This window comes from Lygodium microphyllum, chromosome 2, assembly GCF_053477565.2.
Source record: "Lygodium microphyllum isolate KBCC chromosome 2, Lygodium_microphyllum_v1.1.10, whole genome shotgun sequence".
Taxonomy (NCBI): Eukaryota; Viridiplantae; Streptophyta; class Polypodiopsida; order Schizaeales; family Lygodiaceae; genus Lygodium; species Lygodium microphyllum.
Window position 1 is genome coordinate 189,051,453 of NC_141136.1, and position 144,179 is coordinate 189,195,631.

Here is a 144,179-nt window from a genome sequence, read left to right on the forward strand (position 1 = left end):
CAACTTTACTCACTCAACGTTAGTCATATTCCTCTAAAAAGCAATTGCTATGCATCTAGGAGATATTATCTGATACTTTTAAATTTCATACTTCATGCAAATTGTGAATGTACACGTGCTCAAACAATTAAGAAAATCAGCATTAGTGCTTAGTGCAAAAACATTCTTTCAATGAATTTTGACTATTGCTCGTATGCGGCGTTGCATGAACCTAGCACCGAGAAACCCTCGTGCTACTAGGTTCTTAATCTTTAAATATCGTCCAATCTATATGGTATACATAAAAAACCAGCAAGCTTTTCATCATCTCCTCCAGCATTTAAACACCTTTCATACACTCTACCCCCTCACCCGTTTAGGTTGTGCATGTTGCATGGGTTTAAGGTTCATTTTCCACATTTTTATTGCATAAAAAGCCATAAAACTCACTAAAACATAGAGGTAGGACTGAATTGAGGCTAAACCTCATACTTCAGACCCCCCATACATCCACAAACATAAATCTTATTTTTTCTTAATTTTTGGCACTCAAAATCTATTTTTCCCCTATTTTTCTTATTTTTTGTATTTTTTCCAATATTTAATGACTGAAAATTCAAAATGGGTTATGGGTTGTGGCCCTTAGGTTCATTTGCAGCAAAAAGACAAGTTTAGTTGGTGTGTCTTATGATATTTTTCATTGATATCTCAAAAACACCCAATTTTTTCATATTTTGCATATTTACGGATTTTTCACTACTAATTTCATCCACAACACTTATGATTCTCTGATTTTCTGATCATAAACAGTTGAAAGACATTGAAGACAACATCATAATACATTATCATCTCATGGGAACAAGAATGCATCAAGCAAATTGCATAAAAACACCATTTTCCTTCATAAAAATGAGATTACCGTTCTTTTGCGGGTTGCGAGTTTTTATTTGCCATATTTCGGGACTGATTTCCAGCCACCATTACTACTCATGACAGTCCACCTTCAGCAATCTTCAATCTTCTTACACCATGGAACAACCCGGTCTTCATTGGGCAAGCATCCATCACCCATTCTTCTTCCTCTTCTTCACCACAAGAATCTGCCTTTAGGGGAGAGAGAGGAAGGAGAGAGAAAGACTGAAATCAGAGATCTTCATAGAGACCGCCATTGGAGGAGCGAAGCACGGCGATAGAGTCCACAGACAGGGGGGATTCAAGCCCCATAATCAATTGGGGGATTGTTTGCAGCAGCCATGATGCCTCCTCCATCTAAGAAGCGCAAATTTCGGGCGCCATCTTCCTCCACGTTTTCTCCACGTTTTTTCATCCCTCTTCATTCTCTCTCCACGTTTTTTGCTTCATAAGGTGCATAAAATTTTAGAGGGGGTCCAAACTCAAAAGGCATGCCCAATTTGGCCTCCCAAGTGTCCACATTTTCATATCTTGACCATTTTGTGGCCATTTCCCCGTCTGGACTCGGAATTGAGCTCTGAAAAATCCTGGGTATTCGGCTTGGCATCCTGCATTGGCCGGTAACTCTTGTCAACCCGCATAACTGTCTAAAAAATTATGAAAAATCAACAAGTGTCGCTCGGGCGCCTTTAAAGCACTTTAGCGCTTAAAATCGTCCTAGATCGAGCCGTTGCCTTTGACGTTGAGTATTTTTCCCTTGATATTCATAATTTTTAGCTATTTTTAAGTACTTCTCGACACCAAAATTCTGCTCTCAGCACAAGAGATGGAGAACCCTCGAGACATAACCAATATACACAATATGGACACCAATAGCATAGGCTTATTACACTGTAGAGCATGCATAAGCTATAGTAAGGGAATGAACTGCATAAGCTCATGAGAGAGAATGGGGAAGGCTCAATAGGGCTGAAGAAGGCCTCTTAGCTCTCTCTTGCAAATTACAAAGGATAAGGCCTCTTTATATAGGCCTTGAGGGTGTTCAGGGAGGAGGTTAAGATAGAATAGGAATTAACACCACCAAAGTTGCATTAAGGCAGTTCCACCAATGTGGAAGCTCCATCTAGATATTTTGTTGACCAATTTTGTACTTAATCAAGTTCCATAATAGGTGAGTTGTCTCCATTCTCCCCCCCATAGCTTGAGTCCAAGAGCTCTCCTATAAAAAAATATAGAGAATCTTCATAAAATAAGATCATATCTAGGAATAATGGAGAGAGAGTAGTGAGAATTCATACATTACTACTACAATTAAGGATGATTTGAGGGTGATTTAGGAGGGGAATTCTAATGGTTTATTAGCTTGAGAGAGAGAAGAAGAGAGGGGAAAGGGTTGGGAGTCTAATGAATGATGTTTTATGAAAGTGTTAAGTATGGGGAAGAAAGTGTGGGTGTGTATAAAATTGGGAGGTGGTCTCCACCGCAGTTGGAAAAAGTTGGCGTCCACCATTTTGGCCATATCTCTAGACTCGTATCTCCAAAAAATTATTTAAAAATACCAATCAAAACTTCAGCTCACTTGCTACGACTTTCATGTTGAAAAGTTTTTTTGGATCAGAGTGGAAGTATTTTTACAAAATCTTATAAAATCATGTGCCTGATTTTTCTTCCACTAATGCTTCTAAGAAGGGTCCCATTTGTTTGAATTATCATAAGGCTCCAAAGCCATGACATTATGAGCCTCACATGCCCTTTGGATAGCTCCAAATCCATTTCATGTCTTTTCTTTTCACATTACACATTTTTCCTTCACCTTCCTCCATTGATCTTTACTCTTCACCCCCCCTGGTAAACCGGTCCATGAAATATTTCCATCCAGTGATTTCTTGGATTTCTTAAGAGGTTGTTCCCACCCTCTTCTTTATTTCAAACCTCCAAATGTACAAAAAATCAACAAAGTGTTAGACAAATATTTGTTTGTGATTTTCTCGAATCAAATTCCACTAATAACAGTGGATCAACAATAAATATAATTTTAGAGATATCTTGGCTAAGAGAAGCAATCAACACCCTAAAGCCATTAGCAAAAATAAAGGAGTATTATTTGCAATCAATAACACAATCATTCTATATATTAAAATTTTTGAGAGTCAAAATGCCTTACCTTATGCAACAATAAACTACAAAATCTGACAATTGAATATTCTTTTCCACTAGCATACACTTGTTCTCATGAGATATGCTAAGATAGCCCTCTTCCTTAGAAGTGCAAGAAACATTGATAACCATTTGTCCATACACCTCACCCATCCTATTATGATTATTAACATCGATAACCATTTCTCTTACAAATATCATCCTCGGTTTCTATGAACTATTGTGTTTTTTCTTCTTGGATATGGGACGTGTTCCTTATTAAGTATAAGTGTGTCACATCCTCGATCTTTGGCCCTTTCACTTTCGTGGATAAATTTGGGGGAATGTTAAAGATCTCAAAGGCTTTTTAATTAGTAGTGGGGCAAGGGTCTCGAATATGTACCTAATTCTACTGACCATACTAAAATCTTTGTTCATCAAAGGTGATCTTATGAGCATGAGCAACATCAATGTAAGCATCATTCATAAATTCAATAATGAAATCTTCATCTTTGCCTCTTGAAGATAAAGAATCGTTGTAAGTTGCCATTTCCTTTAAAGGCCAATTTCACTCTTGATAATCTATTAGAAATATCCTTGACAATGCTTAGGTGATGATATGCGTGTTCACTCAAGTTGGAGGGAACACCTAGACAAATTCCACACAATTTTTGAACGATGCAGATTGTATCATCTCTCATTGAGCCAATTCTGGGTGAAACATGGATGCATCCTAGGGCACGTGGTGTCCAAGAATGACATTGCCACACCGACTTCTCGAAAGTCAAGCTTATTGTCGACCTTCCACCACCAACCAACTACAAGAGAGCTCAATGCTTCCTATGACATACGCGATATTATTGGCGATTCGTGTTAAATTATGTGTTAATTGCTAGACCACTCTATAAATTGTGATAATATTCAAATGGACCGAGGAATGCCAACATGCATACGAAGAGTTGAAAAAGGCTCTGACAACTACACCCATTCTACGAGCCCCAAACTGAACCATCACCTTCCACATACATATTGGCACCTCAAAGTTTGTCGTGGGAGCTATTTTGTGTCAACCTAGAGAACACAACTTAGACTATCCTACGACTTTTGCTAGTAGACAACTCATGGATACTGAGATAAACTATTCCATAATTGAGAGAGAGGGTTTGGCCATGGTGTTTGCCATAAAGAAATTTTAACCTTGTCCTCTAGTTACGCCTTTCGCCTTCTTTGTTGATCATTAAGCCTTGCTTTATCTTGTGAATAAACCTTTATGCTACATGATGCATTGCTCGATGTTTACTTTTGCTTTTAGAATTCGACTTCTATGTAGTTGTATGCAAAGGGAAGAAACCTTACATGGCTAATCACATGTCCCGCATACCCATGGGAGAAGCCGTTGACAAGGTATAGTAGACGACTTACCAAATGCACATCTTTTCAACCTATCTAGTGAAAAGAACTTGTTTAGAGCCAACTTGATGCCATACTGGGCGGATGACATAGTCCAAGTACTAGAGTACAGACTACCCAAAAGACCTATCGAGAAGGCCCACTGGCTTAGGCGACTTGTCCTCAAGATACAACCCTATCAGTTGATAGTCGGCCAGCTCTATAAGTTAGGACAAGATGGCTTACTACAATGATGTGTGTGAGAATATGAGATACATGACGTACTTGTAAAGGCACACGGAAAAATCACGGGAGGACACTTCAATGAAGACACAACAGCATGCGAGGTGCTGCAATCTTAATTATGGTGACCCGTGCTTTTTTGTGATATAGCACGATTCGTAAAGCACTTTGATGAGTGCCAATGAACCAAGGTCCCCATTTGCAAGGACATAGTCACCATAGACTACCTCACAAAGTTGGCAAAAGCATGAGCCACTAGGAAAAACAAAGCTAGGACCACTGGCAAGTTCCTTTGGGACCAAGTAATCTCACGATTTGGCTGCCCCATTAAACTAGTCAATGATTAACGTACGTACTTCATCAACAAAGTGATTATCCACCTCATGTCTACCTTTCTAATCATCCGTAGGAAATCTTCACCCTACTATCCTTAAGCTAATGGCCAAGTTGAATCCAGAAAAAATATCTTAATGAATGTCCTAACCAAGGTAGTCTCTGCTTTTCACAGTGACTGGGACAACAAGCTAATGGCAGCTTTATGGGCCTATTGAATAGCCTATAAAATGGTTGTACGGCAGACTCCCTTTAAGCTGACCGATGAAATTGAAGCCATTTTACCAATAGAATTCTTTGTCCCTAGCCTGAGAGTGGTCATCCAGGAGAGATGGGATGGAAAGGAGGCATAGACGGAATGCCTAGTTGAGCTAGAATGCTTATCAAAGACGACTTCTAGCCACCCATGCGTTGATTTGCAAAAAGGCGTGACAAAAGAGCTAGTTTGACAAGCATGTCAAGTAGCAAGACTTCAACCAGGGCGACCTAGTGATGTTATACTCAATGAAAGGCTATAAACTAAAGATTAAGTTTAGGGGATTAAGGCCTTTCAAAGTCCTCACCATCAACCAAACCAGCAATATGGAGCCTGAGACCCTCGACAGAGAGGGCATAGGCTTCTTCAATGGTAGCTGCATAAAGAAGAACTACCCTTCCACGCATCCATTGCACGAGCCTCCGATGCTAGAGTTCCTTATGAACGTATGAGTTGCCACAATCACAGTGATTGAGGACAAAGATGAGGAAGCAGTAACACCTACTTACCTACACATAACGGTCACTGCCCAACAGATGTAAATCTTCGATGCCTTGATCGATGAGGGAGCCAATTTTAATATCTTAACTCATGATCATTGGACTCTAATTGGTCAATTGCAACTACAACCCAAGACGCTAAACTCTGCCCATTTGGGGGTCAACCATACACGCTTTTGGAAAAGTGCAAAGTCGTAGTCTCTATTGAGTCTGAGAGCATACCCATGGTCTTTTATGTATTGCCAAACACAAAGGATGTTGGTAAGGAATTGTTGTTAGAACATGCATTTAAGAAGCAAATGCATTACAATGTCGATTACAAGTCACAGCACATTTACCTTGCCATCAGCAAAGTACCCATAGTGACAGCTTTCAGCAAGGGTGATGCAACCACACCAAAGCCTACAAAGCCATCTATAGAGGAACCTACAACCAAGTCTAAGGAGGGGGTTGTGACTTGTCACAACCTACCAAGCCTCAATGCCAGCATGCAATTGAGAGTAGCCAATGAGGACAAATTTAAATGGATACCTAAACACCGAGAACCACCACCTAAAATTAAGTAGACATGATCTTGCAATGCTAGAAAGTCATATTCGAGACTTAGGAGGAAAAAAAGCATTATAGGCATCGCTCAAGCCGTGATGGGTTTTCAAAACCCTATTCCAAGCACAGAGCTATTATGAGGGCAATACCTGGATATGGGTGCCTAAAGCCAAGATTACCAAGGGCACTACTCAATCGCAACCCTAAAACTTATCTAAACATGACAACACAATAACTAAGGAGTTGAAGCCATAAAAGTCTCAAGCTATGAAGCCCATAGAGCCCAAACTCACTAAGCCTGCAAAACCTCAACAAGTCTATCAACCAAACATGTAGCTTGCTACCTCTAAATCGGCTCAACCTAACTCTACAAGAGCCTCACAAGCATCTAGCATCACAACAACATAATGGCAAACCACGTCTATTGCACAAGAATCTAAACTGACCCCTTTGGATCCATAGAAGCTACAAACATCAACTACTAAGCTATCTAGTCCAGTCAAACCCTGATCTCTTGCAGGCCTTAAACCCTCTTACAAGTGATGATCTATCCTTACTTTGGCCTCGGACTTAGCTAAGAATATAAGGGACGACTTGATCACTTGCATTCGACGCTTAGATGCTACATTTGCCATGTTTGCTAAAAGTTATGACCGATTAGACATAGGTCTTTTAGAAGAGCCTTTAGCAACTGAAGTGTGTACGCTACCTTACTCTTGGGAGGAATTTGAATTCGTATTTGTGAAGGCTTCAATGGTAGCTGAAGAGTAAATTGACAACGAAATCTCTCGTGAGCAAGCACGCAAATGACGTCTCATCACATCTTATGACATGAGCATGATCTCTATACAACCCATGAAATTGAAGCGTTAAAAGCCCTAACCAACATTGAGTCTACATTCTTGTGTAAATGGTATGCTCTCTAACTCCAATGGGAACAAGAGGCCTACCGCATCATAACCAACATCGAGCAAAGACATGCAATCAAAACCTTAGAGTATGATCCAACTTATGTGGCTCTTATCTCATTCAGAGTCTTAGCCATCACTCACAATTGAACTTTAGATGATCACGAACTCACCCATCCCTACCTAGACTATGTCCTGACTGAGGAGGAACTACATATTGCTAGCCAGATTGCCTTTGGTGACTTTCTCATGGATGTCCTGACATACATAACACACATCAGCATTCAACCTTTTGACATGGACTGCCACGCCTACTTGGAATACAACCCACAATTCTACTCTTGGCTTATGCATAAGTAAAGCACTGTGAATGTGTGCTAACTTCCCTTAATCCTTCAACCTCTAAACCTAGGAAGGATTCTTCTCATTTCCAAGGGGGGAGGGGGTAAGGTGGAAAAACATACGTGAAGGATAATTTTCATGGATTGTTATTGGATTGTGCAGATTACGTGAAAAAAAAAATATCTTTCTGTACTTAAGCATTTAATTTTTCTATAAGCACACAATCATTCTCTACTCATCTTCCTGTGAGGAATTCTATTAAGAAAATTAATGGTGAGCTGTGGTATTATGATAGGGACCCACAATGGTAGGTCAAGAGAAAAGCAACAAACTTCCATTCTCTAGGAAGAGGAACAAGCAAAGTACGGGCTATCAATAGAGACAAGGGCCTTCAACCAATTCAAGTTCAGGCATGTCTTGAACTTGGAAGATGTAGCCATGGAAGAACATGCCGTGAAACAGATTGTGGAACAATGTTGTTGGAAGCTCCCGCTCAACCGCCAAGACCCATGAACTGCTTATTGTTCAAGCATTTCAAATCGAGCACTAATGGCTACTTCTCACATAGCCGACACACTATCCCTCTCTACAAGTGTAGTGAGCTTACCTCGATGCCCGATTGAGTACCCTCCTCCTTTAAGCACACCACTAGCTCCACAATTTGTGATGCGAGCTCAAGCAACCTCAAGCCTCCACCTTCAAGCTCCATCCTCCATGCCCATACACGAGACAAGAGAAGAGAAGAGAAGAGAATAAGAGAGGAGATTATGGGTAGCTTCTTCTCCTCGATCCATCGCCCTCACACACTCACTTCCTCACACTCTCACACCCCCTCTCTCAAGCACGCATAGTAAGCAAGAAGAAGAGAAGAAGAGAGGAAGGTGAGTCCACTTTTCCACACACCAAAGACTGGGCTTCTTGTTCAATATTTGAGTTTATATACAAAACCTTTATCCCTTTTGGATGGCCATCCCCTCTTTTACATGGCCGACCCTTTTTTCCTATTGTCCTCTTATCTTCCTAGCTTTCTTTCTATTGCTCATCTACCCTTGCAATTTGCACAAGAGGGAGCCTTGCGCTCTTTTATAAGGATTTTGGTTGCCCCTTTACATTCAAAGGTGTGTCTTCTCTTTTTTAGCACTTTTTGGGCTCGGTGGTTGTACCTTGGACTTCTTGTGGCCATGCATGACTTTTGGGCTCTTCTAGGTTTGATTTCCTTTTGGGTCGCCCTTTTCAGCTCCCGACTTGGACTTTTTCCTTTTTTCTGCTTTATCCTATGCTTTTTCCACTTTTTCCTTGCCAAGGTTAACATTATCCCCCTCTTAGCCAAGAGTGTCAATCCCATGGCATTGATGGGTAGTAGTTGGAAGGTGGGGCGAGTGTAGCTAGATGGCTTTTTGGGTTCATATACAAGCCCTTGCTAAGGATGGTGTTGAATGGATATGTCCTTTGAAATTAAAGATGGCATTGGGCTGGGTCTGTTCTTTGTGACGTTGATGATGGATGGATCTGTCCTTTGAAATTGAAGATGGTGTTGGAGGAATCCTTCCTCATGCCCTTTAAGGTTGATACGACATGATCTTAACCTGCAAGATAAGGTTGTACACTTCCTAAGGGTGTGTCTACCTCTTAGTGTAGTGTATGGTGCAGGTGCCAATGAAACTAGAAGTTGGGTCAAAGTCTGCGGTATTGTCCCACACTTGAGGACCCAATTTGTGAATCGTTGTAGGTGTGGTGCATAGCTTAGGGAGTCAAGTCTTGGAACTCTTGCCCTTGAGGTGTCCTAAGCATGAAGTGGGGCACAGGGCTAGGTAAAAAATCCTAGGTACAGTGATTGTGGCATTCGAATGATTTAGGGACTCGGTCTCTTTCTTTTCTTGCTTTTTCTTTCTTTTCCCCTTTTTTTTTTTAAAGATAGACACAATCGACATCATATATACAGGGGTGCTCTTAGGCTATACCATGATCCTCTTCTGATGATGCCTTATGGGGTGGCCTAAGGGATTTTCTCAAAAAGGCATGGCTTTGCATGTAGCTCTTGAGATTAGCACTGACGTTTAGCGGTGTGGTTGACAAAAAGGGGTGTCCACACCTCATAAATTGGCTATCGTTTATGTCTTTGAGTACCTTCATGCAAAAAGAGGGTAACAACATAGCCCTCATCATTAGCTGGGGCCATGGCACAACTATCTGTTCCTAGGTTGAGATAAAAAAAGAGTGGAGGTAGGTGGACTTTTGTTTTAGTAGAAACCTAATGGTCCTAAGATAATTACAAGTTGTGATGAAAGCAGGGTCTAAACAAGATGAGAAGTCCTTGAAGAAGTGTATGATTAAAGGACGGATTTCTCCTGCCTCTTGAAGGTTAGGCACTCCTCAAGATTCTCTACATTGGTATTGTAGATTTTGGGAAAGTCATACCTACCATGTGCCTCCCTATTGTAATTCACTCCATGCCTTTGAGGGTAGGGCATGTAGATAGGATCACTCCTTTCTTTAGGGAGTGCGCCACAAAATGCCATCCGTGCATCAAGGTTTGTATCCCAAATCTTCTCCGCCACTTGGGTTGTGCTTCATAGCCTTGGACCATCTTGGGAATCTGGTACACCTTATCGTGTCAATAGTTTGAGACCTCCCACCTCCATCGAGTGATAACTATGCTCCGCTCCTCAAGCCATCAATTCACCAAGTTGTTGGCCATTCGAATTATATTGTCCACTACTTCCATTGATAGGACTCAGCCTAGGGCCCGTGGGTAGAGGAATGATAGCTCAAAGGGCCGGGTTTGAGTTTTGCTTGCTTCCAAATACTCAGTTCCTAGGGCTAGTTGACGAGATAGCAATCCTCGCGTTGTGGCATGGGCTCCTCGTGAAACTGTTGGGGTTGCGCTCTAGCTCTTTGTTGCGCTTGCTCCACCAATTCTCATCTTCTTCTCTTAGCTACAATGATGCACTTGAGTACTTGGCTACCTTCTAGATCTTCCTAAGGTACATCTGGCAGTGGTGGGCTACTGCTCGAAGTCTGGCCCTTCTTTGGTGTTTGCTCTTGTGGGGTTGGAGCTGGGGGTGGATACGACTACGCTACTGTTCAAAACCTAGCTCCTTTAACTCATCAATGGAGAGGCTGGCTTGCCTCAAATATTGGCATTGTTCTTTTCTCATTAGGCCGGTGCCGGTTGGGAGAGCATGCTCTTGCATGCCGTACTTTAGGGCCCTAGTGGTCATTTCTAACTTCCTTCTCATCCTCTCCATAGAATCCTCACTATCCAGTTGCGTTACATGGAGCACTATGCTTAAGAAGGCTTGCTATTGCACCTCTGAACTTGCTTCTATGACTTCGGTTCTGGCCTCTACCAACACCTGCTCACATTCTGCTATGGCCAAGCACTCAACAAGTTCTCACACCCATTTGAAGTTATGCTCTTCCCACTATTTGGCTCTCTCTTTTAATTCGTCCTTTTCCTTCTCCATGCCTTGAGACAATATCATTACCACCTGTTGTTGTTCTTTCCATACTTCCAGCATGTGTTTTTTTCCTTATTCTGGTGGTTCAACTACTCCTTGGCTATCTCCTGGGCTTGTTGCACCATGGAAAGCTACATGGAAGTTTCTGATAGCCTTTTGGAAATCTTTGTTCTTCTACACGTGGGCTTCTTGGCTTTTTTTCAATCACTATCTTTTAGATTCAGTCATGGTTTTTATCTCCTCCACCTCGTTTTCTAGGTTCTTTAGCTCCTCTTGCAACCCTTGGGTTGCTTCTTCGATGGCTTCTTCTTTCTCTTTCTCCAAGCATTTAATTCCCCTTTCTAGTCTCTCATGTTCCTCCAACTCTAGGACAATCCTCTTCTTCAGGTCTTCTATTTCTTTTTGATATCTTCGTGCCCTTTCTTCTCTTGCTACCTCTAGCTCTTCCATAGCCTCTAGGATGTTTTTCATATCTCCTTGCATCTCTTCATACAACTTTGCTAGCTCCTCATTAAGTCACTGCATGCTCATGAGGTTTTGTTTCTCCTCAAACAACCTTGCTTCCCACTTTCTTTCTTCTCCTTCCTTAGATTCAAGTTGCTCTTTTAGCTCTCTGATTTCTCATTGATGCTTTGCTACCTAGCAGGTTGCTTCCAACCTGAGTGCTATTGAGGCTTCTCTTTTAGTCTCTAACTCTCAGTTACTACCGCTCTCTTCTCTTCCTTGGCCTTTTCTAGCTGCACTAGAAGCTCTTTGACATACTCATCATATGTTGTGGTTGTGGACATTGTGGGGGATGCTGTAGTCATGGAGGCCTCTAGCTTTTGCCTCTTGGGATCCTGCCTCAACTCGACATTCACTGTTGTGGTTGTCTTTTAGCTCTTGTAGTGGGGACCTCTAATCTCGAGTATGGAGCTATCTCCTGCATCTTCATTACCAAAAACTCCATCGTGGACATTAACTTGCTAGTGTCCATGGCAACTACAATGTCTTGGGCAGTCGAGGTGGTTGTGGCATGGGACGTGAAGATTGATGGGAGGGGTTGCATTGGGGCCTTGCCCTTGCCTAATACTATCAAGACTGTTTTAATCTCTAAGGCCTTGGCATTGTTGCTTGGCTCTCCTTCCCTCTGGGGGCTCATGGTGGCTAGCTCTTCTACACCCAAAGTCTCCTCCGCTAACTTGTGCATGGCCTCGGTTATGTTTCATCTTCCTCTCTCCTCAACTCTTCCGCCTCTTCCTCTGCTTTTATTTTTCTCTCTTCTTCATCCCTCTTGGAATCTCTTCTGGCCCTCTTCAACTCAACACTTTCTCTCACCGGACTGCTCTTACTTGGGGTGCAGCAATCAATCAAGGGTCCCACTTCCTCTTCACCCCCTTTTGCATCCTTTAGGGCCTCTTGGATGATGGTCGTCAATACTCCACCAAACCTGATGGTGGACGCCTTGGAGGAGGACTTTTCCTAGCCGACTTCGCTGTGGAGGTCAGAGACTCCCCACTTGCTGTTGCTACACCTGTGGCCATAGCTTTTGTTGAGTTTTCAATCATCTTTCCCACAAAGGCGTTCCAGTCCACTTCATCTAGGGATCCAGCTATAATGCTTTCCAACAATGATACACAGATTCTATTCATAAGGGCATTGTATCTTTGATTGGAGAAGAGGGCATGAATCATCTTTGCATGCATTTTGATTTTAGGGTTTGGGATGTCTACCAGGATTATCCCATCCACTATGCACACATCAGCCTTGCTCATCCCCAACATGTTATAGGCATCCCTCCTTGGGCATGCCTTCTCCACCATTGCAGGGCTTAATTCCGCCTCTACTCAGTGGGCTTCTTCTCCTTTTCTTATCATCACCATGCCATAATTTCTTTCGGCATTGAATTTCCTCAAAAATTTTGCACACTTGATGTAATGGACTGCCTACCCAACCTTCTCTATATACTTTTATAGGCATCCAAGAATTTGAGGCAGGCAACCAAGTCATTGCATGTATTCTCAACTAAGTAAACGGCCAAGGTTAGAATGCATCTCTGCTAGTAAGAGGTCTAAGGTCGATAAGTGGGTGAGGTTTGGTGAGGCTGGACAACTTAGCATATGTTGGGTGCAGGTCTGGTTGCAGTTTTGGCATTGTTACACTAAGGGTGGCCTATATAGTGGGTGGCACACTATCGAATGCTTGGGCGATTGTTGGGATATGAGTAAGACAAGGTTGAGGTGGTTTAGGAGTAGCGGGCTGCGGTTTGGGTCGATAGACTTATCAAGTTGTGATGGGTTTAGGTTTTGGAAGGCAATGGGCCCTACAGCTAGGGGCTTTTGTGGCATTAATGCTTGATTCGTCTTGATGCTTCATGTGGTCAAGCTTGAGGGTGGCGTTTGGGTAGTGTGATTGGCGTTGAGGCTTTAGCTACCCAAATCCAGGTATTACCCTGGTTTGGGGACCCATCTCAGCTTGACCATTCGTCATCGATGCCTATAGTTTCTTCTAGGCCTCCTAGATTTTGAGGGAAGGTTCCTAGCCTTGTGAGTTTGTGGGTGGGCCCTCCTAGGCAACGGTCTTGGATGTTTTGGTACCAATTTGAACTGGTGTTCGTGGGTTTTAGCTTTGTGGTTGGCTTTTTGCTGGTGTTGAGGTTTGGCAGGTGGTAATGAATCACGACCCACCCTGGGCTTGATGGTGGGTTTCTCTAACGGTAGCTTTGCGGACTATGATGGAGTCGTGTGGCCCTTGCTAAAGGCTATGATGATCCGTACATTGCCAATGGCCAGGTGAATGCATTGTGACTAGTAGTCAACACTACAATAGGCCTCCTTCTTAAAAGTTCATCCTAACAACGATTTCGTGCCTGCAACTTTGATGTTTGGCAACACAGAAAAGACCATGGGCAAGCTTTCAAACTCAATAGAGAGTGCAACTTTGCACTTTTTCAAAAGTGTATATTTACGGCCACAATAGGCTGAGTTTGGCATTAGTGGCCTATAACTGTGGTTTGTCGATTTTAGTCCAATGATAGTCAGTTGAGACATTAAAGTCAATGCCATCATCGATTAATGCATCAATGGTGTGTGTCTGCTGGGTTGTAATGGTCATGCACAGGTAAGCCAAACCAACTTCCTTGTCCTTATCTTCAACCTCTGTAATGGTGGCTATTCGTACATTAACAAGGGCTTCTACCATCGAGGGTTCATGAAGTGGATGTGTGGTGGGGTAGTACTTCTTTATGCATGTGCCATTAAAGAAGCCTATGCCCTCACCTTCCAGGGTTTTGAGTTCTACATTACCGGTTTGGCTTATGGTGCGAACTCGAAAAGGTCCTATCCCTCTAAACTTCATTTTCTGCTTTTGTCCCTTGATCGAGTATAACATTACCAAGGCATACTGTGTGAAATTGTGCTGCTTGACGTGCTTGCAAACCAGCTCTTACGTTGTGCCTTTTCGCAAATCAGTGCATGGGTGTCGAGTTTTCAACAAGCATTCTAGCTCAGCTAGATGTTTCATTCATGCTTCCTTCCCTCCCATCTTTCTTGAATAGCAATTCTCAAGCTAGAATGAAGAATTCTACATGTAGAATTGCCTCAGTTCTATAGGTCAACCAAAAGGGAGCTGTCCCACTCAGTGGCGAAGGCAGTCTTGTGCCTATCATCTGTGTGCACTTGCACTTGATTGTATCACGAGAAGATGTCCAAAAAACTATAGGCCTCTTTGCCCACTACTCTCTCAAGCATGTGTTTGGTATATAGTAATGTATAATTGTCCCTCTTAGTAGCAGTATTTATCTTCTTGTAGTTGACACACACTCTGATCTTTCCATTCTTCTTCAATATGATCATTATGGGTGAGACCTAGTCTGTGTGCTCAATCTCATAAATGAAACCTGCCCTTAATAGCTTGTTAATTTATTCCTTAACAGTGTAAGCATGCCTGGGGTTCATGGGGTATGGTTGCTGCTTGACCGAAGTTGTGTCAGGGGTCATGGGGATATTATGAGTTACAACACTTGAATCTACCCCTTTTAGCTCATCAAGGGACCAAGCAAAGACATCCATGTACTCTCGCAAGAGAGCCATGAGACTTGCTTTCTCTTCCTCAGTCGAGTCATCGGCAATAAAGACAGGTCGGGGTGTCTCCCCTTCCTCCTTAGCTAAATTAACCTCCTTGACTTTGGCTAGTCTTTCTATTGGTTCGCTTGCTTTCCCTTGTCGTCTGGTTCCTAGCAAGATTACTGCCCTATCGCCTTTCTTAAACTTAGTAAATTGCTTTGGCAGGTCTTGTGGTTTCCTCTGCTCTTCAGCCTGCGCATCTCTAGGCTACTTGTGACATTCTTCCTTCAACATTGGCACCTCAGGTGGACTGGCAAGTCTTGTGGTTTCCTTTGCTCTTCAGCCTGCGCATCTCTAGGCTACTTGTGACGTTCTTCCTTCAACATTCGCACCTCAGGTGGATTGGCAGGTCCCCTTTTGTGCATCTGGTCTTAGGTGGTTGTGACACCTCAGGGTCATTGTCTGAACTTACCTTCGCCTCAAAATCAAACTCTCCGTCTTCACTAGAAGAGGGAGTCTCACCCGATGGTCATAGCTCAGAGTCGTAGCTCGAACGATGACTCTGTCCTAAGCATTGGCAAAGCATTTGGTCGGGCAATGTCTACTTGTTCATAGTCAATTGCCCTCACGTGCTCTAGCCGAGCTCGATCATAGTCCATGTGCATGACTTCTCTCTCGATTCTAAAGACATTCTTCATACGTGTTTTGGAGTTAGCTTGAATTTGCTCTATCACCTTTCCCTCATTGTCATATTCTACTGTGTCCAACTCTCTTTCATCATCACTGAAGGAACAAAAATCCTTGTATTCTTCACTAGAGCTATCCTTCTCTGATTTCTCATCATCTCCTAGGTCTTGATAGGGCCCTTTCTTCTCGTTAGTGGCCAAGGCCTAGTTGTACATTAAGTTTAAGTCATGCACTTCGGTCCATCATCACTTAGGTTTGTCCAAGAGATCTTGGAGTGGTTTAAGATTAGCGGCTAGATTGCTCACTAGCTTGCTTGTCAAATATTCTAGGATCTCCAAGAGTTCTTGCTTGTTACTTGGAACGTGGAGTTCAATGGGGTTGGATTGTCTGCTCGAGCTTTTGGCCATCGTGTAGATTAGCACTAAGGGTGTGTTTATGGTCTTACTAGCTGTCTTAGTAGCTTGCTCGTATTCCTCAATGTCTAAGAATGGCAGATCTATCATGGCAAACATGTGCATCCAATCTTGCTCATCCTCGAGACATGGGATATGTTTGGTCAATGGCCCGTAAGATTTCCTAATCTGCATGTCACCCTTCAGCATGGTGGAGATGGCATCCAGGTTGACTACTGTAGTCTTCCATGTATCCATCTCCACTCTTACTACCACTATTTGATTTCCTAAGAAGATCAAACCATTGCCTCAGTCTTCTATGACCGTGCATTGCGCATCTAGGGCCGACCTAATAAGATGTCATAGTCCACTCCCTTCATGACTATAAAGTCAACAGAGAATTGGATCCCTCTGATCTTCAATGGCCACTTCTTTAATACTCCAAATGAGTGCACTTTCATTCCATTGGCTGTGGTGACATTGAACCTAGCATTCTCAACAAGTGGGTTACCCCAGTCCTTACCTTGGCCTCAGACTTAGCTGAGAATACGAGGGATGACTTGATCACTTGCATTTGACGCTCAGATGCTACATTCACCATGCTTGCTAAAAGCTATGACCAATTAGAATTCGGTCTTTTAGAAGAGCCTTTACTAGTTGAAGTGCATACGCTACCTTACTCCTGGGAGGAATTTGAATTTGTATTTGTGAAGGCTTCAATGGTAGCTGAAGAGTTAGTTGACAACAAAATCTCTCATGAGCAAGCACATAAACGACAACTCATCACATTTTATGACACGAGCACAATCTCTATCACAACCCATGAAATTAAAGCGTTAAAAGCCCTAACCAACATTGAGTCTGCTTTCTTGTGTAAACGGTATGCTCTCCGACTCCAATGGGAACAAGAGGGCTGCTACGTTATGACCAATGCCAAGCATAGACATGCAATCAAAACCTTAGAGTATGATTCAACTTACGCGGCTCTTACCTCATTCAGAGTCTTAGCCATCACTCGCAGTTGCAGATTTTAGATGATTACGAACTCACCCATCCCTACCTAGAGTGCGTCCTAACTAAGGAGGAACTATATATTGCTAGCCAAATTGACTCTAGTGACTTTCTCATAGATGTCCTAACATACATAACACATGTCGGCATTCGACCTTTTGACAAGGACTGCCACACCTACTTGGAATACAATCCACAATTCTACACTTGGCTTATGCAGAAGTAAAGCATCATAAATGCGTGCTAACTGCCCTTAACCCTTCAACCTCTAATCCTAGGAAGGATTCTTCTCATTTCCAAGGGGAGAGGGGGTAAGGCGGAAAAATATACTTTAAGAAAAATTGAAAAAATATACTTTAAGGATTATTTTCACGGATTTTTATTGGATTGTGTAGATTGCTTGAAGAAACATTCTCTTTCTATAGTTAAACATTTCATTTTTCTATAATTGCACAATCATTCTCTACTCATCTTCTTGCGAGGAATTATGTTAAGAAAACTAATGTTGAGCTATAGTATTATGATAGGGACCCACAATGGCAGGTCAAGAGAAAAGCAACAAACTTCCATTCTCTCAAAAGAGGAACAACGGGCTGTCAATAGAGATAAGGGCCCTCAATCAGTTCAAGTTCAGCGTAGCTATGGAAAAACAAGCCCTTGTCATGATGTTATGAGGACACGGTGTGAAAAATTTCATGATGAGATCATTGACATAATTAAAAGGAAGCGTCAGTTTCTTGGTGATATCACTAGTGCATTGCTGCAATTTGAAGAGGAAATTGGTTTATTGGGTATTATTCGGTCTAAATATGAGCATGAAGTAAGTATAGGATTGTCTATGCAGGATGTTACTAATCAATGGACAGCATGTGGAAAAGAGAAGAAAGTGGCTGAAAATGCATTGTCTTGTAGCAATATGCATGGTGGAGTAAGGCAAATGCAACAATATGGAGAAGAGACTCTAGGATTTATTCCTCGAAGTCACTACACAAGAAATCATTGGGCTTGAGCTACCACTCAAACGGTAGTGAAAATAAGGGAACGTGAAACTTCTTGTGTTGCTTTACTTGACCATGGGTCTGAGATAAATGTCATTGAGCGGAGATTGTATGAAAATGGTGCATGGCCTGTGGACATTGATCATGGTTGGCATATGAGGGCTGCAAATTATTCTTCAGGGGAGCTCTATGCTGCATGTCCTAATGTAAAAGTGACAATTGGTGATGTACAGGAAGAGCAACACTTCTTTGTGCAAGATAATTCCTCTATGCAATGATTTTGGGATAGCCCTATATTACAAGTGTGCATATGAAAACAAAGGTGCTTGATGATGGTTCTGCTTATGCAAGAGTCAGAAGCAAGGATGGGAGAAAAGCAGTCCAATTTCTTATTGTTTCTGTTAATCATCTTAGAAATCGTGATACGCTTTGAGAGTCTCCTTTGGTTCCAAATGTAAGGGAATTCAAAGACCTGGATTTTCATTAAGCACTACTGTAATGTGGGGCTACAGTAGTGCTGTTCAAAGGGTGTACTTGCCTCTTGATGAAATGAAGCATGTATTTACTATTGGTAATTCTCAGTTTACAGCAAACAGTTCATGTTGGTTTAAGCCTATGGAAGCTATGTGTAGGGCTGAATGCATATCTATGAAATGGGCTACTAAGAAACTGAGAGCATTAGGGTTGTTTAGCTGAAAATGATGGCATTTCAGGCATCTTTTATGGGCTGAATATTACTAATACTATGGCTGAAATTTTAGCAACTATACATGCAAAAAATGAGGCTGAAAATAGAGTGTTATTAGTATGTTCTTTGGATATGTATGATGTTATAGCATTGTTTGCTCAGCAGGAAGGATTACAATGGGTTGAAGCACTTGTGGAGACAAAGTATAAGACAGTTGACAAAAAGGTGAAACCAATTTCTTTGCCACTTCCACCAGAGAGTGAGGGTATGTATGCAAAAGTGTCAAGGTAGCCAAGCTTACGAGATCCTAAAGATATAAGTCATCAGTTTACATCTGAAACATTACAGGAATTGAAAGTTGGTGCAAAAGGGTTTCTTTTACCTGCTGAGAGAGACTGTTTTATGCAGATGTTGGCTAGACATGGGAAGGCATTTGCATTTCAGCCAAGTGAAATAGGTTGTGTAGATCCAAATTTTGTCTCTCATATGGTCATATTTACTGTGCCACATGTACCATGGAACTTGAGGCCTATTCCAGTGCCTAAAGCTTACTTGCCAAAGCTGATGGATTTGCTAAATGAAAAGATTCACATGAAGATCTTGGAGCCTTCTTCAGCCCCGTACTCAAATCGTTGGTTTACTATGCCCAAAAAGAATGGGGCTTTGAGATTTATTCAAGACATGCAACCAATCAATAAATTGACGATAAGAAATGTGGGTGCAGGTCCTGTGGTTGATGAATTTGCAGAGGCTTTTGCAGGTAGAGCGATCTATTCTTTGGATGATCTTTACTCGGGTTATGATCAGTTTCGGCTTGCAATTGAAAGCAGGGATATCACAACCATGAAGACTCATTCGGGGTTAGTACGGATGTGTACTCTCCCACAGGGTGCAACAAACTCAGTGGCACACATGACAAATGCTATGAATAGGGTACTCAGGGATTTTATACCACAATTGACTATGCCCTTCTTGGATGATGTTCCAATCAAAGGGTGTGCAGTGGATGAAAAGAATGAAGAGATGGATGCTCATGGATGTAGACAGTTTATTGCAGACCATATTGTGGATTGTGAGAGGATTTTGACACATCTAGAAGAGGTGCATTTAACTCTTTTTGGACAAAAGTCTATCTTTGGAGTTGAGGAGGTTTTGATTGTTGAGCATATGTGTGGGCCTTATGGGCAAAGGCCATCACCAGCAAAAATAGATGGGATTGATAGAATGCGAGATATATGCACGAATGTATCAGAGGTGCGTAGATTCTTGGTTGCATGTGTGTTCTATTTGATATGGATTCCTCACTTTGCACATATAGCCGATGCTCTTTATCAGCTTCTAAGGAAAGGTTAGAAATTTCTGTGGGAAAGGAATCATCAGAAAGCAATGAAGAAATTGAAGCAACTCTTAAAATCTGCTCCTACATTGAGAAAGGCTGACTATTCACATGGAAAGCCTATCATTATTACTGCTGATACAAGCCCAATCGGGATTGGATGGGCAATTGGGCAAGATGATGAGGAAGGGCAAAGATATGCAATACGCTTTGGTGCAAAAGTATTGATTGAACGACAGAGAAGATATCCACGTGTAAAAAGAGAATTATGGGAAATTATGACAACCCTTAAATGCGATAAGGAGTATTTTATGGGTGCTCATGTAGTCATTGAGATCGATTGTTTGTTGGTATTGGGTATGATTACTAGTTGTGCTACTCCGGACATTGCTATGCTCTGGTGGATTGCATACATCAAATTTTTGAACCCTGAATTTCACAATATTGCAGGAACAGATAACCCAGTGGCAGACATGTTATCTCGAGCACGCTATGAGAATGAAGATGGGATGATGGATGAGGAGGAAGAAGATGACTTTCTTATGGCTGAAAATGATATTGCAAGAGTGAATTTAGCAATGCAAGGTGTTGCTATAACATTAATAGAAGCTTGGACAACAAAGAGAAGACACTTTAGGTGTTTTGCATCTTGTGTAGAAGTGTTTCTGGAAGACAAATATGCAGGAGAGTGGCTGAGAACTGGTCAATATCTCAGTACATTAACAAAGAGAGATGAATGGTCAGATGAGGAGTTTAAGAAGATCAAGAGGAAGGCCTACGGATTTTTCTTAAAAGATGGATACTTATGGAAACACGCTAAAAAGAAATAGGGTATGCCATTGCGAGTTTTGGGTGACAAAGATTCACAAGTAAAAGTAATGCAAGGATTTCATGAAAGTTTGTGGGCTTGTCATAGAGGTGTTTGGGGTACTTTTACAAAGATCAAAGAAAGATATTGGTGGCAAGGTATGTATAAGGATGTTGCTCACTTTGTGGAAACATGTACAACATGTCAAATGTATTTAATTGTGAGACATTGGGATGGATTGCAACCCACATGTCCATTGTCTCTTCATTTTAAGTGGGTGGTAGATTTGGTCACAATGCCTACAGGTCTTTGGAAAATGAGGTATCTTGTTCTTGCTCATGAAGACTTGACTAATCAAGTGGAAGGGAGAGGTCTACGTACTAAGACGACAAATGCCGTATGTGCTTTTCTCTTAGAAGAGATCTTTTGTCGATATGGCTGTGTGGGAAAAATTAGCAGATAGGAGTGAGTTGGATGCAGATGAAGATCATGATTTCTTTGCACAGTTGGGGATAAAGCTTGCTTTAACATCAGCCTATAACCCTGAAGGAAATGGCAAAACTGAAAGAGGTCATCCACCTATTGTGAAGGCATTGGCAAAAGCATGTGGAGAGAAGGTAGAAGAGTGGCCACGATTGCTCCCTTATGCTTTGTGGGCTGACAGAACAACTCATAGTGCTGTTACAGGATATATGCCTGCAGAATTGATGTATGGTCAAAAATCTATCATGCCGATAGAAGAGATGACAGTCACATGGAGTGTGTTACCTTGGGAGGAGGAGTTGAATCGAGAGGAGTTGTTGGCCTTACGCATTAGACAGTTGGAAGGAAAGTTAGAAGACATAGAGGCAGCAACTGCAAAGTTAAGGGCAGCAAGGATACAGAACAAGAAACGGTTTGACAAAAGACATAGACTGAGACCAAGAACCATACAAGATGGGGATTGGGTATTGGTTTATGATAGTAGTTTAGATAACCAGCATAGTGCCATGCGTAAAGTTTCCAAAATATGATTTGGACCCTATGTGGTAAGACAGGTGTTTGATAATGCTACTTATGCATTAAATGAGTTGGATGGGATAGCCATCAAACTTCCGGTAGCGTAGGAAAAAGAATCAAATTATTCAAAAGGTGAGAATCTACTACCTATGAGTTGCCAAAATTGGAAGAAAATAGTGGTCTTGATACAGGGGCTAGCCAGGAAGATATGGAAGATGAAGAAGTAAAGGATATGGTTGCAAAGGATGAGGAGGACTCAGAATCCGATGACAACTAGGATTTTGGCACATACCGGAGGATGTGCAGGTTCAGAGGGGGTGGATATTGTGATTTTATGAGGACACGGTGTGAAAAATTATGGAATGCATCATCATCTGACTTTTTATTAATCAAGAGAGTCAATGTGATCTGAGTCATTAATATTAGTGTGAGTTGCATGGATTATCCAAAAATACTAGATTTTTGGATAATTTTAGCCTATATTTGATATTATTTATTGTAAAAATCCAAAAAAGTTAGAAAAGCTTCTAGATTAGGATGGCATGCAAAAAGCAAGTTGCTTTTTTAGCCAATTAGGGGGTTTTCACAAGAAGGACAGGTTGGCGAAATCGCGTGCGTCGCGATCGCTGTAAACAGGCTGAAAACTGTAGATTGAACTAAAAGAAGAAGAACGAGTTATCTGGGAGATCCGTGACCAGGTGTTTAGGTATCTTGAGGTTTTACCCCCCTTTCGGAGCCAACGGAGCCATCAGATTTGGGTTTCGAGCAGTAGAGAAGGAGCTGTAATTTTATGCACGTTTTGTTCTACGAAGAAGCTCCAGGAGATCTAATGCCTGGAGATTGTTTCTAAGTAGTGCAAAGATTCCAGGTTCTTTCAATACATATTGATTCAATTCATTGTGATTTGTTTTTGTTGTGTTTACCACTTGTCTATTCTCTTTCTTCTCTTCCATCTCCTATCTCTACTTCCTTCTACCTCTGATCCCCGGTGGATTCGACCTTTCGACAAAAACCCCTCCGACACCGTGAAACAAATTGTGGAACAATGTTGTTGGGAGCTCACGCTTAATCGCCAAGACCCACAAACTGCTTATTGGTCAAGCGTTTCAAGCCGAGCACTAATGGCTACCTCTCACATAGTTGATACGCTATCCCTCTCTACGAGTGTAGTGAGCTTACCTCAATGCGCGATTGAGTACCCTCCTTCAAGCACATCAATAGCTCCATGATTCATGATGCGAGCACAAGCAACCTCAAGCCTCCACCTTCAAGCTCCATCCTCCATGCCCACGCACGAGACAAGAGAAGAGAAGAGAAGAGAATAAGAGAGGAGATTATGGACAACTTCTTCTCCTCGATCCCTCACCCTCACACACTCACACTCTCACACCCCCTCTCTCAAGCACACACGAGCAAGCAAGAAGAAGAGAAGAAGAGAGGAAGAGAGGAAGAGAGGAAGAGAGTAAGATGAGTCCACTTTTCCACACACCAAAGAATGGGCTTCTCATTCATTTTTTGAGTTTATATACAAAACCCTTATCCCTTTGGATGGCCATCCCCTCTTTTACATGGCCAACCGTGGCCTAGGCCCTTTTTTCCTATTGTCCTATCTTCCTAGCTTCCTTTCTACCGCTCATCTACCCTTACAATTTGCACAGAAAGGAGCCTAGTGCTCTTTTACAAGGATTTTGGCTGCACCTTTACATTTAAAGATGTGTCTTCTCTTTTTTAGCCCTTTTTGGGCTCTGATGGCTACGCCTTGGACTTCTTGTGGCCATGCATGCAATTTTGGGCTCTTCCAGGTCCAATTTCCTTCTGGGCTGCGTCTTTTAGCTCCCAACTTGATATTTTCCCTTTTTTCCACTTTTTTCTATACTAAGATTAACAAATGCAATCTGTAGAAGTATGTAGAGAAAGTCGGGCAAGTAGTGGACTATGGCAACTGTGTGGAATTCCTTCGAAACTTTAATAGGAACCGCAACACTGTAATTGTGCGGCAAGGAGAGGAAACCTGTTAGGTGGAGGTTGAGCTAACCCGCGAGTTGGTGGAGAGAGCGTTGGGCCTGGCCAACAAACTTGAGAGATGGCCCAAAAGGAATGTGTATAACATGCCAAAAATGGACAATATTCTAGTCCACACCAATAACAACATTAGCCTCACCGATATCCCAGATCTGGAAGTCCAGTAAATGGCTCATGCCTTGTTCTCTAGTCAAAGGTACAATGCACTAATGAGCAGGATCAATGTATCGATGTTGGAAAGCATTTTAGCCAAATCCCTAATAGAGGAAGTGAACTTGAATGGATTCATGAAAAAAATGATCGAAACCTCAGCAAAATCACTAACCACATGTGGAAGACCAGTAGGTGGAGAGTCCCCGGTCTCCAAGGCAAGAAAGAAGTCATCCTCTAAGGCCTTAACCATAGGATTTGGTGGGGTATTGACAGCCATCATCCATGATGCAATAGGAGAGGTGTAAGGCAAATAACAAGTTGGAGAGGCACCCAATAGGTCACCTTTCCATTAGCAAGAACAATCTAGTGAGAGAACTGTGAGTTAGGTGGGAGAGCAAGAGACAATCTAGCCAAGGAGGGGCTAAGAAGTAGAAGAAGAAGACTCCCAAAAAGAAGGTTGAAGAAGAGAAAATGAAGAAAGAAAAAGATGACTTGCTGAAGGCGCAAAAAGAGTCAAAGAAGACTGAAGAAGAAAGAAGAAGGAAGGAAAAAGATGAATTGGAGAAGATATAAGAGGTGTCCAAGAGAGCCAAAGAGCTTAGGAGGAATGAAGATGAGGACATGGCTAGGGCCATCCGCATATCGGTAGAGCAACACTCCAAGGAGGAGTTGGTTGCCTTGAGCCCTTTTAGAGGAGAAGGCCCAAGAACTAGTTCCTAAGTCCCAGACATCGTACCACTCCCAGTGACAAAAGGCAAGGGTAAGGGCTTGCTTCATCCAATCTCACCCACTCTTGTGCCAACTATCCCAACTACTACAACTACCCAAAGCACTACACCCAAGGTAGATGCCAACAATCTCATGACCTGGGTGCAGTTCCTAGTGGGCAAGGCATAGGAGATAGCCCTAGAGGTAAGTGTAGGAATCACAATGACTAGAACTAAGAGACCAATGGCTACAGATGCTGAGTGGAGACAAGACCCTAAAAGAAAAAAGATAAAGGCCTCTACCACTTTCATCCCCACTGTCGTGCTGCCTTCCATAAACTATGGATGAATACATCAAAGAGCTTCACTCACAGTTAAAGAGAGAAAAGGAGGATAAGAAGACAACAATAGTCGAGTTGGAGGCTAAGAAGGAGATAGTAGCAGCCTACTAACTCAAGAGAACTCACCAAGTGGCAGGCTATCGGAAAGAGATAAGTGAGCTGATGGCAAAGCTCAATGCGAAAGAAGGAGAAGAAGATAAGTGGCGAGAAAGGCTTGAAGAAGAGCATCATGAACTGATCGGTCAACAAAGACAATACAAACTCCTCAATGTACAAAATGATGAGCTAACATGACAAATAGATAGAATCCAAGAACCCATGGATCAACTCACAGTAGAAGAAGTAGAGAAAACTCAAGAAAGAGAAGAGCATCAAGGATAGATAGATGAAATGATAGGCATGCTACTGATGGAGATGGAAGAGCAAGGGAGATTAGAGAGAGATATTAAATGCTTGGAGAAGGAGAATGAGAAAATAATCGAAAAGTGGAAAGAGAAAAAACCAATGATAGTGGCCTTAGCACAAAGACAAAATGAAAGCTTAGAGGAAATAAAACAAAGAGCCAAAGAATGGGTGACGAAGAGTAAAATAAGAGCAAAAAGCAAGGCAAAGGCTGCACAAAAAAGATTGGAAGCCCAACAACATGCCTTCCTCAACGCTATCTTGGATGTCACACAATCAAAAGAGGAGGGGGCTGTTGAGACACTAAAGAAAAAGCTGGAGATCGCCTATAGAGGTATAAGGCATGGGCTATGTGCTCAACTGCAAGGAGAAGGAACTAGCCTAAGACAACAAGATCAAATAAATTATTTGCTAAGGTTAGAGCTAATGGTCAAAGATGTGGGCCTACTAGGCTTCAAGGAAGCAGAACCATAAGAGCCCAGGAGAGAAAATGAAATGCAGGGGCCGCTTCCAAAAGTAGTATTAGAATTTGAAATGGGACAGCGCCAAATGAGGAGCTAGACTTGCAACCTCCCTCTCCATGACCAGAAACGTAGCAAGAGGTGGATATCACTACCAAGAGAAAAGTAGAAATCAAGAAGAAGAGAATGAGGATGTTGGAGCAGCCAAGGAGAAGATTAAAAGACCAACCAATAGTAGCCCTAGAAGTGCCCATTCCACTATGAGAAGATAACTTTCTAGTGAATCGAAATGTGGAGCTCATAGTGTGGGAGCAGAAAGAGAACGGCCACCAACCCTTTGACTTCACTTTCCAATTCCCCTCTACACTATGCATAATACTATCAAGCAAAGTGGTGGAGGAGGTGATAAGTGTGGGAGGACGGCTCGGCAACAGGTGGAACCAAGAAAGGGAGAAGAATCCAACGCAATGGGGAATGGAAGCACCTGATTACTAGGAAAACAAAGTCATGGAGGTGCCCATGACAGTGAAAGGCTACGAGTCCTAACCAAAGTGGAGGAGGAGAATCTAGGATGGCAACATGGATGCTTGGATGTCATTTTGCAACACACTAACCTTTCAGAGAAACAACCCCATATACATGCCATATCCGAGAAGGGGAGGGATGGACTTCAACCATGACATTTACGGCAAATATGATTTCTCAAAAATATACAATGTAAATACCACCAAGCTTGAGGATGCCCTAACCTTCTCCGAGAACAACTTATGGGACTCAATTGCCCATTTCTTAATGAGTTCACTTCATGCCCAGATCCCGCCTTCATCACCACTTGTAACTGTCTTAGATTACTTAGGGTACTACTTACAAATGATCCTACATCACACCCCTATTTTTTGATCTTAATGCCTGCATAGATAGTTGTGCCATGGCTAGATTGATGATGCGAGCTACCCTCTTACCATCCTTTTGCACGGCCCTCTTAGGGGTTATGAACGACAATTGCTTCACTAGGTGCAACCACCCATTTTTGTCCACAACTCCTCTCCACATTAGAATGAACCTAAAAGGACATATGCAGGAAAAAAGCTTCCTTAGCAAGTCCTTAAGCCCCCAACTTCTTCTCATGACCATGATGACGAAGATTAGTTTTTCATTACTTTTATAAAAAAAAGAAACTCACTACATGAGCACCACAATCACTGCACCTAGGGGTCCTCAAGTTAGGTGCATCCAATGGCCTTGGTCGGTTGACTCCGTCCCTAACCCCCTAGCCGCTTTTTGATTCCTCACTTCATGCTTAGGGCACATCAAGGGCATGACATACCTAGGGAGGTCACACTCACCTATGGTTAGACATATCTCCCTAAGCTTCACCCATCGCACCTTCATTATGCAAAAAATGGGTCCTCAGGTGTGGGACAACACCCAAGCTTCGACCTAGCTTCCAATTCCACTAGCATAAGCACATTACACTGCACGATAAGGTAGACACGCCCCCTAGAGCAGTGCACTTTTCTTTTCCTTTCAAGTAAAGATGAAGGTGACCAACCACAGACCTCAAAGGCTCGTCATCCACTCGACATACCCTCAATCTCCACCACCTTAATCATTCGATAAGATTCTCTTCCATGAACATTACCCACAAAGGCCCCATCATCAACCCACACAACCACCCTTCAACTCACCAAGCCCTCATCAACAAAGACCTGCAAGTGCCATGGGACTAGCACTTGACTATGAGGGGGGTAATGTTAACCCCAGTGCAAGAAAATAAAAAAGAAGAGAAAAAATAATCCAATTTTTTTTCAAAATGTGGACCCAATGAAGTCAACAACAAGGAGAAAAGGCAAAAGGCGCAAAGGCAACCTTAGAAAAATGTAAAATATGGAAGGCACATTTTTAAATGAAAGATGCCCCATAAATTTTGTAAAAGAGTGCTAGGCTCCCTCCTATGTAAATTGTAAAATCTAGACGGGCATAGGTGAAGGGATAAGGTAAATAGAAGGGAATAGGAAAAGAGGACCTTGGCAAAATGCACGGTCATGTAAACAAGGGGATGGGTGCCCAAAGGATTTAAGACTTGTATATAAACTCAAACAGTGAATGAGAAGCTCATTCTTGGTGTGTGGCAAAAGTAGCTCTCTTCTTCCTTTCTTCTCTTCCTCTCCTTGTGCTTATGCTTGAGAGAGGGAGTGTGAGGAGTGTGAGGGAGTGACTACGTAAGGGTGTGGAACCATGGTGGAGAAGCTCTCCATCTTCTCCTCTATCCTTCTCTTCTCTTCTCTTCTCTTCTCTTGCACGTGTGGCTATGGTGGATTGAGCTTGAAGGTAGAGGGTTGAGCTTGCTTGAGCTCGCATCACAGATCGTGGAGTTACTGGAGTGCTTGAGGGAGGAGGCTACTCATTCGGGCAACAAAGTAAGCTCATTACACTTGTAGGATCAGAAGCATGTCGATTAGGTGAGAGATAGCCATTAGGGCTCATTTGAAATGCTTGAAACAATAAGCGATCCGTGGGTCTTGGCAGAGTTAAGCATGAGCTCCCACTTCACTACACTTAAAACAATGGGATACCAAACTCTCGTGAGTTTGCATACTTATGATCCACATTTTATAACCTTGCCCTTCTACTTTATGTGGCTTCTTTAAAGTGATGACTTGTTCTGAGATTGGGAACATACTCAATTAGAAGTGGCTATGAATATAATCATATATGTGGTTCCAAAGTGTTGCTTTACTTAGGGCAGTTACATTTTGCCAACACTCATCTAACCCTTCAAAAATGTTATGGGATGGTGAGTGTTTTTTTTAGCACACCACATGTACCCCCTTTTCATATGCAAATGGACTATGGACATCTCTGGTAGAAGGTGATAGAGATTAGAGAGGAATGTGCCCCACTAGCTATGGTGAGGACCTTCGATGGTAGCAACATGCAACATTATGCACTTGTAAATGGGTTTTGGTAATGGTGGCATTAGGTGGTGGACTTCTGATGACTGCAAGGTGACATTCTAACACTTTTGAGCAATGACAATGGAGAGAGAGAGAGAGAGAGAGAGAGAGAGAGAGAGAGAGAGAGAGAGAGAGAGAGAGAGAGAGAGAGAGAGAGAGAGAGAGAGAGAGAGAGAGAGAGAGAGAGAGATTGATTGGAATTCCCAGAGGACGAACCCCTCTATTATCTTTTCATGCTCTTCTTATACATCATTCATTCCTCATCAAGAAATCATTCTAGATGGGATTGCTAGGCCATTATAACTAGTTGTGATGTGGTAGCTACCACCTTGGCAATCCTCTTGTGTGATCCTCCTCGTATCACCTCCCTTTGTGTCACTATCGATCCAACTAAGCACATCTTTTATTGGTAGTTTGTTAAATGGTTTGGGTCTTACCTTTGGATCAATTCTATTTTGTGGTTGATTATGCACCATTAGATTTGCTAATGTTTGATTGTTTTGGTTGATTTGTAGCATCAAATAACAAATTGCATGAAACATTTGCTCTAATGTTGGCTATTGGGATTTTGGTGCGAAACTCAACATGCATACTTGCATCTTCATAGCGAGGTGAGTTTGGATGTGAGTGCTGGAATGTTGCTTAGCTCATGGCTTTGATTTCTATTGTTTGATTGTTGCTCCTGGTTGGTAGAGATGGTCTACGTGGGAGACATCGCTTCAAAGAACACAATTTTCTTTTGTGATAGGCATCACTATAGGGAGGGAGATTTATGATCTACTTCTACTACTATTAATGTTGATGTGAGACAACTTACGCAAGGTTCTTTGAGCTGACTACTCTTGTAGAGGTTACAAAAATAGAGGATGTGGCGGGTTATGTTGAGCCCATCTCCACCAACATGGTGTGGAGTATTGAAAGATTGGAATTCCCAAAGACGAACCCTTGTATTATCTTTTCATGCTCTTCTTATACATAATTCATTCCTCATTAAGAAATCATTATGGATGGGATTGTTACGTTGTTGGAACTAGCTATGATGTGGCAATTGCCACCTTGGCAATCCTCTTGCATGCTTCTCCTGTTATCACCTCCCTCCATGTCACTATTGATGACAATATTACCTTTATTATTGTTGTGTTATTATATAATTTTATTATATATGTATTTCATTGTGGTTATTTTATTAATATCCATATTATAATTACATATATCTTTTGTCATTATAATTAAATAACATTTGTAAAATATTTGACATTAATATACTGTACATTTTATAATTACTTTACTATAATATATTGTTGTGCTTATATTTTGCTAATGCATAGCATATTAATGACCATATTAATAAGAAGGTATCTCATATTTATTAATAATTTGAAAGTTTATTGATTAGATATCATAGGTAATATAATTAAGTATGATATTGGCTATTATAATATAATTATGTATAATCGTCATATTGATGATAACATATGGCGTAATACGATAATGTATGATAAATATGACTATCATACTATTATTATACCTAATATTAATAGTTTTAATGATTAGTATAATGTGCGATGGATAATTTTAATTATTAATTATCATATACGGTTATGATTAAATAATATATGTGTTAAGTTGTCTCATTTTTGTAGTGCTATTCATCAACTTATTGTACAATGGCAATATGTAATATTACTGGAATATAGATCCCTATGATTAGTTTATAATGAGACAATTATGTTAAGCATACCTTAGGCATTCAATGTTGCAAGGTGCGCGTCTACAAGATATTTGCCAAGAGCAAATTGGCCTTGCATATGTTGGTTAATGCATGTTTCTTTAGATGAGATGAGAGTATGGATAGGTATGTATCATGATCTAACTATAGATAAGTGGATGTAGCAAGTAAACATATTTTTTAGGACTAGATGCATGAGATAATGATCAAATTATAGTTGCACGAGACTTTATTTCTCTAACATACATGGAGATGTACTTTCTTTTGATCATCGATACATTGCCTCTTCTAAACTATCGCATAACAATAGTGCAAGCAAGTTTTTTTGAGCCATGATTTGGATATATTTATCAACATTGGGCACGTGAACATTAAATTTGGTAGACGTTTATGAGACATTCTTTTCTTTGGAAACAAACAAGGAAAGTGTTCCTTGCAAGCCTTTATAGTCTCAATGTGACATAATACTCTCCTTGAGATGTCCTCTTCAAAATTTCTCTTAATTTATTAACATTCCATAAAAGGACATGCAATTGTAGTGCCCAATGGTTGTTTGTTAAGTTACTTCTTGCATTTTTGGATTTTAGAGTAAAGAAAGACCATGTCTTCACGTAAAAATACTTCATGTTAAGTGCAAATTTTGACAAAGAGAGGTTGAGACAAAAGTCCAGGACCAATTCATGCAAGACGAAGATGATTGCACAAAAAGAAAAGACTCGTTATGAAGCATTGATATGGATTTTAGGGTTAGCTCCTTAATCATAACATTTGATCGAGCAACATCTATTTTAAGAGCAACCATCTATGTAAGTCCTTTCTATGAGCCATAACTTATAAGATCTTTTGATACATATTATGTAAGTGATCTTATGATTAGCTGTAGTTTCCAAGGTCAAGAGTACGCTTTGTGCAAGCCATGCAGGAAGAGATGTAAAGATATGCCCATGCTTTTATAATAGCAACAACTTATACTTGGCCTCAATGGTGTCTTTCATGCATGACCTTGCATCCACAATGGCACCTTATGAAGAGATGTGAAGGCATGCCCATGCTTTTATACTAGCAACAACTCATACTTGGCATCAACAATGTCTTTCATGCATGACCTTGTATCCATAATGCTTGTCTTATGATACAAAGCGCCCTACAGTTAATAACATACTAAGCCTAGGCCTAAAGTTAGCGCGGATCATCAACGTAAAACTAGGCATGGAGCACACTAACATCTTATTGATGAACCACAATGTTTGTGATGGTACATTATGAAGACTTGTTAAACGGTACTAGAACTTAGTACCGTATATTCCATGTGCAAGGCTTCAAAGCTACAACTTGGCACTCCTCTCAAGGTTGGTTTTTGGTGTGCCTCGACTACCCATTACTCTCATTGATGTTCACTATCAATATGGAACAATTTCTAATTACCAAGAGAGCATATGGTGCGATTTTTTTAATAAGTGAATCATAGAATAAAAATATGATATATTTGTATGAACCCTCATGCCACATGAAAAGTACCGAAATACCCTAAGTGTTATTTGAGAGGAGTGCAAAGCACTGGGAAAATCTAGGCATAGAGCTCCTAGTATGTATCATCGATGGGCAATGCTAATAATTTATAAACGCTTTAATTGTCGAACTTCTTGCAAAGCGACATAAGACGGCAATGCAAGCCACTGGGCATGCTATTTCTTTCGCTCGCTCGCTCGCTCGCGCTCTATCTAGCCGGTTGGCATGGCGACCGGGGGCACACTCAGTGCATTTATCCCTTACAGGCGTGAAGCCTCCTGCCATGGTCCCAGAATCTCCCTCTCTCGATTTCAGTACAGACGCTGCACTCCACGCGCATGGCGCTGTCATCACAGGATAGCCGCACGTGTCATTCATCGGAGGCCTTTACTGCTATTCACCTCCATCATCACCTCGCCTTGGTTTTACAATCTGGTACGCAAATTTCTGAGTGCTCTCTCGATAAATGTAACCAGATAAGGCTTTAGAACCCTCTCGGGCTAGAGTATTGTAAAGCTCAACTCCAAGAGAGGTGTGCAATTGTTAGTACTTAGTACTCTGCTCCCTAGCGATCTCCACTCAAGCTAGAGTCCAGTCTACATGAATCGGAGTCTACGCACATGGTGGCTTCTAGCTTAGGCACAATGCACCTCAAATGATGCAGGTGTGAGGTGTGTTCTGTTGTGCCTAACCAGAGCTGCCTACTTTCCTCTCTTAAGCTCTTCAGGTCTGGGATCACCTTGGGCTGGTTTAAGAAGTAAAATGACATGCATTTTTATTAAACGTGACATGACATGCTTGTAATGAAACCTTTTCCTTGTTTGTGCATGAATGAGCAAAAGAATATGCATTAAACCGATGCGAAAAAGAATAAACTTGACAGACATTCACCTTACTATCTTACTTACTTAAGGAGGCTCTGCGTTGTGTGGCTGATTGGGAATCTTTTGGATAAGGCATGATTACCATATAGTGACCACTGGCTTGTGTAGGATCCACATGGGGCAAGGTGTCCAAAGTCTTTGCTCAAAGAGGTAGAGCGAAGCACACTATAGTTGAGAGAAAATAAACTTGCCTCTTAATTATCATAGTTTTTTGCATTTTTTGGCTCATTAAAACAACCAGAAAAAGGCATTTTAGCCATTTTGTACCACACTCTAGAAAGTTGTTTGACACTCGAGACAATCTTGTGGCTCCAACTTGGATCCACAACTGTTGATGTCTTCCTGCTGCCAGCCCATCCATGTCATCATTTGCTATGTTTCGAAGGTCTCCCATTTGTCACCTCCTGCCCACAACCTTGAGATAAAGCAAAGCACACTACAGCTGGGAGACCAAAACTTGCCTCTTAATTATCATAGTATTTGGCGTTTTTCGGCTCATTAAAACAACAAGAAAAATGCACTTTTAGCCATTTTGTACCACACTTTAGGAAGTTGTTTGACACTCGAGATAATCTTGTGGCTCCAACTTGGATCCACAACTGCTGCCGTTATAAGTCTTCCACCATCCAGAGGTGCTACACTTGATGCCAGCCTTCACCATCAGTTCTAGAGGCTGCTCCAGGCCTGTCAGTGGCCATCCTCCAATTATTGCCAGCACCATTTGCTGTCTTCCAGCTGCCAGCCCATCCGTTTCATCATCTGCTGTGTTTCTGAGGTCTCCCATTTGTCACCTCCTGCCCATGACCTGCCATCAGCTGTGTTTTTCTCTTCCTCTGGCTGATGACCTGATTTTGCAGTCCAAGACCATCTCTAGATCTGTGTTTTAGTGCTAGTCTGCTATGTTTACTGAATTTGTGACCTATAGATCTGCATCTTGCTGGTCTACATCAGATTCTACTTCTTTGACATCATATTGAGATATCTAGAGGCCATTTCAAGGCGGTACACTGCTGTATTTTGCTGTTCTATCCCTAGAGATTGTTGGGTTTTGACATCTGGCATATTGCCCTGCTGTTCTCAGTTCTCTACCTCACATTTACTACATTGATTGGCCTTTGCTTGTTGTGTTTCATCTCCCCATGTGATGTGTCCACTCAGAGACATCCTCAACAGCATGATTTAGAGGTCTATCAAGATGATTTTTTAGGTGAGGCCGCTCGGTACTCTTTTGAATAACACAAGGTTTGTTGCCTAGACTTTCTCGAGTCCATTTTACAATGGAAGATCTTGGCCATTTCCACGAGAATCGACCTCAAATTCTAGTTCTAAGTAAACTAAGGTTACCTATTCGGATTAACTAGTGTCGGTCTTTGAGCAACTGCTTGTGCTAGATTGCTTGAATCGAAGCCCACTCATATCACTGGTTCAAGAAGAGTGAGAAACGAGGGGAAGTATGGTTACATTTACCCCTCTGCCCATAGGGCAAACTCTCACTTTGTTCCCCTAAATTGATAAGGAGTTAATGGGGCAAACTCTCACTCTGTTCCTCTAAATTGATAAGGAGTTAATGTTCTAATTGTTTTTGTATGATCAATGTTTCTTGTACCATAATGCAGTGAATTGTAAAGAAGTTCTTGGCTTACTGAGATCACCTTACCTTTAGGGTGTATTCGTTAGGAATCACACCCACCCGCTTCCCTTGGTTGGGTAGTTTTAGTTGTTTACTTACCTAGCACATTTATGTTGTACACATAAAACGAGCTTCCTTAATTAATCCCTTTTAATCATAGTGTTCATTTATGTAACTTGTCACAACATATAAACAACTTCTGTCCAAGAGCAATAATACCTCATATTTAGTCTTGTAAGACCTCGAAGGCAGCATGGGATGTCCTTGAGCAGATGTTTGTAGCTAGAAATGAGACCGGATGCTCTATATATTCAAGCTCCTTCTCACTTAGTCACTCATCTGCCGTCACACGTGTGGAGACTCCGTGGAGAGAGGATCCAGTGCTAGTGCCCATGTAGCCAGTGACTCACTGTTGTATGCTATTGTCTCGTGTTGGATATATTGATTCCATTTCCCGAGCATACATTTGAGTTCTCATTTGTATTGTGTTCTTCAGTGTTCTTTCTTTCCCTTTCTCTTTTGTCTTGTGTTTCAGTAATTTATTACATCAAATGTTTATGCTTCCAGTGCTGCTCCACTTTTGACACGGTATCAGATTTTAGGTTCTATGCTCCTGCTGTGTTTTCTTTATTGATTTCAGGACTGTTTTGACCATTGCTGATTAGGTGACTGCTGCCCCAACTAGGCGACCTGTTTTTCTTGCGTTTTTGCTAATGTCAACATTTGTACCGCTTGCGTCAGCCCCTCTACTGCTTGTGTGTCAGTTCAAGCTTGCGTTTTGGTGTCTATGCATCTTCTCCTGGGCTGGATGGTTGCATTCTCAGGCCGTTTTTACTGTTTCAGGTAGTTTCTGGCTAGTTTTTTGTCTTTTCGCAGTAGGTTTCTTATTGTTTTGGTCAGATTTTGGTGAATATTACATGTGAACTCTCATTTTTTGGAGTCTGCGCTTGTGGTTTGGTTGTGTTCCCTCTCCAAATACCTTCTTTTATCTACTTCTCTTCTAAATCCTCTACAAACGGCTTCAAGGAAGGAGGAGGAGAAGAAGACGAAGCGGGATGTGGACTTCTTTGATGAGTCATGATCTGCCTTAGACTCAGACTTTGATCCTTTGACCAAGGAGAGGTCCAAGGCATGGAAAGGATCAACTTCTTTGTATTATGGAAAGGGATTGATGGCCCCTTCCTTAGCTGCTTTCTAGTGGTGGTGATGACGGCATCCCTTACGACTCTCTAGTGCAAGGGGGAGTGTGAGAGGATGGTGAGATGGGGCAGTCGTGCCTCATGTATACTTCTATATAGATGCACAAGATCGAGAGAGGGACTTCCCTGGCGCATTGATTGAAGTTTGACACGTTTAAATCTTAGAGCTAGGATTGACATCTAGGTTTATGATGGGCTGTTTCTTTGACAGAGAGTGGGATTGGTTCCTAGTCATGAGCTCACATGAGGGGACACTTTGGTGGTTTGACCAAAGGCTGGGAATCCATGGTCACGTATGTTTGAGAGGCATTTTTTACAGGATGGTCATGTATGCTATTGAGAGACATGGGGACAAACATAGAGATATGCTATGATCTTCTCTATTTTTAGGAGTTGGTACAATCGACCTCGACATTAGGTTCTCTTCAAGGCACTTTGGTGGTGGCTTGATCACCCACTGCTTGGGTATCCTTGGTTTTACTTGGTGGTTCTATGTTGTCTGGTTTATAAATCATTCTCATTGTACCATTGTATTGTATCAGAGTACCCATGATTTGAGAGTGGGTGTTAGTAGATATGTCAGCTCATGTATGAGTCTATGCATGCAGAGGTTGGGCACATTATTTAGGATATTTTAGGCATTTTTATGGTCATCATTTTGGTCATATTTAGCATTTATTGCAGGCCGACTTGATCATATTGAGGATCTATATTGTCCTATATATTCAGGCTCCTTCTCCTCACTTAGTCACTCACCTGCCATCACACGTGTGGAGACTCCATGGAGAGAGGAGCCAGTGCTGGTGCCCTTGCAGCCAATGACTCACTATTGTATGCGATTGTCTCGTGTTGGATATATGGATTCCATTTCCGGAGCATACATGTGAGTTCTCATTTGTATTGTGTTTTTTAGTGTTCTTTTGTTCCCTTTCTCTTTTGTCTTGTGTTTCAATAGTTTCTTACAGCATATATTTACGCTTCCATTGTTGCTCCACTTCTGATAGATGGCTGTACGAGAGGAGAAGGAGCCACTCAATAAATAGGCCCAAAATATGCTAAATATGGTAGTTGGTCGACCAGCAATAAATGCCTAAATAATCACTAAAATGACCACTATAAAATGCCTAAACTACCCAGTAATATCAAGCATAGCCTAGACTCACACATGAGCTATATAGACTGATAATACCTTCTCTTAGATCATGGGTGATCTGATACAATTGAATGATACAATGTTAATCATATACAACAAAGAACTACCAGAGTAGAACCATGCCAAGTAGTGGGTGATCAACTCACCGCCAAGCTACCCTAGAGAGAACTTGAGGTCAATATAGATCATATCACCTGTAGAAAATAGAGAAGAGTCATAACAGATCTCAGTTTGTGTCAACAATGTCTCACAGTAGCATTTAAGACCATCCTATAAAAAAATGGCTCTGAACATATGTGACTATGGATTTTCCACCTTTGGTTAAAACTGCGTAAGTGTCTCCTCATGTAAGCTCAAGACTAGGAGCCAATCCCGCTCATTGTCAAGGAACAATCTTGCATGAATCTGAATGTCAATCCTAGCTCCAAGATTTGAATATGCCAGACTTTGGTAAATGCATCAAGAACATTCCTCTCTAGAACATGTGCACCCGTATACCTGTATGGATTATGCTCGGCTATCCCATCTCACCACCCTCTCACACTCCCTTTCTGGCATTAGAGAGTCGAGGGATGTCAATTCTAGCTCCAAGATTTGAATGTGCTAGACTTTGGTCGTTGCATCAAGAACATCCCTTTTCGGAACTCGTGCACCTATATATCCGTGTAGATTAGGCTCAGTTGCATAATCTCACTACCCTCTCACACTCCCTCTTTGGCATTGGAGAGTTGTGAGGGATGACGGCATCACCTAGACTAGAAAGTAGTTGAGGAAGGGGCAATCAAGCCCTTCTCGTGGTTTGTAGAAGTGGATCCCTTCCGTGCCATGGACTTCTCCTTGGCCAGAGGATTGGAGTCGGAGTTTGAGGAAGAGAATGACGCATCAAGGAGTCCACATCCCGTTTCTTCTTCTGCTCCTTCCATGAGGTTGCTAATTCCTTGTAGTCCTTCCGCAAGTGGCCCTTCTTACCACAATGATAATATTGGGCCTTCAACTTCTTTGTCTTGTCACCCCTCTCTGAAGTTGTGAAGGCCTCACGGGAACCTCCCTTGTAAACGCAGAGATGTCTCATGCTCAAGTAGCATCGAGGACATGTACGTAAAAGCTCACAGTTGTAGAGGAGGATGTCTGCACCCTCAAAGCATTCGCCGATTCATTAAACTCCGGGGGGAGCTTGTAGAGTACCGTGCCCATGAGATGTGCCTTTGGAAGGGTAGACTGCATGTGTCGAAGTTGGTCCTGTACCTGTGTAACACGGAGTAAAAATGACTGAATGGTGTCCTTGGACTCAAACTTCATCTGTTGAAGCTATCCATAAAGGGTCACAGCACGCAAGGGAGAAGGTGCTCGTACATCTGAAGCTTCAACCATATTTCTCGCGATGTCCTATAGGAGGTAACCGTTGGTAGAACTTCTTTAGAAATACACCAAAGTAGTGTAGAATATGCACTGGCATTGTTTGAATCCCATATAAGCATAGCTTCCTCATGGTTGTCCTTATCAAAATCTTGGGGAAGAGGAAAAGGACACTGAGGCCGAGGAATAACTCCACATACAACGTACCAAAGCTGCTTCTGCACAAACCAAGCTTTCATCACAACATTGCATGTAAGATAGTTAGGTCCATGTAACTTATCATTTGTAGAAGTGCACGGAGGAGCCATGAGGAGAAGAGAAGAGAGGATAGAGGGTATGCGAAGAGGGAATACTGCCAAACCAATAGCAAAGACCACAAAATGAGAGTTCACATGTAGTGTAACAAAAAATCTGATATAAAACAAAGGCCAATTGCTGCAAAATGAAGAAAAACTAGTCAAAAACTGCCAAAAACAGATAAAACGGCTTGTACAAATAGTTGCACAACCATGGTTAGGGTCTTAAACCAAAAAACGCAGGTTGGTGGAGCATTGAATGCAGCAAATTGACGATTATAGGCTGAAATCCAAGTGCAGGCTGAAAACCCAGGTTGCTGGTTTGAAAAACACAAGCTTGATCAATAGGGGGAAGAAAGACTTATAATCACCATAAAAAACCCACAGGAGGAATCGAGTTCTTGCAATCTGATACCATGTCAGAAGTTGTGCAGCAATGGAAGCATAGATAAGTGCTAAAATAAACTGCTGAACACAAGACAGAAGAGAAAGAAAATAAAAGAGCTAAAGAACATTGCAAAAGAAGAGAACTTAGAGATGTGCCCAAGAAATGGAATCCATATACCAAACATGAGAATGACGCGTACAATAGTGAGTACTGGCTATGTTGGCATCGGCATTGTCCCCTCTCTCCAATAGGAAGACCACTTGAAGAATAATGATGATTGTATGGGAGGAGCAGGAGCCACTAAATAAATAGGCCCAAAATATGCCAAATATGGTAGCTGATCGGTTAGCAATAAATGCCTAAATAATCACTAAATGACCACTATACAATACCTAAATTACCCATTAATATCAAGCATAGCCCAAACTCACACATGAACTGTCTAGGCTGATAATAGGATGAGGGTGATGGTGTGATAGATCACCTTATCTACATTCAAGATTTGAGAGAGTACTTGTTGAATATTGATGAGGTGATACCCGATGAAGAGATGGTTAACATTACACTTGTGGCTTGACCCTTTTTCAGAGTCTTATCTTGGTTTCCATACTTCACTAAATTTGTCCTTGACGGGGGGCACAACAGCCCCTCACATTTGTGGATTTAACCAACCTCTTGTTGTAGGAGGAATAGACTGCGAAGAACATGGCTATGAGATGAGGTCATGTAGCTATGCTTTCTAGGTATAAAAGCGAAGGCAAAGGCAAGTAACAAGTGAAAAATCATCCTAAGGGTGATGTGGGACAGCCATTTGGCAAGGCTTTCCAAGACTTAGACCAAGGGAAAAAGAAGGGTAAATGCCAATACTACAAGAAGCACGGCCATTACATAGATGAATGTAGAAAAGGATTGGCAAAGGAGAAAAATGACATTGGCTTTGATTGTCCATGAAACATCAACCACTTGGTCTTTGAACGATGATGCTATAGCCAACTTGTTTGAGGAGGATTATGCATGTCTCACTTGTAGTTATGATATGCCGATGTCAGATTCAGCATTTAATGCTGATGAAACGTATCATACATGGTATATTGATAGTGGGGCAACCAAGCACACCACTTCTTAGAAGTGTTTGTTCATATCCATGCATGGTAATTGCGTTGAAACATTTCACTAAAACACAAAACGCCCTGAGTGAAACAGTTGATTTAAACAAAATTCTTAAATGGATAACAATTGTTTTTTCTTGCTTTTGTAAGAGTTTTTAGACACTTTGCATATATGATAGATCATTTGTTGACACAGAAGGATTCACATGGTATAACTTGTAAGTTGCAACTTATTGTTTATAAAGAAAACTATCTCATATATATTATTCAACCATTTCACTTCGTGTTTTGTTTGGGACTTGCCCAAAGGTGAAATGCTTCAAGGTGAAACCCAATGTTTTAGGGGTGAAATGTTTCACACTTACCTTGCATCCATGCAATCAGCCCTTGCAGGGAAGAGAGTTTCTTGTGCGAATAGCTATAGCTATGATGTTTGTGGCATTGGTCCATTTGTGATCATTGCTACAAATGGATTTGATTTTCAACTTATGGATGTATTATTTGTGCTTGAGGTTACTGAAAACCTTCTTTCAGTTTCAACTTTTGATAAGCAAGGCTTTCAGGTTGTCTTTGAAGACGACAAATGCATTGTTAGAGATAGGGCGCTTGATTATACTCTTTGTTTGTCAGATAGTTTGTACAAAGGTCTCTTTTTGTTGGATACTTATGAGAAGAGATCTCATCATGCTCTGATAGTTAGTACACTTACTCCTGCTATGCAAAATGCATAGCTATGGCAGGCTAGATATGGGTACAAAAGTATTGGCAGTCTCATGACTCTTTAGAGATGTTAGATGGTTGATGCTTTGCCTAATTTGGATACTCCACCTCTCTATGCTTGTGAATAGATTTGTCTTTAAGAAGGATGGTGCAGTGTGTGCTGTCCGAAAATTACAGCTTATACATAGTGATGTATATAGTTCCATGTGGACTTGTGCTCTTGGGGGTCATCTTTATTTCATCACATTTATTGATCACTTCTCTAGATACACTTGGGTGTATGGTTTGAAGGCCGAATTCGATATATTTATGTACTTTAAACATTTGGTTGTCAAATTGGAAATTGAATCTAGTTTGAAAGTGCAATCTTCACAGACCATGGCATTGCACATCAATCTACAATGAGGATGACTCCTCAATTGAATGAAGTGGTGAAATGCAATAACCATACTCTTATGGAAATGACGAGATGCATGTTAAAGAGCAAAGGGTTGTCTCGTAGATTTTGGCTTGAAGCTCTTATGTGTGCAAACCATGTTTGGAATTGTGCTCCTACAAAAGCATTGAAGGCCATTATACCTTATGGGGCTGTGAAGAAAATTGCTAGGGTTTGCACTGAGGACGCACAGAGTGTATGACCACGAGAGAAACACAAAGAGACGGACGTAGACACAGAGAACAAAACTCAAACCCTAAACGCAAAACTCAAAACTCAAACACAGAAACTCAAACACAAACAGAAGAAGGGAGAGAGAGAACACTACTCTGAAGTGAACGAATGCTGTAAATGAATGTAAGAGTGCACAGTGTGCTCAAGGGCAAAGCAATGTTGGGGTGTAACGTCCACCCGAGACGGATCCCAAGTGCTGTGACCAGTAGTTGGAGTAACGAAGTGAGAGAAATACCAAACGCTGATCACCAGAGTGTGAGGAGACTGAGGCGACTGCAGAGGATGATGCTTGATGATGTGGGCGAAGCAACAAAACATAGCAGTAGAATGCCGCAGTAAAACGCAACAGTAGAATGCTGTAGTAAAACGTCACAGTAGAATGCAGCAGTAGGATGCTACAATAAAACGGGGCAGTAGAACGCCATAGTAAAACAAGGTGATGGCAGTAGTCGCGAAGGTTGGACCGCCACGTGGTGGGAGATTGATGGCTGAGATCTGCACACAAGGGTGAGAAACCTGCACGGGAGGGATAAGGTTAAATGGGGGCAGCTTGTCTATTTATAGATGTGGAAGGGTGTCCCAAAAATTAGGGTTTTCACTGAACTCTCTCGAACCGCTCCAAGTTTTAGGGTTTCCATTAATTAAGTGTGTTTTGGGGCTGTTTAAGAATGCTAATCAGTTGAAAAGTGCGTTTTAGCTCAATAGAGGCATGCTATAGCAAGAAGCCTAGTGTGGATTACTTTCGATTTTTGGTTGTGTTGCTTATGCACATGTATCCAAAGAGCTTTGTGGAAAGCTCAATGACAAGGCAATAAAATGCATTTTTGTTGGGTCTAGCATGGAAAGCAAAGGGTATAGGGTGTCTAACCCTTCCACACGCAAGGTTTTTGTGAGTAGAGGTGTCATATTCTATGAAAATTCAGCACATATGCATGTTGAATTTGAATTGCTAGCTAGATGAGACTCTTTGGATGTATTTGAGGGTCTCCTTCCATACGCTATTGGTTCAGGGGCTGATTCAGCCATTACAGCAAGCTGAACCTGCCCTGCTTGCCCAACATCAGCCTCCAGCTGATCTAGTTTTGCCTAGTGTGGATGATGCAATTGTGCAAGAAAGGGTTGCTGCACATACAACCCAAACAATTCGTAGATGGCTGTTACAAACTGTTGAAGAGAGTCATATGGATGCTCCTTTGCCTCAACATACATGTTCTAGTGCGAGAAATGTAGGAGGGCATAGCTGTTGGTACATGCTATCTTATTGATGATGAGAAAGCATATGCTTTTGCTAGTACTCTTTTGGATGAAGATGATTCTACATGTTTTGAGGATGCATGACAATATGTGCATTGGGTGCAAGCCATGAGTAATGAGATATGCTTTATTGAGTAGAATAAGACTTGGAGTCTTGTTGACTCACCTTTTGGTAAAAAGGCTACTGGCACACATTGGGTTTACAAACTTAAAAGGAAATTTGATGGGTCTATTGACAAATACAAGGCAAGGTTGGTTGCAAGGGATAAACTAAAAAAAAAGGACATTGACCATGGGGAGACATTTGCTCTTACATCCAAGATGACCACCATTAGATGTGTAATTGCTATGATTGCACGTAACATTTTTGAATGGAGATTTGGAAGAGAATGTATATGTTGCACAACCTTTAGGCTTTGTTATGCAAGGCTTTGCAAGCTGAATAAAGCCTTCTATTCTTAGAACATACTCCATGTGCTTGATACTCCAAGATAGATGCATTTTACACGCTTAATTAATGAAAAACACAAATTTGGGGTGTGATTCGAGAGAGTTTCAGTAGTCCCGCAAAATCCTAATTTTTTGGGGCACCCTTCAATATCTATAAATAGATAGGCTGCCCACCATTTAGGCTCATTCTTTCAATGCAGATTTCAGCCATCAGCCTTCACCCATGTGGTAGTCTACCCTTTGCGATTGCTGCCACTCCATCAACCCTTGTAGTGCCTTGTGTCTTTCTCCTTAGCTGTCGCCCATTGTTTGGCGTCCTTCTCCCTAATGTGTTTAGACTCTTTTGCCATCGCTAATACACAGTTAGCTTCCTCTAGCTTGCATATGGACACTCCTCCACCAAGTGACAATTGGCAGTGATTTCTCACACCTTTGGGTGACCTCCTGCGGCTTGCATTTGGCCTTCACCTTACTTGGCGGTAATTTGCGATCTTTTTTCTCCCCAAGGTGGCCCTTCTACTGCTGCGTTTGTAGCTTTTTGCTACCGCCCCCACCATTAGGTATCATCCTTTGCAGTCACCTCAGTTCCTAGATACTTTGGTGATTAGCGTTTGGTGTTTTTGGCACTCCGTACTCTTACTGATAGTCACAACACTTGGGAACTATCTTTGGTGGATGTCACTCTCTAACACTACATTGCTTTGCCCTTGGGCATTTTGTACACTCTTACATTCATTTACAACATTCATTCACTTTAGAGTTTCTTCTCTTTGTATTTGTCTTTGTGTTTGAGTTTTGAGTTTTTTGCATTTTGCGTTTTGCATTTAGGGTTTGTCGTCAGTATCTAGTCTTTGTGTTTCAGTCTTGGTCGTGCATGTTATGTTTTCTCAGTGCAAACTCTAGGATATCTTTACATGGTATCGATGCTAGTGCTCTTCTAAAGAGTATCCTGTGGTGATTGTGGAGGCTAGACTTTGTGTGAGACTCACATGCGACTCGATTTTGACTTATAATGTCTCAGACATCCTCTAAGGATTCTATGATGTCCTATTAGGCTTCTCGAGCGTTGGAGGCTCTGAGAAGGCATGATGGTCTCGAGGAGGAGGTAGACACATCTTCACCTTTACGGTCTTCTTCTCCTCGTTTTGGGTCATCTTATAGATGAAGAGTTTGAGGAGTACTTGTGCATCACGTACAATTTGATCTACACTTCTCCGACGAGTGCTACTACTCTATTTGAACCAATTGGTGAGATTGGCCATCTCTTTAATCTTGGATGGACCATGACATTTGACACGTTTGGCGATCCATCTTCTTCATCACAGCCAAGTCTTATGTCAGGTTCGTATAATCCCTTTGAGTTGTATGAGCCAAAACCCTTATGTTTCTTCTTTTGTTGAGTAGGAGGTGGATGATTTTCAGTATGTTAACTTTAATAGAGGAGGCTCTCTAAGCAAATTCCCTTCATTAGGTATATCTCTGCCATGTGTTTCACTTGAGCAAGTAAACCACACTCCTCAACTTCCTCCCATTCCACTGCTATCTTATCCACATTCTCATCTACTTACATTTTCATTCCAAAATCTTGGATTACATTCCACTTCCGCTCAAAGCACGCTAGGAGTTGGATCTTCCATCTCTGCTCCTAACACTTTTTCTTTTTCCATTCTACCCTCTACCTCTAGCCTCTACTCACTCCACCTCTTAGTGCATCGTTAGGGGAAATTCTACCCTTTAACATTGTATCTTTCACATACCCCCACTTTACCACATCCTTCCACACTGGGATGGCTTGATGGGCATCTTCCTCACTACTACACATGGATTTCCATCTTGTGCTCCCTATGTCCTTGTCCCTCCACCTTGGGCTTTGTAGGCAGTTACCATGCCCATCCCTAGTCCACCCTTGCCGACATTTGGAACTGCTATACATACTTCCGTATGCATGGTGGGCATTATGGGATTCCTTTCCAAGTGTATCCCACTCCCCCACCCTATCCCCCTTATTCATCCGACCCCCATTACACATCTCCATCTCCTAGCACTACCACTCCTATTGTAATTGCCAAGAATACCTTCATGGATAAGACTTGTTTTAACGGGTCGAATTTCGCTACTTGGTCGAACTTTATGCAACAAGTGTTTGAATCTTAGGGTCTTTGGGACCTACTCATTGGAACTGAGCACCCTTGATTAGCTCAGCCTGATCACCATAGAAACAGGGAACGGCCGTTCCGGCCTGTAGGAACGGCCTAACGCATTCCAAACCCTCCAAGGAGGTGAAACAGCCAGGGGAGGTTCCCTGGCCGTTCCCTACCATTCCCTGCCATTTCCCCTGTCGTTTCCTGTTTGAAATGGCTGTTGACCGAAAATTGATGTTTTTTCCGGTTTTTCTTTTTGCTTGGGTCACACTCCTACCACATATTCACCCATCTCCATTGCCTAATGTGCACACACTAATCTCTCTCTCTCTCTCTCTCCCTCTCTCTCCCTCCCTCTCTCTCTCTCGGGTTGAAGATTCAAAGTGTCAAGACAACCCACGAGCTAATTAGGAGTCCATGCAAAGTTCAAATTTGATGCATTATCAACTCTTGCAAATCACAATCAAATTTCAGCCTATCCTCAGTTCCAAGGTATTCATCCATTTATATTGTCTAATTTCAAGGAAAATTGGGATAATTGGGGCAATTCAAGGCAATTTGGAGCTATGGGGGTAATTGAGTCAGTTTTGGGACATTTGGGTCAATTTCAAGCATTGAGGGGTATTGGGGCAATTGGAGGGATATTCTTTGGGGCAATTTGGGTCATGCAGGGCATATTTGGGGCACTTAAGACATGTACTATTCCCCCTGTTCCCATTCCCCAACCTTGGACGTTTCCCCCGTTCCAGGGGGTCTCGTTCCCATTCCCCGTTCCAGGTAACTATGCTGATCACATCTGTCAATGAAGAGCCCGCAATGCCACAACCCATGTTGAGTTAATGCAGGGGTTGCTTCTTGAGTTCCACCCTCAAGTACAACATTTTTTCCTTGCATTTGATTGCTATGCGGCTCGAGATGGCACTCGCCGTATCAATCTTGATTTTGAGCTTTAGGAGTTTTCCATCCAGGAAGGGGATGATTTGAAATTCAAGTTGGCCTCATCGAGTTTGCCTCTATTGGCTCCTTGAAGTTAGAGAATGACTAGGCTACGTTTTTCTTGAATAAGTTGGCCGACAAATACTTCCATTTTATCTAGCACATTATCTCACTACCTAGATTGCCAACCTTCTATGAGTTTGAGTGTCATTTCTTGCATTATGTGAGGCTACATGATCAAGTCCACAAGTTCTTCAACCACATCCATTCAAACGCGCGAGGGTTGGTTGCCTCTTCTTTAGGAGGGAAAACCAACAATGGCAAGAACTCGCAAGATGTGAAGGGTGACACTACTTCCTTTGATGAAACCAAAGAGACATGATCCCTTTGGCAATAAATTCCTAAGGAAAATAGGTTTTGTCCATTGTGCCAAAGGTTGGGCCATGTGGATGAGGAGTGCTGTACCAAGGCCCAAGGTCTTCCTTCTAGAAAGCCACTACAGACTGCTACAATGATTGCTTCCACTTTGGTTGGCCAGTCGAGTGGGGGCTATATCTCCTACTATTGCACCATTTGCTCCATTTGCCCCAGTGACTATTGAATATGTGGCACATGGATAGCGTCAACAGCCTATATCCTTCAGTACTCCTAAAGGATTAGCTGATTGGTCAGCTCGTGACTCACCTATGGCACTTTGCGTGTCCATTGCATCTTGTAGGATCCCTTTTCCCCTTGTTGTACGCATTGGTGGCCACATACTTAGCCTTTTCCTTTTTTAGACTTGCGCTGCATACTTATATACTCATTGCATTGCACTTAGCTTTGCTTTTTTGTATTTTTAGTCTTGTTATTTGGAGCATCTCACTATCCATGAAACCAACCTTCCTCCTCTGATAGGGTGGTAAATCTCCGATTACAACTTAATTACAGCAGCTATATCAGTAAACAATTAATGCAAATTTGAAAATACAAATTTACCTACTGATCTTGGACAATGCACATCTGATTGGCTCCAAAATTGACGCCCCTTTCGGTATTTCTTTAGCTTTATTGAAAACGAAGTTGATTTACAATGGGATTTTTCCAATCTCTTTCGGTATTTCAACTCCCCTTGCTGTGATGAATCACGAGCAAGTCTTTCATCCAATTTGCCCCTTGATTTGTGCAATCAATTGGTATTCACCCGCTTTGATGGAGATGGAAAATGCCCCACATTCAATTATTTGCCGGTTCCTCCACTTGAATAGGCTAAAAACAGCTTCAGACCTGTTGAATCCAAGTCTTGGAGCTTCCAATTTCGGGCATGCTTCTCGAGGCTGCTGCTAAATTTTAATTTTTGTTGCAGATTAGGGTTCATGACAGAGAAATCTGAAATTTCTTAGGCTCTAGGGGTCCAAATGCTGAGATCTTCGGAGCAAGGCTGTGAAATGGTTGGGAGATGAGATGGAAAGCTGTAGAGAGAGAAAATTCAGAGTTTTGTTGCGAAGAATGACTGAAAATCAGTAAAATGCAACTTTTGCCCTTCCACAACAACTTGTAGATGCAAAGAATTGAAGAAAATCAGTCATTTACTACTACTGCCCTATCTCAACAGCTTGTAGATGCTGTCTCTTGCTGTGGATTGGTATTCTCCTGCCAATGGTAGCCTCAGAAGGTCCTCCAATGGTTGCAAATCAGACCAGTAGCCTCCCCTCCCTCTCTCTTGTAGGCTGAATTTATAAAAAATGCTTCTCTCCAGCCTCTAAAGACGTTTTTAAGTCTTGCATGGGCATTTTTGACAAGTGGCAGCCTTCCCAAATGGTTTTTCTAGCATTTTTCATAATTAAATATTAATTTTCAGCCTTTAAATACTGACAATTAATCTAATAATTATTTCGGTGCCCTGAACAATAATCTGACTGGCTAATAATTAAATTGGCTAGGCAACTTTCATTCCCGAGTGTCTCTGCGCCATCTTTGACCATCATATTGGCGTTAGGTACCATTAAACACCACTTCTCTAGTGTCACCAACTGGTACTTATGACCAAATGGATGACCTAGGCCAATAGCTGGCGTCAAATACTATCAAGTACTTGTGCGGCATAACTTATAGCAACTTGTGCCTTTGACATCTCGTGATTTCGTCGGGTCTCGGGCTCGTAAATTTACTTTAATCCTAGTTGCATCTCACATGTGCAACATTTACTTAATCATGTGATTAAAAATTAATCCACATGTTAAGTGAGGTTTCAAAAATACATGTCCTCATGACAACCCACCTTTGTGCTTGCAGATTTTAATCTCTTTTGCAGGATTTTGTATTTCAGTGTGGGTTTAACATACATGCTTGTAGTAGTCTAGCATGGAGGCTTTCCCTCTTGCAGTGGATCGTGTAATATCTCTCTTGATGCTATCATAGCCATGTTTATCTTTCTTTCCATTATTGGGCCCCATCCATCTTTTTTGCTTGGGATGCTATCCTAGAGGACTTTGGGTTGGTCTTGTCTATTTATAGAACTCACTTGTTACTTGGTTGACATCACTTTAGTCATCAAAATGGGTAGGGGCCGAGCCTTGCATTAGCTTCCTTTCATCATTCAGATGTGTTTCTCTTCTTTCCTTTAGAGTTTCTCTTGCTCATGTGCGTCCTCTTCTAGTATCACTCTCACTATTGTGATATTGAACTTAATCACAATGCTTTAGACTTTTAAGATTAAGCATACTCACAATGTAAATATCCAACTCATTTCTACAGTCTAAACACAAGACAGATTCTGTACATATCGGTGGATGTTGTCAAGCTGTAAGTAAGAGTGTTATGTCATGTTTCCCTCTCACTTCTATCCATGGCCACGATCTTTTTTATAGTAATAAATAAAAGTGCTGTGATGCTCTTCACCTAGTTTACAACTCACAGCTGGTCTTAACTTAGTGATTGTCCTGCAGCTGTCAAGCCTTTTGACAGTTGTCCTGTTGTTTAACGATTCCTTTTGACTATTAGTTTCTGTTGGTTATTTGAGAATATTTCTATCGGAGTTGCTGGTATCTCAAATTGAGAATGGGGGAAAATATATCCAAGATATTTTAGTGAAATTAGCGAAATAAACTGATTTCCTTCATTGTTGCACAAATTGAATGCTGATGATCAAGTAAAGGGTGTGTTCACATGTGTAAGTTTATACACACGGGATGAATGGGAGTTTACACCCAAAGGGGCTTTACACCCAACAACCTCCCACTTAAAGGTCCGAAGTGGTGCCTTTAAACTATCCAACTCCCACTAGTTAAATGCAATGCTCATGCTGAGCCTTTGCAAGGCTTTTAGTGAGAACATCTGTAGGGTTATCTTGGGTTTTGACCTTAGTCAGTGTGACAAGGCCATTATCCAAGACCTGTCGAATGAAGTTATATCGAACATCTATGTGTTTGGTACATGCATGAAACATGGCATTTTTAGATAGACATACTGCACTTCGGCTATCACAACCAAGTACTAGAGTATATGAAGAAAGACCAAAATCCTTGACCAAACAACCAAGCCAAATAGCTTCCTTAGAAGCTTCTGTGGCTGAAATATATTTAGCCTCTGTAGTACTTAGTTCTACAATTTTCTGCAACCTTGAACACCAAGAAACAACCCTACCATCCAAAGTAAAGACATACCCACCGGTAGATTTTCTAGTGTCAAAATCTCCTGCTATGTCCGAATCACAAAATCCCTGCAACTCTAGTGTACCCTTTCCATAGCATATACACTTGTTTTGTATACCTTTTAAGTATCTAAAGATACATTTGACTGCTTCCCAATGTGGTTTGCGAGGGTTAGACATGAATCTACTAACAACTCCGACTACATGAGTAATGTCTGGATGAGTTGTAACCATGGCGTATATCAAAGAACCACAAGCTGATGTATAAGGTATGCCCTTTGTAGCAATAGCAGTTGCATCATCTTTTGGGCAATCAACTTTGCTAAGCTTTGTATATGGTGGTAAAGGCACACCAAGAGGCTTAGCATCAGCCATATTAAATCTGTCAAGTACTTTGCTAATGTATTTTTCTTGTGAGAGAAACAATAAGTGTTGCTTTCTATCTCTTTTAATGCTCATGCCCAAAATGTGTTCAGTTGCTCCCAAAGCTTTCATTGAGAAAGCTGAACTCGATTGCCTTTTAAGAGTATGTAAAGTACTCTTATACTTCTTGCAATCAGCATGTCATCCACGTATAAAACCAGCACAAAAAGACTTCCATCATCAGCATTTTTAGTGTATAAGCAGTGATTTGCATGGGTGTGTTTGAATCCATGGCTGAGCATTAAAGTATCAAACTTTTTATACCACTGTCTACGGGCTTGTTTCAGCCCATATAAGCTACGTTTCAGCTTACAAACTAAATGCTCTTTTCTTGGAATAGCAAAACCTTCCGGCTGTTTCATGTATAGCTCTTCATCTAGGTCACCATGACGAAAGGTGGTCTTCACATCCATCTGATCCAACTCTAAATCCAAGGATGTAATGAGAGCAAACAAAACACGGAGCGTAGTCATCTTCACCATCGATGAAAAAACCTCTTGGAAGTCTATGCCTTCCTTTTGTGTATAGCCCTTAGCAATCAAACGTGCCTTGTATTTGGGCTTTCTATCAATACATTTCACCTTATAAACCCATTTATTAGGAATAGCTTTCCTATCCTTGGGCAAATGTAAAAGCTCCCATGTGTTATTCACATACAAAGACTTCATCTCTTTTTGCATAGCAAGCTATCACTTTCTCTTGTTTATAGATGATTGTGCCTCTTTAAATGTCAAAGGCTTGCCTTCATTTGTCAATAAAATGCAATCCAAATGGCTGAAACCTTTGTGGCTGCCTTTTGACACATGTAGTCTTTGTTACCCAATGATCTGTATTAATAGGTAATGGGCCTACATCCCCAAGTATGTGCATACCATCACCTGATGGCTGATTTTCAGCATTTTCTTGCTGCTGTAACTTATTTCAGCATATTTTTCTTGCTGTCCTATTCCATCATGTGCATCAATTTGCTGTCCATTATCATTTGGCTGTAGCACAATAGGTTGCTACTCATTTTCAGCATCGAAAGGGACAGAATCTTCAGTTAATGATTGCTGAATGGTTGGCTGTTCATACTGAAATTTGACCTCCTTGTCAAGGTCACCATATGTAGAATTTTTCAGCAACTTTGCCTCATTAAATACTATGTCTCAACTACGTACTATCTTTCTATCTTGAGGAAGCTAAACTCTATATCCCATCTCTTCCTCATCTCCATATCCCATGAAGATGCCCTTGATGGATTTCATGTCTAGTTTAGTCCTCTGATTTACAAGAATATGCACAAAAGCATCACAACCAAAGATACGCAAATGATCTTATGAAGCAGGTTTGCTAAACCAAACCTATTGAGGAGTGCCATTTTTCCATGCATGATTGGGAGAGCGATTGCACACATGAACTGCAGTTTTAAGAGCTTCTCTCCAAGACTATTGTGGGAGATTAGTTGGGGATAGCATGTATCTGACTCACTCACAAAGCGTGCGATTGTATCTTTCAGCCATGCCATTTGCTGTAGGATTATAAGGGGCTTTTAACTCCCTCTTAATGCCAGGCATCTCACAAAACTTTTTGAACTCATTAGAAACATACTCGCTCCATTATCCGTTCTTATAGCTTTTAACTTAGGCCCTTTCTGTGTGGTAATAAAAGCATGAAACTTTCTAAAAGCATCCAACACTTCCTTTTTGCTCTTTAATACATACACCCATGACTTTCTACTGAAATCATCAATAAAAGTGACAAAGTACCATGCATCCCCATGTGAATTAACAAGCATAGTGCACATATCAGAATGTACAAAGTCAAGAGCATTGGACTTTTTAATGATACTAGAGTAATAAGGAGACTTCGCATGTTTTTCATATATGTAATCATTACAAAAGTTGAGTCCAGAGCTTTTTACATCAAATCTCCCTGAAGAGGAGAGAATTTGAAGGCCTTTCTGGCTCATATGGCCAAGTCTTTTGTGCCAAAGTTCCATTTGTAAATGAACTTCAGCCACAACAAAAAAATTGCTAGGTCATGCTTTATAATGCAAATGATGTAAAGTCCACTTTTTACTGCCTTTAACAATCAGCATAGAGCCTTTGTGGACCTTCCATGATCCACCACCAAAGGTAGTAAAATACCCTCTTGCATCAAGTTGCCCAACTGATAGTAATCAGCTCTTGGCCATTTTCAAGGACCAAGTGAATGGTACCTACACCTTCTATTTCACAAGCATAATTGTTACCCAAGTAAACCTTGCCTAAGCAACCTACAGTGTATTTTAAAAATGACTCCAAAGAGGGAGTAACATGAAAAGAGGCACTACTCTCCATTATCCATGATTGAGACATCCCATCATGAGCTAAGAGTAAGGCATCAATTACCTCCTTTTTAGTGATGTGCATATCACTTGTTTCTGCCATAACATCTATATCATTACATGAGGCTGCAACAAGTATCTCTCCAGTGTCAGAGAGCTCTTCAATGACCACAATAGATGCAACATTTGCCTTTGTAACTTCTTTTAAGGGAGGGTTGTCATTATCTTTCTTATCATCCTTATTTTTCTTTCCTTGCTATTTTTTTCTTTTTTGCTCTTTCATGTAATAGCGACAATCGAGCTTTTTATACTCTTTTCCACATTGATAGCAAGTGACATCCTACTGTTTGTAAAGAAATACTCTGACACAGAAACACAAATAATAATCTTACGACAAAGCACAGACTGATAAAAGAACTTAGTTAGGGTTAGGGTAACTCAGAGACAATGAACATAGAAAATAATTGAAGTGATATAACTGCTGAATATACAATGCTCATGTAGCAAACACACTATGCAGTGAATGAAGACTGAACCTCGAACTCCTGTATCTCAAGGATAAAGACAAAGGTAATGAGTTGGAGAGTGTGTCGTACTCCGAACGGATCCTGAATTGTAGCAAGGTAGTTTGTGGACGTCGAACACCAGCAAATGCAATGGTGAGAAGTTGGATTTGGTGCAAATAACAGTGAGAAGAGAGAAAGACTAAAAATGCAGGCAAGACAATCTGGCGACAGCTTGGCGATAGCCTGCAGAAGAAGCTAGGCGATAGCTGTAGGAGAGAGAAAATTGCCAAACTTAGGCTGCAGATGATGTGGCAGGCACTACGGCAACAGGTTTGTGTAGGAACAACAGTCATCTGGCTGGGATCAGCTCCAAACTGCTTGAAGAGGATTGGAAATTAGGCGCTAACTGATGTAGACAGCAATGAACAGCTTCGATTGAGATGTCCTCCGCGAACGAGGTGTGGGCAGCAAGCTGAAACACTTGAAATTTGCAAAAATGAGATTGAGGGCTGAATGGAGGGTAGTATACGTATTTATAGAAAGTTGGACTCTCCTAAGTGGGTTTGTGTTTATGGGACCCGAAAACTCTCTAGGATCGCATTTCTTTTAAATAAATAGGGTTTCTTCATTAATTAAGCAAGTCTTGGGGCTGTTTAAGTAAAGCTAATGCATTTTTAGCTTAACACCCCCTCTCAAGGCCAACAACGGTGCCATGAGAAAGATCTTTTACCCCAAGGCGTTCCACCCCAAAACAACGAGAGCATCGGACAAATGGTGTGTATCGGCTGCCTAGTCGCCTACTAAGACTACAAAGGCGATGATTATCTTACCAAGGGAACCCAAGTGATCATCCTAGAGAGGACAGGGCATCGGACAAAGGGTGCACGTTGGTTGCCCAGTGGCCTACCAAGCCCTACAAAGGCGGATGGAATTAGCTATGGACTTTTTTTGCTTTCTTTTGTGGATAGATTTAGCATTAAGCGTGGGGTTCAAATCAATTTTTGTCGTATTGAGTATGCATGCCCTAAACAGGAGAATTATAAAGGATGGTCAGACCCAAGATCTTCACAAAACAAGTACACTATCCCTACCGTTACTGGGTGTCGGTGAAGAAAAATAAGGCTAAGGTGTGGATATAGCAAACATGTGAAGTAAGCAATACAAGCAAAGCAAGCAAGCAAAGGAAAAATTGCGTTGGAGAGTGCCATGGATAATGCCGCAAATATGGTGGATCCAGAGTCGACCACTCCAAAAGACCGAAAACGGATAAATGTGCACAGGTGCATGTTTACATGAACAAAATGCCAATGCATAGGGTAATGCAAAGGGCGATGCAAGGTGTCATGCTTATGCAAGATGCAATGTAACGGTGCCACTGAGACAGTGCCCTCGCAAGGGAAGTGTTTACTTGCCCAAGAGCCCTTTTACAATCATATTATCTTGACAACGCGGACGAAGTTACAAATGTCCATTATACAATACAGAAAAATAAATGAATGAATGTCTAAAAATTGTAAGCATCATCACTGTCATTATCAAGAGTAGAAGCCGCCCCCTCTCAAACTGGAAGGAAAAGCAAGAGGGAAGCACCCTCCCCGTCAAGCTGAAGAAGTAGGGGAGGGTGTACCTAAACCGATCCTGGGTAACAGGTACTGAAGAATCGGCCGGTTGACCGCTTTGGTCAAAATATCTACAGAATGTAGGCACAAACTCTAGGTGGATAGTGCCTAGCTCAACCTACTCTTTGGAAAAATGGAAGTAGACTCCCACATGCCGCGCCCATGGTGTAATGATTGGATTGTCCGCAAGGGCAATGTCACTCTGGTTGTTGCAGTAGACAACGGTGGGAGAGTTGGATGGGAAATGAAGTGCCACTAGTAAACTCCTCAGGTAGATGGCCTCGATGGTGCCATCAAAGAGAGCCTGGTACTTAGCCTCGGCCGTGAAAGCCGCCACTGTCTCCTACTTACGGCTTGACCAAGAAATGGGAGCCGTGCCTAAGGTAAAGAGGTAGCGGCCATGAGAACGCCGGGTGTTGGGATCTCTTGCCCAATTAGAATCAGTGTACCCCTACAAACATAAACTAGAATCATATGTCAGGCCATAAGAATAAGTACACCGCAAATAACGCAACACACGAAGACCTGCAATCCAATGCGACATTCTAGGTGTTGTTAAATACTGATTGAGTATGCTAATTGAGTAAGCTAAACTTGGCCTAGTGTGAATTAACCAAAGAAGTTTTCCTACAATAGAGCGATAGGTATGTGCATCGAAGGGCCGTCCTAGGGTATCCTTCAACAAGTGGACAGTAGGATCAAGAGGTGTGGCCATTGGCCGTGTCTGATCCGAAGTGCGCTGTTCCACTAGCTGAAGTGCGTACTTCTGCTGTGACACAAAAATGCATTCCCCAGAACGAACGACTTCCATCCCCAAAAAATAAGACAATAAACCAAGGTTTGTCATCTCAAGAGTAGTACTAAGCTTTGCCTTGATGTCTGCTATGGCAGCAGAATCTGAGCTTGTGATGAGTAAGCTGTCAATGTATAGCAAGATATAGTTGACCCCCTCTGCAGCAGATCAAACATATAAGTTCGGGTCATAATGGGTAGAATGATATTCATGAGTCCATAAGAACTCATCCATCCTATGGAACCAAGATCGCGGTGCTTGCTTCAACCCATAAAGAGCTTTCTGCAAGCGGAATACCTTATTCCTTGGGTTCGTTGAAGGAAAGCCTGATGGCTGCTCCACATAGACTTCCTCCTCCAAATAACCATTCAGGAAGGCACTCTTAACATTCATTTGATATATCGGCCAACCGTAGTGAGCGGCTAGCGTGAGAAACAAACGGAAAGATGTCAACCACGCAGTAGGAGCAAAGATCTCTTCATTATCAATGCCATGCTTTTGTTGAAACCCTTGCACGACAAGGCGAGCCTTATACTTATCTAAAGTCTCATTAGCTTTTAGCTTGGTCCTGAAAATCCACTTCATCTCGATGACTTTCTTGTGGCTTGGATGATCCACCAATGTCCAAGTCTCATTTCGGTCAATACTCTCTTGCTCCTTCTCCATGGCCTCTCGCCATTGAGGGTGCTGAAGAGCTAAAAGGGAGAGTGTGCAATGGCGTGCGAGATCAAGGTGTTAGCTGAAGAGCAGAGCTGAGCTAAGAGTTAGAGAAAGTGAACGTAGAGATAGGTGTACTGTTTGTGATAGTACACAAAGAATAAAAGAATGTATTTATATGTTAGGGTACATTAAGGGTATGTTCACATCCGCAAGTCTATTTACATGGAGACAAAGGGACTTTACACCCAACAACCTCCCACTTAAATGCCTGAAGTGGTACCTTTAAGCTAACCAACTCCCACTAAACGAATGCAATGCTCATGCTGAGCCTTTGCAAGAGACTTAGTGAGAATATGTGCAGGGTTATCTTGGGTTTTGATCTTAGTCAGTGTGACAAGACCATCATCCAAGACCTATCGAATATGGTGATACCGAACATCTATGTGCTTGGTACGTGCATGGAACATGGCATTCTTAGCCAAACATACTGCACTCTGGCTATCACAACCAAGCATTGGAGTAAGTAAAGAAATACCAAAATCCTTGACCAGATGGCCAAGCCAAATAGCTTCCTTAGAAGCTTCAGTGGCTGAAATATATTCAGCTTTTGTAGTACTCAGTGCCACAATTTTCTGCAATCTTGAACAGAAGAGATTGCCCCACCAACCAAAGTAAAAGCATACCCATTGGTAGATCTCCTAGTATCAAGATCTCCTGCCATGTCTGAATCACAAAATCCCTGCAACTCTAGTGTACCCTTTCCATAGCATATACACTTTTCTTGTGTACCTTTCCAGTATCTGAAGATACATTTCACTGCTTCCCAATGTGGCTTGCCAGGGTTAGACATAAATCTGTTAACAACTCCCACTGCATGAGCAATGTCAGGGCGAGTTGCAACCATGGCATGCATTAAAGATTCACAAGCTGATGCATAAGGTATACCCTTCATGGCACTAGCGGCTGCATCATCCTTAGGGCAATTAGCTTTGCTAAGCTTTGTATGTGGTGGTAAAGGCACACCAAGAGGCTTAGCATCAGCCATATTAAACCTGTCAAGTACTTTGCTGATATACTTTTCTTGTGAGAGAAACAATAAATGCTGCCCTCTGTCTCTTTTAATGTGCATGCCCAAAATGTGTTCAGTTGTCCCGAAATCTTTCATAGAGAAGGCTGAACCCAACTGCCTTTTAAGAGCATTCAAAGTACTCTTATGCTGTCCTGCAATCAGTATGTCATCCACATATAAAACCAGCACAATAAGGTTGCCATCATCAGCCTTTTTAGTGTATAGGCAGTGATCTGCATGACTGCGTTTAAATCCATGGCTGAGAATAAAGGTATCAAATTTTTTGTACCATTGTCTAGGGGCTTGTTTCAGCCCATACAAGCTGCGTTTCAGCTTACAAACCAAATGCTCTTTTTTTGGAAGAGCAAATCCTTCAGGTTGCTTCATGTACAGCTCTTCATCCAAGTCACCATGAAGAAAAGCAATCTTCACATCCATTTGATCCAACGCTAAATCCATGGATGCAGTGAGAGTAAACAAAACACGGAGTGTAGTCATCTTCACCATTGGTGAAGAGACCTCTTGGAAGTCTATGCCTTCCTTCTGTGTATAGCCCTTAGCAATCGGCCGTGCCTTGTACTTGGGCTTCCAATCAATACATTTCACTTTGTAAACCCATTTACTAGGAATAGCTTTCCTATCCTTGCGCAAAGGTACAAGCTCCCATATGTTATTTACATATAGAGACTTCATCTCTTCCTGCATAGCAAGCTCCCACTTTCTCTTGTTTTCACATGATTGTGCCTCTTTAAATGTCAGAGGCTCAGCCTCATCAGTCAGCAGAATGTAATCCAAAGATGGTTGAAACCTCTGTGGCTGCCTTCTGACTGACATGTGTAGACCTTTGACCCAATGATCTGTATTATCAGACAGTGGGCCTACATTCTGAGGGATGTGCACACCATCACCAGGTGGCTGATTTTCAGCATTTTCTTGCTGCTTTAATCTGTTTTCAGCATGTTCTTCTTGATGTCCTATTTCATCGTGTGCATCTATTTGCTGTCCATGATCTTGTGGTTGTAGCACAATAGGTTGCTGCTCATTTTCAGCATCAAAAGGGACAGAATTTTCAGCTAATGGCTACTAAATGGCTGGCTGTTCATGCTGAAATTTGAGCTTCTTTTTGTCAAGATCACCATGTGTAGCATTTTTCTGCAACTTTGTCTCATTAATACTACATCTCTACTGCGTACTATCTTCCTGCCTTGAGGAAGCCAAACTCTATAACCCATTCTCCCTCATCTCCATATCCCATGAAGATGCCCTTGATGGATTTCATGTCTAGTTTGGTCCTCTGTTCTACAGGTACATGCACAAAGGCATCACAGCCAAAGACACGCAAATGGTCATATGAAGCAGGTTTGCCAGACCCCTCTCTCCCTCATCTCCATATCCCATGAAGATGCCCTTGATGGAGTTTATGTCTAGTTTGGTCCTCTGTTCTATAGGTACATGTACAAAGGTATCATAGCCAAAGATATGCAAATGGTCGTACAAAGCAAGTTTTCCAGGCCAAACCACTTTAGGAATGTCATTTTCGATTGCACAATTGGGAGCGCGATTGCATACATGAACTGCAGTTTTAAGAGCCTCTCCCCAAAACTACTGCGGGAGATTAGCTATGGATAGCATGCAGCCGACTCTCTCACAAAGTGTGCAATTAAATCTTTTAGTCACGCCATTTGATGCAGGATTATAAGGGGTTGTCAACTCCCTCTTAATGCCATGCATCGCACAAAACTTTTTAAATTCATTTGAGACATACTCACCCCCATCATCTGTTTTTATGGCTTTCAAGTTAAGCCCTTTTTGTGTGGTAACAAAAGCATGAAACTTTTTAAAAACATCAAACACTTCCTTTTTGCTCTTAAGCACATACACCCATGACTTTCTATTGAAATTATCAAGGAAAATAACAAAGTAGCGTGCACCCCTATATGAATTAATAGGCATAGTGCACACATCAGAGTGTACTAAGTCAAGAGCATTAGACTTCTTAACGACACCAGAGTAATAAGGAGACTTCACTTGTTTTCCATATAAGTAATCATTACAAAATTCGAGACCAGAGCCTTTTACATCAAATCTCCCTAAAAAGGAAAGAACCTGAAGGCCTCTGGCTCATATGACCAAGTCTTTTGTTCCAAAGCTCCATTTGTGAATTGACTTCAGCCACAGCCAAGAACTTGCCAGGTAATGCTTTACAATGCAAATAGTATAAAGTCCCCCTTTTGTTGCCTTTAACAATCAGCATAGAGCCCTTATGGACCTTCCAAGATCCACCACCAAATGTAGTAAAATACCATTTAGCATCAAGCTGCCCAATTGATAGTAGACTCTTCTTTATGCCAAGTACAAATTTGACATCCTGCAAAATCAGCTCTTGGTCATTTTCAAGAGCCAAGTGAATGGTGCCAACACCCTCTATCTTACATGCATAGTTATTACCCAAGTAAACCTTGTGTAGGCAACCTGTAGTGTATTTAGAAAATAACTCCTAAGAGGGAGTAACATGAAAGGAGGCACCGCTGTCCACTATCCATGATTGTGACAGCCCATCATGAGCTGAAAGTAAGGCATTAATTACCTCCTTTTTGGTGATGTGCATTTCACCTATTGCTGCCATAATATCTGCATCATTACATGAGGCTACAACAAGTATCTCTTTAGTGTTAGGAAGCTCTTCAATAACCACATTAGATGAAATATTTGCCTTTGCAACTTCTTTTGAGGAAGAGTTGTTATCATCTTTCTTATCATCCTTCTTTTTCTTACCCTACTGTTTCTTTCTTTCATGCTGTTTCTTGAAGTACCGGCAATCAAGATTTTTATGCCCTTTACGCCCACACTGATAGCATGTGCCATCTTGCTGTTTGCCCTTGCTTTTGCTTCTGCTTTTCCCTTTACTGGCTGCATTACCCCTCTTTTCTGACTTGCCTCTCATATGGTAAGCTGAGCCACTGCTTTCACCACTAGACTTTCTTTTGATTTCTTCATTAAGGATTGAATCTCTTACATCATCAAAAGTCAAAGCAGGATTGTTACTAAGTGACACAACCAAAGATTCTCAACTGTCAAGCAAAGTTATCAATAAGAAAATAGCTTTCAATTTATCATCGAAAGCCGCCAAGCCAGAGTCTTGCAACTGACTCAAAACCCCTGTGAAAGCACTTAAATGCTCAGATGCTGGCTTAGCCTCATCCAACTCCATGTTCACAAGTTTATGCATAAGATGCACTCTCTTGGAGACTAAGCCTGCAGCTATGATAGATGTGGATTGGGCTAGACTTAATAAGAAGACCATTGCATACATTAAGATGGCAAACAAAATGCCTTGCATCCTATCCTTTCACAAGTCAAAGCCAGTGTCATCAAACCTCTTGATTTCAAAGAGGGATTAGTGTCATTGCTGCTAGAAGCATTTGCAGCCATTTTTAAGCAATAAACTAGAAATTCAATGCTGCAATTTATGACAGCAAAAATGTGCTGAATATTGAGTTAATTTCAGCCCAATTTTTCAGCAAATAATAGCAAGATTCAGTCCAAGTACATGTACAGCAGTAGAACGAATGACTTTCAGTAGTATGACTGCAATTTCAGCATACATTAAAAGCATACATCATTGCCAGGTAACTCCCACTTCAGCAATATAGCCAAAAATACATCTGCACCAATCCCAGATCTGCAAATGATTACTAAGGCTGCTGCAACATGAATAATCAGCTATACATAAACTCAATGGGAGTTGTCCAACAAGTGTACTGTATACACATGTGCTCGTATCATTTTTTGATACCCAAAACACCAAGAAATCTCTGCAATTTCTCCAAAGTCGCACAAGCGGGAGATAAAAATGCTCAAATCACGCTGCTTATAACCACAAGATTGCTTCAGCAATATCCCAAAGTGCATTTCATGCATTAACTTTGCCAAAATCCACAGATTTCAGCAAAAGCCCCAAAATTTCACTATCAAATCTGCCCCAATTGCATTAATACATGTTCCCGAGAGCATAAAACGGGCAAAGTTGGCAAAATTTCACAAAATTTTGCAAAAGCCCCAAATTTGTCGGGTCCAATTGTGCACCAATGTCAGTCAATCTGACTCAACTAAACAAAATTTCACCAATACAGCAAAAGCCCCAAATTTTATGGGTCCAATGTTGAGAAATTTCACTCAAATGAGCAAAATTTCAACAAATTTGGCGAAATCCCCAATTCAAATGTGCACAATGTTTGCAATTTTTGACAGAGATGCCTCAATTTTGCATAAACAGCACACAATCTAGAATAGCCCCAATTTTATGGGCCTAAATTTGCACAAATCTGCACACTGTGCTTGCGCGTGCGAACACCTGGAAGAGAGGAAATAAAAATAACCCAAATATTTCTGAACAAAAAACGAAAATGGGTGTATTGAACCGTTGTCCAGGTCCGTGACCTGTCAGGCAACGTGGCGCCTGCCAAACCGCTGCCCGTGCTGGTCACATTGCGCCTGGTTGCTGGCATGTCGCGACTGGACGCGAAGTCCACTATCTTCTTGCCATCACGCCTGTCATCATGCCCGTCTGACATGCGTCACCTGTCTGTCATGCATTGGTCGCACTCTTCGTCACACTTAGTGTTGTCCGTTGGTCCATGCTAGACTTGCCGCCTTTTCCTGCCCCTGACTGTCGTTGGTCCACGCTGGACTTGCCGTGGTCTTGCCGCCCGATTGTTTCCCCTCGCTTGCGACTACTTTCGCCTACACCTATCGACTGTGAGGGCATGCTATTACTTGCACCTGGCTCGCTTGCGAGCTTGGACCGTTGTGCTCTAATACCAGTTTGAAGGGGAGAGTGCGCAATGGCATGCGAGATCAAGGCGTTAGCTGAAGAGCAGAGTTGAGCTGAGAGTTAGAGAAAGTGAACGCAAAGATAGGTGTACCGGTTGTGATAGTACACAAAGAATTGAATAATGTATTTATATGTTAGGGTACATTAAGGGTGTGTTCAGACCTGCAAGTCTATTACACAGAGACGAAGGGACTTTACACCCAACAAGAGCCTCTTGCCATGTATCCGGCTTAGAATGCGCTACGTAATCGGCCATAAACAATGACGCAAATGAAGCTTGAGCAAACCGGGCATATCTTGTAGGTCCCTTCGGAGTGAAATCTGGTGGTAGGATCCCCGAATCTTGCATAGTCTGCTAGTACCATTGAGGTAATAGATCTCGTGGAGGAGGCTTGGGAGATGAAGAATCTGTAGTAATGTCAGGAGCAGAAAGTAGACCAAGCTCAATAGGCACAATCTTTGATGATGTGGAAGAAGGAATAGGATTGGAATTTGGTGTAGAGGATGGTACGATATCAAACAAACAATAGGCTTTCGCTTCAGAGGAATATCCGACAAAAATAAGGAGATCAGCTCGGCGAGTGAGCTTTCCTATCTTATCATCAGGTGTATGTGTATATAGGCACGATACCCGAAGACTCTAAAGTGAGAAATGATAGGTTGAGAGCTAAAAAATGCCACATATGAGGTCTTCTAAAGAAGAGCCGCAGTTGGGCACCGGTTGAGGATGTACACCAAAGTGTTAACAACCTACAACCTTGACCCAAAGGTGCTTAGAAAGTTCTATTGTGAATAGCATAGAGCGTGTCATTTTCATGATTGTCCGGTTCCTATGCTCTACGACTCCTTTTTGAGAGGGGGAGTTAGTAGAGGTGAGTTGGTGAGAGATGCTATGCTTCAATAGAAACTCGGAAAACTCGTGGGAGATAAACTTACCACCGCTATCACTCCTCATGCAGCCAACACGACGTCCAGTTTGGTTATGAACCAATAGTATCCAGGTAGAAAAAATATGTGAAAGCATCGGATTTATGCTTGAGGAAGTACACCCACATGTATTGAGAATGATCATCCACTATAAAAAAGAAGTATATCGTGCCATTCAAAGCGGCAATGGATGTCGGCCCACAAAGATCGACATGAATCAATCTAAGAGACTCCTCAGCACGATGTGTGGACTGTTTAGAGAATGGGGTACGGACCACGGTGCTGCTTTCATCGTGAGCTAGTTTTAGGCGGGGAAGGCCCTCAACCAGTTGACGGCGGGATAACTCATAAAGAGAGTCATAACCAATATGCCCTAAGCAAAAGTGCCAAAGACGCACATTGTTCTTAGGCTCCCAAGATGTGACTAATGCTTAGAAGTTGTGGAACACCGAGCCCTCGGTTGTCGGTTTGGTAAAAAAGTGAGTCATGTGGTAAAGGCCATTAGGCTGAGTCTCAATGTGAGTAATCACTAAACTAGTCTAAGAGTCAAGGATCTTGAATGTGGTCACTGTAAAGAAAACTGCTTGCCCCAACTGGCAAAGTTGTTGAATAGATAACAAGTTCACCCCAAGTTGGGGAACATGGTACACATTGTCCAACGAAGCCAGATCTGGACCCTTGTCAGTGGCAAAACTGAGGCTACCTTGAGTCTAAACCTTGATCGAGGAGTTGTTTTCTATGCGGACCTGCTTGGCTGTAGGGGCTCGGGTACGAAAAATGTCCTCTATAGGAGTCATATGATGTGTAGCTTCATTGTCCACAATCCAAACAGGAGTTGAAGTGCTCGGATGTGAGGAGTGGGCCTCTGTGGTAACCTCGTCACAGGAGGCAACTCACAAATATGGATGAGACTCACATCTGTTGTCTCTATGGAAGACGATGTGGGCCTTTGCAGACTAGTCAGACAAGCCCTTTGGAGTCGAAAACGTTGTCGACTGAGATGACTGAGCGGTGACAGTATGAGTCTAACCTTTAAATTGTCCCTTGCCATCACCCTGCCTCCCTTGCTGGGGGTTGCTTGACTGAGAGGCGGGGGTTTGAGACTTAGATTTGGGTGTTGTGCCTCTGGCCTTTGATCGACACTCGTCGTCAAAATGACCAGCCTTTTGACAATGTTGACAATACCTATTCTTTTTAGGTACATTCTGCCACCCTTGTTTGAGTTGTGATTGGGAGTTTTCTTGGGATTCCTGGGATGGATTTTTTTTTGATTTTTAGTAGAGGTTTGATTTTGTTTGCCCTTTCTTTGTTGCCCCTTCTGAGAATGAGCAACAAGAGCCCCCTCCTAAGAAGAATTCATGTGAAATTGATCGAACAACCGTGCGTAACGCAACAACTGATACTCAAATTCATAGAAAGTAGGCATTGTAGGCTTTGAAACTATACCTTCCACAAAATTGAAGTATTTTTTGGGTAGTTTGTTCAGAAATAATGTGACTTGATCGTTAGAGGAGTTGGGAGTCCCTATAGTGGAGAATTTAGCAAGAAGTCGCAGATACTCAGCCAACTTGACTTTCAAGTCATCCCGGTCTGTAATTTTAAAGAGTTGGAGCTCATGGTCAAGATTTATATAACAGGTCCTATCCCAAGCCACATAGCGGTCAGTCAAGTGTGCCCATTGTTTTGACACTAAGTCAAAATATTGAAGCTGAGAGTGAAACTCAGGTAATTAGCCCTGCATCAACTCGACAATAGCGGAGGCATTCTTAGCCTTCCATAAGTGGACAACCTCGTATATGGAATAAGTGCGGAATCTGATTTGGAGTTTCAACCCTTGTACAAGATCCCATAGGTTTTGAGAGTCAAGGACATGCCTCATCAAGTTCGACCAAGTGGTAAAGTTTGACCCGTTAAAATGAGTCTTATCATTGAAAGCATGCTTGGTAGAAGATGAGCCGGAACCATGAGGTGTCGTGAAAGTGGGATAAGATGGAGTTGGAGGGTAAGATGGTGGTGGTGGGTGTGTCTAATATGAAGAATGAGGGGAAAAAGGTGGGTCAGTAGAAATAGGCGGGGAGTGCCCAGTGAATGCCGATTGATGTGGAGGCACTGGAACAAGAATGTTTTCATAAGGTGCCGATGGAGGTTGAGGCACTAGGACACAAAAGCCTCCAAAGGTCGGCTGGGGCATAATAGAATGACTAGGAGGTCCACTAGGTAATGCTATAGAGGCAAGCTATGGTACCAACTGATCCACACTTGGGAGAGAGTGGGGGGGATACCCAGGCTGCAATGATCCTGAAAGTGTGTGAGAAGGTGAAACACCACTTGAGTGAGGAAAGGATGAGGTCTTGAAGGCGGTGCCTATGTTTCCATAACCCCCGGGTGCGGTGTAATGTGCAACATGAAGTGTTTGATAGGGGAATGTAAATGGTGTAAAAGAAAGTGGAGAAGCAGCGGAAGAATGTGGTGGGATAGGTGGGTTTTGAATTTGTGGTGTAAAAGGTGCAGATGCATTTAGTTCATTTTTACCATTTAATGATTGAAAATGAAATGATGATGATGATGATGCACCATGCAATGTAGAAATAGGAATACCAAATTCATTTTAATTTTGAGAAGAAAACTGAAAAGAAGGAAGGGTAGAAGAAGAGATATTTGGCTTTTTCTTACAATCCCCATGACATGTGTTAACATACAAGAATTGGTCTTGAAGAGAACATTTTCCGTAGTTAACAAATTATGCTCTATCTTCCTCGTGATTGCAAAGCAGAAGTAAAAGACGAAGGAACAAAAGACGAATCTAAAGTACCTTGCACCGGAGTGGACGGAAGAGGATGAAAGAACGGAACATACTTTGGATCTCTTTCTCCAATAGGGGGGGACCCATCTTGGAGGGAGGTCTCGATGGCCCTGCAGTATCATCATATTTACGTGCAACATTTGAAGAGAGAAATTCATGCATACCTTCATTGAGTAGCTTCTCTTGAAGGGTGATCCTTCGATCGAGCTCCTCAATCTTCTTTCGTCTAAAGTCCGTGATCACATGATATTCTTCAATGGAAAGCTTGCATAGCCTTTTTTCCGTGTTGTCAGAAGTGTCTTCCACCATGTTGGAACTTTGTGGAGCAAGTTGTTCTACCCACTCTCGCTCGGTTCTTGGCATAGGTTGTTGTGGAGATTGAATTGGTGCTGATGTGTTCGAAGTCATTTGAACTTACTATTGTTATTGCTTCTTATCGAGAGCTTTCAGATCAAAGGCCTAGGGTTCTCAGAGAGTACCAGACTATGATACCATGTAAAGAAATACTCTGACATAGAAACACAAATAACAATCGTACAACAAAGCACAGATTAATAAAAAGAACTTAGTTAGGGTTAGGATAACTTAGAGACAATGAATACAGAAAATAATTAAAGTGATATAACTGCTGAATATTCAATGCTCATGCAGCAAATATACTATGTAGTGAATGAAAACTGAACCTCGAACTCCTATATCTCAAGGATCATGGTAGGGGTAATGAGTTGGAGAGGGTGTTGTACTCTGAACGGATCCCGAATCGTAGCAAGGCAGCCTCTAGATGTCGAACACTAGCAAACACAATGGTGAGAAGTTGGATTTGATGGAGACAATAGTGAGGAGAGAAAAAAACTAAAAACGCAGGCAGGAGAGAGAAAGACTAAAAACGTAGGCTGTAGGAGAGAAAGACTAAAAACGCAAGCAGGACAGCTTGGCAACAACCTGCAGGAGCTGCGACAGCTGGAGAAGAGAGAAAACTGCCAAACGCAGGCTGGACAACTTGTAGAAGCTGGGTGATAGCTGGAGGGGAGAGAAAACTGCCAAATGTAGGCTGCAGATGACATGGCAGGCAGTACGGCAGTAGGTTTGTGGAGAAACAGTAGCCACTTGGCTGGGATCAGCTCCAAATTGCATGAAGAGGGCTGAAAATCAGGTGCCAACTGATGTAGACATCAATGGACAACTTCGGCTGAGATGTCCTCCATGAACAAGGTGTGGGTAGCAAGCTGAAACACTTGAAATCTGCAAAAACGAGATTGAGGGCTGAATGGAGGGCAACATACCTATTTGTAGAGAGTTTGGGCCCTCCCAAGTGGGTTTGTGCTTACGGGACACAAAAACTCTCTAGAATTGCGCTTCTTTTAAATAAACAAGGTTTCTTCATTAATTAAGCAAGTTTTGGGGCTGTTCAAGTAAAACTAATGCATTTTTAGCTCAACACTGTTTGCTCTTGCTTTTACTCCAGCTTTTGCCTTTGTTTCTTACCTATTACCCCTCTTTTGGTGAGTTGTCTCTAAGATGATAGGCTGAACCATTGCCTTCTGCATTGGACTTTCTTATAATCTCCTCATTGAGAATAGAGTCCCTAATACCATCGAAGGTTAAAGCAAGGTTGTTGCTCAATGAAACAACCAAAGACTCTTAGCTATCAGGCAAAGTCATCAACAAGAAAATGGCCTTTAATTTATCATTGAAGGGCTGCAAACTAGAGTCTTGCAACAACTGGCTCAAAATCCTTGTGAAAGCACTCAAATGCTTCGATGTTGGCTTAGACTCATCCAACTCCATGTTTACAAGCTTTCGCATGAGATGCACTTGCTTTATTGGAGTTGTATTTTCGTAAGTGTCCATTAACTTTTTTCATATGGCATAAGCTATATCAATACACTTAATGTCTGTAAGTACATCATCAAATACAACCGTTTTAATGTATGCAATGGTCTTCTTGTTGATTCTAGCCCAATCCTCATTTGTCATAGCTGCAGGCTTGACTTCCAAAAGAGTATCATCACAATCCTTGAGAAACAAAATGCCTTGCATCCTGTCATTCCACAAGTCGAAAAGAGTGCCATTAAACCTCTTGATTTCAAGAAGGGATTTAGTATCATTGTTGCTCGAAGCATTTGCAGTCATTTTTCAGCAATATACCCAAAGATCAATACTACAATTTATGACAGCAAACAGTGAGTTGAGTATTCGGCTAATATCAGCCCAAATTTTCAATCAATGAGAGCAAGGTTTAGTCCAAGTACATGTACAGCAGTAGAACGGATGACTTTCATCAGTGTAACTGAAATTTCAGCATATACTCAAAGCATAGATCACTGCCAGGTGACTCCCACTTCAGCAGTACCACCGAAAGTACATCTGCAACAATCCCAGATCTGCAAGTGATCACTAAGACTGCTGCAACATGACTATTCAGGGATACATCAACTCAATGGGAGCTGACCAACATATGTACTGCATACATATGTGACCAAGTACTTCTGATAGACAAAAGAAAACAAGATTCTTTGCAATTTCTTCAGATAAATCTCACTGCTTATAGCACCAAGATTGCATCAGCAATGTTTCCAATGTACATTTCATACATCATTTTTGCCAAAATTCTCAAATGTCAGCAAAAGCCCCAAAATTTTACTGACCAATCTGCACTGATTGCATTAATACATGAACCCAAGAACGTAAAATGGGCAAAATTAGTAAAAATTGCCAAAATCTTGCAAAAGCCCCAAAATTCTCGGGTTAAAAATGTGCGTTGATGTCAACAAATTTGACTAAGCTAAGCAAAAATTTACTGATATGAGAAAAGCCCCAAAATTTTCGGAGCCAATGTGCGCAATTTCTGCAATTTCCTGGTCAGATTGTCTTGTTCTGGATCACGGTTCCCAAATCCGGGAAAACCCCCAAAATTTTCAACCAAAATGGTGGTGTGCTTGTGCTTGCGAACAGCTGATAGAGAAGGGAGAAAAACAAAATTCCAGATTTTTAAAAAAAGTCGTTGACCTGCCCGTTTGTTGCCTAGCCCCATTGGCCTGTCATGCACAGTCTATCTGGCCCATTGGCCCATCTCACTGGTCAACCTGGTTGCCGTGTTGGTCAACCCGTTGCCTGTTGGGCCCGTCCAAAACTGGTCGCCTGCTGGTCTGAGTGCTGCACGTGACCTTTACTGGTCGCCTTCACCCCAACTCTGTCTGCTGCACACTGTGACTGCCCTGCTTCCTGTGTTGAGTGCTGCCTGTCGACTGCTGTCAGTCCTGTGACCTGACACACTTGTTGACTACTACCTGTCCTGCGACCTGGCACACTCTTGGGAAGCGCAAGTGCTGTAACCAACTCTCTGATACCAGTTGTTGAGTGCGAGACTGGAATGAGCAGGGGTAGAGCTGAGAGCTGAGAGAATCAAATGTGAGTGTACCAGTGTGTTGCATGGTACACAAAGAATAAAAATGTATTTATATGTTAGGGTACAAGTAAAGGGTGTGTTCACACCCCTAAGTTTATACACACGGGACGAATGGGAGTTTACACCCAACAATTTTCTGCCCATTTATAAATGTTTAACAAGGCAGGCAGAAGGAAACAGTATTTCTGCTTGCACCAGGATGTCAAAAGCGATGTTGGAACTCATAAAGATTCCATATGTTCGAAAGGGATTTCAGCTAGGTATTCTTATTCTTATTCTTTTGGGTGTGGGTTGAAAATACACGTACATTGAATCTTGGTGCAAGTGTGCGAGGGAGATTATATGATGAATCAAGAAGCTTGCAAGTTTATTGTTTTAGCTGAACTAAGTGCCCTTGTGTCTGGTTAAACTAGGACAGACATTTTACTGCAGAGGTGTTTGTGGATCCCTTGGAGCAGGCATTAATTGAAGCTCTTGATGCTCGTGATTCCCTCAACTTGCTTTGTGAAGAAATAAGAGCATTGACATTGGAAAGGCTGTCAAACTCTGATGGACAAAGACCTAGGAGGTAATAAAGCTCATATATATCTTGTTGTAACTTAGATTTTGAAAATTTGAAATGTGTAAATTGACACATTGAAAGCATCAAAGCAGTTGTTAGAATCATAATAATAACACTTTTTGCTCTTCACTTTTAATTATGTGGCTCCTTATTAATGTCAAGAGAAGCTTAATCATACTGTAGATGAACACAGCCATCATTCCTGTTTAAGTTTCAGCTGATGGTTCTAACTTGCCCTTAGGCTTTATTGGCACCAAACATTGCTTGAAGCAGATACCTACCTTCTTGTGCCACATGGAAGCGACCTTTTGCCTACTTGGTATCTAGAGAGGAGCTTGTAGAAAGTCACAAGCAACAGAAAAACTGATTTTTTTAATCACTAGGCCAAACAGTGCAAGGTGCATTGGTTGTAAAGGTGTGAATTTTCTTAAACTAATACTGACTAATAAATCCTGACAAACAACAATATCAAAAGAGATACTTGGTGCTAGATAATGTGGAGTACTTACAAACATACGATTAAAAATGAATAAAAGTATATATGTTGAAATTCATAATAGATCAGGCTTAGTAGCTAAAGAAGGATTAATTATAAAGAATAGCCCTGGGATAATAGATCCAGATTATCAAGGGACAATAAAATTAATATTATATTCTTTACATAAGAATGTAATCATAAAACCAAACACAAAGATAGCACAATTAATATTTAGGAAAAAGACAGAAGTAAGATTCATAGATACAAATAAAAAACATATAAAGATCACATCTATAAAACAAAGAAATACATCAGGATTAGGAAGTACTGATGGAACTGCCTGAGATAAATATACAATCTCAGAATATTGAAGTCTCTAGACTACCACTAGGAAGCTATCGCTTCAGGGGTGCACAGTTTGGGAGATTCCAGCCCTTTGGTCTCATCAACGATGCAGATACATGGGGAAACAATCAATTAAATTGGATATCACTTTATCTCATAAAAACATTTGGAGTCAATACTTCAATAAGATATGAGAATAAAGATCAAATGATTAAGGATTTGCAAAATCACATTGCAAATATAGAAGTCAAGATTAAAAATCTTGAGAAAATCCAGAATCAAGAACAGTTAGAACAGTTTCTTCATCATGAAGCAAATATGGTTCTAAAATTACAAAATATAGAAACAAGGTTAACAAACATAGAAAGAATGTTGAGTAAGAACTTTGTCACTGATCTTTCAGGATTCAAAACAGCTCAAGCAATTGGAAGATCATTATCATAATGGATATCATGGACTTTGCAGAAACCATTGTTGCAGTCAAAAGTGATATTGAAAGAACAATATCAGTCAAAAGACTTGGCAATGATGTAGTAAATATCAGCACTATGACCACTATGCAAGCTAGCCTTATTGCCATAAATGTATTTTGGTTAGAAGCTGCATGGAGTATTCATCACTGAAACCAGCCTTCCTTCTCGGATAGGGTGGTTTAACCTGATTAAGCACTTAATTACAGCAATTAGCAAATGAACATAAATTGAAATGCTCACTTATTTATTTAATTTCAATTGCTGATGGATAAATTACAAGCTGAGATTTCACAATCTTCTTGGCTGATTCAAAAGCCCCTTGCTGTTCCAATAATTAGCAAAGCATTCGGGCAAATTATCCCTTGATTTTAACCCAGGATTTGCTCTAATGGAACCCCAATTGGTCAAATGCTGCCCCAAATTCACAATAGATGGGTTGGCATCTGAAATCCTCACAATTCCATGAATTTCTGATGTTGATTTCAGTGTGCAATGCCTTTGACTGATGGCACGGGTCCCAAGGTGGTTGCTAAACCCTAATTACTGCTGTAATTTAGGGTTTACAGCAGTAAACTCTTTGCTGTCCACCAAATTTGGTTGTACTCTGCTATCCATAGCTGAGAATTTCTGAGAATACTTGAGCATAGATTGGAGGAGATGAGAGAATGCTGTAGAAAGAGAGAAAATCAGCTGAAATGTATCTTCTGATTTGTAGCTCTGATGACAAATTTGATGGCAACAACAGCTTCAAAAGGGGGGTAACACACTAGCTCGGTTGGCGAGACCTCCTCTCCTATAGCTGCCTCTCTTGAGGCGGAAGAGAAAAGCTGCTGCCCCCTGTCCTGTCGCGGCGCGTGATCAGTCGTTGTCGCCTCTCAGAGCCAAATCTGATCACCTCCTCTCCCTCCATTAAACTCCGAATGGCTGCCATTTAGCTTCCACCAACCTCCAACAGCCTTCTCACTAGTTGTGTGGGAAAGTTTTGCCAAGTGGCAACCTTCCTAATGCATTTTCAACCATTAAATTAAATTTTCAGAATTAATTAATTCTGAAAATTAATTTCAGCCCTTTTGACCTTGCCCAAAATTAACATGTCCATCTAGAATGAAATTGGGTAGGCCATTTGCAACTTGGAGTGGTTCCCAACCTTTGTTGACCCTTAGACTAGCATTAATTAATTAATTAATGCTAGTCCTTAGTGTCACCATTGACACTTAATGGCCAAACAATTGTCCTAAGGTCCAACCTGGCACCAACTGACCACCAAAACCCAATTGGCATAACTTAACACAACTTTTGCCTTTAACACCCACTGCATTCTTGAGATCCTTGGTCCGTTTCCATGAAATAACTGCCATGTGCATCACATGTGCTAAACAACCTTGCACATTAGATTAGTAACTTAATCAAATGTTACTAGCAAGATTAAAGCATCTCAAAATTTCACGTCCCTGTGACAGTCACCATGTAGAATTTGATCATGAATATCATTTTCTTGGCTATGAGCGAATGGCCATAGCAAAAGCTAAAAGAATGTATTATGATCGTATGAACCTAAATGGTTGATCACGAAGCTCAAATAGCTCGGCTACAAGGCTTAATCGCCAATAATGTTTCTTACTGTTGGGCTACCAATAGAGATGGAAACAATGTAATAACCTGTTGGGATCCTCCAATACAAATCATGTATGATATCATCCGCCAACTGGCCTTTGTAAGATATCATCCGCCAACTGGCCTTCATAGATTTACATATATGAATCCAACCCCGTCAGCTCCACTAGCTGATTTAATATCACAACTAACTCAAAACACGAGTTTAGGAGATGCTATCTCAGCTATTGAGATACTCTCAGACGAATATCCTCAAAATCTAGAACGATATACAGCAATGAGTTCTAGAGCTTCTACTAGCCGATATAATTCTGCTAGATATAAAAACCTAGCAGACGCCTGGAAACACAACTATGAGAATCATACAGAAATACCAAGTAGTGGTACCTAGCTAGATTTAGACTGTAAGAAAGACATAGACAAAGCAATTGGAACATGGGTGAAATCCATGAATCATGCTTTGGTCACTAAAAAGATCAAAATAGAGGATGTACCATCCTTTATTATCACTTCATTTCAAGGCAATGTCACACATTGGTGGCAAGCCCAAACAAATGAAGAAAGAAATAAAATAAGAACAGGAAATGCAGCAGTTAGTGCTGTAAACTCCAATGAAGATTACAAGCGAATCATTGAAAGATTCGAAGCTGCCATACGACGCGAATTTCAAGGCGAAGAATGGCATCAACATAAAGAAGAAGAACAAAAACTTCTTCATTATGAAGCATATAATAACCTTCAACAACTTTGCATAAAAACAATGTGCAGATTTGAAGGGTATACATGTGCATTTTCCAAATATTATTATTTGGGACTTGGAGATGAAAGGTTATCAAATGCAAAGGAACTTTACTTTGCTAAGCTACCCTACCCTTACAATCAAAGATTGTCTTGGGGGTACAAAACCTGGTTAAAAGAAAAAACAGATACATTAGGTGCTAGAATAAGGTATGCACGCTTTTGTATTAATAACTGGTGTCGAAATGCACAACAGGAAAGAATCATTTCGAAGCATGTTAAAACAGGTTTATGCTGTCCTCAGAACAGTGAAAAATTGATTTTTGGAGATATACTGTCTTCAAAACAACCTTGTAGGAAATATTCTAAAAGGACCAATTTTAGAAAGAAACGATTCTATCCTAGGAAGATTCCTTACCGACATATGGGTCGATACAAAAACAGAAGAATACTCAAAAGAAAAAGGGGAGATAATAATAAGAAAAAGCCAAAAGAATGTAAATGCTGGCTATGTCAGGAAAAAGGGCATTATGCAAATGAATGTCCTAAAAGGAAAGAGAATACAAACCTGAATCAAATATATAAAGAATACTTAACAGACTATTCTTCAAAAGATAATGCAGAGACATTCATAATTTTAGAAACAGAAACACTATCTGATAATGAATGAGATAATTGCTCAAGCTATTGAACATGAAGAAGAAGAAGAAGTTAATTCTTCATTTCAAAGAGATCTTCTTTTTGACAAAACTGTCTTAAAGAAAATAGCAAATGACACAGTGAAGGACACTTCACAAAAAGCTTTTGATAAAGGAATCATTAAAAATTGGACCAAGCTATTCAATAGAGACAACATAATATACTACGCATTAAAAATCAAAGAACAATCTATAGATATTCACATGCAAAGGGAAATATCAATTTACCATTGACACTTGCAAATGATATAAAAGAAAAACTTAAAAAGATAAATGAAAAAGATAGAAATAAAATATGATATGTGCATATAGGAGGAATTTATATTATCCTAAAAGCACACTATAGAGAAGGGATAGACACACCCATCAAACTTGCAATTCTAGATAATAGAATAAAAAATAGACAACATTCATTGTTAGGAATAATGAAAGGAAATCTTGCATATCAACAGCTAGGTTTCTACGTATTTCCTAAATATATGATAAGTCTACAAGATCATAATATAGATTCAGTTGCTACATTAGCATACAAATTTGATAACTATGATATGTTCATTGAGGGAACAAAGCCATTCAATATACATTATGCTATTAGTTATGCAGTAACCAATAGTGTTCATTCTATAAATTTCAAAAATAGAGATGTAATTTCTATGGATGAAATATACTCCGGATTTGAGGAAATTGAACTTCCAACAATCCAAAGACCATTACTTTTGGATGACAAAGAGTGGGATTTAGACCTAAAACCTAAATCACTACCCTTAGCAAAATCTAATCAAAAGAATACTTACATAATTGATGATGGCATATTAAAACTATTACCATCAACATCAAAACAAAAAACCGGGGATGTTATAAATAGTACAAAAAACTATTACACTAAACACTTCATAATTCTTGGAGAAATATTCAATGGACAACATTGGAAACAAATAAAAGTATTGTTAGATATAGGTGCTCATGAAAATTACATACATAAAGAAATAGCAAAAAATCTAACAAAAATCCAATTACTAAATAACCATAAATATGTACATCTATGGACAAACAAAGAATGGAATATTACCGAGTCTGTAGAAGCAAGACTTAGGATTGACAATCAAAATATAGAAATACTTTATTGGTAGATGAAGGTATAACTTCAGACTATCCAGTAATTCTAGAAATGAGATTCTTAGAAAAAGAATGTGAAAATTATAAAATTGAAAATGGAACACTTGTATGTACAATCAAAGGAGTAAAAATACAAGCTGATAAATGCTTGGAATAGGGAAACCCTTCTCAGGAATCAATAATAATATATATATAAAGATACATGTATTTACAAAGAAAATAAGCAGAGAATTTAATGCTTATTTAGATAACGGTTCATTATATCAGTATGCAAAAGAGAAGTTTTGCATAATGAAGAATGGATTGAAGATAATGATAATATGGTAACTGGACACGATATGAGTGGCCATGTCACTAAGTATAACCTTATAGCAAAATATGTAAAAATACAGATTGAAAAATTAATAATCAAAATTCCAAGATTATATCAAAACAATAAAACAGGAGTAGATATCATTCTTGGTAACGGTTTCATAAATCTTTTCAAAGAATATCATCAATCGAAGGATAAATAACCTTTATAACACAATGTGATACCATGGTAAGTACTAAGAGACTTGAATATGATATAAATAGAATCATGCAGAATGAACAAGTCAAAAAGACATACCAACACAAGTTTGAAGAACTTTCTAAGCATTCTGAAAAGCTATGTTCTGAAAATCCACTATAATTTTGGGATAAACATAGGACATATGCAAAAATTGAACTCACAGAAAACAAGATAATCCAAAATAGACCTATAGTCTATAATCAAGAAGACCAAGAAGAATTCAAAAAACAAATACAGGAACTACTACAACAACATATAATTCGACCAAGCAAAAGTCCTCATAGTTCTCGAGCTTTCATGGTTAGAAATCATGCTGAAATAAAAAGAGGAAAAGCTAGAATGGTTGTAAATTATAGAACACTTAATAAATACACAAAATTCAATCGGTACATCTTGCCCAACAAATTATTGCTTCTTGATAGAATCAGATATAAAAACATCTTCTCAAAATTCGATTGTAAAAGCGGATTTTGGCAAATCAAACTAGAAGATTCTAGTATTGAGTATACTGTCTTTTCAACACCACAAGGCCATTATGAATGGCTCATATTGGCATTTGGATTAAAAAATTCACCACAAGAATTCCAACAATGGATGGATAAAACTTATGAACCTATTTCATCATTCTGTATAGTATATGTTGATGATATACTAATAATGAATAAATTCTTAAAACAACATGAAAAACACCTGGAAAAATTCTACCAGATTACTCAAAATAATGGAGTAAATCTTTCATATAAAAAAATGGTTTTATGCCAAGAAAAAATTGAATTCTTAGGCATGATAATAGATGCACAAGAAATAGAATTACAACCACATATATTTGAAAAGGTATTACTTTTTCCAGATGAAATTCAGGATGTCAAACAATTACAGAAATTTTTAGGATATGCTAATTATGTTGAGATGTTTTTACAGGATTTAACAGGCACAAGAAATCCTTTACAAAAATTGTTACGGAAAAATACTCTGTGGAAGTGGACATTAACTCACACAACTTGTGTAAAAACAATTAAGAATCAATGTAAAAATCTTCCTCGTCTACGACTACCCTCGACTGATTCTTCCTTAATCATCGAAACTGACGCCTCGGAACAATTTTGGGGGGGAGTATTAAAGGAACAACTAAAAGATAATACTAATGAAGCCATTTGTAGATACTGCAGCGGTACATTTACGCAGACTGAAAAAGCATATTACTCGAATGAAAAGGAGGTACTAGCGATAAAAAGAACTATTGAGAAATTCAAGTTCTTTTTATTACCAGTAACTTTCAAGGTAAGAACAGATAACACGTAGGTAAGAGGATTAATATTTAATAATCTTGACAACCTGTCTCAATATGGTAGATTACGGAGATGGCAACTTTTCTTCTCATATTACAATTTTACAATTGAACATATAACATGAAATACTAATGTTTTTGTTGATCTTATGACTAGAGAAGCGACCGTTCAAACATAATGGAACAAATCAAGCAAAAGCTAGAGGAAGTTCTGATTGAACTTGAAAACATAAAAGACAAAGTTAATAAATCTTTGAAAATATTGGATATTTGTATATTTTATAGAAAAAGCTCATATAAATCTCGGTGCTTTTGGGATCTACTTCAACAAACACTCAAACTACAACTGTATCATCTGTCTTAGTGCAGAATGATCTCGCTTCTGCAAAGAAGTATAACATCTCTCTTGAAAAAGAGTATAACTCCGCTTGTGAAAAGAAGTATAAGTCTTTGGGCAACCAAATTGATGCAGTCCGTGAAATACCGGAAACTATCATAAAACCAGAGCTCGTCTCTGAAAACTCTTTTGCAGGTACAATCAATGAAGGCGTATATGCAGCCATCTATCCAAGGGACTTCGTGAAGGAGTACCAGAAGACAGTTTCTCGAATTTCCGAGATAACTGGATACCAACCACCTTATGTAAAGATCCAACAAAGTCTTTACCCAAGGATAATCACCCTACCAAGAGCAGATTAAGAATTTGTCAAACGACTTTTCTACTTCGGCTTCTTGGACCAGATCTACACCACAAATTCTCTAGAAGAAATAAGATTTCTTCCAGACATCTTTCTCTAGGTAGGAAATTTCCTACTAGAGAAAAATCTCATTGCTTAACTTAATTACAAAATCTTTAATGCTACTCCAAAACCTAATTTCCCTCGTGGAGTACACTTTGTAATCCTAAGAGAAGTAAAAAAGCACGAAACATTCTCTATCTAGAATTATGACAACAACTCAAACAATCACAAAACTCATATTACCGGATCACCTTTCAAAAAAGCACAAGGCTTGAATGTAATTCTCAAACAAATGCAAAAGATAATCACTGAAGGAAAAGGACACATTGTCAGCAAGGTCTATCAACAGGCTGACGTGACAGTTATGATACAAGATTACTCTCCTATGACTGAAAAAGATAAAAACACTTTGACAAAAATTAGGGTGAAGATATTAGAAAATAAAGAATCATCAGAAAAATGCTGCAAGATTATTTGTCGTGAGCATCACAAACAATGTAACAAATGTATTATAAAAATCAATCCTTTTCAAAAAGAAGAAAAGGACAAAAGCATCTTTGAAAAAGAAAAAGAAAAGATATGAACGATCGCCCATATATACCGATCATATCACATCAACTTTAATAAAAGTAATAGATGCTAAACTTTACATCTCAAAAGATAGATGCTTCACGCAATAACCTTTACACCTCAAAAGAAAGATGTCTCTCGCAACAACCACCAATAATTCAAAAGACTCCTCACTCTTCCTATATAAGGAGACCCAGGACTCCTTCTTAGACATCGGAAGAAGGAGAGACAAGAGAACGCATAGATGTATAGCAACTAAGACTCTCTAGAAGAGCCATCCGGCGGAAGCCATAGCCTCATAACCCAATCTCTATATACTAATGTATCATTTCCTTCCTCTTGCAATATATGAGTTGATTGTCAGAGTTGTCACATACTGTCCAATTCTGAGTACGCTTTGTAGGGCAAGGTTAGGCATAGAGATCGAGGTAGACAGACCTTACGCGCAGAGAGAGAGAGAGAGAGAGTGCGAGTAAGCAGAGTAGAGAGTGAACATGTTTTTGTCGGTACAATGACAAGAGTACCACTTTAGGTTTTAGATAGATATATGCATGAAAGTACAATGTGCTAAGGGTGTGTTCACACCCGTGCACATATAAAAGGCACGATGGCCCTTTATTCCCAACCACCTCCCACCTAAAGGCAATTTGTCTTAAGAAGAGAAAATAATCAGCTAAGTCTAAGTATGTACAAAGCTGAAATAAATATATCTATCCAACTTCCATCATCTGTCGGCAATGAGCAAACCGCTTTGCTAGAAGACCCTTCGTGAGAAGGTTTGCAGGATTATCATCTGTATGTACTTTGACAAGCTCAATGCTCTTGCTGTCAAGTGCATCTCTAATGAAGTGGTACTTCACCTGTATGTGCTTTGTCTTTGCATGAAAGACAGGATTCCGTGCTAGCATGATAGCACTTTGACTATCACAATGGAGAACAGGTAACTTTGTGATGCCAAACTCTCCCACGAGACGTGAAAGCCATAAAGCCTCCTTGCATGCCTCAGTGGCAGCTATATACTCTGCCTCTGTAGTAGACAATGCAACACACTTTTGTAGTGTGGAGATCCAAGAGAGTGCTCCTCCTATGAAAGTAAACACATACCCAAAAGTGGACTTCCTGCAGTCCGCATGACCAGCATAGTTTGCATCCGTAAAGCCAACAATAGATGCCTTCAGCTTTCCAAAGCAGATGCACAACTCCTTTGTGCCTTTGAGGTATCTCATAATACCTTTCACTGCCTCCCAGTGCTTCTTGCCAGGGGTTGCCATGTATTTGCTAACCACTCCCACTACAAAAGCAATGTTAGGACGTGTAGCAACCATAGCATACATCAAACTGCCAACAGCTGAAGCATATGGTATCTTAGCCATTTCTGCCTTCTCATCATCAAATGTAGGGCTGTCCTCTGCACCGAGTTTCACATATGGAGGTAATGGAACCCCAATTGTTTCCCCCCCTCCATATTGAAACGCTGCAAAACTTTGGAGATATACTCCTGCTGAGATAGATACAGTAAGCCTTTAGATCTATCTCTGAATATTCGCATGCCAAGAATGTGATTTGCATCACCCAGATCCTTCATGGCAAAGCTGCCATGAAGACTTTGCTTCAATGAATCCAAGGCATGAGTATTCCTGCGAGCAATCAACATGTCATCAACATGCAAAACCAAGATAATCAGGCTACCATCTGCTACCTTCTTGGTGTAAAAGCAATGATCCACTTGAATTCTATAAAAGCCTTGGGATTGCATGAATGTATCAAACTTATGATACCATTCTCTTGGTGCTTGTTTCAGCCCATACAAACTCCTTTTGAGTTTACATACCATTTTTCTTTTCCTTGTTCAACAAACCCTTCAGGTTGCTGCATATATATGTCTTCATGTAGATCACCATGTAAAAATGCAGTCTTTACATCCATCTGTATGAGCTCCATATCCTCAATTGCAACCAAGCCCAAAATGGTTCTCAATGTAGTCATCTTGACTATAGGAGAGAAAATCTCATCAAAGTCAATTCCATGCTCCTGCTTGTATCCCTTTGCAACCAATCTTGCTTTGTACTTTGGTGAGGAACCGGAAGTGACCTTCATTTTGTAAACCCATTTGTATGGAAGGGTTTTCTGCCCTTTAGGCAACTGCACCAAGTCCCAAGTGCCATTTTTTTCAAGAGATTCCATCTCTGACAGCATGGCTTTATACCATTTCTTGCTGTCCTGTCTGTCCAAAAAAAACTCTAGTTGGGAATGGGTGAGCTAAGCGTTCGACCCAACAATGAGACGATAGTGAGGAGCTATAAAAGGCACCAAGTCATGTCAAAGAAGAATGATAGGGACCAAGGGCCATGAAAAAGGGATGCAAGTGGCGTGGGATCATGGTTTGATGACGAAAGAAAGAGTTTGTTGCAAATAGAGAAGGCCAATAGGAGATTGTAATCAATAAAGAAGATCCTCACAGCCTTGGGAATCCCCATTTGAAAAACGAAGGGTGAGGGAATCCACAAGTGCGTCATTGATATCACTCCCCTCTTAAAGGGATGGAGGGCATGAGGAAACCACTTGAGGAGGGGGTGGGGGATGGGATAGAACATGTGGAAGGGGTTTTGCGATAGAAATTTGCCTTGGAGCCTTGAGGGTCCTTTGCAATGGAAGGGGAATTGAGCCTTTGTAGCCCCCTCTTATTCCAACCTATTGCAAAAATGAAAAATGAAACTTGAACAAGTATCCTCCACAAATTGCTTGCTGAAGACAACCGGGATATCGAGTTTTCTAAGGCCATGAACTAAGAGGAGATGAAAGCCCAAGTCCGAACATGTAGGACTTTTGAAATGGAGCTTGAAGATGGACAATTAGGCAATAAAGGCACAATGCTAACACCACAAACAAGCACCGTAAGAGGTGTCACCAATAGTGTTTTACCCCCTAATGAATGGAGATCCTAGAGCCAATCTCCTCAAGGAGTCATATGATGCAATGCATCATTGTCAATGAGCCAAGGCCTCTCAGAAGATGAGACAACAAAGAAGACTCCTCATGGAGCACTGACTCATGAGTACTAACAGTTGTAGCTTGAGAAATCGAGGTAGAAGGCTCAGATGATATAGCTCCTTTCTTTTGTCCTAAACAAAGGTGAGAGTATTTCTTTTAGCACTTCTCGTCTAGGTGTGAGGTCTTCCTACATGTTGGATACTTGGGATATCCTTGGCACTTCCCCTCTGAATTGTATTAGAGTTTGTAGATAACTTTGATTCTTGGACTTCTTCTTTTTGTCTTTCTTTTACTTGGCTTGTTGTTTACCTAAAGATGATGTTGCAAAGGTACAGCTTTGTGCTCTGTGTCTCTTATAGAACGTCTCCTTGTGATGCGCATCTTACTCAAGCACCATCGGGACTAGCCCCTCCCAAGTGATAGTATCCCTTGTACAAGATGTGAGAAGATTGGCGTAGAACACATCATACTTCGGTGATGAGATGTGAGAGAAAGTGTCATAGCTATGTCCTCTGTTCCAGGGGATGTAAGCTCATCCTGAATCTTCTCCATCTTGTTGATATGGTCCTTCATCATAGGGGAATCTGCAACAACAAAGAGTGTTCGAAGCTTCAACTTGATGCATATGCAATGTGTGAATGTTTTGACATGGTAAAGAGATGCCAATTTCTCCAAAACTTTGCAGCGATGTGGATATGTCTTACTTACATGCATGAGCACAGAATCTGCACAACTCAGGAAAAGGAAAGAGTGGGCTCTGGCATTCTTCTGATCCCAAGTTACTGAGTCTGTAACTGATCCAACATGAGAATCCTGGAACTTTGTCCACTTATACCACAGTCTTGGGCATTGCACAGTGCTCACTTTTGGTCAGCCTGGCAGCTTTTGTTTTTGGCTGTTGATTCATATCAGCTTGTCTTTACATACAGTGTGTAGACTGCAATATTAATGTCTCTTAAGGATAACATGAGAAGGCGAGCTGTGAAGTGAGTTGTACTGAAAACGTTTTTCTTTGCATGGATACTTACTGCTATGTGGTTTTATGAATTTGCACTCTTTCTGATGGAATATAAACATATTATTGACTTAACAGTCTTTTGGTGGTTGAACTATTGTAATATGGAGATTAGATTTATAAATTTTTAATTGTTGGGAGTATGCTACAGAACTTTTGGTGTGATTTATAGTGTGTAGACTGCAATATTAATGTCTCCTAAGGATAACATGAGAAGGTGAGCTGTGAAGTGAGTTGTACTGAAAACGTTTTTCTTTGCATGGATACTTATTGCTATATGGTTTTATGAATTTGCACTCTTTCTGATGGAATAGAAACATATTAGTCTTTGGTGGTTGAACTTTTGTAATATGGAGATTAGATTTATAAATTTTTTAATTGTTGGGAGTATGCTACAGAACTTTTGGTGTGATTTATGAGAGTTTGGAGTTGAGCCTTCCAAAGCTTGCTGAACAATTTGAAATCGAAGCTGAAGATGTCCAGGAAGTACTTAAGATATTTTATGACATATACACCCTTCAAGCATGTTCGTCTATACTACCAACCGATAGGATAGACTCAAGTTTCCTTCAGTATACTTGCATGAAAGGTTATTTTTGCCCTGTAATTTCAATGGTTTCTGTTTTTGTTTTGTTGTTATTCTATTTCACAGCTGTTGGAAAATCTGGCATTTGCTGAGGATGTGTTTGCAAGGAGTTGCCAGAACCATGCAATCGATGGTCTACAAACTTGTGTTAAGTTGCTCCAATGCACGTGTGTACAAATGGACGAGCTGCTTGAGCAGGTTAGTAGAGTCACAGAGTCTCTAAGTGTGCTAAAGACTGGGTAGGTTGGGCTTGACCTTAACGACTGGGTTACTTCTACTAAAGTAAGACATACCACCATTCGGTACTCTTGACAACTTGAATTACATAGTCTGCCCTAGCTTACTTATTTTCATTTGACAGCTTTGTGACTGCATTCCAAATAAAATCATTCCTATTTGGCATATAAGTAATGATTAACAACCTGACAAGTGAAGCATTTAATCTCTCAAAGATTTTTCAACCAAAAGTCCATGCCTTATCCACAAAGTAAGATGCTGCAGTAGCTGAATACACAAGAGCCGTTACTCTGCATGAACCCATATTCAGTCCTTTTACAACTGCTCCACGTGTTAGCAGTTGGTCATGTCCTACTTGTACACTAAGGGAGGAATATTAGGACACGACCTGCTCTTCTCCTGCTGAAACAGCCTGCCCTTGCCCTCGACCACAGTGCCCTTTGCCCCCCATCTTACCCTCTCACTTTCTCTCCCTTTCTCTCTCACTGCTCCCCTACTCCTTCCTTTTCTCCAGTTTTCCATGTTGCACTGCTGTTACAACAGCATTACATGGCTGCCCATGCTGCTGCCTACCCTCCTCCCTTGTGGCCATGCAAATTCTCCTCCTCTGCCACCTACTTTGCCTCCTCTCTCTCATTGCTGCTGCCATTGCCACCTCCTTTCTTTTCCCCCTTCTTCCTTCTTGCTTCCCCTTTGCTCCCCTTTCCCTCTACTCGCCTTCCTCACTGCACTGCCTTCTTCTCTGTTCCCTTTACTTATAGTGGGTTTGCTCCTAGTTTTTGGCATATCTTTTCTTGCTTTGGGGCACACCTTATGCATGCTCAATGGAAATCGATGGTTTGACACTTGCAACCCACCATTGCTTCTAACTCCTCTATGTTGTGTGTTGTTCTATTAGAGGAACAACCTTGGTTAGTATCAACAACAAAAAACTGTTAGCTGTTATGCGACTTGTATGGTGATCTCTTGCATGTGAGCCTTAGTTTGAGTCAAATGAGGACATTAGGAGCTCTGAAAATGTATTTGGTTTGTTAGTTCATTTGTCTAAGACACGTTAGGTCTTCTCTCCTCTCTTTCTAAGTCTTCTCCTTGTACCTCTCTCTTTTTCTATCTCTTCTCCTTGTACCTCTCTCTCCTTCTTCTCTTCTTCTTCTTCCTTACCTCTCATTCTTTCCCTCTTTATCCCTTCTCCTCCTCCTCCTCCTATCCTATTACTTCCTTCTTCTCCCCCTACCAACCTCTCCTCCTACCTTCTCTTTCACCCTCTCTCTTTTTTCGTAAAAGGTAATTGTATTAATTACGAAAAAAAGGTACAAGATTACATGATTACATGATTACAAGAGACACGAGGGCCCTAGGTCAACGTGTGGGAAATCCCCGTACTAATGCATTTCACCCTCTCTCTCTCTCTCTCTCTCTCTCGTTTATCAGCAATTGACACTTGATAAAATAACTCCTAGCTAAGTCTTGGCTAGCCTTAGCTTAGGCTTTTTATAGCCTTAGCTCTAAGGTCTATTAGTTTCTCCTTACGCTTTGGCACATATCACGAGGCAAATTCCAGTTGCTATTCACTGTTGGCACAAACCCCGAGGTGACATTACTATAGAAATTCAAGCTGTAAGGTACAAATTTTTTCATTTTCTTTGAAACTTTAGGAAGATATTTGGGGCTTTTACTCAACATGCATTCCAAGGCAGCAAACAAGCAGTACAATAGCACTTAATTACTATTACAATCTGATTAAGTATAAAATTTTGAGAAAATTCAATAAATTTTAGTAAGAGTCGGCATTAAGTTACTGTAATTTGTACTTTTCAGGGCATGCATTACGAGGGTGGTGTGGTACAACAATGCATTGCTGTTATTTCTTGGTTGAGTGCTGATTTGGATCAAATTGGGTACACTTTGGCATTTGTGTGACAATTCGATACATGTTGCATAATCTCGAGGGGGTTTTTGGTACTTTGAGGAGTACAATCTCTACTTCATCAAAGAAGTATTTGGTTGCAGATTTTTGTCCATTATTGATAGCATGGCACGTCAGGGGACTAATGATTAGAGCAACATCCTTGGTGTTCTCACTCAGGAGGACAAACTTGATGGATATCCGTTGTGGAGTTTTATGGTCTGCAATCTTCTTGTAGTAAAGGACTTGTGGGACTATGTTACAGGCGATTTGCAGTGACCAAGAGGTCTTGCACCTCAAATACGTCAATATAATGCTAGAGGATAGGCTATTGATACTGCTGCCTCTTCTTCCCTCCTACCAAGGATTAGAGGAGATGGAACTTAAAAGATGCACATGCACTTTCTTTGATTGCCTTGTCAGTGAGAAGATCGATCATTCCACACAGTCGGTCTTGTAAGACCTCAAAATCAGCATGGGATGTACTTGAGCATATATTTGTAGCACGTGACAAGACCGGAATATCTTATCTCTATAGAGAGTTGGCCAATGTGAACATGGATGAGAGTGATAGCTTGACAAATGACCTTACTCACATATAGGATTTGCATGAGCAGTTGCTCCATGTGGACGAAATCATTTAGGATGTTGAATCAGTAAACATCACATTGAACTCTCTTCTAGAGTCGTATCTTAGTTTTCACACCTCTTTGATGTTGCCTTTGAGGAGGGGGGCAGCAGCCCCTTACATTTATGGAGTTGAAAGGTCTCCTGTTGTAAGAGGAACATTCTCAGAAGAATGTTGCATTGCGTTCAAGATATGAGGCTATGCTTTCAAAGTTCAAAGGCAAAGAAAAAGTCGAGCAAAATGCAAAAAGGAATCAAAAGGGTGATATTTGACAACCATTAAATAAGGTTGTTCAAGACATAGAAAAGTCTAAAAAGAAGGGGAAATGTTATTATTGCAAGAAGTCAAGTCACTATATTGATGATTGCCGTAAGAGATTAGCCAAAGAGAAGAAAAAGAACTCCGATTTGGCTGTCCAAGAGACATCAACCAGCAAATCTACTGATGGCGATGCTGTAGTTAACTTTGTGGAGGAGAACTATGCATTTTTGACTTGCAGTTATGATCTTCAATGGCTAATTCAGCATGTAATGTTGCTTAAATACAGCAAACATAGTATTTTGATAGTGGAACTTCAAAGCACATCACTTCTAGGAAGTGCTTGTTTTCCTCTTTGCATTCAATCATTCTTGGAAAGTGTATTATGTGTGCAAATAACAACAATTATGATGTCTGTGGCATTGGGACAATCACTATTACTGCTGCAGATGATTTTGACTTCATGCTTCTAGATATCTTGTTTATTCTTGCCGTTACAAAGAACTTGTTGTCTATCTCTGCTTTTAACAAGCATGGCTTTCATGCCATCTTTGAGGATGACAAATGCATTGTCAGAGATATGGAGATGGATTATGCATTGAGGTTGTCTGGGACCCTGTATAAGGGTTTGTTTTTGTTGGATACCTATGGTGCATAGACTCGTGATGCTCTAGCAGTCACTACTCTATCGCTCGCTATGCAAAATGTGGAGCTATGGCATGTCTGCTTTGGACATATGAGTTTTGGGAGTTTGATAACCTTTTAAAGGTGTCATATGGTAGGTGCATTGCCTCTAATGGAGACTCCACCTCCTCATGCATGCGAGGGATGTATTTTGGGCAAGATGCATAAATTTTCCTTCAAAAAGGATGGTGCAATGTGTGCTGTCCGAAAATTGCAGCTTATTCACTTTGATATTTGTGGTTCCATGAGGGCATGTGTACTTGGAGGTCATCTTTACTTTAATACATTTGTTGATGACTACCCTCGGTATACATGGGTATACGGGCTAAAAGCAAAATCTAATGTATTTATGTATTTTAAACATCTTATTACAAAGCTTGAGGCTGAAACTGGCTTGAAAGTACAGACACTTCGCACGGATAGAGGGGGGGAATACATGTCTCGTGCTTTTGAGATATATTTTCTTAATCATGGCATTACTCATCAAGCCACTGTTAGAATGACTTCTTAGTAGAATGGTGTTGCTAAAAGGAAGAATTGCACTTTTATGGAGATGGCTTGTTGTATGCTCAAAAGCAAGGGACTGCCTCATAAATTTTGGTTAGAAAGCCTTTAGTGTGCAATCATGTGTTGAATCATGCACCCAACAAGGCATTAAAGACCATCACCCTATTTGAAGCTTGGCATGGCAAGAAACCCAAGGTTGACTACTTTTCGGTATTTGGTTGCATAGCCTATGCACATGTTCCGAAAGAGCTTCGTGGAAAGCTTAATGACAAGGTTGTAAAATGCATATTTACTGGCTACGGTTCGGAAAGCAAGGGCTACTGTGTGCATGACCCATGCACAAGGAAAATTTTTGTTAGTAGGGATGTCATATTTACTAAAAATGTTACATTTTCACACGATCAGTTTCAAATGCCAGCCACCCATGACATTGGTGATGTCTTTGAGGGGTCTCTTGCCACTTTCTTTGGAGTTCATGCAATGGCCGGACAGACATAATACATCAAGCTGTTGTTGCATCATATGCGCCTAAACAACAGGGTATTGATGATGGTTTGCTACGTGCAGTGGAAGATGTAGTATAGCATGAAAGGGCTGCTATAAATGCAGCAAAAATAGTCTATGATCAATTTCAAATGCCAGCCACCCATGACATTGGTGCTGTCTTTGAGTTGTCTCTTGCCACTTTCTTTGGAATCTGTGCTTGTTGTAAATGGCCAGACAGACATAATACAGCAAGCTATTGCTGCACCATATGCACCTAAACAACATGGTATTGATGATGGTTTGCTACATTCAGTGGAAGATGCAGTATAGCATGAAAGGGCTGCTGTAAATGCAGCAAAAATAGTCTCGAGATGGCTATTACAAATTCTCCAGTGCACTAGAAGGGTTGCTAGGCATGTAGCATATGATGTAGGGGGAGCCCATTTGGCTGATTTCAGTTAAGTAGATGATTGTGATGAGCATGTATTTATGAGTTCACTATTGTGATGAGCAAGATGTGCATTGGATGTAGGCCATGCAGGATGAATTAGACACTATTGCCACTAACTCTACATGGGATCTTGTAGATTTACCACTTCGCAAGAAGGCCATTGGCACAAAATGGATTTCTAAACTCAAATGCAAGGCTGATGGTACCATTGACAAGTACAAAGCACGGTTGGTAGCAAAAGGCTATGCACAAAAGAAGGGTGTAGATTATGTAATTGCTATGGTTGCAAATTATGATTGGAAGGTACATCAGTTGGATATTAGGATAATATTCTTGATTGGGGATTTGTACGAGGATGTTTATGTGTTTCAACCTCTAGGGTTTGTGGTTATGAGGAAAGAGCACATGGTATGCAAGCTAAACAAAGCTCTTTATGGTCTCAAACAGGCTCCTTATATATGGTACTCTAAAATTGATGTATATTTGGACAACAAAGGGTTCAAAAATAGTCCAACTGCTCCCACTCTATATATTAAGAATGAAGGGGTGGGACTTGTTAATTATCATTCTTTATGTAGATGACATGCTACTCACATTGGACCTTTAGAAGAAAAAATTGCAGATTTCAAGATTGAATTAAAACATGCATTTGCTATGTCAGATATGTGTTGTCGACACTATTATGTGGGGATTCAGTTCACCCAAAATCAGGATGGTATTATCATGTTAGTCATAGTATGTGGATAAACTGTTACATAGGTTTAATATGCAAGATTGCAAACCTATGTGTAGTCCTATGGGGCTAGGCTTAATGTTGTCTTTGTATGATGGTGAAGAGATGTCTAATATTGTAATTTACAACCAAGCTATTAGCTGTCTTATTTATCTTTGCAACACACGCCTTGATATTCAATATGTAGTATCTCAGGTGAGCAGGTATATGCATAGCCAATGGACTATACATTGGCAAGCTGCTAAAGTGGATCTTCAGATACTCACAAGATACTCAGTAACATATATTATTATTTCTTAGAAGGGAGTTGCTATTACAGGCTTACAATGATTCAGATTGGGCTGGTGATGCAGACACTAGACAGCCTAGTAGTGGACACTGTTTCTTTTTGGGCCATTCATGCGTTTCATAGCTAAGCAAGAAACAACCTATAGTGGCTACCTTGTCCTGTGAGCTTGAGTATAGGGCAGCCTTCATGACAATAGTGGAATATGTATGGTTACACAAATTGATGGGCTGATCTACATTTACTATTGGAGGGTCCTACACCCACTCTTTCTGATAGTCAAGTGCTATTACAGTGGCACGAAATCTTGTGTTTCATGCTCGCATGAAACATGTTGAGGTGCATTACCGTTATGCCAAAGAGAGATGCTATGTAGGAGAGATCGGCTTGATGTATGTTCCTACACAGGAAAATGTTGTAGACATTTTCACCAAGGCACTACCTCTTGAGAAGTTTGAGGCTTTTCACAACTCCTTAAACTTGCTACCCTTTGGTGATTGATCATTCCTGTATCACATTGGCATTGTAGGGGGGTATTAGAATTTGCCAATTCTATGGACAGTGCCCAATGTTTTAGTCTTTAGTTCTTTTCCAGTTCTTAGCGTGAACACAATTAAAGTTGTAAGTTGTGTCACCATTCTTGTGGAGTTAGAGCTAGGACTATTTTAGACCTATCTTGTACCTTTCATTCTCATTCTTTCAATTCAGCAAGTACACTTTACTCTTTTGCTTCAGCACGCTTGTTGGGATGTAAAGGTCCTTTATTCACCTCTGTGTATTTTACACGTGTATTGTTATGTTGTACATGTGAATGCACCCTTACGGGCCCTAAGTATAAATACATTTTATTCTTTGTGTACCAACACATTTGTTGGTACACCCAAATCAGCTCGTACTCTCTCTGACTCTGACTCTCACTCACCCGCTCACTTCTCTGCTGCAAATCTTCACGCTTCCGCTACCCGCACGCTCCACAACTGGTATCAGAGCTTCGGTTAAGGTGCTTGCACTCCTCGGAGTCTGTCCGAGACATCTTCAGTGTTCGCTCGCGCGAAATACACAGGTCGTTTTTGACCTGGCAAGCTCACACAGATCGTGTCTGACCAGCGACAGGCTCACACAAGTCGTGTCTGACCAGCGGGCTCACACAGGTCGTGTCTGACCAGCGACAGCTCACACAAGTCGTGCCTGACCAGGCGACAGTTGGGACAGGTCATTTTTTCCATCAGGAGTGCAGGCGATGACCAGGCGAGGGGAGGCGATGACAAGGCGACTGCAGGCGACAGCTCACGCAAGCAGGCGGCAGGTCAAAATCGTCAGGCGACAGCTCGCGCAAATAGGCGGCAGTCAGATTTGACCTGAAAAATCAGGTCACGACAGCTTATTTTATCTTTTGTGTGATTTGTCACACTTACACAAGCCCCGGTTCATGCGCGCAGGCATAGTTTGTAGATTTGTGCAATTTTGAGTCTGGAAAGCTGGGGCTTTTCCCAGATTTGATGTTGTTTATGCTTGACAGTGGCATCTGTGTCAAAAATTGCAGACATTGTGCGCATTGACCTCAATTAAATTGGGGATTTTGCCAAATTTGTTGGAATTGTGCTCATCCGAGTAAAATTTCTTGGCGTTGGACCAATAAAATTTGGGGCTTTTCATGTATTGATGTAATTTTGCTCAGCTGAGTCAGTCTGGCTAACATTTGCGCACATTTGGACCTGGAAATTTGGGATTTTGTGCAGAATTTGATAAATTTCTGCATTATTTGCATGTGCAGTGGCTGGTTTATGTAAAAACAGCAGAGGATTATTGCTGGTTATGCAAGGACAGCAGTGTATTTACTGATTTAGTTTTGTGCTCTTGTAGTTCAGTGCATTTACACTTGCGCTTGTGATAAAAATGGCTGCAACTTCTTCCAGCTCTGACATTAAGAGTTTGATGGATATCAAACGGTTTGATGGTCAGGGTTTTGATCTTTGGAAAGATCGTATGCATGGCATATTGTTCTTAAAGGATTGTGAGGATGCTTTGCAGAAGGATAAACCCGCACAAATGTTTGAGGCAGATTGGGCCAAAGTCAATAAAAAGGTTGTGGCTTATATAAAGATGGGTGTCACTGATGACATTTTGACAGACATTAAGGGTTTAGACACTAGTCATACAATATGGGAGAAGTTGAAAACTACCTATGAGATCACCACACCTATTAATCAGGTGCATTTAATGCGCAAGTTGGTGAATATGCGGCTGGATGAGTCCAAGCCTGCAGCTGAGCACAGTGCATTTACTGGTATTTTAAATCAGCTCAAGGATGCTAATTTGGATTTTGATGATAAGTTGAGGGCGATCTTTTTGATCATGACATTGCCCGACTCTTGGGAGTCTTTGGTTGTTTCTCTCAGTAATAACCCCAATCTCACATATGATGGTGTGAGGGGTTCAAACTTGAATGAAGAAATTAGACGTAAGTCTAGTGGAGAAGGCAGCAACTCAGCTTATAATGTTAGAGGCAGGGCTGAAAAGAAAAATGCAAATGCTGGACAGAGAAGCAGGAGCAATAGCAAAGGAAAAGAAAAGAGTGATGTTACATGCTATCAGTGTGGTCGGAAGGGCCACAAGAAGCGTGATTGCAGGTATTACAAGAAGAAACAAGAGAGAAAGAAGAGTGCAGGAGACAAAAAGAAGAAAGAGGAAAAGACAGATGCATCTGAGGTAGGCAAAGGCAAGGAAAAGGCCAATGTGGCCTCCAGTGTTGTCATAGAGGAGCTCTCGGATACAGAGGCTGATGTATTATGTGCAGTGGATTATGATGCCCTTGTATGTCACATGCAGGATATGCAGATCACCAAGGTTGATGTGATTGATGCACTTTTGTCAGTTGATGATGGTGTCACTTAGACTTGGATTGTAGACTCTGGTGCATCTTTCCATATGACTCCATGCTTGGAGTGCTTTGCTACTTTTGATACAGGCTGTTATGGCAAGGTTTACCTTGGAAATAATCATGCTTGTAGCATTAATGGGATTGGCACCATACACTTGTCTTTGGATAATGGGCAAGAACTTGTGTTGAAAGATGTCAGATATGTGCCTGGCATCAAGAAGAGTTTACTATCTGTTGGATAGCTTGACTTGCATGGTTACACCGCACTGTTTGGTCGTGGTTTGTGGAAATTAAAAAGGGGTTCCATGCTGATTGCTAAAGGAACCAAGAAGGGCACTTTGTATTGTCTGCACTGTAAAGCCTTGAATGGCAAGTTTCTTGCAGTTGCTGAAATTGGCTGTCATTTGGAGTTATGGCATAAGAGATTAGGCCATATGAGCCAGAAAGGACTTGATGTCCTTACCTCTTTGAAGAGGGTTGATGGAAAAGGCTCTAAACTTGATTTTTGTAATGACTGTCAGTTTGGAAAGCAAATGAAAAATTCCTTTTACTTTGGTATCTCCCGTAAGTCAAATGTCTTGGACTTAGTGCATTCTGATGTATGTAGCATGCCTGTGAAATCGTTGGGTGGTGCTGCATACTTTGCCTCTTTTATTGATGATTGTTCCAGGAAGATTTGGGTTTATTTGTTGAAAAAGAAAAGTGAAGTGTTTGCTGTTTTTAAAACTTTTCATGCATTCGTGACCACTCAGACAGGTAGAAAGTTGAAATGCTTGAGAACTGATAATGGGGGTGAGTTCACATCTAATGAATTTAAGTCCTTTTGTGACTTGCATGGAATCAAGAGGGAGCTTACAGCCCCTTACAACCCTTCTTCAAATGGTGTGGCTGAAAGATACAATAGGACCCTATGTGAAAGAGTGTGGTGCATGCTGTCCACTGCTAATCTCCCTCATGAATTTTGGGGAGAGGCACTTAAAACCATGGTTCACATTTGCAACCGCTCTCCAAACAGGTCCTTAAATAATGGCATCCCTGAGGAGGTTTGGTTTGGCAAACCGGCCTCATATAACCATTTACGAATATTTGGCTGTGATGCTTTTGTGCATGTTAGAAATGAGCTGAGGAATAAACTTGACCCGAAATCCACCAAAGGCATTTTCATGGGCTATGGTGATGAGGGTGAATTTGGCTATAGAGTGTGGCTACCTCAGTCTAAGAAAATTGTACGCAGCCGTAATGTTGTGTTTAATGAGGCAAAGGTGCTGAAAAGTACTTTAGCCTTTGATGAAGATACGAAAAAGGTCAAATTTCAGAATTTGCAGCCACCTATTACCTCAAATGATGAGCCTCATGGTGCTGTACCACAGGCTGAAACTAATGATCAGCCGGTTATCTTTGAGCCAGATGATGATGGATAGCAAATAGAAGCACAAGGAGGTCATGGACAGCAAGATAGACTTGCTGATTATGAAAATGCAGGTGCTGGAAATGAAAATGAAGGTGCTGTACAGCACGAACAGCATGCTGAAAATGGCTTACAGCAGCCAATAAATGCTGAAAATAACATGCCTCCAGATGTAGATCCGATTCCTGAGAATGTAGATCATTGGGTACGCAGGTCTACACGCCTAAGAAGGCAGCCACATAGGTATGATCCCTCTTTGCATTATGTGATGCTTACTGATGAGGGTGAGCCTCTGACATATAAAGAGGCCAAGTCATGCAAATTCAGCAGTAAGTGGGAGCTAGCTATGCAGGAAGAGATTAAATCTCTGTATGCTAATGATACTTGGGATCTTGTGTTGTTGCCCAAAGGAAGAAAGCCTCTTTCAAACAAATGGGTTTACAAAGTACAAGGCAAGATTGGTTGCCAAAGGGTATGCATAGAAGGAAGGGATTGACTTCTAGGAGGTCTTCTCACCTGTCGTGAAGATGACCACACTATGTGTGCTTTTTGCTCTCATTGCTGTATTGGATTTAGAGTTATACCAAATGGATGTGAAAACAACTTTTCTGCATGGTGACATTGATGAGGAGATCTACATGAAACAGCCCGAGGGTTTTGTAGTTCCTGGAAAAGAGCAGTTGGTGTGTAAACTAAAACGCAGCTTATATGGGCTGAAACAAGCACCACGGCAGTGGTACAAAAAGTTTGACACTTTTATGCTCTCTCATGGGTTTACACGTAGCCATGCAGATTATTGTTTGTATATGAAAAAGGATACAAATGGGAGCCCTATCATACTTGTTTTGTATGTGGATAATATGTTGCTAGCTGGGAAGAGAAAGACTAGCTTGGATGCTCTCAAAGATCAGCTGAAATCAGCTTTTTCCATGAAAGATTTCGGGAATGCAGAGCATATATTGGGCATGAGTATTCGTAGGGATAGAACGCAGAAATTGCTGTTCTTATCACAAGAAAAGTACATTGAAAAGGTACTGGACAGATTTAACATGGTTGAAGCTAAGCCTCTCGGAGTACCCTTACCTCCATACCTTAAGCTTAGTAAAGTATTCTCAACCAACAATACCCCCAGTTCTTCTCGAGATGAGGACATATCGATTCCTCTAAAGGGGAGAGAATGTAATATTTTTGTAATGAAATATTAAGTGATTTTAGACCCCGCACACCACACGTAAAAAGTAGTTCAAAATAATCTCCGGCATCGATAAATGTTGGTGCAATGCAGCAAACACACTAAGTGAAGGTGAAATGCTAACCCTCAAACTCCCACGTCTCTAGAATAGGGATAGAGAGTATGAGCTAGAGAGTGTGTTGTACTTTGATGAATCCTAAGATACAAGAGATAGCCTTTATGAAATTTTGGCAGCAGCAAATGCATCAGAGGGAGCTGGATTAGTGACAGATGGGGAGCAAACAGTGGAGTTCTATCAAGAGAAGAGCAGCGACAGCTGCAGCACCAAAACACAGCAGTGGATGAGGACATGCCAGCTATATGGTAAGGCAGAACAGCAAAATGCAACAGGTCTGATGTCGCTAGCAGTAGATGACTGTCCGTGGAGATGAAATGCAAGCTGATCAGGCTCCCATAACAGTAAACACAGCTAGTCAGGGTGCTGAACAGTGAAAACAGGTGGGAGAAGGTGGACAGCAGCAAAATACAGCCAGCCAGCAGGTGGAAACAGGCTGGACAGCAGTTGCCAGCAATAACAGTGGACAGCAACTCGAATTGAGATATCCTCCGTGTGGGGTGTGGTGTCAGAGTGCAGCGGTGCGGAAGCGTAGGACTGAGAGAGAGAGAACGCAGAGAGAGAAGGGAGAAAAAGAGACAGTGTACACTGAAGATCTGCTGTATAAAGAATGCTGAATACAAAGATATACACGGGCGCAGTGCGCTGTACTGCGTGTCTCCACCTCGACGATGCGACTTGCTGTCCACCTCGAAGTCTGCTGCAGTCTGCACTGTCTGTTGTCTGAAATCTGCGAACAGAGACAGAGATCTGCACGGCACCGGTCTGTAATCTGCGACAGAGAATGATCGGAAGACTGCTGGAGACCTCAGGTATAAATAGCCGAAATCTGCCCAAAGAATAGGACAGGTCGGCTGCATTTAATGCAGCCGACTGGGCTGCAGGCAGTCGGACTGCCACGGACTGCCTGCACAGTCCGACTGTGCAGCCCTGGCTATGATCTCTCTAACACCCCCTCTCAGAGCCTGGGCAGGGCAGAAGCCTGAGGGATCTGGAATGTTGCTGAAGTAGAGCCTGAGGAAGCGCCTTCGTAAACAAATCCGCAAGATTGTCCTCCGTCTTGCAATACTCCACAGTGATGGTCTCATCCAGAAGCTTTTCTCGGATGAAGTGGTACTGGATCTCAATGTGCTTCTTCCGGGCATGAAAAACAGGGTTCCTTGCCAAGGCAATGCAACTCTCATTGTCACATCGCAGCAATGTAGGACGAGTCTGGGGGCACCCAAGCTCCTCCAACAATCTCCGAAGCCACACAACCTCGCATGTGGTGGAAGATGCGGCCCGATATTCCGCCTCAGTAGACGAAAGGGCTACCGTGGGCTGCTTCTTGCTACTCCATGAAATAACTCCTGCACCCAAAGTAAAGCAGTAACCTGTTGTAGACCGCCTGTGGTCCACGTCACCGGCCCAATCCGAGTCGCTCCAACCTGCAAGTACAAGATCTGACCCATCTCTCCCTGCGGGGTAATGAATCCCCAAATCAGACGTCCCCCTCAGATACCGAAGTATCCTCTGAGCAGCCTGCCAATGCACCGTCTTAGGTTCACTCATGAACCCTGCCAAGAGCCCAACAGCAAAACATAGATCAACCCTGGTGTTGAAAAGCCAAATCAAAGACCCTATCAACTGTCGATAGCGGGAAGCATCCGCCAAAGGAGAAGCTGAGTGGGAAGTGGCCTTCCAGTTCGGATCCATAGGAGTAGAGAGGGCCCGACAATCTTCCATCTCAAAAGACACCAAGAGCTCCTGTACATATCTCTGTTGGGAGAGAAAAATCCCCCTCTGAGACTGAAAAATCTCATGTCCTAAAAAGAAATGGAGTAGCCCCAAATCCGTCATCTCGAACGTCCGATGTAAAGCTGACTTTGTCTCCTGGACCTGCTGTGCATCATCACCTGTGACAATCAAATCATCAACATATAATACAAACAGCACACAACCATCCTTGGAAGTGTGAACATACAGCTGCGGATCGGCCTTGGACCGCCGATATCCCAACTGAGTCTGGAGGAACGAATCAATCTTCTCGTTCCAAGCTCGCGGGGCCTGCTTGAGACCATACAGGGCCTTCTTCAACCTGTAGACTTTCCCATCTGAAGAACCAAAGCCAGGAGGCTGTTCAACGTAGATCTCCTCCTTCAAATCACCATTCAGGAAGGCCGACTTCACATCCAGCTGATAAACAGGCCATCTCCTATGGCCAACCAAAGCAAGAACAGCTCTAATGGTTGCCATACGAGCTGTAGGGGCAAAGGTGTCATGACAGTCAATCCCTGGGCGCTGGGCAAAACCCTTAGCAACAAGGCGAGCCTTGTGCTTATCCAAAGTACCATCATTGAGATATTTGGTCTTGAAGACCCACTTGACTCCAATCACCTTCTTCTTCGGGGGGCGTGGCACAAGTGACCAAGTGCCATTCCTCTCAATAGCCTCCAACTCAGCTTCCATAGCTTTCTTCCATGGGGCGGACTGTAAAGCCTCCTTCACGGAGGTGGGCTCTCGATCCTGCATAACGCGGGACATTAAACAATAATTGGAGCACATAAGCTCCGAAGAATGCGCCTGGTGCCTCCGTGACCGCCGCGGACCATCCTGCGGTCCCCACTCCTCAGGAACCCCCTCGATCCCTGAATCACGGAGTGTGTCACGGGCCCAGCGAGGAGGAGGCCGAACCTCCCCTCGTCGTTCTCCATCAGTAGAAGACTCTGGAATGTCCACCAGTGGTAACTCCTCAGAAGGATCCGGTGGAACAGTAGACTCTGTCAGAAACAGAATCATAATCAAACGGCACAGGCTCCAATGGAACTGTAGAAGGAGCCAAACTCTCCCCTGGATCTCCAAGAACGGGATGCTCCTCACCCGTTGAAGAAGCCGGAACCTCCACAAACCGCACATCACGGCTAGTATAGACATCCCGTTTGACGGGATCATAGAGTCGGTAGCCTTGGGACTGGGAGCTGTAGCCAACAAATACCTGTTTGCGGGAAGCCGCTTCGAATTTGTCACGGTGAGCTTGGGAATGTGAACATAGGCATCACACCCAAAGACCCGAAAGTAAGAAACATCTGGCTTCGACCCAAAATACGCCTCAAATGGAGTCATCCCGTCCACTGCCGAAGTAGGAGATCGATTAAGAATGTGGACTGCAGTAGCCACAGCCTCGGCCCACAGAACCTGGGGGGTCTGTCGGTGCTCCATCATGGTGCGTGCCATCTCGATCACACTGCGGTTCTTCCGTTCGAGAATACCATTTTCTTGTGGAGTATTCGTATTGGCAAACTCCTGGTGAATTCCTCTATCTGCACAAAACCGAGCAAATTCATTAGAGACAAATTCACCTCCCTTGTCGGATCGCAAGGTCTTCAACTTCCGGCCTGATCCGTTCTCCTCAAAGAGAAGCCAATCCTTGAAGTGCGAGAAAGCTTCTGATTTTAGTGCCAAAAAGTAGGCCCATGTCATCCTGCTATAGTCATCCACGATCAGCATGAAGTACGAGCTCCCACGCAGGGACTCATTCCTCATAGGGCCACATAGATCCGTAGATACTAACTCCATCGGTGAAGTAGACCGCCGCGAAGCGGTGTGGGGAATGGCATCCCTATGCTGCTTCCCCCTTATGCAGGAGACACATGGCTGCTGGCTCACCACTATATCCGGCAACCCTCGAACAAGCTGTCCCCGTGACGCCTTCCGAAGATAGTCATAGTTCAGGTGACCAAACCTAGCATGCCATAATTCAGACTGTGACTGTGAGGTAAGAAGAAGAGTGGAGAGGGCAGTGGAAGACTTCAGTTTGTAAATGCCGTTCTCCTCATATCCAGATGATAGAACCTTCCTCGATTCACGATCAAGGACTCGCACTGTAGAACTGTCAAACTCCACCAAAAGACCAAGGGAACAAATCTTATGGACTGAAAGGAGATGGTACCCCAAGCCTGGTACATGCAAAACCTCTGAAGTATGGGTGCCACCTCGTCCATCCGGAATAAGCTGCATCTTACCCCGACCTGCAATAGAAACTGAAGAGCTGTCTCCAATGAGAATCTGCCCACGCGAAGGTCGCAAATGGGCAACACCATCTGATGAAGGAGTCATGTGCCGTGAGGCACCACTATCAATAATCCACTCTCGAGATTGGGAAGCCGCCATCGCAGCATCAGAAGCATTCGGTGAAGCGTCCTCAATGACAACTAGATGTAGAAATGCAGCTGATGAGGGTGCAGCCACTGCTCCAGAATCCTTGGTTTCCTTCTTCTTGGTGTCCTTCGAGTCTTTGTCAGGGCAATCCTTCTTCCAATGGCCAGTCTTTCCACAAATATGGCATGTGGAGTCTTTGTCCTTGTCCTTCTCCTTGTCCTTCTTGGACTTGTTATCCCCCTTCTTCTTCTTTTGGTCCTTCCCCTTCTTCTTCTTTTGGTCCTTCCCCTTCTTCTGAGAGGCTTGACCTGTCAACGCCTCCGTCTTGGAAGCATTCTGTCCCTTTAACTGTTCCTCTTGGTCCAAGACCATAGGAACCAACTCCTCCCACCGAAGAGTAGACTCTCGCCCCGAAGCAATAAGGGCAGAGTAAAATGTACCGAATCGTGGCGGCAACTGGGACAAGAGTGTAATCGCCATGTCTTCGGAGGAGATCGGCTTCCCCGCATTCTGAACCTGCATCTGTAGCTGCCTTAGCTTGTTAATGTGTTCCCTTAGCGAAGAAGACTTATTGACGGACAAGGTCTGCATCTGAACCTCCAAAGAAACCCTCTTCATCAGGGTCATCCGATTGTACATTTGATCAAGCTCCAGCCATATCTCACGAGCCACTGTCAAGTGCTCGATGTGAGCGATCACGGCTGTAGTGCATGATAGAAAGAGAAAGGATCAAATCCTGGCATTCAGTTTGTCCCAATGAGACTGGGTCTTGGCCAACTCCGCACGAGCATCAGAAGAGAGTTTGGACTCATCTCTTACCGAAGGCCGGTCAATATCTTTCTGTACCAACTCCGCCAAATCATAGGACTCCAGAATGGCCAACATCATAACGCGCCAAATGCGGTAGTTGTCGCCGTCGAGCTTCTGATCTGTAGGAAGAGCCGGTAGGACAGGCACCTTCCGGTCCATAATCGCCTGGAACTCCAGGTCCATCTCTGTAGACATCTTCACCTGCAATGCCTTCTCAAACGCAAAAGCAGCCCCCTCTGACTGAGTAGACTCAGCCTGCTAAGGCTCTTCAGCGTCCCGAAGCTTCTTCACCCGCCGGAGGCAATGAAAAAGCAAAACCTGCACTTTTAGGTTGAAAACTCAAACTTTCTCCGCGTCAAACAGCAGTAAACAGCAGCAAATCCACCACCTGTACTCCTTTCCTGTGCGCCCACACTCGTTTCAGCCTTGTTCCAAGGCGCAGCCCTCCTGTCTGCCCTTAAACGCAAAAAACGCAAATTTGTGTCGCGATGGAAACTCCACTTCAGGTTGATTCTGCGCTCAGTCAGCCCTCAAACACTGCTCTGATACCATGTCAGAGTGCAGCGGTGCGGAAGCGTAGGACTGAGAGAGAGAGAACGCAGAGAGAGAAGGGAGAAAAAGAGACAGTGTACACTGAAGATCTGCTGTATAAAGAATGCTGAATACAAAGATATACACGGGCGCAGTGCGCTGTACTGCGTGTCTCCACCTCGACGATGCGACCTGCTGTCCACCTCGAAGTCTGCTGCAGTCTGCACTGTCTGCTGTCTGAAATCTGCGAACAGAGACAGAGATCTGCACGGCACCGGTCTGTAATCTGCGACAGAGAATGATCGGAAGACTGCTGGAGACCTCAGGTATAAATAGCCGAAATCTGCCCAAAGAATAGGACAGGTTGGCTGCATTAAATGCAGCCGACTGGGCTGCAGGCAGTCGGACTGCCACGTGGCAGTCCGACTGTGCAGCCCTGGTGCAGCCCTGGCTATGATCTCTCTAACATGTGGACAGTAGAGTTTAGGCACTTGCAGTCTGCAAAAGCGAGATTAAGGCTGAGCGGTGGGCAGCTTGTCTATTTATAGATGGTTGGGTCCTCTCGGACTAGGGATTGGCTTCTGGGACACAAACACTCTAGAATCATGTTTCTCTTAATAAAAGTTTGGCATAGAGGTGTTTTAAACACCCATGGGCATTTACATCTCCTATCAAAGATATGTGGTTGTGTTGTTAATAGCCTTTTGCATGAGTGCTTGCACACTGATTTCGTGCCCCATGGACCAAAGGTCCAAGTTGTTCCAACATACATCACATGCATTGATGGAACGTAATTAGGTACAGGCCCTTGGTTGTCATTTTTAGTTCTTTCATGCAGAGGCCTCGTCAGCCTCATTAGTTGACCCCTTACCCTAACATAATCATCTGTGGAGAGGGGGTCCCATTGACACATTGGGCGGATTTAGATTGTGCAGGGGAGGTAGACTCCTAGAGATCTACTGCAGGCTTTTGCTTTACTTTGGGTTCAAGTTCCATCTCTCGGAGCAGCAAGCGACAAGTCACTCTTGCTCTTTCTTCCACCAAGGAAGAGCCGCTTGTGCAATTGCCCAGGATGTAAATTTGGTTGAGGTAGATGTCGGCTGAGGTTGGATCCTCAACCTGAGCCTATAGTTATTCATGGCAATAGTCGGATTGGGCAGGTGACATAGAATCCTAGAGATCTGATGGGGGCTTTTGCTTTACTTTGGGTTCAGGTTCCATCTCTTGGAACAGCAAGCAACAATCCACTGTTGCTCTTTCTTCCAGAGAGGCAGAGCAGAGTATAGAGCTGCTTGTGTGGCGGCAAAGGATGCTGTTTGGTTGAGGCAGATGTTGGATTTCCTCAATCCATGCCTAAAATTATTCGTGGTGACAGTGAAAGCTGCATAGCTATAGCCAGGAATCCAATGTTTTATACCTGCAGAACGCACATTGAGATCCAGTGTCATGGGAGCACATCTACGACAGGGAGCTAGAGCTGGTTTACTGTTCCACGATGGACAATGTGGCAGACATCTTTATGAAGGCTCTTCCATTGCCTTTGCTTCATCATATGCGTCCCTTGGGAGTTCAGGCACACCTAGGATATTGAGAGGTGATGTTTGTGGTCATGGTCATCATGGTCATTTCTTGGTTGTGAGCCCTACATTGAGTCAACGAGGGACATTAGGAGCTCTTTTTGGGTCCGATCATTTTGGTCACTTTTGGTCTTTTTGTCCCTTTGTAGAGATCTTTGGGCCTCATCCATCGTTTGGCCTGGGAGGCTGTCTTAGAGGATTCGATCGCCATCTTGGAGGATTTTAGTTCAGCCTACTCTATTTATAGGCTCACTTGCCAGTTGATCTGTGCTTGCATCTGTCATAGACTTCTTTTGTATCCTACCTCATTCCCAGCACCCTCATTTCGGCCACACCTGTATCACATACAGGGGCCAAGCCTTGTATCAGCTTTCGTAAATTGTTGCTGAGTTTCTCTCCTTGCTTTGTTCTTTCTCATCTTGCTCACGTGATCTACTTCGGATGCCGCTCTTAAGAGAATGAATGTGCAGTTTGTGTGACCTCTTTTCTCTTAAAGAAACTATGTTGTTCTTGTCCATAGGATTTTCAACTAACTAGACAGAAGACTTTGCAGATTGTGAGCAGTTTGTTATCTGCTGTCATCTTTTAGTTTGTTCCCTGTATACTGAGTAAGCATCTGGATTCTGGTTTTCTGAATTTTGTCTATGAAGCGAGAATTATATGCTAGATGCTAACTCCATGATGGTGATTTTATAAAGTTTTTGACTGTTCTACAGTAAGGATTTGCCATACCAAGGATGACTTGGATAAAAATATAGGTTGCTGCAATCTTCAGTACATTCTCTATATTAATCTGATTTGCTGGTGCAATGCTTGTGCACTCAACTGGTGCTTTGGTCCTGCAGGTGCCAGAAAAAATATTGGATGGTGCACAACTTCTAAGAGGGGTCAGGCCAACTGTGTGATCAACATCGAATGGAATGTGCTATATGTATGTACATGATCTCCAGTACCTTGCTTTAAACGAAACTCAGAATGTTTATCCTGAGTATGTGCTCATATTTTGGTTATTCGAATAAAACCGAGTTTGCCATGTGTATACATATCAAATGACTATCAACTTGAGCTCATAGGTGATGCAAGCTGTCATTTAGTACTGTGCTTAAAAATTCAAATAGCTAGTCCTTTATGTGTTGTGTTTTTAATTGTATATACCGAATAAATGACATGCTTATTTGTGCTTGCTTATGCAAACAGAGATTAAGCAAACTGTGAGTAACAGCTTCTATGTAATCTAATACAGATGCATGCATACACTAAGGCGCGCGTTTACAGTACTGTATGGTTGAGTTCTAATGGGATGAGACCCCACCATGAAGTGTGAAAGGATGAAGGCCCCACCATGATTGACTCTGAATGGGATGAGACCCCACCAGGAAGTACAATGGCATAAAGATGACAACATGCAGGACCTCCATGGAGTGTCAGAAAGTCTATTGAGAGGAGCCAATATGCAAGACAGAGCTTTTGTGTTGTTAAGTAGACCACTGTTGACATGTTGCAGCATTCTTTATCGATTGGGAGAGGATTCACCCACAACCATGTTTGCTATTGTTGAGAATACTGTGAGTCATATACATACTGCGTGCTTTAATTGACTGTAGAGATGTTTCTTAGTTACCAGAAAACGAGCCTTTCTGGGATTTGCAATAGCTTTGCTTCCATGTAAGCCCTCGAGATAAAGTAGGCTACATTTATTGTTAGTCTTATACACATTCTTGATGTCATCCTTGACATACACATGAAGCCATCCATTTTAGTTATCATAACAGCAGACCAGGTGCTCCGCGCCTAGATTCTCCTAACATTTCACATTGATGTTCTCCCAATGCTTTGCATCAGGCTTTAAAAGTACGTTTCATGTTAATAATTAATAACATGTATGCATAGTTATATATGTATAACATGTTAATTTATATATGTGTGTGTGTGTGTGTTTTTGTGCTTTCATAAATATGGATGTGTTTAATACATATACATAAATCTATTTGTGTGGTCTCATAAATGTGTCCTCTTGCTCTCATCATTTTTATAGTCATTTTATTATTATTATATATTTAAATCTTATATGTGCATATGCATGCATGTGTATGCATGTGTACATTACATGTATATGTATGCAAGTGGGCGCTCTATAAGTATTCATTCTCTCTGCTTTCTTGTTTTATTTCTCATATTTGTGTGCTTGGGAATGTATGCATATATGTATACATGTGTATGTGTATACATGTATGCACGTGTATGTGTATGTGTAAAATGTACATGTATGTTATGTGTGTATACGTATGTATGTATATAAATCATCCTTTTTTTGCCTCTTGTTTTTCTTATGTTTTGTGTATATATACAAGCTCATATAGATGTGTATATGTGTGCACGTGTACATCTGTATGTGTGTTTAATATGCGTGTGTGTGGTCTCATAAATGTGTGCTCTCTTCGTCTCATCATTTTTATTCTCTCATTTCATTTTCTTGTCTGATCATTTTCAACTTGTGTGTGCATATGTATACATGTGTATATATGTACACGTGTCTATAGATTACACACACAAATATAAATATATATGTATGGATGTGTATGTTTACATATGTACATGTGTATATACATGTAAGTATATTTTATAAGTGTATCCATTTTTATATGCTCTTTATTTTTTTATATATGTTTACGTGTGAGTATGCATGTTGCATACATATGTGCATGTGTACGTGAGTACGTATGCATGTATACAAGTATGTGTGCATGTGTATATATTATTAGCATGTATTTATAGTTTATGTATTATGTGTAGTTTTAGAGCATGTATACATTGCATAAACATATTTAGTCATATCGCATTTTATATGTTCAATTCAAAGAAATCAACTCTTATAATGTATGAGCATTTTTGGATATATTTAGAGTATATACACGTTACATGTACATGTTAACCATTAAAATGTCATGAGAGAGAGAGAGAGAGAGAGAGAGAGAGAGAGAGAGAGAGAGAGAGAGAGAGCCACATAATGTTTCAAAAATTTACATTCTCTTTCCATGATTATATTCTATGTTCAACTTTAGAAGAGAGAATGTGTTCTCAATTAAACAAGAGTATTTACGTAAATGTGTTCAATCGAGAGCGAGAGGGATGATAGAAAATAAATGTAATTTTCACTCAGCCTTTAAGAAAAAGCTCACTATTTCTTGAATACCCATTTTCTCCTCCTGTCATATAAGCTTGAGATCTTTTGGTTGGTTTATGATCCCCAAGGTAAACCTCTAAATAATATATAGAATAGATTGTATGAATATCAATTCAATATGCAAATGGCTATGCATATGACATGCCATAGTTATATTTTTACTCTCAACCCCGCAAAGATTGAAGTTAACATACGAAGTAGACTAACATTCTAGTTAAGGGTATCTTAAATGCTTATAATGAACATGTGAATGTAGTAGTTATTTGATCATAAATGTTAATGACAATCTTTTGATCATAAAAGTTTATGCCAATGCTTTGTATATATCCTATATAGCTTGAGATTTTAAAAAGGTAATATGGAAGATTGTAGCCAATGCAAGTTTTTGCAAGTGAGAGCTTATTGCTCATTTCTAGAATGAAAGAATAATCACCCAATGGTTGAACCACAAAAGTAGAATTGACATTTTGAAGTTATAATGTGTGTAATTAATCAAAGGTTATGAGATAATCAAGATAGGATAATAAAGGGTGAATGGCAATTGCATAAAGCATAGAGTTGATAGGACATCCTTCTCTTATGGCTTTGCCCAACTTTCAAGATGTGGTCTAGTTGAACTTTGAGAATGTAAGTAGGATTTTTGTTACAATAAGTAGTATAGCATTTTGTGATTTTGGTCCAAACCTAGAACGGCGATCAATGTCCTATTTCTCAAAATCAAAATTCAAGTTTTCTTATTAAAGTGTTCATCATAAAGCATTTATGGGCTTCTTGTTAACAAAAGTTTATGTAGGAGATGGCCCTTTTTTTTTTCACCAAATGGTTTTTGTGAGACATAAGAGTAGTGCTCATGCTAAAATACAAGCTAGTCTACAAAGACACATGATGAGATAAAACATAACCATTATAATCCAAAGCTTGCATGAAAAAATGTTGTGTTGCATGAGAAGAAGCAAGTCTAATTGGGTCTAATCGTTTTAGGCATTATGATGGTATGCATAACTTGCATCCGTAGAGACGTTCAATTTTATGCATATAAAACATCATACTTTTGCTTAGATGTGCCTCATTTTACTCTTCAATGCTAAGATATGGGAGTGGCAAGGATATTGTCCAAATGCAAGGAATCATTAATATAATGCCCAACAAAGAATGAACCATGTAGCCTAAATACCATACTATTTGTGTAGATGTTGAACTTCATAGATCCAAAACGTTAGACTTGTGTACATATGCATTTCGCCCATTTTGATGCTACCACACAAGTGATTAAAAGAGTTGTTTATGTGCATTAAAAAAATTCACATTTCCTACCATTTGTCTTTCTAACTATTGAAGAGCCAAGATTCGTTTAAATATTTGGTGACCATAACAACCAACTTTTAAGAGGTTACCATCATAGAAAATTCATAACTAGCAAGTGACATGCTGTTTGATAGTAGTAAGCTAATCCCAAACTAGTGCCTATTTTACAAGGTCACGTGGGTCTTTGCTATTGTTAATGTAATAGACTTCATTAGAAATTCATGTAAATGTATATAGTGAAGGAAGACATAAAAATGTCAAAGAGTTGAGCAATGCATGTTATGTCTGCATCAACTTACTTTTGTGCCCTTAAGGACCAAGTCCATCAATGTCCATAAAGGGATAAGTGTGAACCACTCTTATCATAAAGAATATGTAATCACCTTTTTACTGAAAGAAGCCTCAATAGGTGTTCTTGGTAGTCATCTTTTGATATGTGAAATTCAGTAATGGTTTTTGGGAGCTTGATATTCATTTGCATTTTTCTTTGGTCATTAGTAAGACCAACTACTAAAGCATCCTTCTTGCCATTGTTTATATTTTGTTTATACATTCATGGCCTATTGTGAGCATTCAATTTTTTGAATCGACATCTGACTATGTCACCACAATAGGAGAATGATATAAAACCACATGATACTACATAGACATATGACCAAATTTACAAGAAACATACATGTTCTTGTAAAATTCATCCTATATAATCATCCTATATTTTACCTATACTTTGAACATCTTTTAATTTTTATAGAGAAATAGATGAAATGGTTTCCTTACTATATCCCAAAAACATTCGAGTTACACATGCTAACATGTTGTTGAATGAAGAAAATAATGAGATGAATACGATTGAGAACATCTACAAGCATGATCTCAATATCAACTATCAAGAGACAAATATATGATTTAATGAGCTTCACAAGATCAATTATAAATTGACATATAACTTTATGCAAAAAGAAAACCAATCATTGATCTCTGAGAAATAGAGACAATGGAAGTGATGCATCAAAGCTTGCAAAGTTTCCGAACAAGAAATCTTATGTGAAGGGAAGATTGAATCATCTATTTGTGGATTGATGAAGGCAAGAGCATTGGAGAGTGCTTTGAATAATCTTTACTTAATGATTCTTTCTTCCATTTTGAAATATGTATGAAATCAATGCTTTGCTACTATGGATGCATGAGCTATTTGTGATAGGGATGTCATTGACATATCAAGTTATTTCGAATTGTCCAAATGTGTAAAAGATGGATTTGGTTTTATGATAAACAAGAATAGAATAATACTTCTTCATATCGACCTAACATAGTAAGTTTTGGAGTTGATATGAGATCCTGTGCATAGTAGTATGAAACATTGAAGTTAGGGACAAAGGATGCTTATGAGATCAAGTTCAAAAACTAAATAACTACTTTTTGAATTGATACTGAGTGTAATCTATAATGGTCATGTACTACAACATGGCTATGGAAGAATATTGTGGGAAACTATAGTTCATCATTAAATTAGATAAAAGTGAGCTTGTTATAGGAACCAATACTCAAGAATGTTGCTATCAATTTAATAAACAAAGTTTTGTAGTTTGAAAAACATAGTTTAAGGAATTATAGAGTGCAATACTTGTATCTTGCTACATTTGAAGTTCCAAAAGAACCTAGATGCTAAAACTATTCTTCATTATATAAAAGTATTGAAGAAATTATCAATCATTAACAAGACAGTGAGAGCTTCTTAGTTTAGGGATATGGTAAATGGTATCCTGTAAGTGATTTGGAGGCTTTAAAATGCATGTGCAACATTTCAATTTGAAGAAATGTAAAATTTATGTGCCTATATTGCTTAATTTAGAGAGTATGAGGAATATATAATAATAACAAACATTATAGAGTAATTGAGAGAGTATGAGGAACACATAATAAGAACAAATATTATAACTTAATTGACAGAGTATGAGGAACACATAATAAGAACAAATATTATAACTTAATTAAAAGAGTATGAGGAACACATAATAAGAACAAATATTATAGGTTAATTGAGAGAGTATGAGAAACACATAATAATAACAAATTTTAATGATTTTTAAAGAAATAAAACCCCTTCTTATTCGGTCATGGTAAAGAGAAGATCCGGTGTAGATGCCTATCTTAAACATACTTTGATTGGTGTCCATATATGATCTTTGCATGTGTGCACACATGCATGTGCACGTGCGCACGCACACACACACACATGCATGTGTATGCACATACACAAATATGCACATATATGAAAAAGGAATGATTACTATCTATGACATATACATGCTTAGATAATCATGCACACATTAAAATACCAATTACACACGCACACATGCACACACACATTCATTTTTTTGGTGGGCATTCTTTTTTTTTTGGTTTTCAATGTTGCATTGCTTAGGATGTTGTTTTTAGGTTTTCTACATGGTCATCAAGCATAAGTTCCAACCCACGCATGTCAATCCATAGATTGCGTCACATGCATAGTATTACGATGCATGCTGTCATGTGGAGAGCATTTCCATGGTGTTTTTAGCCCAAAGGGACAAGCATCCATGGTGTACTAATTCGATATTTTAAGCTCTTGGCATGATATTTTTTAAGGCCTAGCCAAATACAAAGTTTAAATATCGTAATTAATGATCCTCATTCTCTCATAATACAATATTTTTAAGTGTATACTAGGCTCTAACTACAACTATAGCAACATTCCAACCAATTTAATTAATATTATAAAGACATGACACTATGCACTACTCATTCAAGTATTAGGCAAACTCTAATTACTTATGTGCATATTTAGGACTTATCTTGTTAGCATGTTTTGACATAGGAAAGATAGGGTACACTTGTATAGACACACACAAACTATCGGGCTATCATGCACATATATGCACTCACACACAAACTTGATAATGATATGTGGTAAATGTATTTTATTTCTTTTTAAACAAAATTTTCTTGCCATAATTATACTAACTATTTCTCTCATCTATCACCTACTGAGAACTACCAATCATACTATAAGTCATTGCTATTTTGGTGGACCTAAGGGCTATACTCTTCACTAAGAGACCAAAAAGCTGTAAATTTCAATCAAATACCAATCATACTATGAATTATTTCTATTTTGGTGAGCCTAAGGGCTATACTCTTCACAAAGAGACCAAAAACCTACTAACAATCTTTGCTACTCTCATACATTTATAGAACTTCCATGTTGTCCTTTATAAGGCCAAGTTAAGCCCAACCATCTTAGCCATTCTCATGAAGTACTCAAAAGAGAGAAACCTTGAGGTAATTTGTGCTAGTGTGATATCTTCCACTCAATAACACCATGGCTACAAACAAAGCAATATTGTTGTTGGTTGGTAAATGGAATAGCAATTGGAAGGTGCTATCGATACCTACAACACAAGTAAGAATTGTTGGTTCTTACTAATATTCTATGTGTTGCATGAAATAGGAATTTCCCTTCTACATCAAGCACTTGCACTAGTTTGTTTAATTTTATTGCTATGCAATAAACTCTATATATAGCTATTGTAGAAAAATTGTTGAGTTGTTTGATTCAATATGACTGGTTCAAGTAAAATGTTCTTGGTATCCTTGATTTTTTATTAGTATTTTTTTAGTGTTGACACATGCACACACATACATATCTAGCTCATGGAGTAAAAATCTATTGGGTAGGCCAAATTAAACACTAACAAACATGACTTATAGGAGAAAATTGTGAAGGGACCATAATGTAGGCTCAATTGTTTATTATATGCCCAAAATAGGTTAATGTCTTTATATGTCACTTGGCATCTTAGTAGGTACATTCCTTTTAATGATTTATTAGTAGGATTTTCTTCTAATTACTTTCTAGTGCTTTATTTAAAAAAATTCATTTTGCCATATGGTTTTTGTTTTATAATTAGTTTTGGTATATTTTTCATGATGCTTTACTATAAATTTATTGTTTTTACATATACTTCATTTTGGTTAGTAGTATTTTTACCTTTAGCAAATCTTTGAATGTAACTTCTTCTCTTTGGCAAGACTTTGTGATTATAAATTTTTAATTAAAATTATAGAGAAAAGGGTGTACGAATATGTTTATGTATACAAGATGCGATCAAAGGTGGAAGCCATTGCAACTCATAAAAATGTTGAAATTCTAACCAATATGGGATTGTAGAAATGCCAGATAACAGTTGAGAAGGATGAGAAGATGTTAGGAAAGGGTCGAAATGTGCTGAAAGAACCCTAATTTGGAGGGGCCAAAGCTAAATATTCCCTCTCTTTCTAGGAGTTGGGCAATGTTACAATTTGTAAGTTCGAAGACTAAGGGTTGGAAAAAAAATGAATGTTGTGGATCCAAATTGTAGCAATAGAGGAAATCAAGATTGGAAAAAGTTGATCTTTGGATTAGTCTTAATAGATTGGCTTTCTAAATGAGTCTCACATACTGTGGTTAACTCTTCTTTATACTTTTCTTTCTAGGGTTAAGCTTCTTTATCTCTTAGTAAAGGATTACATGTTCCAATATATAAGGGAAGATGACTAGGACCAAGCCACTTGCAAAGAAGATTCTAATCAATGTACTATATCATGTTGCTCTAATTGGAGGACCTAGAAGCTTGGTATGGTCTTTGAAAATCATATTTCCTATCCTACCAACAAACCATACTTTGCTTATCCTAATGCACTATCCTCAATACACCATCATCTCCCATAAGGTTCTCCTCAACCTCCCTATAAGAAAAGAAGGTGGAGGCTACACACAATTTATTTGAGCACAGTTAAAGAGTACCGATGTTGCTTGACCTCATCATATGGAAGGCAAGCTTCTTTTGTATTGTATAAGAAATTGTGCAAGACTTGTAACACACAAAGTTTTATATAGTTTGCAATACCCTTGACTAAGATTTTTGTATATTTTCGGAGGATCTTGAGCTCTTTGCGGGTTGCATTCTTAGGAAAACTATATCATCTTCCTTGAATGTTTGCATGGACCTCTCAAGATCTACATAGGATTTCTATTGATCTTGGATAGCTTTGATGTTGTGTTGAATAACTTGAATTTGTTGGTCCCTTTGTTCAATCACGGCCTTGGATGCTTCATCTTAAGAAATGGGGTCCGAAAAGTTTAAGGATGTGCAACACTCTTGTCCATTAAAGGCTTGAAATGGGAACATCTTGATTATTTGTTGATAAGAAACATCGTAGAAATATTCTACAAGAGGTAGCTCAATCCATTATCTTGATTCTCTACCATAGTAAGGTCTTAAGATGTCTTCAATAGTTTGATTCACTCTCTTAATTTGACCATATGTTTATGATTGATAAGTGATACTAAATCAAAACTGAGCTCTAATGGTCTAAAATAAGTAGGCCCAAAAATTTGAGGTGAACTTAGAGTCGCTATCTTCGACTATGCTTCTTGCCATTCTAGCTAACCTAACTATTTTGTTGATGAAAACTCAAGCAATATTAGACGACTTTTATGTAGTTTTGACTAGAGTCAGGTGTACAACTTTGGTCAATGTTCCCACCACTACCATGATAGACTTATATCTAGTAGCAATAGTAGGTACTCCAACTTTAAATTCCATACTTATGGATTTCAATTCCATCCATGGAATGTCCAAGGATTGTAGTTCCCTAGGCATTTTGATTCTTTCTATCTTAACCATTTAACAAGTTAGGCATTGAGTAACATATTGTAGCATGTCTCTCTTTAGTTTTGGCCAGTGATAGCTTTTGCGAACTGCATTAAGAGTCTTGGCATATCTTGGATGTCCAGAATTTGAGCTATCATGAGCCTCCTTTAAGATTTTGGACTTTATCACTTATCCTTTTCGAATACAAAGGAAATCTTAATAGTACAAAAAACATTGTCTGCATGATAGTCCTTTATATTCACTCGTTTCATGTCAAAACTCCCACCTTGAAGTACTTTGGCCAAAAGCATTTCAAATTTCTTCTTGTAAGAAATAGCTTGTTGTCTCTCTTCTCTTCTCTTCTCTTCTCTTCTCCATGTTTGCCGAGTTCACTCCGTGTTCCTCCCCACAAACCCTACTGTCTCGCTGGCATGTCATCTTTTGACATGATATCAGAGCTGGATCTGCTCACCTAGCAGCGAAAATCCTCCACTCCAGTGAAGGCAACGACCAGTAGTGGGTTCGGCATCCACCTCTTCTTCTTCCGCTGCATCAACATCTCATTTTTGTAGGTTTCAAGTGTTTTCAGCTTGCTGCCCACACCCCAAATACGGAGGACATCGCGATCTACCAAAACACTATTTCATGAATTTTGTAGCAAAAATGCATTCTTTACATCGATTTGATGCAAGACCCAACGTTTTGCTACAACTACTACAATGATAGCTTTAACAATTGCCATCTTTTCCATTGGAGCAAATGTCTTCTCGTAATGAATCCCATAAGTCTATGCATAACCTTTGGTAACCAGTCTTGCTTTACACCTATTCACTCTTCTATTTGCATTATGCTTTACTTTGTAAACCCACTTGCATCCTATAACTTCTTTCCCTCAGGCAATGTCACCAACTCCTAAGTTTGATTTACATCTAATGCAACAATTTCTTCATCCATGGATTTTTCTCAATACACATGACCAATAGCTTTCTCAAAGCAAGTGGACTCAATTGATTTATAGCATTTTCCATATATACATAATGGCGAACAACATAACCATCACATATCAACCTATTTATGGGATACTTACTCTCATCGACCTACACACTTGTTGCAAAACACTTTATGATCCCTTTATACTAGCCCTGTTTTTTCTTATACCAAGTGTAGAAATAATTGAACTACCAAACTCCTCATCCATAATCTAATCTTAGTCACATCAAACTTACCATCTACATGTGAATAGGCTATAGAAATATCTGGCACACCAAGTGGCTCAACCACTTTTTCCTTTCCTTTTGCGATACATTTTCTACACTTGTAGAAGTACTATTCATATGCAATTTGCCACTCTATGGTCTCTCCGTAGACTGTTTGTGACTATGGGCCTACATTTTTTGCAATCACATTTTCTTTTACTTAATTTGCAATCATATATTTTTCAATAGCATACCAATTGGTCATCTCATCGAACACATCTTTACTCCCCTATAACCTGTGCATAACTATTGAATGAGGAATTGACTTGGTTTTTTGGCTGATTTTTGTTATTTTTGAGGGTTGAATAGTTGATTTTCTATGGATTTTAAATGATGATTAGTTATTTTGGAAGTGTTTGAAAGTGTTTTGCATGAGGTTGATTATGTTCTGGAAGCTCATGATGATTTACAGTAGAGATATGAGGCTCTGTGTTGTTTTGATAGGTTCTGTTGATGTTCTGGTACCTTCTGTTGTTTAGCTTCTGTTTTATTCAAATTTTCTTTTGTATGAAGCATGGATTAATGATTAATGGAAGATGAAAATTTTTGAAAACTCATTGAATGTTTGCTGATAGTTTGGAATGATTTTAGTATGAATTATGTGGTTCTGATGCTTCTTGTTGACCTTTTATAACCCTTTGTTGAGCTTTTGTAGAGTCGCTCTTTCTTTTATGTTCTCTATGCTTTGTAAGAATTCTGTGGAATGGATGCGTGACTTTGAGAAAGTTTTCTAGCCCTGGAAAGAGGTGAATCTAATTTTAAAAGATCTCAAGAAGGTGGAAGAAGCAACTACTAAAGACTCAAGAGAAGACTAGAGTGAAGTGATAGTGATGAGCTATGAAGAGTCATTGTAGTGGCTCTGGTGACCTTTCATATTAGACACACCTTTTGGAAGGGCCATCCACGACCAAAGAAGGATTATTATGAGTGATTATTGAGAATTGTAGTGAGGAGATGATGTACTATTGATTGAGAGAGAAAGAGAGAGTCAAAGTTAGCCAATTCTATGCCAAAACAATGTATCTTTCTATGAGATATTGCGAGAGAAAACTACGAAGACAATGAAGATGAATACTATGTGATATTTTTCCATTCAAAGTGGTGTTTCTTTTGTGTTCTCTTTGTTGGTTGATGAATTCTATGAGGAATATGAAGAGAATGATTAATTTTGTTAAATTTAAAGCCATGAGAGAATTGTTCTATGAAGCTGCGTGAAGATTTCTCGCTTGTGGTGTTATTTTCCTTATTGCGGTTCTCTAAAGGATGAAACAAAAGCTTGTTTATGTTACAATATAGATTTTCTTGCAGTAGAAACCCCTTTTCCTTGGTGTCTCTCTTGGGGCTCCAATAACTAAATTATAACATCTGAAACCCTTTTGCTCAAGGAAAAAGCCAATAAACACATACTTTTTAGCTTTTAGATCCAACTTCTTTCTTAGCTCATCAAGAACATGTACATATGCAATGCATCCAAATACTTTACCAAGTCTAGTGGCAAACTAAGTGAATATATGGAAACTATATCCTCTAGAAGCTTGATATTTGCAATGGATGGCATGCTACGTTTTGTCTCATTGATTTCTTTTTGAGAGAAAGCACACATTTGTTATGTTTGGTTTAAGTTTCCCAATAAAGTATTTGTTCATACTTTGTGTTCCAAACAAAGGGGTGACTGATCATGGTGAAGGAAAATTTCTAACTTGAGATATGACACCAAATGTGGATAAACTACTAAAAAGATGTACATATAGAATCCTTAATTTCTAAATATGTGTCAATAGTAGAGTCTATTATAGTGATAGAATTTTAAAGTTGCTGATGGTATGCCTTACCACTTTTCGAGAGAGGAAAAGTTAAAGAAAGCCATGTATATGAGAAAAAGAGAGAAAAACATGAGAGAAGGGGTTTTTTTCAATAGTTTGCAACTTGCATAAGAGTAATAGATGTGAATCCTATAGGGATAAAAGCTTTTGTTGCCTTGGAGTTTAATGGTGATATCAATGGAGGCAAAGCTTTAGATTTTAGACCGACACTATAATTTTGTGCTCTCTATGCATTACTAGAAGGGATTGTTTCCTTCTTTTTCTTTTTGTATTGATCAAGTGAAGTTAATCGATGTGGATATTTGTTGCTAGTTGCATTGTCTTTCGTGGCTGAAATCATAGTGAAGCTATTGTACTTTTGAGTTGTAGTGTATATTGGATCTTTTCTTGATGTATAATTTTTCATATCATTAAGAAAAATAAAGTAATTGAATTTTGAGAACGGCAAGATTGGAATATTTTTCATTACAAAATTTATAATGGTTTTGTTAAGAAATAGCTTGTTGGAGTATGGGTTGTTTACTCCAAAGATATAGATTTGAATATGTAAGAAGTTTTGTAGATTGTTGTTTGTAAACTTGAGACCTATAATCCTGAAAATCCTAAAAACTTGCAAACCTAAAGTCTTCTAAAGCTATAATCCTGAGAACTTGAACTTCTAAAATCTTGAGTAGAGATCCAACTATAGAGGAAGTCATGCAAGAAAGACCATGACATGTTTGCTAGGGAGTTTACTTAGACGGTTTGCTAGTAAGGAGATCCTCAATTTTCATCCTCTAGTATTGAGTTTATGGTTATTAGAGGCTAGCTATTGGATTCACCTAATGCCATAATTTTATATTCGTGGAAGATGTTTGCTCGTCTAGCATCCGACTTTTTTTTCTAGTGGGAGCCGCTTACTTGACACTTGGATGTTACATTGAGCTTTGGATTTTATTTGCAGTTGAGCTTGAGCTACTTCAACTTCTGCTCCTTTGTGTTTCAGACTATTGTATTATTTAATTTATGAGAGCAGTCCCCTCCATTTGATGCTATTTTGGTCATAGTTTATGGACAACTCATTATTTAGTATGTACCTCTTGTTTTCAACTTGTTTTGGCAGTGGCTATCGGGCTATTTGTTGCAGGTATTATAGTAGCATGTTTGGTCTATATTGTGCCTCTTTTTCCTATAGTATGGTAGGTCATTCAAATGATAGTGCCATCTTCAACATTTGAAAAGTTGGATGGCAGTGATTGTGGCTATTGGAAGACCCAAATTTGGTAGCTTTTGGTGTAGAGATCTTAGATTAGGCCAATCAAATGCAAGAGCATTAAGCATGAAGGTCAAGATTAGGATGTACGGGATGACTTAGATTAGCTTTGTAGGTCCACAATTAGCCTATCCCTTAACAAGTAGGTTTATTATAATGTTGTCACAAATGGGTAGTCTGCATGGGATATTTGGGAGAAAATCCATAATCTCTATGATAAGTAGAACCCTATTTGGAGCCCCAAAAGGAACACCAAGAAAATAGGGTTTCTACTATAAGAAAATCTATCTTGTAACATCAGCAACCATCTTTTTCATCTTTTATATGATCTCAACAAAGAAAACAACACGAGGAATAAGAAGCAGCTTCATAGAAACAATTCTCCACGGCTTTAACTTTAATAAAATCCATCATTATCTTCATATTCTTCATAGAATTATTTTATAGACATAGAAAAGACAAAAGAATACTCCACTTTGAATTGAAAAATATCACATATGATTCATCTTCAAAGTTTCCACAACTTTCTCTCACAATCTCTCATAAGTAAATACATTGTTTGGCATAGGATTGGCTATTTCTAACTCTCTCTCTCTATCGCTATCTCAATAGTACATTATCTCTTCACTACAATACTCAATAATCACTCATATGAAAGGTCACCAGAGCCACTACATACATTCCATAGAATACTTACAGAGGCATACAGAACAAGAATAGAGGCTCTACAGAAGCTCAATAAAGGGTTATAGAAGGTCAATAGAAAGCATTAGAATTACATAACTCGTACTAAAACCATGCCAGACTATCAAAAACCATTCAATGAGCTTTTAAACAATCTCAACCTTCATCACAAAAGAGAAATAGAACAAAATAGAAGCTATTAGAATCTCAACAAAACCTATCAGAACATCACATAGCCTCATATCTCTATTGAAAATCATCATCAGCTTCCAAAACATAACCAATCTCATCCAAAACACTCTCAAACACTTTCAAAAAAACTAAACATCATTCAAAATCCATCAAAATTCAACCATTCAACCCTAAAAAACAACAAAAATCATCCAAAAAATCAAGTCATTTCAACATTCAACATATCCCCACACTTAATAAGAAATCGTCCTCGCGATGTAAGAAAAAGGGAATACAAGTTCATCAAAGAGCTCAACTTGATATTCATTATCATGTTCAATAAACCACCTAACCACGACCCCAACTTATAACCTGTATTTAATAAAAAATACAACGAAAGGAAAACCTTTTATCCATTAATATATCTTATAAACAACAACAAATCATTACAAATTCGTAAAGGATATAAGAGGTTATGCATATTTTCTTCTAAAGCTTTCCATCCACCATCACCATCACTAAGAATCTCCGAAAATATAGCTCTTGAACAAATCCAATATTCAACCACCACGAACTCATCAAATATAAATTAACACAACACAAACACAAAACAACCATCTGAATGGCACCTCCAAAAGAGAGATATATCATTATGAATCATAAAAGATACATCCAGAGGTATCACTGAAGATGATCCCTCTTGAAGGCTTGGTGATTACGAAAACGATCCATGGATAAGGATTCATCTACAAAAGTTTTTGGAGAATTCTGAAAAAATTGAAGGCAGCACATCCTTTCTAGCAAGACAATGTATCTATTAGGCAAACAAAGAGCATGAAAATACAATACATCCAGTTGTTGGGAATCAATGTTTAGATTTACATTCATGCATAACTTTGGAATGGCCTTTGGATCATTATGTGAATGCCTATGCATATATGCTAGGTACCAAGCAAAGTGAGCCATCAATCTCACTAAAGGATCTATAGATTGTGAATATTGTTGAGCAAAATGGAGATAATTTTGATACGCTTGACTGGTAGTCATCCACTCTCCTAGAATTAATGGTCGATTAGTTTGTGATCCAGTAAGAGAATCAGTTGAGCTCCATCCTCGTCTTCTTGGAATCTTTTGATCAAACCCTACATATTCACTAACCAACTGAGGGGCCTGGGAAATAGAAGTGGTAGGAGATGGAAGACGAATGGGTACAAGAGGATAAAGAGATCGGTAGAAAGAACCATAAAATGAGGAATGAATTAAAGAGGGATTAGCTAAGAATTTGAATGAATCTATTAAGAAAGGTGTTAATTGATAGGCAGGAAAAGTGGAAGGAATATATATAGATGGTGAAGGACAAGAAAAAGAAGGGAAAAGGACACGATCTTCAATGAAAGAACAATAAGTAAAGATCAAAATTTGAGGGGCACCCTGAGGTTGAAAGATGTGAGGTAAAATGATTGTTGAGTTGGATTTATGAATTGAAAAATAAGCATCATATAAATGGGTCATTTGTTGATAATAAGATAAGCTAGGAATGGATGGACCTAAAGTAGATCATCGATGGTAAAGCATCAAGGAAAGATGAATCAAAGGGATGTTGTTTAGAAAGATAGGCTAAAAGTTCCGCCCTCAGTTGGTTAATATTCTGCACATGAATAGAGGCCTTATTTTGTCTTTGATTCAGGATCACAAAATCATTCATTGTATGCCACGAAGTATCAGGGCAAGCAACCACTTTGGAAGAATAACATTAGAACATTTCATATATCAGCAACTCCAAATGTTTGACATACAAGGCAGCTTGTAAGACCACATCCCCAACATACTAAGCTAAATCTTCATCGTCTGGAATGAACAGATCACCTCTTAAATACATATAAGATATCAGAATTGTATCCGAAGTCAAAGAGACTTCAAAAACCATTCGGACTACTTGAGTCAATAAATTAGAAGACCATGCTCCACTCCATCCATAGGCAGGTCCATCATTGAGAGGTTAATATAGAAGGCTAACTTCTAGCTGATAATGAATAAAAAATGAGTGATCTGGAGGAACATACTCCTGGAACTGCTCAAATGAAGACCAAATAAGTCCATCCTGGTCTGAATCCTTTCCACTTTAGCCTAGAAAAAAGGGCATAATGTGGCTTATCATTGGAGAACTTCCAAGTCCGTAGGGGACAAAGAAGGAGCTGGATGTATACTGGGACTTTGTGAAGAAGAACGTGATTGAACCAACTAATCGTTAAGTTGTTGAATTTGGATGTTGCTCTATTCTAGGGTGGTGTGTGCTAATTTAAGCTCCTCTGTATTAGTAGCTATCAAATCTTGAAGCTCTTGAGATTCCTTCAACAATCTATCCCTCTCCTCAGTCACACTAACCATGTGAGTTTTAGTGTCAACCAACTGAGTGTGCAAACTAGACATTTCCATTTTTTGGGTGTCAATGATCTTAGTCTGCTACTCCATTTGGGTATAAAGATTAGAAAAGCTTTAATGAGAGGAGAAGCTAGCTCATCATTTGCTTTAGTCAGCTCTTCTTTGGTTTGTTGAACTTCATCATAGCAAGAGGAATAGAGCTGATGGATATAGGTGGTCACCGAGAGCTCAATAGAACTCTGGATGTCTTGACATAGGAAGGGAATTGTATCTGCAGCTACCAAGCAATGTACATAAGGGATGAAAATCTCCAAAGTACCATCACGATGTGCTCTGAAAAGATTCAACATTGTGAGGAAAGTTGGTAGTTGATTGCTAGATTACACATGAATGGAGATTGGAGGAACTAGGGGTGATTCAGCCACTTGTTTAAGGCGTTTCCTGTGAACTACGACAGGGGGGGATAGGATCAAGATCCTCAATGACAACATCATTGTGTTCAGTAGGGGGAGGAGCTTCTAGATCAACTACCAAGGTAGGAACTTCCTTCGGAGGGGCAGCATATGCCAAGAAGATAGAAAGGTAGGAACCAAATGTAACATTAGTTACATTACCTCTTGTGGCTTTGACAAAGTGTTGATCCATCTTTGATAAAAGGTAGGAACTCCAATCAATAGTTATGCCTTTAAACACCATTGTGGAAGCTATAAACAACTCCTTTGAAAGGTAATTAGAGGGTGTCTTGGTAGGCAAAAACCTTTCCTGAAGAAATTGCCATAGCTGCTTCCACACAAGATTAGAGATCATTGAGACACTGATGCCTGAGGTAGTAAGAACCTTATTGGGATCCAACACATCCTGTGTTTGCTTCTGCAACAACTTAAGGATATCCTCATTCGAGAATAATTGTCTAGCAGTAGGAAAAGAGTCTCCCTGATAGGGTAAAGATAGAGCCTTGCTCAAGCTTTTAGGCATCTGTTGGATAACCGTTCCTCTTATAGGGCAAGACCTCTTACTAAAAGAGGCTAGAAACTGATCACAAGTATCAATGTCCTCCGAGATAAGTGGCAAATGAGAGTGCTACGAACTTGGCTAAGCCCACTTTGCTAATAAGATCTAAATCTAGTAATAAATAATATCATGAGACACCAATGGAATATACTGAACTGGAGAAGGAATACGAGGCGCCATTCAAATGGATTACACACATACACCACACACATAGACAATCAGAACAAATGCCTGCAAAACAATAGGATATGAATGAGATAGCAATGTGAAGGAACGGACACAGAATCAACCAACTAACTAACCACCCCGAGTAATCCACATCTTAGAAAAAATTCGGCATGACCTCTACACATGCAACTAAAAGCTTCATGCGATGCAATACAATCAAACATCCTGGATCCCCGTATTAGGCAGAAAAGAAAAATAACAAGACATATCGTATCTTTAACACATCCATATAACCAAGACAAAAAGAAAAATCTCAAAAGAACTAAGCACGTTGACATGGCATTGGAAATATTAACCACCATTAATGACAATAGGCACTAGGCAAGACTCTATCGTGACGACTCATCTCCACAAATTGTGTGTATTAAAAAGGAAATGTGCAATGTAGGAGAATTAAATATAATGAAGGATTCATTTCAATAATGTTATTAATAATATGTGAGATTTTATTAGGTTATCTTTCTTATCCGTTAGTTAAAAATTATTAAGTGTCAAACGCTCCTTCTTTTTATCATAATCTAGACCTCGAACCTCGACTAGGGTCTCTAAATGCAAATTCATTGATTAAAAATAAAGTGTATATTTAGCAATTTTTATTTAGTGCATGTACTTGTGATGAAGAGTTTATTTTTAAATAAACTTAGATGTGTCTGTAGCACTTGAAACGCGTGCTAATTGAATGGCGGGTTTATTTTAATTTAGAAATTTGTGTGTTTAGAACGGATGCGCGTGAAAATGTGTGTGGATTGAAGTTCCTTTTAGTGATTAATTATGATTTTCTGGGGAAACAAAAAATGAAAAAAATAGAAAAAGAAATACTTGGCAAGGGTGTGTATGCAACTAAAACTTTGGCGCACTTGTCCATTGATATGATGCAAACACTGACTAAATGCAATCACAATGAAAGCCAACAAGCAGCCTGACTCGCTGGAAAGTTGAGCACATGAGCTAAAAATGAAACATCATATAGAGGTTTTCAACATGTGTTTAATGTGGTAATTAGATTTTCAATGACAGAGGTATGATAAGCTTAAATTGGGTTTGGTTGTTTGTTTGGTTGGTTTATTATTTTTGGGAAGATTTTTGAAGTTAATTTTTTAAAAATATGGTTAATATCGGCCTATTTGTATGGAAGTTAAAAATTGTTCATTTGTTTGAATCAACGAAAGTGTAGTTAAGATGAAACATAAAGATCCACTTGATTTTCCATAAATTTTAGAAATTTTCCATCTATTTTTCAAATTATTAAAAGATTTTTGTGAAAAATACCCTCATTTAGGAATAAATTTCTTATGAAAAGAATCATCTAGGAATGTGTTTTAAAGGTTTCAACTCATGTCAACTAACCATAATGAAAGAATACTTTTTTTTAAAGAATTTATGAAAATTTATTAGGATTTTGCACTAATTATTAGTAATTTTTAAAAGGTTTTATAAAATTTTATGATTTAATAAGAATTTTTATGTTTTTTCTTTTTTTTTAAATAGCATTATCCACTACTGAAAATCATACCAAATTTTTCAAACAATTTCAATATTTTTCAACTATTTTTTTGAAATTTTCTCATTAGTTTTATTTTTAAATTTATTTCTAATTTTTGATATGTTTGGAATGGTTAAAAATATGAATAATTTTTTTACAACTATATTTTTAGGAATTTTTTTATTTTCATTTTTATTTTTTGGCATTTTAATTATTTTTTTATTGTTTTTGACACATTGTACCAATTTTTTAATGAATTTGACGGGTTTTCAAATCTATGGGAATAAAATAATCAAAGTCAAGACAACAAGGTACCCGACAGCAACTGCATGCAAGCAACAACCTTGCGGCACGGACGAAGCAAGACGCACGTCCTCCATGTGAACGGGGGCTTGAACATCACACATACACTACCACACACCCACATCGTGTGAACAGCAGCAACCAACATGCACAAAATTCAAACATGCCAATACGCGAACGGGCATGTGAATAGACACAAAAGACGGAGACATGGAGTGAGTGATCAGTGGCCAACAAGGAGGCTCGGAGCGGGTGTGGGAACGCAGGGGGGAAAATTGGGGCCTGCAGGGGGAAAAGGGGGTGTGTGGAAAGGGGGCTTTAGGAGGGGGTGGAAGGGGTGTAGTGGGTGGGTGTGGGAAAGGGGGCTTAGAGGGGGTGGAAGGGAGAGGGTTAGTGGGTTGGAAGAGGGGGTGGGAAAGGGGGGATTATGGGGGGTTGGAATTGAGGGACAACAGCAAGGCGGTGGGGGGTTATGGTGCGGGTGGAGGGGGGCGTAATGACACGGCATGGGGCAGGGGAGGAACTACAACAAGGTGGTGGTATGGTGCATGGCGTAGCAGGGCGGTGAGCCACAACGGGTGGGGCGGGCCAACGGGCAGGGGCGCAGGTGGCGGGTGGTGGGGGACTTGACAAGCATGGGGAACGGAGAGAAGGAGGAGGAGGAGGAGGGTGAGTAGGGGCAGGTGGGGGTGAGGAAAGAGGGAGGGCAGAGAGAAGGGAAGGAGAGAGAGAGAGAGAGAGAGAGAGAGAGAGAGAGAGAGAGAGAGAGAGAGAGAGAGAGAGAGAGGAGAGGGAGAGTGGGGGGGCAATGCTTTTTTTTAAATAATAAAAATAAAATAACAAAAATGAAATAGAATAAGAAAAGAAAGAAAGAGATAACATCTCCCCCTCCCACACTCGGGTGCAGGCAGGGGGTAAAAAAAACTTGCGGTGCCGAGGACGTGGAGCAAATGCATGGCAGATGGTGGAAGAAAATCCATCCGCCTGAACGAAGTGTGGAAAAAAGAAAAAATATATGAAACAACATGCCGGATAGGCCTATCACATCAGAAGACCATTCCGACAAAGATAGGACCCGTTCTTGTGGAAAAGAACCTATAAAACATATTCGAAACGATGAAGAAAAATTAATACAAAAAGATCCGGTGGTCAAAATGCAACGAATTGAATACGAAAAATGTTTGCACAAGAAAAGAGTGGATATGAATGGAAAATGTCAAACGTGGTTCCAGGGATGGAAAGGCACGTTCGCATGGAAAAAGTGGTAAAAACATAATGAAAAATGGAGTCAAAAATTAATATGGAGAAATTCGAGAATCAAAACATAGGGCAATGAAAATGAAAAATGTCAAGGGAAGGAAGTGGGACAGGGTCGTCTAGTCAAAATGCAGTTCCAAGGACGTTAGGAGACATTCACATGGAAAAAGAAGAAGAAAAAAGAGCATAAAAGTCATGAAAAAAATAATAAAATAAAATTGATAGGCCGAAATAGGAGGGGAAAAAATAAAAACCAGGCATGGGAGCAATCCAAATAGGGCTATGCAATCAAAATTCAATTCGGAGGTAATCAAAGTAGGTTTACATGAAAAAATAAATAAAAAGCGCACACCAAAATACTCAAATCTACAAAAAAATTAATAACAGACAAATTGTACATCAGAATGGTAGGCAATAAAAAGGAGAAATGTCCATAGGAAGGTGTACAATAGGGACGGCACATCAGATTGAAGTTCTGATGCAAAAAAGGCACGTTCACATGGAAACATGTGAAATGGATAGAAAATTCTTCAACAATTAATAACTAAGATCTGTGGCTCGGAATAAGGGGTTGTAAAAAGGAAAAGTAGCCTAGTCAAAGAAACAAAAATGGCTATTAAGTTGGATGGGGGTTCCAGTGAACAGAGGATGCATGCACATGGAAAAACATCAAAACAAGGGATAAAGGAAAACGGAAAAGGAATGGTCCCAAGAAGAGGGTAAAGGAGGATGGGGGTGGGGAAGGGACCCCATTAGAGTGCAATCAGGACATGCCATACATGCATGATCAGATTGTAGTATATGCATGAAGGTATGGAATATAAACGCTCAAGGACGTGTCCCCACACTTAAGACCTTACCAAGACGAGTGAACTGAGTAACAAGGACCAACCGTAGACGTCCCCACACTTAAAACATGACCATCACGAGAAACAGAAAGTGTAGGGTTAGAAAAAATTTAGTGTGTCCCACCCCATCTGGCATAGATGCAAGCAGGAAGGCCATGGAGCCTCGTAAAGCAGTGTTCAAAACAGGGAGACGTGTAATATGGTGATGGTAGAGAGACCCATCTCGTGTGTGCATAGAAAAATGAGAATGTACCTGACGTCAAGTGTCATAACATCCCTCAATCTGCACCTCTCAATAATTGTTTGAGGAACAACAATCACACTCAATTCCCCCTCTGTCTCACACTCTATTGATATATACAAGAGGGCAAACCGTTCCTAAAACCCATTGATGTTACCCTTACTGTCACATGTGCAGAGTGTGTATGCCTTATGGACAATTGATGATGCAAATGTGCATCTTGCCATGTGTCGGCATACGGTGCAAGAAGAAAGGCTAGGGAGCCTTATAGTCCCGTGCACATGAACAAGTTTGTGCGTTGTGCATTGAGAGGCCCATCCCATGCGTGCAACTCTCCATTCACATATCGCACCTCTCAGTTAGATATAAAGGGCAAGGACTAGTCACTCACCCCACCCACTATCTCGCGCTTTGTTGAATATAGAGGGCAGTCCATACTCGCATCCCCATTCGGTTAGGATGAAAGCTCACAATGTTCTAGGTTTTTCAATGAGGATCAGCTTCGTCTAGTTGATGTTGTCAACGTGGATTGGTTGATGAAGAGGCATACCCAGGGAGGTAGCCAACAAGTTCGGTGCTTGGATTGCATGTTGAAAACTTTGTCGGTTGTAGGAATCAAAAGAACTGATGAGGTTACAGGATTCAGTGCACCAAGGGAGGTAGCTTGAAAACTTCTTCTACAAGAGTTCGGTGATTGTGGACTGCGGGGTGTTACCATCTTTTCCACAGCCAGCTTCCTGTCCAAGGGTGTGTGCCACCTTTTCTTGGAACGAGGCCTATTATGACTGGGAATTGCTTCCTTTTCTCCCATAATAGTTTTATTTTTATGTTTTTTTAATTTCTTTTTCTTTTCTTTTCTTTTGCCCTACTCCCGAGGGTGTTTCCATATTTTCTCGAAGAACAGGTTGGCATGTCAGGGACCGAAGTTCTTTTCTCCCACTATGATCGATATATATATATATATATGTATACCTCTGCTGCATCACACGAAAAGGAAGCCAAGCAGAAGGGGTAGGCAGCTGCGAGGGACTATTAGAACGAAACCTCATCATCAAGATTGGCAAGAGGGTTAGCAGGAGCATTAGGTAAAGGCGTATTGACTGTCGTACAAGGAATGAGGAAGCTATTGATGGTGATTGTCAAGATCCCCAGGGAGGGTAATACTTCTCGAGGTAATAACCATTAATAAGGAAGGGATCATTCGAAGCATCGACTGTCTGGACTTGGATTGAGCCATTAGGATTGACAGCAAGTACCTTATAAGGGCCCATCCAATGTTGTTGAATCTTGCTTGGAAACTTGCCAAATCGGGAATCATAAAATAGGACTAAGTCACCTTCCTTGAACTCTTTTTGCTTAATGAAGCTGTCATGATAGGCCTTTCTGCGAGCTTGAGTGGCTTCCATGCACTGTAGGGCCCTTCTACGAGTCTCATCGAGACATTCTAGATGCAAGAGATGTCATTGCAAGGACTTGTCATCTCCCAAGCATTCTTTAATGGCCACGCGCAGAGAGGGTAGCTCGAGTTTAACAGGAAAGATGGCTTCTGTTCCATACACCAACTGGAAAGGGATTTGTCCGGTAGCAACCTTATGGAAGGTTTTATATGCCCAGAGGGCCTTTGTAAGTTGATCATCCCAAACACAATGATGTGTGGCTATCGTTCTTATCAGAATCGAGCATAGGATGCAATTGGTAACTTTGACTTGGCCATTGGTTCTGGGGTAATAGGGTGTGGACTTACTATAATGGATCTTGTACCGTTCTGTCAACTCTTCCATGATCTTGTTAAGAAAGTGAGTACCTTAGTCATCACTGACGAGCTCTAGGGGACTGCCAAAACGGGTGATGATGTTCTCGTACAAGAACAATGCCATGATATTACCATTATCTAGCTTTAGAGCTTTAGCTTCACACCGCTTGGTTACATAGTCTGTACAGACCAATATATATCTATTTTATTTTCTTCTAGTTGGTGAATCAATGGGGCCCACGAAATCAATTCCTCACTTCTCAAACGACTTTAGAGAAAGAATAGATTGCAGGGGCATGGCAATGGATTTGGTAAGCTTTCCCATTTGCTAACAAGCATCACACTGTTTGTAGTAATCATAGGCATCCTTATGGATGGTCGGCCACCAATATCCATCAAGTAAGGCTTTTCTAGTTGTCACTTCTCCTACAAAGTGTCCACCACAGGGCTTGTCATGGCATGCTTTCAATACTATACCGATCTCTTCTCCTGCAATACATCTTCACAAGACTTCATTCTTGCCTTTCTTGTACAAAGTACCACCTAATAGGGTGTAGGGGGCTGATTCCAACATAAGCTTCTTCTTCTCACGGCTCGAGATGCTAAGGGGATATTGTTAGATTGCCAAGAGGTTGGCTATGTTGGTGTACCATGGGGTAACTATTTGGATGAGAAACAAGGAAGCATCAAGAAGGTCTAGATCATCTTGCTCTTTTTCATCATCGCTTTAAGGGATTCACGACAGATGATCAGCCCTAGGACATCAAAGCGATCGGATTTGGTATCCACTTCAAAGTCAAACTCTTAAAACAAAAGGAGCCATCTCATTATTCTTCCCTTCACATAGGCCTTTTTCATCAGAAAGGACAAGGCTTCATGGTCCATGTAAAATTTGAAGTGCGTTGACATCAACAGTAGATAGTACCGGAATTTCTCCAAGCAAACACTATTGCTACACACTCAAGCTTCGTCACTATGTAGTTTTGCTCTCTGTCGGTTATTTTTTGACTTTCATAATAGATAGGTTGATCTAACTTAGAGAGGCCCTTTTGGCATAAGACTGCATCTAAGCCTTCAACTGATGCATCAGTGTGCACATGGAACTCCTTCGTCCAATCATGAGGCTGCATGATAGATGCTTCAATCAAATACTGCTTCAAGGTGTTGAACACCTCATCACAATCATTGGTCCATGTAAACTCGACATCTTTTCTTAGGAGTTTATGCAAAGGGACTATCTTTGTCGCAAAGTGTGCAATGAATCTTCTATAATAGCCCACATGGCCAAGAAATCCCCTCAATTGCTGGAGCTGTTAAGGCAGCAATCTTGTCAATCTTAGCAGGATTTGTTGTTATCCCTTGTGCAGAGACAATGCGGCCTAGAAGGACTCCTAATGAGATGCCAAAGACGTATTTGTCGGGGTTGAGAGAGATCCCATACTCTCAACATTTGTCAAAACACTACTCTAGGTGTCCTCAATGCTCACGAATTAGGCTATAGACACAGAAGTCATCGAGGTACACCTAAATGAAATCATGTAGATGGTTCTAGAAGGCAACTATCATCACTCGTTGAAAGTAGCAAGAGCGTTATAGAGCCCAAACGACATCACTCTGTAAGCATAGGTTCCCCATTCTATTGTGAAGGTTGTTTTGGATTGGTCCTCTTCTGCAATTTGAACTTGGTTGTATCCGCTGAATCCATCCAAGAGGGAATAGAGCTCATGGCATGCCACTGTGTCCAACAGTTGGTCTATGAAAGGGATAGGGAAATGATCCTTCTTCTCATCTTGGAATTAAGTTTTTGAAAGTCCATGCATATTCATAGTTTTCCGTTCTTCTTGGGTACTACCACAATGGGCAAAACCCGTTCACTGTTAGCCACTGGATAATGGAGGTTCAGTAATTCGGCCTTCACTAGGGTGGAATAATTTGGATTCATAAGCCTCTGTCTTTGTCTCACAGGTTTGGCATGAGGCTCTAGGTCGATGTGATGTTGGCATACTATGGGATCAATCCCCTTTAGATTTAGACCCCTTGGCACCTCTTACAAGAAGAAGCCTGCCATGAGCTATCTTCAATGCAGAATCACCAAAGCATATATAATAACCTACATCATCAAGCAACCCAGTTAGTAGACATAAAGCTTTTAGTCAAGGCGGGTACATGATGGACATCATGCAAACAAAAGTACTACTAGAGGAAAACTATAGAGTGACATCACCAATGCCAATAATAGCAAGAGACCAATCATCACCTAAGCGCACAATACCAAATACACTGCGATAGGTATAAAACCACTCACGGTAGGGGGTCACATGAAAAGACACACCTGAATCCAAGACCCAACAGTGTGCATGTATAGACAAAGCCTCGATTAGCTAAGAGGCATCACATGAAGAGGCTGCTAAGATGTAGTTACCATCGAAGTCCTTAGGTTGCATGACATTTATCTCCTCAATATTTACACTAGACTTTTCAGGTACAATGCTGCAATCATTGGATTTCTCCTGCGCTTTTTATTTCCCCTTCTCTTTGTGCTTGTCATCGCGCATCTTATGGCAATGCAGTCGTATATGTGTCCTTCTTTCCCAGAATAATGGCATGTAAGATTAGACTTATATCCACGGGACTTGCTGCATCCATGTGACTTAGACCGGGACTTTTGAGAGTCCTTCCCATGACGATCATTATCTTTCTTACCACTTCTACCAGCTCTAATGGATAAAGCATGTGAACTACGAGAATCATCATTATTTTTCCTATTAATTTCTTCAATCAAAAGAACACTCTCTACATCTTGCAATTTTAGCCCATTAAGTTTGTTGGTATAGATCGGAGTGTGAGATACATCCCAAGACTCAAGTGCCAAGTAGAAACAAAGGATGTAGATTACCTTGAAACTCGATACCCTATTGAAGCAGATTCTTCATGATAGAATGAAACTAGCTAAAGTGAGCAGACAATGGGATCCCCTCCTTCATGTAGAGATCCATCAATTGTTTTAGCCAATACATCTGTGAAGCAGGGCTTTGCTTTGCATAAAGTTCTTGAATCTTTTCCCATAGATTCCATACACTCTAATCTTCATATTCAATAACATTATTGTGGATCTCTTCAGAGAGTGATAAAATGATAGTGGACTTGCATATTGTATCTAGATCACCCCAGTCATCATCATCCATATTCTCGGTTTAATATCTTTGTTTCTTAGTGGCTTAATATGCAATTTTTGTACCAAAACCTACCATATTTGAGACTTATAGTAGCCATAGTTGGTGCCATCCAACTTGGCAATGTTAAACAAAGCCATATCTTTGAAATAGCTAGTCATTATGAGTCAAACAGAGGCAGAGTATGCAGAAAATAGCATGTTGTAATGAGTAGTAAATAGGCCAAAATCACTGCCAAAACAAGCTATAAATAAAAGAAATTGCTAAAATGATGAGCTATCCACCAAATAGTACCAAAAGTACATCAAAATGGCATGATTAATCCCTTTGTAAATACATCACAGTTTCACATAAAATAGCTTGCTATAATAAGTCACATTAGTGAGAAAAAGAGAGCAAATAATGAGGTAATAGTGATCCAAAGTCAAGTATGACTGCCAGGTCAAATCCTGCATGAAGTGGGCATGTAACAAACACTCTAGCGGCCAAGAATCATGAGCTAAATATCCAAATACTTGACAATGGTCGATATATGCTCAAAGAGAAGACATATCAAATCAGCCCAAAAGCATCCAATGTAGACAAGCATCTATCAAGAGCATAGACATGTAAGAGATCCCAATCTCATCTACTCAAGAAGCTCAATTGCATAAACCACAAGCTTTGCAATATCTAGAGGGAGGTGAGCCCTGAAGTGGAAGCACGAGCAGGAGTAAGAGCTATGGTGGAAGGAGAAAGAGCAAGAGAGAGAGACACACGCAATGTGGAAACTCCAACTGGCAGAGAGATAGATCGATGTCAATCGAGCAACTAAGCTCAAAGATAGCACGTGAATGTATAAGGTAGCATGGAGCCAAGACTGTATATAAACAGAGCATCCAGAACAATGGATCGGTCAAGCATCACCTATAACATCCAATAGATCATGTAACAGGTAATGTCAAATCTCTGACAACCCAAATAAACATTCAAGAGCTCCAAAGTATGCAAATGAACACCCAATTAAAGCTCCAAGTGGCAATCAAACATAGACAATGTAAGGAGCATGCATTTCTAATATATGCATCAAAGCATGTACTAAAGGGTCAAGCATAGACCATAGGCATAATGATTCTCACAAAGCATGCCACCATAGACCAATGCCAATTAAATGCCAATCAAGACGGAGCTCGATCAAAGCTCAAAAGGCTCTTCAAAGCAATACAAGACATGTGCCAACCTTTGTATACATCAATATAGTCATATGAGTCACTCGGGAAGCACTCGTGACCAATAGGTAGAGCATACATTGGCCAAATAGGCTTCATCCCTGGTTATTACAGCAATAAATTCATTGTCAAAAGTGAGTAAATCGGTCCTCAAATGAAGCTCAAAGCCACCTCAAATCATGGGCATATGATATACCAATGTACTAGTATCAATAGTACACATCAGGAGTGCATATAGAATACCTGAATCATAGCCAGAACCAATAGGCACATAAAATCCTTGTTAAAAGAGGTTTAGCCCTATTGTACAACAATGAATACACTGTCAAACCAAGTTATTTCAATACCAAAATCAGCCCCAAATCCAACCCATAACACAAGCATAGTATTCACATACATGTAGACATCACTTTAGCATAACCGGGAATCGTAAGACCAACAAAGCTGACCATAGAAGCATCAAATAGAGTACTGCCCTATATTTCTAGCTAGAAAACCTCAACCAAAATAGAGTAAATGAAGCAATTAAATCAATCCAAAATCAAATCCAAGCAATAACATAGCATCCTTGAATATATAAGCATCATCCAACCAATGGCAATGAGTGTAGACATCAAAGATAAGTGTTGCCTTATTTTATGATAATTTATGGACTATTATAATAGTCCAAAAATGAAGCTTAGTGCTCAAATGGAATGCCAAGAGTGGAAGGATCAATCTGCCAAGCATCAAAACCAAGTGTATAAGTGCTTGTATAGCTGCCCAATGAATAAGATATTATGTAGACAATAAAAATCGTGAGGTGCTGCTAAAAAATGGGCATGTTCCACACAACGTGATGCGGCACCAACAAGGTGAGGGCTATGGGGGCTACTCCAACTTACTTGAGAAGGCTCAAAGAGTGCTAAAGAATAATGAAACCGATAGGAAGCTCGAATAGAGTGGCTATGGCAACCAACAAAAAGATGACTACTGTAGGTATTCAAATGGAAGTTGAGAGTGTGCTGGACGAAGCTCGAGCTCGGGAAGAAGAAGGCTCTGATACCATTTGAAGTGAGGTGAAGTGGAAGCATGAGCGAGAGTAAGAGCTATAGTGGAAGGAGCAAGAGCAAGAGAGAGACACACACACAATGTGGGGACTCCAGTAGTCACAATGTGTGACTGGCCTTCTCTTTATTCAAATGTCACTGAATGAATAAAGAATGAAGTGACATGGATGGGCGCCCATCGCCTACAATGTGTAGGTGCGGGTATTGTCATTGTAGTAATACATGGGCGCCTAGGCAAAGGTGCCTTTACCCCCAACAACCTTGTGGGTTTCTTCTTCTTGTCTCACTATTACAATGCCATGGTTCCTATTAGCATCGAAGGTCCGTAGGAACTCCGTGCACTTGCTATAGTCAACATCTCCACATACTTTTTCGAATTGTATTGGTCGATAATCTGCTTTACGGCTAGTTCTTCCATGGCTATGTCTTCCAAGTTCATGATGTTCCTGAACTTGAACTAGTTGAAAGTCCTTATTTCAACCGTCATTAGGTCGTACTTTGCCTGCTCTTCTTCCGCGAATGGAAGCTTGCCTTTGTCTTGGCCTGCCATTGTAGATTCTTGTCACAATACCACAACTTACCATTAGTTTTCTTGAGATAGCTCTTGCAAAATGATAAGAAGATAATGAATGTAAGCTATGGAAAAGTGAAGTGCTTAAGTACATGATAAATACTTTTGCTTCAAGCAGTCCACACAATCCAAAAAAATTATGATAATTTTCCTCAATCATAAGTTGATTTTTATCCATCCTTTAAACAATGACAAAATTTGGGAACTTTCGCTCGACCACTGAGACCCACGAACTGCTTATTGCTCAAGCATTTCAAGCCAAATGCTAATGGCTACCTCTCACATAGCCATACACGCACTCAAGCCTACGAGTGTAGTGAGCTTACCTCAATGCCCAATCGAGTACCCTTCTCTCTCAAGCATGTGCTCCATGTAAGGCAACGTATAATTATCTCTTAGTCATTGTGTTGACTTTCTTATAGTTCACATACACTTGGATTTTTCTATTCTTCTTCAAGACAATCACAATGGTGACACCCAGTCTATGTGCTCAATCTCATAGATGAATCATGCCTTCAATAGCTTATTGATCTCGTCCTTCATAGTGTGAGCATGCTTTGGATTCATCGGGTAAGGTTATTGCTTTACTGGCATTGCATTAGGAGTCATTGGGATATTACACATTAGTTACAACCCTCGAATCGACTCTTTCCAAGTGGACACATCTATGTCTCTTGCAAGAGAGCAATAAGATCAATCTCTTCTTGCTTGGTCAGGTCACCAGCTATAGCCACAGGGGTTGAGGCCTCTCCCCTTCCCCTATTAGGTTAACTTCCTTAACTTTGGCAGGTCCTTCTATTGGTGATCAGTGCCCAATTGTACATAAGGTTTAGGTCATGCACTTTAATCCATTGCCATTTTGGTTCATCCATGAGATCTTGGAGAGAATGACTTAAGCCATATTCCCCAATATGGTATTACTAGGGTTTTTGGCTATTGTATAGAGTGACACTGATGGTAGGGTCTTATCCCTTGGAATCTAAGGCGCAATGGCTTTATGGGACTCACCAGCTATTCTTGGAGTAGCTTGCTTATAATCTTCTTCCTCATTTGAAAATGACAAGTGGATGGTGGCTAGCACATGCATCCAATCCTGCTCATCTTCAAGGCAGGAAATGTACTTCGTGCTTGCACCAAGCACATTTATAAGTTTTATAATTGTTTCAATAAGAGACTTTCATGCTAATAAGATTGGCTTTGTGTAAGTCATATTGAAGACAATGTTACAAAATTATTCACAAAAACTCTCTTAAGTGCAAGGTCTCAAGACTTTGGCAAAGCATCCCATGGGGTCATGTTCCTCTTTAGTCATTTTGGTGTGAGAAAATTCCTACATGTAGGCATTTTTACCTTCTAAATGGGAAAAACTTTTCATAACAGTACTCAAAACTATAGAAATAAGCTATACTTTCGTTTACTCATCTAAAAGATTCTCTACCACTCATGCTTGTGTGTATACAATGTATGTGCATGTGTGCATGTGTATGTACCACGCGCACACACACACACACATGCATGCACGCACGCATGCACACACACACGCACGCACGCACGCACGCACACGCACACACATGAGAGAGAGAGAGAGAGAGAGAGAGAGAGAGAGAGAGAGAGAGAGAGAGAGAGAGAGAGAGAGAGAGAGAGAGAGAGAGAGAGAGAGAGAGAGAGAGAGAGAGTGTGTGTGTGTGTGTGTGTGTGACTAATAAGGCCCTACTTTAATACAAGGTTGCCAAAAGGATGACTAATAAGGAAATATGAGCTACTTTAAATATTGTAGTTATTAGATAGCAATTGATTAGCAAGCTTATATGAGCTCTTATGAAGCACCTTCTGGAGCATGCAAATCAAGCTCTTTTTGGGATGGAGTTTATTCGAGCGGACCGATCAAAACACTACAACATAGGATCACTTGGTATTTAGAAATCTTGAAACTTCACCTGACAGATGACCTGTTGAAATCTTAATATGGTTGGGGTGTTGGATGCGGTACAGAATAAGGAACATAGGTTTTTGTAGACATTTGATTTGAAAGCATAAAATCAATGGATTTTTTCATCCTTTCTCTAGCAAGACAAGGGTGATGAAATCAATTGGCATTTGCAACAATTGTTGTTGCTGATACTTCACCCTAACATATACAAGGGATAGCTAGAGCTAAGCTTGCATATATGTAGACTTGTCCTATCTTCATTTGGTTGCCTATCCAAATTTGTTGTAGAACTTCCAATCCATCGAGTGTCGAGGACTTTCACCTTCTTGTGTCGTTCTCCTTCATGAGGCCTTTTATGCCCCTTTCTTCTGTGCATTTTTCTTCTATGATTAATGAATACAATAGGCTTATCATGAAAATTTTTGAATAGTTCATAGACTATATTAGAAATCCCAATATGACTTACCTTAGCAAACACAGCTATGTGGGCACTCATACTTGTTTCCAGGAGATAAAAATGTAATTTTGCACCAAAAAAAGTGTATTTTCACACTATCTACCCCACCATATATATAATGGCACTTCTTGTTGGAGCATCTAAGGATCAAAAGGGAGCAGTCCATCCCTAACAGAACGATCTATGGATGGATGCATTTTGGATGACAAGCATCGACCGATCAAGATGTATGAGGTATTTCTTGTAGATTGCTCTTCAAATCACTCTAAAATCAACTTGTTGTGCCCAATTTTTTCCGTTAGAAAGATTTAGACGTAGCCTTTAGCCTCATTATTTTGGAAAGATTTAGGCAACTTTTAGAGTTTCACTATAACCAGAACTCTTCATATCGTAATTCTAATCCATAGAAGTTTTCTTCCAATTCATTGATGTTGTTATGGATTCAACCTAACCTAATCTTTATGCTCTCTCTTGTATATTGATGGAATAGATTGTAAGAGGGTGAGTGATTGAGAAAATCTCCGAGTTCACTAATAAGCGGTGAGATAATCCCTATCCCCCTCAGTCCTAATTCAGTCCATTTCATTCAAAAAGTTCATCTTCATTCCCATTTCCTTTCCAAGGTTGAAAGGACTCTTTCAATTCCTTGCAATTGTTTTCTTATCCTATCATTGATTTTCCATGTATACATTCCCATCAAGAAAAAAGACGGATATCGAATGAGGTAGTAGGAAAAAAGAGAGGTGACCCTCCCTTATTACCTAGGATTTTGAAGGGGTGCATAACCTAGTTGAGAGAGGAACTTTACACACTCCCCAATGATTTGGAACCCAATTAGTGTAGGTACATTGGTTCACAATCATTGGGGACCATCATGGAATGCAAGTTGGGGATGGAAGGCCAAAAAAGTATGGTATACTGCTTGTTGTAATAACAGGATACATTGGCATTTGTTTATTTCGGGATAGGAAATAGAATTCTTTTTGGTTCCAGGATTATGCGTTGATGGATTTTAAAGCCATCTTTCCTATGAGCCATTAGATGCCTCATTTAGATCAATATTAAGAGAATTATTCAACTTTTATTGTCACTTTCTATCATGGACAGCAGTTGGACAGCATAGACAAGGGCTACTATTTCGATCTATTTCACCCAGCAACCAATATCCAATCCACGAGATTGTTATACCTATCTTTTTCCCACTTCATAAGCTAAGCTCTTTAACTCTTGGTTTTGTGGAATATTCAGCTGAGATGTTCCCCTTTGATTGATCTACTGTCCATTACTACTACAACTATTCATATATGGCTAGAAATAGAAATAGGCACAAATAATGCCATAAAATATGTCAGGTTGGCTGGTATTTAATGTTGGTTGGCTAGCAATAAATGCCCAATAGCTTTCTCTCCCAGCATGACCTTTGAGCCTGTTGCTCCTAGTTATAGCTCGTTATACACTGCAATGTGATCCCTTCTAGCCTCCTCTCCTCCTCAAAATCAACTATGAAATCGATCGTGGGTCTTCCATGATGTGTTATCCTTATACACTGGTCATACTATGTAATAAGTCATCGGATATCATCTAGGTACCCTGCTACATTTAGGTTAAGGTCAAGGTCAAGGTCAAGGTCATTCTCATTCGAACCGGTACCTACCATGGTGGTTATCTCTTGACCCACTAGTATTTCTATGAGATTGACTAGGCTAGCTAAAGATGTGTCTCTAATCTTGGTTAGGCCTTTCTTCCCTCAATGGTCCGATGGTTCTATCTTCCCTAGATATTTGTCTTTGGTGTTTTGGGTCACTCGTTTGATTACTTGGGTTGTTCTTCTACTGGTAGGTTTGTTTCTTAGCTTAATCCCCTTTAGTGTATTCCTTGTTAATCCAATCAATCTTCAAGTGTACACACACTTACATGCTTAAGCGGCACGACTCGATGTGAGCTATGCAAAATTAGGATTTTCAATTTTCACACGCACTTAAGTGTCTATGATGTAAGGTGCAATCTTCAATGAGATCAATCACATCCACGCTTTTATCAATCAATTTCATGCAGTTGCAACTCTTTCACATGAATCATGATTGCTCCTAAAAATTGATTTTGGGCCCCTCATGAGTTTTGATAGGTAGTTTCAGCCCAAGCAATCAAATTGAGCCTCTAGCAAGGGGTAAGTAGCCGATGGTTGGTAATTTCAATCAGTCTTGGACTATTAAGTCAAAGTTCTAGTGTGACAATTAACTCTATGGTCCCATCTATAGGTTTGAGTTCCAACCTGGATTGCTAGAGAGCTAGATGTTGGCCTTATCAGATCTTGGAGTGGTCAAAATTGTCAAAAATTGTGTTTTGGACAATCCATCTCAGTAGCAGGTTTACCCATTTGAGTCCTAGACTCAGCCGTCCAAGTGGACTTTTTTAGGTCATCCAAGTGGTCAGACTCAAAGGAGTGACCATCTAGGTGTTTGAGTCTGTAGTTCGAGGCTTGTGGATTGGCCATTTTAGGCCCAAAGTGGTCCGAGTGTCTGACTGGGACTAGTCTGAATGCCCAAGTGAACTGGCTCAAATGCTCGAGTGGGTTATTGGATACTAAGGTCTTGAGGTATCCAAGAGGACTAAAGTGGCTCGGCCATCTGAATGACTATTGAGGGCTTGGTCATGTGGGGATTTTGGCACCATCCGAGGGGCGAAAAAACATGCTGATAAAAAATTAATTGAAACAATTTAACACACTACTTATTGCAGCACCCAGGGTTTTGACTTCATTCAATAAGCATCAAGGAAGACTCAGAGCAAATTTGAAACACACAAATGCGATGACACCATGGATTGCTGCGTGTTGTCCTCTTGACATGTGGCTCTCTCTCCTCTCAATAGCGCTCTCTCTCTCAATCTCTCAATGTCCAATTGGAGCTCTCTTCTCCCCCTTTCTCAACTTTTGTTTCTCTCTTTTTCTTCTTTATCCCTATTCTTTCCCTTTCTATGGCATTGAAGCTTCTTTTCTCCCCTTTCCATGTCATCACATAAACCTTTTTTTCTTTTCTTTTCTCCTTATTCTCCAACCTTAGTGTCTTAAACCTAATCAAAATGCACCTTTCCTACTCTAAAGAAAAAGATGAAGTGCTTCTACTACAAGAAGATTGGTGGACACATTCAAAGTAAAATGTACAAAGCAAGATGTAGATAAGAAGAACAACATGATTAAGACCACTAGACCAATCAAGAAACAATCCAACAATAATGTTGAAGCAAAGCTTGAATTTTAGGTTGCTATTGAAGAGATTTGTGCAAAAGTAGTTCACTCTTCAAAAGGGATGATAATTGAATCATTGAATGTGGTTCCACTTAGCACTTGACCAGTCATAAAAATTGGTATTCCTTGCTATGAGGATAAGAGATGGCATCATGGTTTTTATGGGGAACAATACAAAATGTTTGGCAAAAGGCTCAAGTACTATTTCCTTTCTATCAAGTGATGGAGTGATTAAAAAGTTGTCAAGTGTACTATATGTAGAAGATATTAAGAGGAACTTACTTTTTGTTGCAATAATCATTGATCATGGCATGGAGACCCACCTTGATACTAATGATATAGAAATTAAAAATATTGATGGTGTAGTTGTTAGAAGGGCAACTCAAAGTAACAACTTGTATCAATTCATAGCTTACACTATAAAAGTTGGGAGTAACACAAGCAAGCGTTGGCATGAGAGCTTTTTTCCTTTAAGTATCCCTATTCTAAAAGAAATGTTTTAAGTGTAGATTGGTTATAGAGTTACCTTTAGTAAGAGATTTTCTAGATACATGTGATGCTTACATGACAAGCAAGTAGTATTAGCAACCCTTTCCGCAAGAAGCAAGTAGAACACAAGCTCCTCTAGAGCATGTACACAGATTTCTTTGAAAAGATGAAGATGACAACTTGAGGTTATTCCTCTTACTTCATGACACTGAGATCGATGGCTATAATAGGAGAATATGGGTATATTTCTTGAAGACTAAGATGAAGCCTTTGTGAAATTCAAGTAATGGCATGCTTGTGGAAAAAGAATCTAACAACAAGTTGAAGAAGCTCAGATCGAATAGAGGGGATGAATTCACTTCAAATGAATGCACAAGATATTTTAGAAATCATGGGATTAAGTGGCATGTATATCTCAATAGACAATATAGCAGAGCAAAAGAATCATGTCATAGTAGAGATAGCAAGGAGCATGCTCAAATGGATGAATCTTCTAAATATGTTTTGGGATGAAGTAGTAAGCACTATTATTTACATCCTAAATCACAACTATACCAAAATTGTAAAAGTAATGACTCATCTACAAGCATTTACTAGTAATAAATATTTAGTTTCTCATTTTGGAATTTTTGGAAGTGAATGTTTTGTGTATCACCAGATTTTAAGGTAAGAAGCCTCTCCAATGCATCTTTCTTGGGTATAGTGAAGAGTCAAAGGGTTTGTGATTCTACAACCCTTTTGAAAGGAAGGTCATCTTAAGTTGTGATGTGGCATTTGTTGAGTAGCCATATTAAGTGGAGGAGGAAGATCCTTCTTCAGGCACCCAAGAAATCCCTACTCATTAGCCACAACCACTGTGGGAGCTTCTCGCTCGACCGCCAAGATCCATGGACTACTTATTGTTTCAAGCGTTTCAAGCCAAGTGCAATGGCTACCTCTCGCATAACTATACACGCTCTCACACCTACGAGTGTACTGAGCATACCTCCATGCTCGATCGAGTTGATTCCTCCGTCAAGCACTCCAATACCTCCATGATCTAAGCGATCCTCAAGCTCCAAGCTCCAAGCTCCATGCTCCATTGCCCCACATGAGAAAAAGAAGAGAAGAGAAGAGAAGAAGAAGAGAAAAGAAGATGGACAGCTTTTCCGCCACAGTCCCTCCCTCTCACACACTCACTCCCTCACACACTCTCTCTCTTAAGCACAAGCTGAAGCAAGAACAAGAAGAAGAAGAAGAGGAGGGCTAGTTTTGGCCACACACAAGAATGAGCTTCTTCATTCACTTTTTGCCTTTTTATACAAAACCCTAATCCCCTTTGGGCACATTCCTTTTTTTTTTGCATTGTGCCTTCACCCATGCCTGTCTACATTTACAAATTGCATAGGAGAGAGCCTGTCTCTCTTTTCCAAGGATTTAAAGTGCACTTTTATATTTAAAATACACCTTTTCTCTTTTGTGCTTGTGCTAAACTTTGAAGGTTGCCCTTACACTTTTGACCTATTTTCCTTCAATTTCTTTAGTCGCGCCGCCTTTTTCCACTTTGCCATATGTCTATTTAATTTTCTTTTTGCTTTCTTCCACTAGAATTAACGATCACCACCAGATGCAAGTCATCCAACCCTTATAGTTCCTAGGAGGCATGAATAACTTCAACATGACAAGAAGAATGAGCTTGAGGAACCCAACACAAGGAAGGCATTGCCTAGTGGATAACTTGAAGAAATAAAAGATGTGCCACACCAATCCAAGATAATAGAGGAGCAAAGGAGGGCTCAAGCACATTTGGTCAACTATATATTGATAGCAGAGTTAGAGAAAGTACAAGAGCTTAGTAGCCTTGAAGAGGCTATGGAAGATTCGAAGTGGATGAAAGCTATGCATGTGAATGTGATTCCACCCTGCATATTTACACTTGGAACCTTATAGATCATCCAAATAATGGCAAGGTAATTGGCACCATGTGGATGTATAAAGCAAAGTATAAGGATGCTGGGTCATTGGACAAGTATAAGGCACAACTTATAGCAAAGGGATTTGCACATACTATATGTACCATTCTAGCCCTTCTACACAGTCTGGATGGTTGGTGATGCAAATGGATGTGAAATCAACCTTCTTGAATGGATATCTCAAGGAAGAAGTGTATGAGGAACAACGACCTAATTTTGCAGCGTTAGGTGCTAAATATAAAGCTTGTAGACTACACCTGGCATTGTACGGACTAAAACAAGCATCAAATGCTTGGGATGACAAGATTGACAATGATAAGTAGTCTTAGATGAAGAATTTGTTATGTTAGATTGCATATGCTTGAGAAGAATGGTTAGTACATGCTTATTGCACTATATGTGGATAATCTCACTCTTCTTGGAGATCATGATAAGAAGATTTCTCAAATAAAAGAGGCTCTACATAATGATGCTCCTCTACTGTGTACTTCTATTAGGAAGCTTTGATAGCATACATGAAATAGATTATAGAATTTAAGGTTGTGTATACAAAAAAAGCATGGATTTAGCTACAAAATTGAGCCACAAAGTGATATGCTAAATAAAGCATTGCATGCAAGCTTTTTTTTAGCATGAGATCAAAACTAACCTCTTGAATGTATTTTTAATAGGTCCTGTCACATGCCATGAAGATCACACAACTTTGGGTCGCCTATTAGCACACTTGTTTTTAAAGGAGGGATTATATTTTTTATTACTCTCAATTAAGGTCTAAACCTTAAATGTTTAAAGGACAATCACAACAATAAAAAGTCCAATTTCTAGCAAGCACTTTTTCATAGCTCTCTTCACTCATAACCCCTATTCACATTGACTTGGATTGAACAAGTTAATTTGAATTTGTTCACATTACTTGTTGTTCTGAGCTTGTCTAAATTAAATACCTTGGAAGTTGTATTGACATTGTAAATTGAATTTTCTACAAAGGGCTATTCACATTCCCTTAACATCAAATCCAAGCATAAAAGGCTATTGTATGTGGGATTTCTATTGCCCAAAACACTGATTCTACTCTATCCCACTCTTGTAACTAGAGTTGGACATTGTCATTTAAACCTATTGATTTCCAAAATGTTTAAAATCAAACTAGTGGAAATTTTCAATGGCAATGATTTTCATAGTTGGAAGGCAAAAACCATGTATCATCTAATATGGAAAGAGTTTTTGAAATTATTTGAAGAGCTTGAGACTCTTAATGATCCAATATGGAAAAAAAATAAAAATAATGTGATTGGGATAATAGCATGGAGCTTGTCGAATGATGTTCTTCATCACATATTGGAGATTACAAGAGCAAAAGAAGTTTAGGATAAGTTGGATAAAACCTTTAGCTCCCAAGCAAAGAACTCAAAGATAAATCTTGTAATGGAATTCTTTAGGCTAGATATAAACAATTATGACTCCTCGACTTCATTGATAAATAAATTTAAAATCTTAAAGTTACAATTTTGCTACTTAATGGTACAAAAAAGACCAACAAGGATATGAGCAAGTGTTAGTAATCTTGACAAATATGCTAGATTGAAAACTCAACTCAGTGGAAGTTGCTCTTTATGAGCAAAAAGGAAAACTCAAAGAGTCTTAAGACATAAGAAACTTCACTGAACCCCATAGTATCTGTACTCTATAGGAAAGGATCTTGAAAGACTAATTGCAAGACATGTGGGAAAAGTAGACATAAAGAGCAAGACTTATGGAACAAAGGAAACCCAAGTTCGAAAACTATAACAAATTCAGGCACACTGAGAAGGACTCCTAGAATAAAAAATGAAAATATATATAAGAATATTCATGTTTTGAAAATGCAATCAAACTCTTTTCTAGAACGCTATATCGCCTACATCTTTATTACACTACCTAAGCTGAAAGGCCTTGCAAACTTCTTCTTCTTCTTTTTTGGGGAGGGGGGGGGATCTACATCTTGAGGAGCATTTATCTAAAGGATAAGCCAATACCAAGGGGGAGGTGTTAAGATGCGTAGTGCAAGAGGTACATGTAATGTATGACAAGTTGTTGAAATCCCATAAGGAAGTGAGAAAAGTGTGTTCCAAAGCTATACAAGAATATATTTGGCATAACTATCAATCAATTAAGTCTCTTTCTTCATGGTATCATGATTCTTTACTTGTTCTTCTTCTTTCCCCCATATGTCACTCTTATCTCCTTCCTCAAACCATGTTTTGTAACATTGATGAATCAACCATTGGCTCCATCACTTGGTCATGGCCATGTGGTCTTCTCTATTAAAATATTGAGGATGCATTCTAAGGAGAATCACTGATGAGAAAATAAACAATCAAAATGAGGCATAAGCATTGACAAAGAAGAACAGCTTACATTATCCACAAGTATAATGCAAGTACAATTGATGAGAATGATTGATGGAATGAGTGTGGGAATGAGTTCCCTTTATACGCTTACAATAGGTGGTATTGGTAGGTGGAGAAAGGTGGAAAATAACCATAGTATTCACCAACTGTGGTTTTAATAAACCATGCATACATGACCTAGTCTAAGGCTTTATTTGCAATGTGTTTATTTGCCTTGTTTGTTCCTTACACACAGGCTATGGTGGATGTGATTGCACTTTTCTCAACACCCCTCCTCAATCACAACCAAGAAAAGACACTGAGTATACAAAGGCTATTGTGAGTAGAACCTTGCTAAGTGTAGACATGGAAAGAACCAACCATACAAAGCTAGAGGCTGTAGTGTGCAGAGGTTACATGAGTATAGGAGCTTATGGTGGGAACATTAGGCAAGTCCACATTTTAAACTTAAAAATTTCTATCAGAAAATGAGCTACAAAGAGGGACTGTTGAGTCCTATCCTTTTGTTCTTGGGATTCTTCTTCTTCTTCTTCTTCATTGTTGTCTTCATCTTCTTTGATTGTAGCAAGATATGCTCTTTGAGACCTTTTCTTAGCATAGCAAAATTTCTCAATATGCCCAGTTTTCTTACAAAAGTCATAGACTATGCTCTTCTTCCCTTTCACATAGAGGAGTTGTTGGTCTCCTCTTGGGATGCTTGTTTCTCCCTTGCTCTTGATCTTCTTTTCCTCTTCCAGGAGAGAGGCTTTGATATCCACAAGCTTTGACTTTGGCATGTTGATTAATGTGGTAGACACATTATCAAACTCAGGTGGAAGACTCTTGAGAAGCACTCCAATGCAAATGT

The 144,179-nt window shown here is 40.3% G+C and overlaps 1 protein-coding gene across 5 annotated transcripts; it reads left to right on the plus strand.

Annotated features, from left to right (window-relative positions):
* Positions 1-32,389: 32,389 nt before the first annotated feature.
* On the plus strand, positions 32,390-103,860 carry LOC148040734 (uncharacterized). Of its 5 annotated transcripts, none has more exons than XM_087661277.1 (6): positions 32,390-32,683; positions 69,830-69,984; positions 82,996-83,083; positions 83,250-83,381; positions 102,856-102,941; positions 103,254-103,860. In XM_087661277.1, exons 1-5 carry the CDS (start codon positions 32,474-32,476, stop codon positions 102,913-102,915), a joined length of 645 nt encoding a protein of 214 aa, XP_087517403.1. In that variant the 5' UTR covers positions 32,390-32,473; the 3' UTR covers positions 102,916-102,941; positions 103,254-103,860. The 5 variants fall into 5 exon arrangements, 4 of the variants coding, with proteins under 4 accessions (XP_087517403.1, XP_087517412.1, XP_087517418.1 ...); XM_087661286.1 differs by having other exon boundaries at positions 69,875-69,984; XM_087661304.1 differs by having other exon boundaries at positions 32,447-32,683; positions 69,849-69,984.
* Positions 103,861-144,179: the final 40,319 nt, after the last annotated feature.

What these genes read in the sequence shown, in the direction of transcription:
- LOC148040734 (XM_087661277.1), top strand. Translation starts at nt 32,474, where the DNA reads ATGGCGACCGGGGGCACACTCAGTGCATTTATCCCTTACAGGCGTGAA. An exon ending in GATGGACAAAGACCTAGGAG is followed by an intron (nt 69,985 to 82,995) that starts GTAATAAAGCTC and finishes AGTATGCTACAG; the next exon opens with AACTTTTGGTGTGATTTATG. An exon ending in TGGACGAGCTGCTTGAGCAG is followed by an intron (nt 83,382 to 102,855) that starts GTTAGTAGAGTC and finishes TTGGTCCTGCAG; the next exon opens with GTGCCAGAAAAAATATTGGA.